The sequence below is a fragment of the Lutra lutra genome, chromosome 1, assembly GCF_902655055.1.
Source record: "Lutra lutra chromosome 1, mLutLut1.2, whole genome shotgun sequence".
NCBI lineage: Eukaryota > Metazoa > Chordata > Mammalia > Carnivora > Mustelidae > Lutra > Lutra lutra.
This window is the reverse complement of record NC_062278.1, coordinates 185505999-185650177: the sequence shown is the minus strand read 5'-3', so window position 1 is coordinate 185650177 and position 144179 is coordinate 185505999. Positions and strand designations below refer to the sequence as shown.

General features: G+C 38.0%; 1 protein-coding gene across 1 annotated transcript; it reads right to left on the bottom strand.

Annotated features, from left to right (window-relative positions):
* Positions 1–28287: 28287 nt before the first annotated feature.
* On the bottom strand, positions 28288–143882 carry MDFIC2 (MyoD family inhibitor domain containing 2). Its single transcript, XM_047738462.1, is given in 8 exon segments — positions 28288–28547; positions 37024–37129; positions 37131–37172; positions 37174–37247; positions 38302–38482; positions 39921–40017; positions 131899–132005; positions 143847–143882. Coding segments are annotated over 8 exon segments (903 nt in total).
* Positions 143883–144179: the final 297 nt, after the last annotated feature.

Sequence of the window (144179 nt, the reverse complement as noted above, 5' to 3'; positions counted from 1 at the left end):
AAAAAATCCCCAGAAAGTAGCAAGACACTGGCTAGTAGTCGAGTCGTAGTTCTTCAAATGGAATGGGCAGCTGTGCCTTATTGCCTCTAGCCCTCTGGAAGCAGTTATGTGTATTAAATACTGGAATAACTTGATATTTTAAAAGCTTATATGCTCATCCAAGTAAAATGGTTTTAGAAGACTACCGGGAGTTTCATGATTTTATAGTTAAATCAATACCCAGATTTATGCCTTTTGGACAGAGAAACTTGAATTTAATTGAGAAAATGGATCTAATGAGGATAGACATATTTTGTGCAGATGTAGGAGAGTTTTTTCCCCCTTATTATCTGAAAAGTGAAACAGGTACTTTTGGTATGAAGATGAATATAGCTTTACAGGAAAAATGACAAATGTTCAGAAACCTTAAAAGAAGATTTGTGATTTTACGTAGAGGTTCCTGAATGTCTGGAATCTGGCGGAATAATTTTTTGTCTCTTTTAAATTCTTCAACTCAAGATTCATTAATTATACAGAAAAGCACATAATATTTTACATTATACTGCACAATTAATGGCCATATGGTATTAAATTGGCAACCAGACTTTAAGAATAACAATTTTAAGCAGAATCACTTGCTGTGTAGATTTTCCTTTTCCTTATTTTACATTTACGGTGCTTTTCATAGACATTTGTATTTTAGTCACCAGCTAAACAGAGACAACATTTTTTTTTAAAGGAAATTGTAAAGGCCATTGTCAATTTTTTTCAGAGATAGCTACACATAATAATTCTCTAAACATTACCTTGTGTTCTCACAAGTCTTCTTGGAGTTTCCTAAGTGGATGGAGAAACCTTGTAGGAAAAATTAGCAATGTAAAGAGACGTTTTGGTGATCTGCAATTTATTTTCCACTAACCCTAATTCTCTACAGTCTTTGACCACATTTCGCTTCGGGAAATATTCAAATCACTGTCCTTACACAAACAAAAATTCAATTATATAGACATTCTGTCTGTGTAATAACAGCAAGATAGACCTTGAAATGCAATGAAAAATATTCAGCTTCTAGAAACATATGGACTCAAGTAACTTTAAGAAAAATCATTGGAGGGCAGAATTTGGCTCTGTGATATTTTAATGCAGTGCAAGAGTTCCAGAAATAACTACCTACTTTCTTGCTGTCCAGAGAATACACATTAAAATTTTTTCCCATATTATTTTTTCTCTATATTCTTTTTCTCACAAATTAAGCAGACTCTTCTTTCAGGAGACTCTCCGAACATCATCATTTTAAAAATGAAATTTGTATATCAAAGTGTCAGAGATAGACAAGTGTGGAGAACGATCACTAGTAAATCTGGGAGCACCTAAGAGTTATGTCTAGGTTAGCTAAAGCTTAACTCCATTGTCATATATTTCTCCTGGAAGATATTGTGAATGTAAGTTTTAAGAAAAGTCTTCAGACATAGCAAACCCATAGTCTTCGAAGCACTTACAGGTTTTATGTAGAATGCTATAAGTAAAAATATATTTTCAAAACGTGTGCTGCAGAAAATGGAAAATCTGAGTGTTAGTTTTGGCTGAAATAATCTTGAAAAGGCACCAAATATCCAGACATTGGTGCAACTTAAAAGGCATAGTCTTTTGTGGGAGTTTTACTCCCAATATTTTTTTTACCCCAATATTAATAATCTTCATTAAAAAAAATTGAAAGTTGTTTATATTCCTCTACTGTAACTTTCATGTGGTGTATTTAGGGATATGTCGATTGTCCTTTAAACCTTCTGTAACTCTTTTTAAGAAACAGAAAATCTGGGGCGCCTGGGTGGCTCAGTGGTTTAAGCCGCTTCCTTCGGCTCAGGTCATGATCTCAGGGTCCTGGGGTCGAGTCCCACATCGGGCTCTCTGCTCGGCGAGAAGCCTGCTTCCCTCTCTCTCTCTCTCTCTCTGACTTCCTCTCCGTCTACTTGTGATCTCTCTCTGTCAAATAAATAAATAAAATCTTTAAAAAAAAAAAAAAGAAACAGAAAATCTAAATAAGAATCACTGGATATTAAAAATGAATGAACTACCCTAAAATCACCCCCCTCCATGAGTTTTAGGAAAACACCTGCTATGTTAGAGAAGGAGAGAGAGCATTAAGTTGAAGAAGCTTCAGGTCGCAAGTTTCCATATTTCAAGGTTAAATTGGAAGTGATTTGGTTTGTGCAGATAAGTGATTTGAAAAGTCAGCAGTGATGTGATCATTTTTCTCTGGAAAGTAAGCTAATAAGGAGATAGTACTGCAACCGTGATGATTTCATCTGGACAGCTGATCTGATCCTTTAGAAATATGCTTCCCTTTACAGAGAACTTTCTATTAAGCTTTGTTCAATTAAGTTTCATATTTTACATCTTGAGCTTTCATTCAATGGGTAACCACAGGCCAGGTACAATATTTTTAAATTCCTTAAAGGCTTGTTAGTTACTGGAACCCAAACAGATTTTCCTCCCCAAGGTGTGACTTTGTTTCACAAGTGGTCTTTTTCTTTTTAGGTGACAGTCTCATGTTAGCCATGGGGAGTTCCCTGGGTCATGCTAGAAAGTTTATGGTCCCACCTGCATCCATGAGAAAGAGAAAACAAAGCTTCATTTTAAGTCTGTGGAAATTCAGTGCCTTTAAGAAACTGTTCCAGCCAGCTTTTGCACATTATTTAAAGGGGTAAAAAGTTCATTACACTAGTTTGCTTAGGCATGCTTGTTTATATTATTTGAGTTGAAGAGATTCTATCTAATAGCAGCAAGTTTCTTGTGAGATGTCAGTCCCATGTTTGGGTTAGGGGTGGCTTTGGCCATTTGGAAGCTCACATAAGGGGGAACTTAAACAACAAGTGGGAGGAGCTCAGGACAGTGGGATGGGCAACACCCTAGGACGAGCCCTTTACAAAGATAATGATATTTTCCCTAAAAGCTAATCCAGCACCACTATTTCTCATAGCTGACCACAACCGAATGAGAACCTGGGAATTTCAGAATTTTCAGCTGGGCTCATTTTCAAGATCTGAGTTCTTTCTTTCTTTCTTTTTTTTTTTTGTTTTGTTTTCTTTCCTTTCCTCTTCTCTTCTCTTTTCCCTTTCCTTTTCTCTTTTCTCTTTTCCCTTCCTTCCTTTCTCTCTCTCTCTCTTTCTTTCATTCTTTGAATATTTAATTTAAGGAAGAAAATGATATCAAGGAGATACATTTTCCGTAAGGGTTATTTATCTGTTTATCTTGAAAAGACATTGGTTTAGGGCAAATATTAGTTTTATACCTCAGTTATTTGCTTCTTTCTTGGAACTTTAGTTTTCCAAGAATTTTCTTCTCTTAGTTAAGTGTGCCTCATTGCATCCTCCAGAACTAATCTCATATTGGTTCTCTCCTACTGAAGACATTGAAGCCATCTACATAAGATGATCCAGCGCCACGCAGGGTTTAGGAGTATATATAAATTATTGCTCGCACACTTAACCACTAACAGCCTATCACATTTTTCTTCTTGGATAAATATAAATGGCCTAAATTTAGACTTATGGAGATATTATTACCCTATTGTATTAATGCTTTGAGAGTTTAATAGGTTGTAATGCAAGCTACTGTTTCCTCAACCATTTATTTTTCAGCATGAATTCCCTTTAAAATAGTCTCTCTTCTCTTTGTCATGTGGCTGATGTGGTGCTATACTGATCAATTCAGATTAATTCTTAAAACAACATATCAAATACCACCTATTTGTCCTGCCTTATCTAAATCCATTTTTAATATTTTGAATATTTCAAGAAATGGGGTAAAACTTGCCCAGGTTTTTTACAGTAGTAAAAAACAAAATCCACTTTCACTAAAAAAGCGAGTCTATATGGTAACTGGTAAGTCACCTTTGCAGGCATCATATTATCCTCGACACCCCTCCCCCCACTACTACTGTTAACACGTGCTTTCAATAAATAATAGAATTCATATACGCTCAAACTGGGTAGTTCTTGCAAAATCTTTTTTAAACACTTTTCTTCGAGTTGTTGATGGATTACAGTGATTGTGTGCCAAAATGACAAAACTTAATACTTCTTGAAATTCTGCCTCATTTGTTTTCCACTGTCTTAATTACATTAGCTAGGTAAAAACCGTGTCCCTATTTGGTTTTGTTCCCTGAAGATAATTAAAAAAAAAAAAAATAGGGTTGCTTTCCCTTAAAGAGTCTTAACGTCTTCTCCTAAAGGTGCTATTTATTAACTTTTCAGCATGAGAAAAAATTTTATGCATTTAAAGTGATGGGGACATGATCTAGCTGTATCCTACCATGTTATCAGTGCCCTATCTGTGCATCTGGGGACTCAGAATGACTGATTTAAAAAAAAAAAAAAGATAAAAGAGACAAAACAAAAATGAGCTCCCCAGGAGAGGTACTCAGAGTGAGAACCTCTGGATAAAATACTCCCTTGGATTAGCTGAACATTCTTTTCATGAAGCATCCCATTCAGTGTAATTTCTCGTATTTTTCCTAAATGATGTGTGAGCTTCCGGTTTTTTGACTGAATGGCGTATCTTTGGATGATTATATGGATTTGTTATTTGTTCTTGGGCTTCAGTGAAGCACTTTTTTTTTTTTTTTTTTTTTGACAGAGAGAAATCACAAGTAGGCAGAGAGGCAAGCAGAGAGAGAGAGAGAGAGAGAGAGAGAGAGAGAGAGAGGAGGAAGCAGGCTCCCTGCCGAGCAGAGAGCCGGATGTGGGACTCGATTCCAGGACCCTGAGATCATAACCTGAGCTGAAGGCAGAGGCTTAACCCACTGAGCCACCCAGGCGCCCCTCAGTGAAGCACTCTTACCCCAGAGTATTTAGTAAGACAGTATGAAGCATGGTGACAAAAGAAACGTTTTACTCCAGGAAACCTTTATTTCACCTTGTCTCAATGGGAAATTGAGTCATTTTTTTGGTATCTTTAAAAGAGCTTAAGTGGCTAAATAGGGAGGGGGATAAAAGAGTGTTCTTAGCCTTCCAAAGCAAATTGAAACTTAAGCTCAAAGTCCAGCCAAAATAGAATGCACATGAAGGCACGGGGAAGAAAGGTACTAAGTGAGATGTGGTGTGGAAATCAAGAATCCTGGAAGTGGGGACAACTGTTTAATTACTCTGGATTTAGGTAAATAGACATCAGTTAAAAAAAAAATTGTATGCGTTAGAGGTACTTCATGATACCTAAAAAGAATTTTTTCCCAAGTCTTCTCAACAGTCTATTTTTCTTAGAGGATCTAGTTTTATTGTATTCATATGCTTACAAATGAAAAATCGAGAAAAGGTTAATCTTCCATCCTTTCAATTATCTACTCAATTAATACCAGCAGGGCCTACGATTTTTTGAGGCGGCCTTCTAAGAAAGAATAACCACTGAACTGGAACCACTTCTAATTATAGATCATAAATCCTAAGTGGACATTCTAATTTCAAAATCATGAACCAAGCCAATTCTAACTTATTTTTGTATTATAGCTTATTTCCCAAATTCTAATAAGTACCACCCCCCACCTTCCCATATACGTTTTAATGTTTTCAAATTGAACTACATCTTAAAATCAATATGGACACTTAATGCAGTAGTTTTTCTTTTATATCACAAAAGCTGGCATTTAATTGACTTGAGTATAAAAATTATTAAAAAAATTATCTCTCACTTAACAGTACATCTAGAGATGAATAGGTTTGCTTTTTAATTGACACAGTAGTTTAACAATATTAGAGATCTTGGTTCTTTTCTCTCTTCTCTGCCAATGATATGAACGTGGGTATGGTACTGATTTAATCATGGACATCAGGTGCTGTCAGTGGCAACCGGGACACCTCACTTCCTTACTCCTGCCACATGAAAGTGAGAACGAAGACCGCTTCCTTCCAGTCTGATTGGCTCAGTTCAGGTCACTTGGCCACCCATGGACCAATCAGAGGTACGAGGGCAATGCCTCACCGTGATTGGTTTATTCTCTTCAGACTCTGGCCCTAAAACTTTGCCTGAGTCCCATGAATCACGTGAGCTGTATGAGAGCATCAGAAGGAATCCTTTCCTTAGGGAAGTGGGTATTTGAAAGCTGACCCAGGTCCACAGATCTGTGTCGCTAAAAAATAATAACGTGGGCTGTGACTTCATAGATCTAATCCAAGGATTTGGACTGATTGATTGTCTTACCTCGCTGTCTCTGAAGTCTCCTCCAGAAATTCTGCCAAATCACTGGGTAATGAATTCCTGATGAGGTGTTAATGGCTTAGAGTGACTTCATATGGTAAGCTTCTCAGGACTATTGCATAACGATATGACAAGGAAATCTTAGCATAAAAATCCCCTTTGATGGTGGTGCTAAGCTGGGACCAGGGTCCTCTTGGGAGAAAGGTAGTTTTTAAAATGGGGTGTCCTGACCTTTCCTAGTTGCTCTTTACATTGGGCCACCAAAACACCTTTGCTCATGCTAATTAGGTTGCATTTTTAGTTTGCCATTCAAGAGCACATTTCATTTAGAGATCTTTCTGTCTCTGTTCCAAGACTCAAATTCAGCATAGCCATAACAGCTCTGTGCATTAAGGATTCACATTTCAGGTAAGAATTTGGATTCACCAAATTCACCACAACACAAAATATAATATCTAGAGGAATTCCTCAGTTGGGTTTTTGTTTTGTTTTGTTTTGTTGTTTTTTTGAAGGGTCTGTACGCTCTTTAAGAGCTAAGGCTGAGGGGCGCCTGGGTGGCTCAGTGGGTTAAGCCGCTGCCTTCGGCTCAGGTCATGATCTCGGAATCCTGGGATCGAGTCCCGCATTGGGCTCTCTGCTCAGCAGGGAGCCTGCTTCCTCCTGTCTCTCTGCCTGCCTCTCTGCCTGCTTGTGATCTCTCTCTGTCAAATAAATAAATAAAATCTTTAAAAAAAAAAAAAAGAGCTAAGGCTGAACATTCCGATTATGTGTTAATGAGGTGGTGTATGCAAGAAAAATGATGCTGGACTTTATCACATATCCTCTTGTCCTTTGGCATTATCCTAAAAGATTAGAAAGAATATGTACATCTATGTAGTCTCAGTGAAAGAAAATGTCTGAAGAAAGTATGTGTCTTCTTTTGTACTCTTTTTTCCTTATGCGGACTTCTTTGTTTAGGAGATCAGCTTTTACTGTTATAATTCACCTTCTTCTGTCTCCTTGAATGACCGCATATGACGCTTCCCATTTACAGATCTGTCTGCCCAGGGGGTGTTATCTGTTAATAATAGTAGTTTGTTCCATTGGTATTTATTGAGTACCTACCATGATCCAATCTCTGACCCTGTAGCTAAAAAACAAAGATGAAAAATACACTGTTAGTTCCTGACTTCAAGAAGGTCATGGACTCATGAAGGGAGAGACTTACAGTAGGGTAAGTAGAATGATAGGGGGGCATCTGGGGTATGGTGATAAGGAGAGGAGAGGCAGTAAGTGGAAGGCTGTCAATGAGCCCTCTATAGTATCTTGCCTTTTTCTTTTCTTTTCTTTTCTTTTTTTTTTTTTTGACTTCTTTTGGTTTGGAAAGATTTTGCTGGTCACAGCCCGCTATGGCATCTGCTATTAATAATGCTAACCTTTGCTGAGAATTTACCTTGCACTAGACAACGTGCTTCATGCTTCATATATATACTTATATATAATCCCACGCAGTCCTCCCAGGTATCCTGTGAGGAGGATCCCAGTATTATTCCCATTTTATAGAAGAGGTCCCATAGCTGGAAGAGGTAAGGCTGGGATTCAAGCCCGCCTCTGTTCATTTTTAAAATACTCACACGAAAGTGCCCACTACAGTACCTTTAGGAACTTTTATTGTAAAAGAGATCCTTATTTGTTCATGATATAGCTTAGAAATTGTCTGAACATATGGACAATATATGTGCGTGTTTGTATGTCTGCAAAATATACAGTTGGATGGTCTCTATATGTACTTGCTGTGAAAAATGTATGGTGTATGTATATATCTATAAACACTCCCTCCCCATATGCTGAGCGTTATAGTTAGCAAGATGAACCAGTTGGCCGTTACACATGCTGGCAGGGCCATCTTAGGAGCAGTTGCTGGGGTTGTATAGCACCCCCATTCTCCAGAAGGGTTGTCCTATTGTCTCATGAGGGCTCTTCGCGACGGTTCCAGGCCCCTCGCCAGTGCCAGCATTTTAGTAGCCAATGGATATTTTCTGCTCTTCTCTTAGGCTGGGGATGTGTGGAGGGAGGAGGGGGCATTAAAATAATTTTCTGCTCTAGGCTCTGATACACTTAAGACAGCCCTCTTCCTGGAATACATAAATGCCAGCAAATCAGCATTTCTTAAGCTACAGCATCCTTCCTGGAAATCCTGTTAAAGGATGTACCCGGGCTACTTGTCTGGGATGGAATGAGAATATAGTGAGCCTCATGATTTCCACTGCTGAGATATTAGCATAAATCTCCCACTAATGCACCTCTGCCTGTTAGTAGAAGAGTCTCTACAACCCAGGAAAATATGTTAAATTGAGAAGGGACTAATGGTTCGCAACTGGGGCATGGCACTGCAAAGGATGTCTTCACTGGGAGTTTCTAGCTCTGCAAATACCGTTGGGTGGGCCTTTAGAATTTTTCCCTCATGGGTCCTGAGGAATGATTAGATGCCTCACTAGGAGAAAGGATTTTTTGGTTGCTCCTGGAGCAACAGTAAGAACTTCACAGCTAATTGAGCAGTTTCCGCTTAAGTTTTTTTCTTCTGGAATCACACATCACCACGATCTCTTGACGACCGCACCCGGGGAGTGATCCCCCTTTTAAAGATGGACAGATCCAGGTGTCCAGGGTTGAACAAGTCCACATTTGAGAACGTCAAAGCTGGAAGGGTTGTCAGAATTCTAGAGCCACGGAGTTCTCTCTCTTCTTTTCCCTCCTTCTCCCTCTGCCTTCCGAAACCTCTGCTCCTCCTCTTTTTAGGAAGTAGAATTTTGAGTCACTTCAACAGCCCCTGGAGCACAGTGCTCAATGAATGGCTTCTGGTGTGTGTTGAGTGAATGTTAGATGTGTGGAAATGGAGACATTTGTGGGATCACGGTGCCTAAGATGGAGGAGCCGTGGAGGCTGCAAGGGAAGAGCAGGCCAGCCTCTTGTCCATTCTGCTGCCCTTGACCGCTATTTGTTTCCACTCGGGCACCACATTAAATACTCCCTGAGCGGAGGAATGTCTGTATGAGGCAACCGGATGCCCACAGACAGCTCTGCCGGTCTTGTGGCCTTCGTTATCCTGCTGCTTTTCTTTTTCTCTCATCAGAGAAAAGATTTCTGCTGTTTTACTTAAGCTTGATGCGTGCGTGTGTGTGTGTGTGTGTGTGTGTGTGTAAGAAGTGGAAAGATGGATAAAGACGAGGATTTTTTGTTGTTTAATTTTGGGTTTTTGTTTTGCTTTGGAATAATGAACTGGAAGTCAGTTGTCCTTGAAGATAAACAACTTGGAATAAATGTAGCTTTTAACCCTGGCTCTACGAGATCTCAGTCAGATATCTTCATCATGCCAAGTCTTAATTCTTCATCTGTAAAATGAAGGTAGTGATAACTTTTTATTTTATTTATTTATTTACTATGAAACTTGAACTGAAAAATACATATAAATTGCCCAAGGCAGTGTCTAGTGTGTAGCAAGTTTTCAGGCCAGTGGGGACCACTCTAATATTAATAAATAATAAGCACTCTAATGATAGTAATAATGAAATAATAATCACATTGTTACCTACATATTATATAATACACGTACTATATATAGGCAGTATATATAACACAAACATAAGTACTAATACATATATATGTAGGTATTATATAGAGGTATAGAACACCTAGGCCTTAGAAATTAGATATCTAAGGGATGCCTGGGTAGTTTCTTCAGTTAAGCATCTGACTCTTGGATTTTGGCTCATGTCATGATCTCAGGGTCTTGGGATTCAGTCCCGAGTCAGGCTCTGCATTTAACATGTAGCCTGTTTGCAATTCTCTCTCCTTCTCCCTTTGTCTCACCCACTCATGCTCTCTTTCTCGCTCTCTAAAATAAATCAATAAATCTTAAAAAAAAATAGAATTGCTATCTAAGACCCTAGACCTTTTTACAAGGCAGAGTCTCTTTTATAAATCCACATAAGCGAGAATCTCCTTTAATTGTATTAGTGCCTAGGGTGTCTGAAGTGGTTCAGTGAGTTAAGCTGCTTCCTTCGGCTTGGGTCATGGTCTCGGGGTGCTGGGATCGAACCCCACATTGGGCTCTCTGCTCAGCAGGGAGCCTGCTTCCTCCTCTATTTCTCCCTACTTGTGATCTCTCTCTGTGTCCAAAAAAAAAAAAAAAAAAAGAAAGAAAAAAAGAAAAAAATTGTATTAGTGCCTAGTCAAGCAAACATTTAAGATCTTAGCTGAACTTCCAAGATGTACTTTTCCTCACTGAACAATCAGGGAATATGAGAGTAGATTGTGCTGCCCTGTATCCATTCATTCTTTCACACAATATGAAATCTATTCTGACTCTGGGCTAAGAACTATTTACCAGAGTCTACATACTAGGGACTATAAGACATATTGTTGCTGCCCCCAATGGAGTTACAAATTGAATTAAGTGGCATGAAGGAAAAGAAAGGTGCTAAGAAACAGAAGGAGAGGCCTCCTAATTTAATTGAGGTTTCAAGGGAAAGAGACCCATAATCGGTGATCTGAAGTGTGAATCAGAGTTAGCTGGTTGAACGAACAGCCAAAGCAAATGGCCTGTGGTAGAAAAGAGCTCCTTGTGTTGGGGGGAAATGGATTGCTAAGGCTAGAAGCTCTGTGCAAGTATCATGTCATGAGTCATGGTGAGGAACTTGGAATTTATCAGGGAACAATGGGTGAACATTGAAGATATTAAGCAAAGACATGACAAGTTTTAGTTTACATTTTTAAGACCCTTCTTTGGCACCATCTTCCCATCTGCAGCTGCCATCTTCTTGCTCTGTTGCCATCTGCAGCAGCCCAGGGATGCATCTGCCCCCTCTATCTGGTGAAACATGCCCAGGGAAAAGGATTTAATTTTCTCATTCCTGGTAAGAAAAGTGGTTTATGAAGCTGTATATTTTGTCTCGAGAGAACATTTATATCTTAACAGAGAGCCAAGTTTAAGCCAAAGGAATGAATCTCTAAGTGTGATTTTTCTTCCATCAACAACTCTAAGAGCCGAAGGGGCTTCTCATGGAGAGGAATATGGCCAGCCTATCAGTGTGTGAGAACTCAGAGACAAGACCTGGGATCGAGTCCAAGCCCTGCTCCCTAGGTGTATGACTTCATACACTTCATCTTCTTAACCCTCAGTTTACTTATCTGTAAATGGGGGAGGGGGGACCTCAGAGTAGCTGAATTCACTGAAACGGTGCATAGGAATAAACACACCATTGTGGAACTCTTTATATTCAATGCTACTGTGCAGGGCCCGGAAAGGACCTCCCTTCCCCTGAATTCTCCTTCTTTTGAAAACATTATCACAAGGTTCCAGGGTAATTTCAAATTGACTTTCTCATGATCTGTATCATGTCATCTATGTTTAGACATTTTCACACTTTCATCCGAAAACATTTTGGGTGTTCTTGCTTTAAGAAACATATACTTTCTTCCACACATATTTTTGCATGTTACAAACTGTCTCAACGTGCAAATTATTTCCTTGAAATAATTGGCAATTTAGTGTCTGTGATGGGCAGGGGTGATTCAACTCCGAGTTCGAGAAAGAGGTTTCAGACAGACTGCAGGGAGGGGGCCGGGGTTGGAGGTGGGGGTGAGGGTGTTCTTCAGAATCCAGGGGGATATAGGATGGGATGAATGAATGTCAAGTAGGCACAAACGCTCAGAATGTCAGTACCAAGATTGGCTGGAAGTCCTCATTTTGCCTTCAGAAAGGGGACCGGGCAGGAAATGAGTGTCTAATGGTGGTAACAAGTTTTTCAATCCCTATGGCATATGCCCTCGGAAAGTTTGCTTATCTCTCCACTCCTTGCTCCCCCCCTCCAAAAGAAAGGGGTAGGGGAACTGAAAAACACTTGGCACAGGTGCAAGAAAACTGAAAACGTCTGGCAGAGCTCACAGGCGTCTTTTTCCACTAGGCACCAAATGTTTTACAGTCTTCGTGAGCCCATATAGATCCTGGCTTCTGCCCAGTCGTTTGTTTGAAACTGTAGGCTCCGAGAAAAGGCTCCACACTGCAGCTGGCCTTTAAACCGTATTTTATGGGGGAGAGTGTTCAGGGTACAATTGGAATGAGGAGAGCTTGCCTTTGACGTTGGACGTAAAAGTAACAGATTGGAGTGGGGTGGAGCTAACACTCAGGAATTGTTGGTCTGTTCATTTTCCCAATGAAGATGAAGCTTTTGGAAATTTCACCTCAATCTCAATGATTTCACAGGCTAATTTATAGTGAGGCCCCCAAATGTGATTTTAGCCCAATTTAGCTCCATTTTACTCAAACATAAATCTAACAGGTTCTGCGTAATGGAAATGGCAGGACTGTTCTTAGTGATGCAAATTTCTTGCTAATTTAGGGCAACTGTGGCTTAGATCCTATCTACATGCAAGTTCATTATGAATGAACATTTAATAGCTAACTATTGGTCTTTCTCCCTCTCTGTAGCCTTCTTTGGTTCCTTATCATGCTATAGCTCATAATTTCAAAGGACTCATGACTAATTAGATTGGGGGGGCAACTATATGTAAATGTTACAAAAGAAAGCCTCCACCAAGTTCATCGAAACTGAAATTTGCACCTACAAAGTCCCTCTTACTCTGACAATGTGGGGAAAAGTAACCACTGGAATCCTCCTCATGCTTTCGGATTGAAATTATTATTCTTTATTGTATATTTGGCATGTGTCTGCCCCTCTCCTAAGTGATTCCCGTGTACTTTTTCATTTCATCGTTATTATAACTATGAGATCTGAGTGTGATCTGTATGAACCAGGCAAGGGAAGTGAAGGTTGGAGAATTTACATGACTCTTTAAGTGGAAAAGATGATTATGAGTACGCATAATGGAGGGAGTGGTGTGGTCCTTTTTGAAAAGTTTGCAGGAACCACAAAAAGCAAAATATTCCATAATACCCAGAATAAATGTTGCACTCCCTTCTCTATTCTCAGCAGCTCACGTAAAATGAGTTATCGTAGAATGAAGATAATCCTGTTACCCCAGGAGCAGGGGTTTCTGCCTCTCAGAGGTCAAGGCCATTCTTTTATGGAAAAATCCATGAATGTGCAACCGAATGTCAGATATAACTAATTAATATGGAAGTTGCGGTTTCTTTATTTTTTTTTTTAAAGATTTTATTTATTTATTAGACAGAGATCACAAGTAGGCAGAGGCAGGCAGAGAGAAAGGGGGAAGCAGGTTCCCCGCTGAGCGGAGAGCCCTATGCTGGGCTCCATCCCAGGACCCTGAGATCATGACCTGAGCTGAAGGCAGAGGTTTAACCCACTGAGCCATCCAGGTACATCAACAGTTTCTTTATTATTTTGGGAGTAGCTTCCTGCGAAAGCCAGCAGCTATCCCATGTTCCCTGGCTTGCCCGAATTGTGACGAAAAGGTAGAGTCCCTTTGGAAGAAGCAGAAGTGGCATCATGTGAATGAGGCAGCCCCAGATCTGTGCCTCTTAGATTCTTAGCCACATCAATCAATAAATGAGCACTTTTACAGTTCTCAGATTGAGAACAGTTAACAGAAAAAAAAATAATAAGAGCATAGATATATATTTAGAGAGATGGGATACATGGAAGGAAAGAGCAAGTCGCATACCATGAAACAAAGAGAAAAATAAGAAGAGAGGGGGTGTCACTACTTCCCTGTGGCAGAATCAAAATCTTCTGTTGGATGTCATGTTGAAAAGATTTCCAAATCTTAGTTCTGTGAGCTAAAGCAGATGGATGCTCCGTGTTGGTGCAGATTCCTATTTGAAGCAGTGTGGTTGCAAAGATGGGGTGGGTCATTTGATTTTCTCTGAAAAACTGTCTTGTGCAACTATCTAAAAGAATTATATTACCCAAGGAAGTGCATCATCTATGATGCTTTCAAAATGTTAAATAAATGCTTAAATCAGTGTTTCAGATATATTTCCCCTTATTAATAGGTGGATTTCTTTAGTTAATATGTTTGGAAAATGCTGAGCTAAACCTATGTGCAGGATTTTTTTTTACTGCAGGACTTCTCAGAGCCTATAATATGCCCCATGAGTCTCCAAGAAGGAGTAATATTATACCACTGGTTCTTAGAATGCTTTCTCCACGAAATATCTGTGTGAAACTACTATGCTGCCAAACAGCCTTAGGGAAGTGCTGAGACACCATCACTTACATAAAAAAGGGTCTTATTTTTTAAAGATTTTTTTTTTAATTTATTTATTTGACAGACAGAGATCACAAGTAGGCAGAGAGGCAGGCAGAGAGAGAGGAAGGGAAGCAGGCTCCCTGCTGAGCAGAGAGCCCGATGCGGGACTCGATCCCAGGACCCTGAGATCATGACCTGAGCCGAAGGCAGCGGCTTAACCCACTGAGCCACCCAGGCGCCCAGGGTCTTATTTTTTAATTGTAGTTACGGTAATTGTAGCAAAGCCCCCACCTACATAGAAGTTCATTATAAATAAATTTTTCAGTTAAATCTTCTTCTTTCACCTTCCTTTAGTCCTCTTTGGTTTCTTATCATGCTTGTAGCACATAATTCCTAAGGATTAATAACTAATTAGATTTTCAGACAACCATAAATTAAAGATGTTGAAGAAGAAATGAAAACAGTAGGGTAAGTCAAAACTGAAATTTGGAGTCTTAGCTCCCACTGAATAATTTAGCTGTAAGCACTTGCTGGAATAACTATGTGCAATTATGTCACCTTTATGGGGAATCCTTGGGAAGAATCCTGCAGTGAAGTCTGAGATACCTCTTGGCATAGCATATTTTACTTCTTAATATGTCAGATGAGACTATGTGCTGTGTACTGTTAGAAAGCTTGGCCGCCAAGTTTGCTGTGCCCTTTTCCTGTAAGACAGGACTGTTTAGACCAAAGGAGAATGCTAGCATGTGCAAATGCCCTGCCGAGACCCCTCTGATTAGCTGTAAAGTTCGTTGTCTCTTTGATGTCTAGATCTCTACCAACAGAGTGCAGGAAAAATTTGTTCTATTGTATCCCAAACAGATATGATTTACTTTGAAGCTGATGAAACTTGGGCTTCTGGGGCTTCTCTCTTGTTCTGAGCCCCTTTCAACCTGTTAAAATGTTTTTTGTTTTTGTTTTTGTTTTTTTTACCAAATTGCAAAATTAAGATGTTTTTGCATTTTTCATTCTTAAAAAGATTCTCCCAAGTTTTAAGCATGAAGCCTCACAAAACGTGGCTCTACCCCCATTCCAAAGAAAGCCTTAATTGGATTTTGCCACGAAAAGAGGGACATACTAAAATTTCATCCACAGTATGTGTCTAACCAACAGCAGGCGATAATAAAAATGTTCGAAATACCCCTTTCCTGTGCTGGGGTAGTCACCTGAAGCTTTCATGTAGGTGCTAAGCTATAGCCATGAGTGTGTGGTCTATCTTTTCTCCCTTATAATTAAGAGGCCTAGAAATTTCCAATGATTGAAGTTTCCCTCTAAAGCATATGTAGATATTATATAAGCTTCTGTCAGGGGAGGTCATCAAGAGACTGCCTGTCTATGTGTCAGCTGGACCCTGGGCAATCAGGTGCTTCTCACTCTGTCCCGTGTCCTTGGACTGTGCATTCATTCCACTCGCCTTCCCTGCTCTCAGAAGCTGCCCCAAAATACAGCCTGGAGATAGTAGTGTGATGTTGAGATATCTGGATGTAATATGTGACTGAACCCAGTTAACTTCTATAGAAACTTTTCAGATTTGCTGGCTGGGTGAGGGAACCTGCTGGTCTGTGGTGGTCCAAGACAAGGGAAACATGGCTGTCACGTCACAGCGGGCTGACTGCTGATGCCCGAGAAGAGGCTCTAGGAAGAAGGCTGGAAGTAGAGCCAAGGTTAGAGAAGGACGGGTGAGTGTTCCCTACTCTGCTGGCTTCTGGGGCAGCAGATGGCATGGGGGAGTAGGATGAGGATTTGGAGACCTTAGTGTGTGGTTCTGCAAAGCTAAGAGGGTTCGAGCCGCCTAGGATAAAGGTCTGAGCGATTATGACAAAGCCTGATTAAGATGCTAAGAAGTAAAAAAAGAGAAAAAAAGACCTAAGGGGTAGAATCCATGGGAAAGTGATGAAAACAAACAGGAGGATATTGTGGTGATCCAGGAGGAAACAGATGGAATGTCCCATGCCTTCTGACCCCTGATACAAAGGACAATTTTAAATAGCAATTACCCTAGACTTCTAGGAATAGGAGACTCTACCCCCCCAAAACTCCTAGGAGAAACCTTTCATTCTTTCTCTCTCTCTTGATGTTGTAAATCTTATCATGTCTTTGAAATGTAAACACCTCTGGAGATATCCAAAAGACTGCCAACAAAGACTGGGGGGGAAAGGGAGGAGGAGAAGGGCAAAGAGGCTTTTCTTTTCTTTCCTTTTCTTTTTTTCCTGAAAAGAGGCTTTTTAGCCCTAGATTGCTAAGGAAGATCTCTTGCCCAAAGACTCCTTACAGCCTATGTATGATTCCTCAAGGACTGACATTTGGAATGAAAGTTGCAGGGTCTCTGTGTCTGTCTATGGTGATGTGCTACGTGGATTTGGTTTTTCTACCTCCAGAGGAGACTGCCAAAATAAATTCGTAAAATAGCTCTATTTAACTGACTTAAAGAAAAAAATTAGTTTTAAACATCAATAGTATACTCATGTAAAAGTAAAACAATTTTCTTTCATCTGCTCGGAGTACAAAGTTTTCTTGGACTACTGGTCTGTTCTTAATGGGATAGTAGCAGGCTTTTCTTTACCTTTTAAGTTGTCTGGCAAACATTCTGTGTTTCATCAAAATAACTTCCTACGCTTCATGTTGTCTTGATCATGCCTTTGATTACGAAAGAAAACAGAGCCTTCTGTATTAAAAGAGCTAAGTTATTTTTTGCAACCATGTGACTTTCTGTATTTGCCTTTGAAATCTTTGTCATTTTGGTTAGACGGATAGCTAAACAGTGTTTCACAGTGACCTATAACCTATAATCCTATTTAATCAAATATTTTAAAAACCTTTTAATATATGTTTTAAGGATTTACTTATTTTTGCAAGAGAGAGCGCAAGAAAGTACACGTGAGTGGGGGTGGGGGTAAGGGGTGGGGGGTGGTGGGAGGGAGCAGAGGGAGAAGCCCCCTCCCCGCTGAGCAGGGGTTGGTCTGGGACTCCATTCTAGGCCCCTGGAGGACACTGGGATCATGACCTGAGCCAAGCGCAGACACTTAACTGGCTGAACCACCCAGGTGCCCAAACCTTTTGATATTTTTGACAAACTTCCCCCAAATCAAATTCTAAAGGAAGTCTTGTTGACTTTGAACTAACACTGTGATTTTCAGGGGTCTCCCTCCAGGAGCATCTGAAAAGATTTATTTTTTTCCCTTGTAAAACAGAGATATTAAACTCATCAGGACTTAATTGATATGTTACATTAAATGGGAACCATTGTCAAGTAAGCGATGCTAAGCTTTCCTTAGGAAATATTTATACGGAAATAGTTAATATGTGTTCTAGAAGTTATGTGAAATTCCTAAAATGTCTGACCTGTTCTGGTATGTTATCAGCCATAATGAATGTATTGATTTTTTTTTTAAATGTATGTCCCAGAAATAACCGAATTCCTTTATCAATTACATTATGAGAAACTCTCCCCAGACAGCTCTTGTCTCATTCTGATGCTTTCACCAAAGTGCTCCCGTGGACGTGTTTCTTCTTCAAGGAGGTTCATGGAGAAAACTCTGAGGAGCAGAATTTTCTGCTAACTCCGATCCTACCACTGCCCTGAAGAGGAATGGATTACATGGGATGGTAGCCCCCAGGCCTGGTGCCCATTCTCTTTGGTCACATCAGTGAAATGAGCCCATGACATGGGTGATGTACTGTCCACATGGCAAGATTTACTTCTGTTGCAGGATGTGCTGTAGTTTTGGCTAGAATGTCTTTGAAGGAGAGGATAAGCAGGAAACCCACAGAAAATTCCAGGCCCAGGAAGCCTCATAAAGTTTTTGGGAGTCTTTGGTCAGGGAAGACACGTGTTGTCTCAGAAGCCATGGTTGATGCAGTCCAAGCCCATCTAACCCTTAAGGATGTGAAAGAAATCCAAGTCTCTGTGGGGATTTTAGAGTTGTAGAGTATTTAATCCCCATTTGGCACAGTGCCTCCATCCCTTATACCACCCCCCCCACCGCTACCCCCAGTAAAGAAGGAGCAAGTGCGGGACTGGGGGTCAGATCAGCGTACTACTTTTGAGAAGGCTGAAATACTAATGAACCAGATGAAAGCTCTGGGCCTCCCCCAAACAGGGCTACTCTTTGAGTTAGATACACCTGTCTGTGACTCTGAGAAACACATGTCAAGGCACTGTGGCAGAGACAACTGAAAAAAAAAAAAAAAAAAAAAAAAGAAGGATCCCTAGGATTTTTGGTCCCAGCACTGGAAGAGCCCTGGTTCCTAGGAGTATGCGAGGTGCTCCTCCAGGGAGAGTCTCTTGGGAAGGAATAAACCATAGCAGCCAGTGGGCTACCCTCACAGCGGTTTGACTGGTGGTCACTCATTAGCCCTGGCCAGTCCCCCTTGGCACAGCTGGCCTGTTCTAGAAGGGTTGACCCTCTGGCTTAGACAGTGGTAAGCTGAGGGTTGGATGGTCATGGGTAGCCCTTGTGGGTGTCAGGATGTCTGTCAGGACATTTGGGTTCGCCTGTAAGACCTTGAGGTCATCCTCATAGCTTTCCACATCCTGGCTTATGTGGTATCTGTGTAGCCTAAGCAGTGCCCAAGGCAACTGCCACAGGAGTCTGGGGCCATTTACCGGTAAATTGCCCAGCTGGTAAGGGATTGGCAAATTGATCACATTCGTTGGCTCCCTCTGGCTGAGGTAGTGTTCCAAATATGCTCTGGTTTTTGTGGACCCTGCGTCTGGCCTAACCTGTACCACTCCTTGCCCGGGCACCCTCTGGAAAGCAGGGCTTTCTCTGGCTGAGGCCACTCAGCTGCAAAGCTGCTCACCCCTTTGATTTCCTGGGTGGGAAACAACGCAGTCCACCTCTTCTCCATAAAACAAGGGCATGTGTCCAGTTCTCTGTGTGGTCACATTGAAGTCCCTCTCACCAGAATAGGGAGGAGGGCTGGCCACTCCCACCGCCCTACCATTTTAAATCTTCAAAGTGTCAAATTGGCCAGCCTGGCCTTCAGCCACGGTTGCCGCACAGCTGAAGTGGTTAGGAACGTGGGTCTTGGAATCAGATAAACTCCTACGTTCAAATCTCTCCTCTACCGTCATGTTTCCTTGGCATTTGCAAAGTATTTAAATGCTGCAAGTCTGATTTTCCTCATCAGTACTCTGGGGATCATACCACCTTTCTTGGGGGGCTGAGAAAGATATAGTGATAGAATGCCTGAGAGGTCATTCCTACAGTGAGTGGCACATGTAAAGAATTATTAAGATTGCCTGCTGTAATAAGTATTATCCTAATTTTGGAGACTAAGATATGGTACCACAAGAGAAAAGCAAAATAAAGAGATACGGGTAGTAGAGGTGCTCATTTCCTGGGAGAGGAATCAGTGAATAATGAAAAGTTTGCCCTAAAAGGGGGTAAGTCTCAAAATCTTGGTATGATATGGGGTAGGGCAGAAATAAAGATGTAGACATCTCCCCCGTGTGAGGAAAACAAATGAACTGGGTAGTGAAGTTAACAATAATTGTAGCTGAAATTCAGTAAGTGTACTTGATGTACTAAACCAGGACTAAAAGCTCTGTTGAATTATCTCTTTGATTCCTCACCATGGGATGGGTGTTATTAACCACAATCTATTGACAAGGAACCTGGGGCTCAAAGATGTTTAGTTACCAATTCAATGTATTTGGCTCATAAATGGGGGAGGCAGGATTCAACTTCAAGTCTGTTGGTAGACCTCAACCTCCTTCCCTGTCATTACAGGCTAACATGAAGTATTTTTGTAGAACACCCTTGCATTCTAATGGCGTGTTCTGGAAGAGGAGCCTCCTAATAGCCCCAAATCCTCAAAGACCAGAAGGGAGGGCGCTTGAAACTGTGTACCCTAGGATGCTCTTCTGACTTGGCCTGCTAAGGTGATACTGTCACAGGGAAGGGAAGTCTGACCCTTCTGAGATAGCTTTAAACCAAAGGATGTCCTCTGTTCTCGCACTTCTCCCAACCCCTAGGAGTAATCTTGAGTTCTGGACAGTCGCTATATATACAACAGATAAGATCAGAAAAATTGACGGGGAATTTTTCTGCTATAAATGGCATTAGTAATAAAATTTCTGCTCAATCTAGGGTTTCACTGGGCATCGTGCTCATGGCCCAGCTACTTCCGTCATATGCAGAAAGCCCCAGCAAGGGCAGAGACAGGTACATTTCAGGCACCACCAATAATATATACACCAGGTTCTAAGCCAATGCAAATGTGCTGAAAGTTCATCAGATGACTTTTCACTGATTATTCCTCCAGGACCAACCCCGCTATTGAGAAGTTAGTTTCCATAATTCTTCCCCTTGCAGTAGAACTTTGCCAAGGGCCTGGAATACAAGTTAGGCCCGAGTCAGATGGGATTTGCACTTCGTCCAACCCTGCAAAGTCACTCCTTGGCTATTATTTTTCACTCTATTGTAAATAGCAAGAGGCAGATGAAAAGGTAAAAAATATGTTGGTTGGAAGATACTTATTCTCGCCTACCTAGGGTAATCAAGAGGAGACATCAGCTCCAGATTTGGTAAGCAATAACTCACATTTGACTTTAATACACTGTGATAAACTTTGAGGAATATATCTTTTAAAACATAAAATGCTTTACCTCTGATTTAAAGTTTGGGGGATTGGTCCTGTACCGTGGGCAGGTTAGATTTAGCATCTCTGGAAATTCCAGAGCAATTTTAAACTACTCATTTTGATCACTCGCTGCAGTTCCAGCTTTCAAAGAGAATGAGATGTTTTGGGAATGAATTGTGATGGACTTATATGAAAATTTATATGACCCAGAATTGGATTTGTTCCCTGGGAATATTATAGATTATGTTTTATGTTGGAATTACATCAGTGTGCAGAGCAGCAGAAGGCTGGCTTAATGTAGCTAAAAATATACCTTGACTTTCCACTTGGAATAGATCTTCCCCCTTCCCCAACCCGTTTCTTTCCTAATGAAAATAATGGCTTCATGAGTCATATATGTGATAGACAGTAGGGAATATTCGAGTCTTAAAATAAGAAGAGTTTGAGAAAGGACTAATGGTCCTTTTCTAATTTCTTCCCCATCCATCTCTTCCCGCCTGTTTTCCCTGTCACCATCCTATTTCGGGCCTTCATCACCCTGTGCCTTCCTGTAAGTGCTCTCCTTTGGAAGTCTCCAGTCTCTCCCTGCTGTAATCTGTCTTGCACGCTGCTCCATGGCTGGGCTTCCTCACACACCACTTTAGTCATGCGATACCCTGCCATTCGTCTGTGGTTCTCCATGTGCTCCTAAGGAAAAACAAACTAGCCTTTGAGGCCCCTTCTAGACATGGCTCTTGCTTTTTCCTTTTCTCCCCAACAGTTGAGTTCATACCCACCTCCTTAGACCAGGCATGCAGACTAGGTCTTAACTGAAGTTGGGCGGTCACTGAATGGGTCTCACTCCTGGCTTTCATTGAACCTCGTGTTCCAGCATATTCTACAAGTACCGTGGGTAGCATGTAGGATGATTTGGGTGCTACACAGATACTTCTGTTCTTAAAATTATTTCTAACACATTGTTAATACATTATTGTAAAAATGTCACTTCTAGATCAAAACTATGCATTTATGCATATTTTTGCTCAGAGTGAGAGTCATCAAAAAAGCAAGTGAACTACATGCAATCTATGGATCTGTTGAGGCTCTTCTACAACACTTAGAATCCCCTTCCCACCTCACCTCGCAGGGCTAGTTCCACAAACTCACCTCCTGACCAAGGTGGTTTCCTGCTGTGCCTGCCTTGGCAGTGACCCAACTCTCACAATGGCAGAGTTACCACACTGGCACCATCCCACCTTCTTGTCTTCCTCCTCCCTTGGGGGGACCTGCCCTGGTATTGCAAAGCTATTCAGCAGTGAGTTGAGATGTTAATGCAGCTTTCTGAAGAGCCTCAATTACAAATGATGAGTAGCTTAGCTACTGGGAAAATCTTGTTCAATATTCTTGTTTTATTTTTTTAAAAAATTTACGGGAACTTGATATTAAATAAGGATCCAGAGGCAGAAAGTGCTGAAAGGGGACACAAAGTGAATGCTGGAGAGGGCTGAACCTAGTGAAAGCTCTGTATCCACACAATAAGTTGTGGCTTCGTAAATCCACTCTAAGTACATTTGAGGAACAATAAACCATAAAAGAGGTTACCGTGACCTTGGTTTCCGCATAGCTTTTGAGATAAAAGGTCTAAGTATCAGAGTGCATTTGGTTGACCGTAGTGTTGTTGACTGATTAAAAACCTTCATGCTCCTGGCATCCCTTGTGGAATGCTGATGAGGGCTGCACTGGGTTCTCTGTGCAGGGTGGATTTTTGAGGCCGAGATCAAAGTTGCTTGGCTAAAATGGAACATTAAAAGATAAGCCTTCATAACTGTAGATGAATGGGGCAAAGCTACTGACGTAAAGATTAAATTGTAATACATTGACTTTGCATTTATTACATATTGGGGACATATCTTAAAAGCATTTTGAAGATGTTCCAAATTCTAATCACTGCACAGGATAACAACTTTTAAAACATTTACATCAGCAAATGGTTTTTTTTTTAATCTAGTCATTATATTTTTCTGATTGATTTTGCTTTAGAAGTGAATACTTGGACTCTATCTTGGTTTGATCATTCTTCATATGTACAACTTTTAGGCAGTGTGATTGAAAACAGGGCTTTGGAATGAAGAGACCTGAGTTCAAACCTCACGACTATTGCTTATTTGGTGTGTGACCTCAGACACGTTATTTAATTTCCTTAAGTCTCTATTTCCCCTAGGAAAATGGGATTAATAATAGAATTTATTTTAAGAGCTGTTTGGAGAACTGTGTAATGTATATAAAGCACTTAATCAAATATTTTCTATTGAATGTTTTTCTCATCTGTAAAATAAATAAGAATAATGTAGTAAAGGGAAAATGTTCAGGTCCTCTGGTCAACCCTGAAATATACACTAAGAGTGCATGGTGAAATTAATGTGTTAATGGATGGTATTGCAATCCAGACCCAAGAAATTCTCACTCACCCCTTTCCCTCTCAGAGTTCTGACAGAGCAAGCAATACAGAAAGGAAAATAACTAGATAGGGAAAAAATATCCCCTTACAGGTGTGCGGACACCAGACAAGAAGGGTCTTTCTGGCCAAGACTGAACCAAAAAATGTGGGTTTAGTTTTCAAGGTGTAAATAAAGACTACTGCTTTCTACCCCTTGAATCCAGAGAGCCCTTGGCTGAGGTCCCTTCTCAGAAATGTGAAGCAGAGAGAGTAAGATGAGGTCAGCTTAGCCGAAGATCATTGAGTAAGCCTGGGACAGAAGGGTAAATGAGTGTTTTTCTTTGGAGCTGATTTTTAAGCCAAGCTCTCTGACCTAAATTATACCACATTATAAAATGGGGTCCAATGAATGTCCTGGCCTCTGACCGAAGAAATAAACAAGTCTTCTCTCTCGGAGACAGGGAGCGAGCTGGAAGATCATCCCTTCTAGAGAGCCCTCTCAAATGTGGGCTCTTTTGAACTAGGGCTGCTAGACTTAGCAAACTGAAATATAGGACAACCAGCTAAATTTGAATTTCAGATAAGCGAGGAGTTGTTTCTGTAGTATAAGTGTGTCACATGCCATATTTGGGACATGCTTGTACTAAAGCATTATTTGTTGTTTATCTGAAATTTGAAGGGAAGTGGGCATCCTCCAGGTTAGCTGGCAATTCTATTTTCCGGCATGTTTTACAGTCAGTTTGGTGATAGTTCACTGAGACGGATAGGAAGGCTCTCAGAGCTCTTTCTTTGTTGCAGGAGGTATCCTGTGTGTTGTGGAATGTTTACTAGCATTTCTAGCTTCTACTCACGAGATGCTAGTAGAATTGCCCCCGCTTCCATTGTGACAACTGAATATGTCTCCAGATATTGCCAAATGTCTCGGGGGAGGGGGCAAAACCACCCCTAATGGAGAACCACTGCTTTAGAGATAGTGGGCGCAAGCAGGTCTGTGAAGCATGTCAAGATGCCATCAGAACGTGGCACTTAACACAGGTTTGAACTGTGTGGGTCCACTCCTATGTGGATTTTTTTTTCCCCAACAAATACAGTGCCGTACTGTAAAAATGCAGCTCTGTACTGTAAATGTATTTTTTTTCTTATGATTATCTTAGTAACATTTTCTGTTCTCTAGCTTACTTTAAGAATACAGCATGTCATCCATATACAAAATACGTATTAATCAACTGTTGATATTATTGGTAAGGCTTCTTGTAAGCTATTAGTAATTAAGATTTGGGGGAAATCAAAAGTTATATGAGGATTTTTGACTGGGCAGGGGCTCAGGGCCCCTAACCCTTACATCGTTCAAGAGTCAACTGTAGATCCAAAAAATGATGCAGGCCCTTCCTCAGTCTTCATTCCTCCGCCCCTCCCCCTACCCCACAGTTTGGGCTCCTTCCCAGTAAGGTTAGGGTCTATGTAGACCTAGACAGAGGATCCCAAGGATCCCAACAACACAATTTTAGTCCCATGTTGATTATAAACACTAGATCCTCATGCTGTATTGACTTTGCCTGTCTACACAGATCACATGAGGCTACATATGGCAAATCTCGAGGTTTGGGCTTAGATCTCTTCTTTAGAAAACACCTAGCAAACTATTAAACCAAGTACTTAAATTTTGTCTCAGGTCATCAGTTTGTGTGGCTGGGTGAACTTGCCATGTCATGGGCAAAACTCTTAGTCAAACTACCTTACTTTTAAGTGTACATATTCTCTCTTAGTTTCATTTTGTAGAGGGAGGGAGGATTTGGAGGCATTGGATAATGAATTCTGTCCTTCAGACATTTCCACCTACGCATTTATTTTTGAAAAACTTGCTGCTATGCCTTCATGTGATGTTTCCTGTTTGTAACTTTCCCCTGCCCTTTCTTACTTCCTTGGAAAAAAAAATGAAGTGACTTTTGCTTTATTAATTTTGTCCAGCATCGATAATTAATTTTGTAGGCCTATCAGTTTAGCTAATGAGAAGATTTCATTAGCAAGTTAAATGTAACTTTGTTTCTTCCTTGCTTCCCATATTTTATTGGCTTTTAGAGAAGCAATGGTTTTATAAAAATCCACTGAGCAAAGCAAAGACAATGTAACTATGTTGTTATAGTGCTGTGGGAAGAGAAATCTCTGTTCTCCATTCCCTATACATGTGGTATGTTTTCAATTTTTTTTTTTATCTAATGTGCTTCCTTAAATAGGAATACTCTGTTCCCAAAAAAGCCCATCCTAAAGAATAATATTGTCTTTACTTGTAATCACAGGCCTTCATCATTACAGAAAAAAAATCCTAGCCTTTTCAGATTCTGATACTTGTATTTAATCAATAACCACATTCCTTTTTCATCTGTCTTACCTCTGCAAGTGCATTTTCCCAGCTGTGTATGTTTTATTGTAAGAATTCAATTGAAGGAGCCATTCATGTTTGCAAAAAGGATGATGTTTTATTATTGGTTTAAAGAAAAGAAATTTCATACTTTGAATAACCGACCTTTTCTGTTATAGCACGGTGAATTCTGAAAGTGAGGAACAAGTTAACTAACCGTGGAGAGACCACAGAAAAATCTTGTAGTACTCTGACCACATTATAAAATCAGACCTGGCAATTTTTAGGTCTCTAATTGACAAGCATTTGATTCACATTTGAAATGCATCCTCTTTGCACCATTTAAAGGCTCATAGACTGAAAGGAATAAGTGATGATGGTCAAAATATTTTACATGAATATGACATGGCCTAATCAGTGACACCAGGTACCATCGTACTGGGACAGGAGCCCAGAGACCCTGGTGCTACACATGTTGTTTTAGGGGCTGGACCATGGTACGGTAGGATGGGTGCTTGGAGTGGGGCCAAGATGCCTGGGGGCTTAGAGGAAACACTAAGGAGGTACAAGGTAACAACTGTTTATGAGCCAGTCTGGTAGTATTTTAATATTTGAGCCATTGGAGCAGCTGTACCACTGTGTACCAGCTGGACTCAGAAGTACAGAACTAAGCGGTGAAGTGCAGTTAGAAAATCAGACCACCAGCTAGAATTCTTAACAGTTCCATTAACTCACTGTGTGGTCTTGGATAAGTTGGTTCTTGGGGCCTCCATTTTCTCTTATGGAGAATGAGACTATTGGATCGGAACTGTCCTAGGTTCCCTTCCTGTTCTAAGAATCAATTTCTACACCCCCCCCACCCCCTCCACAAATGAGCTGCAAGTTCTATGCATAGAGTGTAGAGTTGTCCTTGAACTTCTGGAAAGCAGAGAGACCGAAGGGGTTCCTAGGCAGTGTAGGGCACTGTCATGCTCTGTGGTTTGTGGATAAGGCGATAGTTCAAGAGAAACGCAGCCGCATTAACCACACATGCGCTGTGTTGTCAGGACAAGACGGGAACAGTTAAATACCTTTCTACAGGCAGCTTAAAAACATTTTTTAAAGATTAATAGTTTTCAGTGTTTGGAGGAATTTTTTTGGAGAATAGAAAAATGTGCTAGTTTACTATAGAAACTAAACAAATGTTGCTTTTGCCTGAAATTACCTAAGTCGGGTAAAAACAGTTATTTTGGAATTTTTTTTTTTTTTTACTAGATTGCAGAAAGTTCCCTCTACTCTTTACTTCACTTTTGTTTTCTTTGTTTGAATATATATAAGTATATACATATATATGTACATTCAGTGAATATATTGAGACATCTCCATGGGAATATATAAGCACAGATTAATGAGCAATGCCATGCCTACTGAAAGAAAAGAAGATGCTAAAATAACTCCAACCTAGATGTGTTTCCCCCAAAATGGTTTGTTTTAATTTGTTTGAGTTGAAAATCACTTTCCAAGTTGATACCACATCTTAAAATTTTTTTTTGTAAGTATGAGGAGGTGCTCAGCATAATTATGAATTACTGTAATTATCAGAAAAGAAAAAATATGATTTCTGAAGCACATGCTTTATTAGGAAACTAGATGCTGAGTAAGTAGCTAAACATGTATTTCTTTCAGGTTCCTATATAAGTGACAGTTTAGTGAAATGACATGATTCTGTTTTAATATCCTGTTGCTTATTGTACCTGACAAACAGAAATGAGGAAAATGAAGAATTGACTATCTGGGGTCATTTTCTTGAAACTTGCATATAATTCCCATTTATGCTCATTGGAATAAAGAAGAGCATTTCTGTAACAAATTAAGAACATGCATAACCTGTTATGACATAGTCATAGACGTATAATAATGTGGTCTAGAATTACAGTACTCTCTTGAAGTACATCATATTCAAAATTCACTGGAGATGTCTTAGAGACATCTGTTGCAATTACAGGAACATGGTTTCTAATTCATTTAATTCCCTTTCCTACCTAAACTGTACATATAAGTGAATTTTAAGAGACCGTATAAATAAATTTTTAATTACGAAATCATGTTATACAATACATTATTAATAATAACCAACAATGCATAATGTTTATGCATGAGTCCATTACAAAGACAAGCTAATGTATGTCAATTCGAAAAGAATGCACTAATTTGTCCTGAATTTGTGAATGAAGTTGAATCCATGACGTAAGCCAATGAATGCAGTAACCCAGAGTGGGTTAGCATGCTCTTTTACAGTCAAGAAATACCTTGTACCTACGGCAGTTAAGAGGTATTTAGGATTTGTTCATCACATGTGATCAAGATCTTATTTTTCAGCGAGCCATGCGGTTATGAAATTTGGAATGAGACCATAGAGTTGACAGTATTAGATTTGTCAGGCAGTTGCAGAAGAAAATGGTCTATAGCATCCAAGAAATGTGTACAGTTCTTACATTTCGGCACATAGAAATCACAGCCTTGTTGTCATGGAATTTCCCCTTGGGGCCAGAGGGTCTGGAGGAATGTGGTTAATTGCATTGGGCTAGCGGTAACAGATTTCTGAAATCTCCATGGCTAGCTCCAGACACTCGCTGGTCTCGTGGCAAGGCTCAAACAGGCTGCAGTCCATGTCACAGTTGCAACTGCAATCGTTCCGAGAGTGGCTTTCATCCGAGGTGTGGTGATACCTGTGAGAGGGGCAGCACAGGTTGGTACACACCGTTTCACACGTATCCGGGAGCATCAGGAGACAGTCCCAAAACTGGCAAAACAGACAAGTGAGGATAAGGGAGGCACACTCCTCTGTTTAAAGAAGAAGAAGAAGAAAATGAATAGTGGCCCATACGGGGGCATCTCTGAAGGACAGGCATGTGCAGTGGTGTGCTTGATGACTTTATAGCCAACTCTTAATTGTCCATATTAGAGGTAATGTACATCATTATTCTCTCAAGCCTCCCCACCCCCCATGCAGGACTCCCTCTGCTTAAGTAATTGCTTTATTAACTTCCTGAGCATTTCTATTGATTCCACATAATCTGGTTGTTTAAAACGCTGTCACTCTTCTGAACTCCTTTATTTACTTTGCCTGCAGAGGTGCTGGGAAACCACACAATTCACTGCCTATCTGGAAACCTTGCAACTGTCTGAAAACTAACAGGTCCTCCCCAAGTGCAGAGAGCTTTGGGGAGCAATTAGGATTGGGGACAAGGAGACAGACCATACAAACTTTGGCTTCTTGTCTCAAGGATTGGTCATTTGTATGGTGTGGTTTCCCAGGAATCCGCCACATCCATATTTCACATGCAAGCAAAAAGCACATTTCAAAACCCAATACAAATGATTTTTAAATAGTTACAGTTTTGATGTTAGTTGTATTTTATTTTTAATCCCTGCGTCCTTTGTGCTCCAGTTAATGTGAGGCCTTGATTTTATGTTCATGTTAAATGAAATGTGTCATCATATGCCTAAAACAGTAGAAATCTTCTCAATGCTCTTTAAGAAAATTGGTTTAAAAATTTACCATGCAGACTCATGAAAATCTGAAAAGTATCTCCAAGGTATTGAAGGTAATTGGTAATTCTAGCCAAACAGCTGTGATGGGTTATAGATTATATAGTTTTTGTTTCCATAAAGGGAATTAGTTAGAAGATGTAGCAGTTCTCTGTTAAAATTATAACTTTTTTTTTTTTTTAGTCACAAAGGTCTCAAAAACGTGAGCATTTTATAAATGGGTAGGTAAGCGTTTACATGAGACATCATGTAATTAATTGAAGTCAGTATCCTGAAGATTATTGATGGTTGAAAATAACAATCTGGCATGAATTGGAGAAAAATTCCTCCTCCTGATGGGTTTATCAATCAATTAAAGTTAGATTTCATCAGGATTTATAATTCCCTTATACCAAGAATGTTAAGTTAATAACTTTTGGTTTTCAGACTTCAGTTGGCTGAGAGTACACAAGCCTACAGGAGTGATTTTGCTCCTGGAGTCCTCCGCTAAAGGGTTTTGAGTATTCTTAGAGCCCTGTTCATTACTTCCAACAGTGTTTTCCAGAAAACCTTTTTACTTTCATTATTCAGCTATTGTTAATCTGTAGAGGGAAGGAGAACATGGAAACTTGCTCTAAAAGGGAAAAAAATATTTTGAAGATTTCTTTAAAATACTTATATAAAGGTCTAAAGTGACCTTGCTTATAGGTAAACAAAAATCTTCCTGCCTCCATCCCGCCCTGCACCCCACCCTCCATCCCTGCCTCACAGCCTCCTTTTTTTTCTTCCCATAAGACGGTGGTAAGAAACTCACTGTGACTTTTATGATGACTTTAATTGCCATATATTGTTGCAGGTGCTGTGGCCATTACTAAGTATTTCTGGGTAGGCAGCATACCCATAATACCCCTAGGGCTAAGTACTCATCTCTTTGCCAGACGGGGTACCTTTTTTATTCACTTAGAGCCAGTTTCTAGCATGTGGCTAACTCACCCATATAAGTCAGTGCAAACCACCCACAAAAATTCAGGAGTTACTTAGCACAGTACCTAGACTCCGTTTCATGTATGCGTTTCTGAAGAGGGCGTGTTTGTCGTCAAAGCTATGGAGCAGAAAACCTCATCAAATTTTACTAATGCCAAGAAGGCTATGCTCGCAGCCCCTGGCAAAGAAGTTCTCAGTAGAAAATATTCTCCATATCCTTCAGGCTGGAGACTCAAGAGACTGACTCAGGCTATGATCGTATAAAAATGATCCAGTGGGATCACATCCTTTGTAGATGGAGATGTGAGGCTGAAAATTTGGTTTGCAGGCAAGTTAGGGTGGGAGCTGGTGTTTCCTATCAAAGTACAAATACCTATTTGGTATTGGACTTATACTTTCCTGAGAGCATATAATCTTTTGGTTTAATTCCTCTTCCCAGTGGTTTTCTCAAGCTGGCAGATTCTGGAGGTCTCCACTTCTGATGTACCCTCTAGATTTTATTTACACACACACACACACACACACACAAACACACACACATGTGTTGGCCTATAGATTTGGCCAAACTGGCATTTGTTTTCTTTTACCTCTCTACTTTGCATTGAGAATAGAAGAGCTCATTTTTTTTTTTTTCTTTTCTGTGTGTAAGTCAGTCCTTTTTATTTGGTTATAAAAGGCAGAACCTCTTGCCCAAAAAAACAAGGCAACATTGGTGAATTGAAAACAGATTTTTCCAAACTTTCAAGAGCATTGAAAACTTTTCCTAAAAGGCATATTACATAGTTCTACATGGCCAGGCAAAGCTATTTTGCATATGGACAATTTTTGTTTGCACAAAAGTAGCCTAAGAAGTGGGGGGGAATTTGCAGCTGTTTGAAAAGAGAGTTGGGCTTCCCCTATTCCGGAACGGGTGTGTTTTCCTTTGCACTATTTCTTGGGGCTTTCATGTTTAATAAACATGATACCCAAAACCATAGCCCATGATTAGCACCCCTGCTCTCAGCCCATCCAAAAGAGTACATTATGCTTCCTCTGCCTACTTTGTGTCTTTTTGGCAAGGTCTTCCTTCAATCATCTCCCATTTACCAAGGCCAAATTGCATCTAGATCTCCGCTCTTGCCCCATTCCACACACCTGTCCTTCTTCTGACCTCCTCCTGTGAATGACTCCTGCACACTCAGATGAAATCAGCAGAAAGTTGGGACTCATTCTTGTCATTTCCCTTTTCTCCATCATACCACCATCCTCCCTCCGGCTCCTTGCTGAGTTCTGCTCGTCCTGTCTCAAGTTGGTATGTCAAAATCAGAAAGACTCTACCCACCTCTAGGGGCCACCCCCTTAGTTCTGGCCACTCTCCGCCATTGTCCAGGTCAACATCACTAGGCTCCTATCTAACACATAGCTTTTACAGGAGCCCAGTTCAAATTCATCAGCTCCTATGATGTTTTTCACTGTAGGTGGGAAGAACTCACTCTCCCCTTAAAGTCCCACATCTTTGCCATAGCCATGCGAGTCTCGTTATAGATTCCTGACTATTTGTTCTGGCTTTCATCTTCTGTCCTCCTTGCTCACTGAACTGTAGTCACACTGATTCAGCATCAGACCCTGACATGCCCCATCTGAGAGACTTTGGACCATGCTCTCTCTTTGGCCCCGTGTTATATACTTCCCCCCTCACAGCTTGACCTATTCTTACTCAGCCTCTGAGTCTTTATCTTGAAACATCTTCCTTCTGAAACTCTCAGAGCATTCTGTTTTTTCTTCATGGTATAGGACCATTGGAATGATATGAAACTAATTAGTTTATTAATACAAAGATTCTCCCCTGCTAGAACCTGAGTTACAAGAAAGCTATGTCTATTGTTGAGGGATGAATGAATAAATGAATGATGGGAGATAAGTAAAGTCATCCTCGTTTTGTGGGTGAAAGGACTAACACTTAGGAATTGTCCCCTGACTGTCCTGAATCTTTCAACTGGTAGGGTGGTTGGGGGTGGGGGCAGAGAGGTTCGATCTCAGTCCTTCCGGATCCAAAGTCTGTGCTCTCTTAGCCGGTGCTACACTGGAAGCAAATGCCACAGTCCTGGCACCTTGTAGGTACCTCACATAGGTCCTGAAATAAACCTGAGTTGAGTACTATCATGTTCTTTTACAGACCAGGAAACTGTGGCTCAGGGAATTTAAGAAACACAGAAATAGAGGAGCCATGATTTGAGTCAACTGTCCCCTTCAGAGCTCTGAACCCTGCAGCTGGCCTGCCCTTCAGAAGGCTCCCACTTCTCTGTCACAATCCACATGGCATAGGATATGGCTGGCTCATGAAGGCCTGCTACCCTTTCTCTCCCTGCTCTGCTCTGTATTCCGAGAAGGCTAACATCTGTTCTCCAAGTTCTGTCAAGTGGCCTGCTGCCTGTTTCAGCCAGTGGAAGCAGTGGCAGGAAAGGCGAAGGTGGGAAGAAGGGAATCCCAGTGGGTGTTTCTCCTCCTCGCTCTCTGCTTGAATGTGTCTCAGTCAGTACCTATGTCTTCCCTTTGATTTTACCTCTTTCTGGACATCCTTCTTTCTGCAGCTCTTGTTAATGCCACTTGCTAGTGGTCTGCCTATTAATGGTTAGTTCCTCGTGGCCCACGAGTGAAGTCCAGGACTAGTCCTCTACTAGTGGCCTGGAGGGGACAAGGGGAAGAGGTGGCAGAGCCTTGTTGCTAATGTCTAGGTGCCTCGACTGTTCCCTTACTTGGCTTTTTTACCTCTCCTAATATCTTTGTTAGGAGGTCTCTGCATGTTGAAGCCCCTTTAATGATGCCCCTGGCATCCTGGCCTGCTCTCAGAGTGGTGCCCATCCCTCTTTTCCCTCCTCTTGCCTTGTTAAACCTGGATCAGAGAAGGTTCCAGGACGAGCCAAGACCTGCAGGGCCAAGCAGCCAAAAGTGGTACTTGACTGTGACAAGAAGCCATGACAACCCCCCCCCCCACCGCCTTAGGTTTTTCATTTCCTTTGTACACCCTAGGGTACATTTAGGACATGAGGCTGTAATGTGCTAAGTGATACTCGAATGATACTGAGGATGAATGCAGCCTCCAGCCGTGCTAAATGTGCAGCTGGGGATTGGCTAATTAAGAGGGAGAAGCTGTCTCATTAGAAAGGATCATGTTTAATTATAGTGGAAAAGGTAGTGATGCAAAGACCTTCCAACCAGGATGCCTGAGTCAGCCTCACGGTCACGATCCTGACTCTCTGGGCTTGCCGTCCAGGCTTTGATCCTGTCACTGTGATGCCTGGGATTAAGAGGAGAGAGGGACAGAGGCAGATCTAGCTGTCCACTGGAGTTCTCATAGCTTTCCTCAGTTCCAGAAACCTACACCTGCTCATTGGGGAATCACTCCCAAAATAGCAAGAATAGGTTCCTCCAGAAGTGGCTCCAGAGAAACAAGAATCTCCCCAACCCTCCAGACAAAAACCCAACAAACAAAAAGGGCAATAAACGTGGGCCCAACCCAGTATCCTCATATGTTCATGGTTAACGTGTGTCTGTCCCAGCAGATTCAACAGAAGCATGAGATTCGTGACACAGTGACTCCAACGACTACTACTCCAAGTTTTTTGGTCACAAAGTATAAAAATTGGTTCCCGCACTTCTTCACACTTACTGAGGTTTTTTTTTTTTTTTTTTTTTTTTAAGTCTGTATGTAGAATAGGAATAAATAAAGTGTACTGAATGCCTTTCTCTAGCTGGGGTATCATCCCTGATGTATCAATTTTAATAGCTACTTAAATATGTCCAATATCTATTTAAGTTCAGACAAGCCAACTAACGTTCAAGTCAGTTCTTTAGAACAAGCTGACTAGATTTGGGTGATACTTAGTAAATTTGTGCTTATGTTTTTTTTCTGAGCAAATGAACTGAAATATTATAAAATTGAACTTTTATAAGGTGACACCTAATGCATTTAATTGTAATGAAATTTACAGGTGTAGAAAATGTAATCATTTATTCAGTAGTCCATGGTGTAATTAAGACTATTCTTTTGAGGTATCTTGTAGTTATGATTTTCCTCTTCCACCTGGATGAGATTCTCAAATTCAAATTATACATCAATTAGGTATATTCTCAGGCTTCTTTTAAGGCTCCTGTTTTCGAGCGTTGTGTGTATTCCTGCTTTTATTACCTGGAGGGTTGCCTGTGCAATCAGAACGGAGCAATAGAACAGAGACACAGAGAGTGCTCTGGACCTTTTCCATCTTATTCGGGAAAGGGCCACACAGGATGAGCCACAATTTACTAATAAGTAATGTTCAGCACATAGTGTGTGATATGCAGTAAAGATCCTTTAAATTCCCATCAGAGCCCACACCATGAACTGTGCTAATGGATGTTAACACATTTTACAAATCTGCATGTGTGAGGCTTTTCCATTCTGTTTTAAGTGGGGCAATGTATATAATAATAGATAGTAGCAATTAGCATCCTTCCTACGCACTCATTTATACATTTGAAAATAAATTAACCAACAACTACACGAAAGTGGATGCAATCTTCTCTTTCCCTTCTGTTTCCCCTGCTGTTCCGGAAAAGATATTTCTGTATTTATCTCAGTACGAACATGACCCCAGCTCTCAATTTCTGCATCCTTAAATTAATTACTACAAAAATTCTCTGACTTAACGCTTGAGATCCTTGATGTTTGCTGTTTAGATAATGAGACTTCTTAGACACCTTCGTGGGCCTTCGTTTGGATGTTTTGTTCTCTTTTTGATCCAGGTATCCCAAACTCTTAACTCAATGGGGGGATTTTTTTCACCATGTGGAAAGGGGATGGTGGGTTTTTACCTGTGTTGTCAGCCTAAAATCATGATTTCCTGGGTTGTAACAGCCTCTCAGGCAGGCTTAAGAAAAACAGACTATCAGTTGTCCTTGTGAATCTCCTTTGATCTTTTGAAAACAAAAAAACCAAATCACCAAAAAACCGCCCCCAAAAACCAGTAAGTCATGAATTTTCCTGCATGAGACCCCTGAGTATCAGTTGCCATCTTAATGGAGCGGTCCTTTGGGCCTTCCCTGAGAATACAGGGGGTCAGGTGTTATGTTAGCTGCACCAGCCCTTCTCCTTCTCCCAGAATCCCTGCTAGGACAATCAGAGTGGTTCTGGAGGACACTGTGTTGTACTGTGTGGATGTGTGTACCATGACAATTCCTAATTCAGGGGTCCTGACAACCAAGATCCGTTACTTGCCATCCCTGAGACAATCTGACGAATGCTCTAGGGTCACAGTGCTTTCATGGTGTCTCAGAGAGCTCTCCTGTAGCGCCCGTTTTCTTGATTGGCTCAAAACTCCAGCAAGCCATAAACGTGGCATCATCTTGAATTTGAGGTTGTAACCTGACAGTCCCCGGCCAAAGTTATCCCCAAGCTGTGTGTTATTGGGAGTGTCTGGGGCTTCATAAAAGAAATCAAAGTATTGCCAACACTCAAAAAATTTGGCGATTTCACATGACACTCTGTAGCTGGCAACTCTGAACCTCTGTTTCCTTCTGGCAACAATTAGCTGGAGCTGAGTAGCTGCAGTGCGCTTCACTTTGCCCCAGTCCTCACCAATCCCTGTTGCTCACTGCCAGTCTAACTCATTATTCATATCATCTCCTGGCACCTGCAAGCAATTGTTTCTGTAGCCTCTGGTCTAAAGCAGCCATGACAGTGTTTGTTACAAGACCATAAGGAACACATGTTAGGAATTTCTCCCCTTGCTTTTTGAAACCATAACCATAACAAAAGCAAAAATCTAATATCTATTATGTGCCAGGTCCATTATTGGATCCTTTATACACGTTATTTCATTTGGTCTTCAAACCACCCTCGCTCTATCATATAGCTGAAAGACTGAGATTCAGAGATGGTAAAAAACGTATCCAGGTTTATATGGTTAATAAATTTCAGAGCCAGGAATTAAACTGATGTGATTCCACAGCTCCTGTTACACAAAGCCCATTTATTTATTTTTCCTTATTTTCAAAAGTAAATATTAATTTAAATATAGACTAGAAACTATACCCTCTTATATTTTCCTTCGAGAAACTGCAAGCTTTCTTTAAGTGCAAATGAGGATATGGAACGCTACAAAATTCTTGAATGGCTTGTGTCTCCTGTAAAGGGCATTATAAAGTCAACATGATTTAAATTACATATATCTTGGTGTGGTGTGCATGACTTTGAACTTGACTGCGATGACCATTTAGGACCATATCAATTTGAAACTGGATTTGCAAAAGGAATGTGCCTTTTATAGTCATATGCATGGATAGTTGGATGTAAGTTGGCACTGACCAGAATGCCCAGGAAGTGATATCACCTAGAGGAATGAACACTGGTTGCTGATGTAAGCATCGTGATATCTTTTATAGTCCACATCTATACATTTCCAGCATTTTAATACCATTCTACTCTGCCTTCTACTCCTTTCAGCCCAGCATCATGGGCTGAAATGGTCTCAGATTTGAGAAAACTTTACCATTCTTCTTTATCCCCTTCCCAGCTCCATAGCAAGCATGATTATACCTCACTGCAGCTATTTAAAACACTTTGCCTCTGATTTCCAGCTTTGAGAGCAAACAATCTGCCAAGCACCTCATAATTGCAGAGTGACCTTGACATGTGTCATTCACCAGAGTTTTCAAATCGAAGTCTTCCTGTTTAATATTCATAAAGGCTCTTTTTTTTTTTTTTTTTCTAACAGCATATGTGATGATTTTACAGGGGCTGGGGGTTGGGGAGCTTTATTTAGAGATGGGTTGATTCGGAGAAACATACCACCAGTGTCTCTCTGATGAACTGAAGTATCAGTTTGGAGGTAGGAAAATTTCGTTTGGCATTCTTCAAGGGAGGACAGTGATGTGCTGGATTCTGACAGTTTTTTTCTCACTGGGGGTTTCCTTGGCTGGTCCATCTGTGATATTGAAATTCAGATACTGAATTTATAATGATAGCATTAATGGGTTTCTCATCTGCATGCTTTTCATTTGTGAGTTGCATATCTAGATGAAAAAAGAAAACACACATACACAAACCCACTATAGTTGACATAACCTAGTGATCTCAGAACGGACATTTGTAGAAAGTTTCACACTCAAGACTTTTGTGAGAATAAGGTCTTAAGAGATTAAAGCATCATTGAATGGAACCATTTTGAATAAATATTTAAGTTAAGAATAGAAAAGGGCAAGAATCATAAAATTTTACACACAGTACAAGTTTCCCTATCACAGACATTTGTAACACTTATTTCTACTGTTTTTTGTTTTTTGTTTGTTTGTTTTTTTAGTGATGGGTGGAGAGAATCAAAGAATTCATTCACTTGGATCAACAAAAGTTCATAGTTTGTTGTCAGCTTTTGGTCCAAGTGTTTTCTGGATCCCAGAAGCAGTAAAAGGGTTTTAAATGCTGGATGGACAGTGCTGCTCAATAATGTGTGTGATCGCAATCATGTGGTTTTTATTTCTTTGGTTCTACAAACCTCGGTTTCCTCCTCTGTATAAGACAAGTGGTTATAAATGAACCATCTATCAGCTCATACCTGTTTCTACCCTCCGAGACTCTCAGTTGCCATCCCTTCCCCTGCCTTAGCATTTGTTAGGTTCCTATTCAGGTGACTGTTCATATGGCTTTGAGGGTGTGCTTTTTGGAGTATATTTTATTTCCATATAACCACCTGGAAGGGAACCTTTGGCAAAATCCTTGACCCTTGAGATTCTGGTTGGGAGAGGCATAGAAAAGACCAAGAAGGCCTAGGTGCTTCATGTATTTTAGAGCTCCCATATTCATTCATTTATTCATCCATCCATTCATTCATTCATTCTTTCATTCATTCATTCTTCCATAATCATATATGAGTCTGTTATATAAGAAACACTGGGCTGGGCATGGGGGATATAGTGGCACCTAGGACCAGCATGGTCCCCAACTTCCACAAGCATCAAAGGAGTTAGCAAAGAAATAGCTAAATCACAATATTGAAGAGTGTATGACAGAGCAATGTAAGATGAAATCATGTTAGAGTCTGGGTCATAACCAGTCTGGGTTGTAACTTACCTATATACCCATTGCCCAGAATCCTAAGATCAAGAGAAGAGGTAATAGAAGATACTCTCAAACATGCAGACCAGCTGGTTCCTGGGGACACATTAAGCCCTAAACCAACAGCAGTCCGGGTTATTTGGTGACCCTCCTGGGAGATGGTGAAGATGCATTCCGGAGCCTTGCATTCTTGTGGCTAGTGCAATGCGTGTTTGATCCAATAATGCTCATGGAGTGACCGGAGTAAATAATACAACTCCCCAACCTGGCTTTTACCATGCTTACAATCTCTCAGTGCAAGGATACATTCTCCCAGCATCCATCCACCTTTTCCAAAGTTGCTTTGTCTCAGGCAGATGGAAATCTCTACTGGGTCCTGCCTCCTCAGTCAGTGGTTCCAGAGACTTGGTCTAAAGAGTAAAATAACCTGGGAAATCTTTTAAAACTTAAGAACTTTTTCAAGCTCAGGCAAGCCCTCCCACCCCTTGGCAGATTAGCTCACAGCCCCTGAGGGATTTCTGAAGCTCCCTACATGAACCTTCAAAGGCTCCTGCATGGCATGGGAGTTGTCTGTTCGTTCAGCCCATGCCATTGTCTTGTTTCTCTCTCAGCCTCCAAACAGCCTTGGCTTTCAACCAGGTTTGCTTTTTATTCCCTAGCCCTTATGTTGCTGGCTTTAAATCTCTTGGTTGTGGTTTGATTCATTTTAAACTGGACTGGTAGAAGTTACGGATCATGAAAACATTGATCATTTATTAATAGCAATTAACGTAATCATGAATAGATGGAATTAGCTCAACCGATTGGGAAACTCTAGACTTCCTCTAACCCCCAGAGAGAGTCAGCAAATTAATGTTGTAATGATGATATCAAAATAATAGTTTATTTTGGGGGGGATATCAAAGTGCTGGGCAATCAGCTAATATTACAGATAGCTGTTCATTATGCTGTATTGATGTTTGGAGATAGATCATTCTTTGCCATGGGGAGATCGTAGGATGTCTAACAGCGTCTCGTGTTCTATACCTATGAGATGCCAGTAGTACCCATTATCCTAGGCTGTGGCAAACAAAACTGTGCGCAGATATTGCCAAATTTCCCCTCCGGGGCAAAGTCACCTAGGTGGAAATCCAAACCACTGCTTTATACACACACCCACATACTCCATGGCCTGCCTTTCCTATCAGCTCCAGAGATGGCTAGCGCTTACAAATCTTATTTACCGGAAGCATCACAAACACTCCGGGAGGCTGATATTGTCAATGTCCCTGAACAGAGGGGAGTGGCTGGTGTCCCCTGTTCACAGAATGAGGAGTGTAACTAAAGCTTTAGATAGTTTATTGAGATAAGTGTCCAGTAGTCCTCATTAGCAAATGACCAGGACTAAGATTTGCATCCAGGCCCCATTGTATTCCCAAAGCCTCAGCTCTCATCCTTGTCTGTGTGGCATGCAGCACTCATCTCTGATTGTTCTTAGCTTTTATCTCTGCTTCCTAGCTGCAGAGACCGCCCATCCACCAAACCCCTCTGAGCCGAAATCCCGTACACCATGCGTCACCCACCCAAAATCTAGCCTCGCAGGTTACTTAGCGTTCCCGTTGCCTCTCTCCCTGAGCTCTGCAAAGCAAGACTACCTTCTTTCCGCGCTCAGGGAATTCTGCATCTTTGGTTACAGCTGCTGTACGCTGTACATTAAAGAGCATCTCGGAAAGAGCTGGTAGATAACGAAACCTTGATGAGTATAGAGATTGCGGCAGCTGTTTGCTTATGGAATTAATTAACAATCAGTTCAAATTATCACACGTAGTCAGGCTGCATGTAATTTAAATTGCTTTTGCACAAAGTAATTCAGGAACAAAAAAATGTTGGATAGAGGTTACTGGAATGTAAGAAACATGCGGAGAATACTGTATACAGCCAAGTGGTATATGATTCTCTTTTTAATTTTTGCGACAATTTTTAAGTATAGCATTTTGAATCTAAGTGGTGTGCTACATTAAGCAACCATTTGGAGCCACTGGGTTTGTACTGAGAGAATTTTGTGGCAAAGTTAAACTGCCATTCATAAAGTTATTTTAATTCTCTATCTCTGTTTATATTTTTATTTTTTTTTTTCATCCCCAGCAGGAACTATCTGTTGCTCATTAGAAAATCATCTGACATATACACACATTTCAGACCCCAGTCTGTCAACCCAGAATTCTGACATCTGAAGTGAGGTCACAATTTTTGGGTGAATGTTACTGACATCTTCCATCTTTTATAGATGGAAAGCTAACAATAAATTTCCCCGGATTCCTCTCTTGCCGTGTTATTTGACATTGTATCCCAAGTATTATAAAGTAGCATAGGCTAAAAGGAGAAACATATAAAAAGTGGTATCACATCTCCTGCAGAAAAAAAAAAACGATTTTGGAATTAAATAAGGAACTCGTGAAACTATATTTGGGATGTTATACATAGTTCTTGACATTAACTTAGAGAAAATAATTTTTTAACAGAAAAAAAAAACACCCAAATTAGGACAAAAATTAGAAGCTCAACTCTATTTCTAAGGGAAAAAAATTTAAGTGTATCTTAAGTCAGTGAAATAGAAAATTCATGTTTGGGCTAGAAGTAATTGCAGAACCAATGGGCATAAACTTAAGTAACAGAAAAGACAGGCAGTTAATTAATTTTTTATTGCCATTGAGCAAATGTTATTAATTTAATTCAATTAACATTTATTGAGTGCCCACATGCAATGGATGAATCAATATGACAGGAGCTATTAATTTATTTACTTTATGTTATTAAGGAAACATTTTAACGATTTTCATTTTTGCTCACTAAATGTGACTTTATAATTTTTGCATCCATGCATTCTCTATTTGAGTGCATATATAAATATATATATTTATACATATGCATTCTAATTGTGAATAAGTAGCGTCTCTTCTTCCCAGGCTCCTCTCCTCCCATGCTATTCTTGCTTTTCTCTCCCCTCCCCCTTACCTCTCCCTCCCTTCACTTCCCTCCCCCTTCCCTCCCCTCCCCTCTCCTCCCCTTCCCTTCCGTTCCCTTCCTTCCCTTTCCTTCCCTTCCTTTCCTCTCTCTCTCAGTTTAATTCCCCCACCCGCACTGTCTCTGTTTTTGGTTTCTTTTTTTCCTTCCAGTTCCTTCAACATGTTTATTCCTTTATTCCTCTCTCTGTCCTCTTAGTTCCTCTCTTTGTGCCCTACCCTCCAAGGTCATATTTGTCCACACTCCCAATTTAATTATTTTTCTTTGTGAAGCTGGTTCCCAAAACTGTGCAGTTCATCAGCCAGCTGGGCCACGTTTACTGAGGGTTAGACTATGTGTCTGGCCCCGTACTGGGTTCTGGGAGATTCAGAGAAGAAGAGCAGAGAGTCTCGGTCTTCAAGAGGCCCATAGTCAGCACAAACTATAGTCACACCCTTGTAACTGACTATTGGACATTTTACTGGCATTATCAGCTAATCTTTACAATTAGTATATCTCTTTCTACTAAGGCCTTATTCTTCTCCCCAAACTGGGTGAGTCTGGATATCCCTGGAGAACCGACAATTCAATTTCTTTTCACTGTATTGTCATTTTTAACAAATTCCCAGTGCTTCAAAATATTCTTTGAATGGCCTCATCTTCATCCCATATTTACCAGTTCTTTTTTCATTTTTTCTCTTAAATATCCTACAAATGTATCTTAGATTCTCATTCCCATCACTACCACTCAAGATGAATCCTCTTGGTTCTTCAATCTGTATTATTTCTGTCACCATTGGTCTCAGCTATGGTGACAACCCTCCCCAAGACATCGTGTACCCTATATTGAAACGATGTTTTCAGTAATATTCTTCTATCATATACTCATTAAAAATCAAAACAAAACACACACACACATATGCACACACCAAATGTTAATAGCTCATTATTACCAGACTATTTTCCCATTCTCTTGTTCTGAATTAATCTATGTATTCTATTGAATCATGGATTCAATAGAAATAGAAAAATAGAAAAAAAGAAATAAAGAAATAAGAAAATAGAAAATAGAAAATAGAAAAAAGAATAGAAATAGAAAAAAGTGTTAAGTTTTTCTTTTAAGTAGTAAACTCCAGAAGCCTACACAAACATTGTCAGATAAGTCTCTAAAACAGGGTTATATGGGGGTACCTGGGTGGCTCAGTTGGTTAAGCATCTACCTTTGGCTCAGATTATGATCTCAGGGTCCTGGGTTTGAGACCCATATTGGGCTCTCTGCTCAGCGGGGAGTCTGCTTCTCCCACTCCCTCTCTCTCTGTGCTCTCTCCCTTTCTCAAATAAATGAAAATCTTAAAAAAAAAAAAAAAAAGCAAAAAACAGGGTGATTTAAATTCTGGACCAAAATGTTTAAAGTCAATGTGTATTTCAAAAGTATGGGCATTTCTAAAGCTATCATGATAAATTATATTTTCCCCTGGATTTAAACTATCCTCTTAGCTTAGAATTTTGTATTGTAATTACCTGGGGTTGAAATCAGATTGAAGCAGACAGATGACATTTCAAGGTATAAGCTACCAAACCATCAACAAATAATTATGGTTAGTAAATGTAGTTAATTGAAGTAACACTGAAGAAGAAAAAAAGATGTTTTTTTTTCCTTTATATGTAGAGTTTATAAAGTTCATACAAATGTTGAGTAATTTTTGTTGTTAATACTAGAAGATATGGGCTGTATTCTCCATAGCTTGGTAGATAAGAACACAAAATTGAAGAGCATTCGACATGACAGAACTTGCTGGAAATTATGAGAAAGAGCTAGAATCACAGTTTCTAGAGGTGTAGAGAAGTATTATGTTTATATTGAGGACAATTGTGGGAGCTGATACTTATGGCTAGAGACAGAACAAAATTAGGAAGATGAGGATTTCTCAGTACTGACAGATGCGTATTGAAAGGTGACAGGTACTTCAAGAAGCTGCATTTAAAACAAAACAAAACAAAACAAAACAATAGCCAAAACCACAAAACACATCTTCTTTTTTGGAAACCAGGTGGGGGATAATTTGTTCAAACTAAGGGATGAAACTCTTCTCACCTTTTCAAAGGAATGGAAATAAGTTATCCATGGCATGTTTCATTGCTATATTCTATGAGATGGGACAAAATAAAATCTTGGGTTTATTAAACCTCTTTTTTGGAGGGGAGTGGAATCAATGAGGTAGAGATATTAGACACTTTTTTCCTGTAATTTTCAAATGGCAGCCCTGGTGAGAAGATGTCCTTTAAAGACTTTCAAGTTAAAGCAGTGGTTTTATACATCATTGTTTTGTCTTCTGTGGGGCTTTAACTAAAACCCTGCCTCAGAAAGCATTAGATGAAATGTTTATCAAGGGCCATGACAAGGGGACATTAAGCCTTTTCAATCAGCGTTAGTAAATCTTTTTTTTTTTTTTTTTAAAGAGAGAAAAAGCTAAAGAATACTTTTTGTCCCGATGCAATAGCAGTGAGCGTTCAAGGTGAAAAGGATTAAAGACAGGGAAAGAACTGAGAGAGTAAGGTTGAGAGTAAGGTTGAGCCCTTGCCAAGCTTCCTCTACACCCTGCAAAGCATTTTCAACCTTCTGGGACCGAAGTGGGGTTTTTGGCCTAATGCTTCTAGATCATTATCTGTTTTCTATTCCCCTGTGGTACGCTTGGCACCGGTAGACAGACGCAGGCTAAGTGATATACTTTTATAGCTAGATCCTAAGCTTGTAACAAGGAGAAATTCTGTCCTAGGAGGTGGCTGGATCTTCAGACATGGGAACGGTTTGCAATTATGGGTCTCCCATTCATTTGTATGCAGTTACCTTCAGTTTAATGTTTATATAAAGTGTCTCAAGAAATAAAGATGATGTTATCTCAGGAAAAAACAAATTGGTTAGCAGTTTTTATAGCTTGATGCACTTGGGTTAGTAATATGTTTAGGGCTTTAAAAAATTCAGCGGAGCCAATCAGGCTATAAACTCATGCCTAATTGGTATTACATATACGGTTGCTTTTTTATTGTCAGTATTTAAATATAAATGTTAAAAATTAAGCTATAATTATTCAAAATAGTCTCTGTTATGTTAAAACCACCACAATTTATTCATCTCAACGAAGCGAATGCCACTTAAAGTCTCTTTCTTACATTATCTCATTTGAGGCTCACAACAGTTTTGCAAAGTATTATTATCACTATTATATGAATGAGGAAATGGATGGAAGGTCAGAGATTTTAGTGGTTTGCCCAAGATTACCCTGCTGGTAAGGGGCAAAGCTGGTACTTGCACTTAGGTCTTCTAATTCCTGTGACTGTCAAACTTCACGTCTGCAAATCGCTTTCTGACACCAGGCACTCTGATAGGAGATCAAAATACTTTTCTGAAGTACAACTCCTGTATCCCTTCTGATGTTTCTCTCTCCAAGGGTGATCGACCTCACTAGTCATTGATTAAGGGAGGCACTGGGCATGTGTGCTCGAAACCAGAACTCCAGCAAATGACTGCATTTTCCATACCCCTCAGAGTCCAAAGCAAGTGTCATCCTCTATGTGAAGCTTTCTGCAATGACCCTGACTCCAACTGAAATTAATTGTTCACCTTGGGAGTCCCCAGAGGTCTGGGTTGAGATCCATTTTTTTTTTTTTTTTTTTTTTTTTTTTTTTGGTACTGTGGTTAATTGCGGATGTATTTCTCTTCTCCTTCTTGTTGTGAGCTCCTAGAGGAAATGCATGCTCCATTCATCTTTGATTTCCCGGCACCTAGCACAGTGTCTGGCCTAAAGCAAGTGTTAAATAAATTTCAGATGACTGATGAACTGACTGACAGATTGAATGTGGGGTGTCTCAGCTTTCAGTTGACAATTGACTCATTTTCCCTGGGACAGGTTTTCTGAGCACATCTACCATTGGTCTTCCTCCCCCATTCTCGATATGCCAGTTAATCCTGATGAAAGTCTAAAAATTCTCTTTTGTGCTAAAATACATATTAATTTTTATTTTGATTTGAAGGCAACATTTGCATTTATATCTGTAAGACTGTGAAGAATGTAAAAAGGCACAAAGAAAATAAAATCCCCTATAATTCTACCATTATTAACACATTATTATATTTGTTTCACAAAAAGACAATGGAAATATTTGGTGTATATATATCTCTTTATATATGTCAGAGCTGGAATATGTCTATATTACAGATATTAAAATTAGAATAGAATATATATGTTCTAATTTTAATAAATTATATATATCACATGTCTACTACTTGCAAGATGTGTCACTCAATTCAGTATATTATATATATTATATACAGTGCTTCCAAGATGTGTCACTCACTCTTTTAGGACTTTTGCATAAATGAGCTCATTTAATACTCCCAGCAGCTCTGTGGTAGTTACTACTGATGCCATGCCCATTTTTTGGATGGGGACACCTAAGCACAGTGATGTGAAGTAACTTACTCAAGGTCACACAACTACTAAGGGATGAAACTGTGATTTTTAACTTAGCCATCTGGCTCCAAGTCCATGCTTCTAGCCATGATGCTATATTGTCTTCTAGAGATTTAACAAGAAAAACAGTATCAGGATTTTACCGAATATATTATATATGCTACCATTATATCAGGAGCATTTCTCTCTATCCTAAAGATTATTTAAAAACATCCTCAGGTCTCAATTCATGTGTCACTTCTTGGGTGAGGTCTTCTCTTACACTAAATCTAAAGCAATATTTCTCAATGGGGGCAGATTTTGGCAATGGCTGGAGACATGTTTTATCGTCCTGACAGGGGTGAGTGCATTTAGTAGGGTGAGTAGCCCAGGCGATGCTGCTAACCATCCTTCAAGGCACAAGAACTCCTTCTCCCTGCCCCTGCCCGAATAAAATGTAAAGACTATGGTTTCAAATGTCAGTAGTGCTGAAGCTGAGAAATCCATATAGAAAGTAGTCCTGGGCTCTCACCACCAGCCAATTCCATGTCTCATTGTCCTCATAGTGCTTTCCAGTATTCTGAAAATGTTTTGTTTATGTGTTTGTTGGTTCACTTGTGGAGTTCAAGTATCTTCTATCCTTGACTGAAATATGAGAGTTTTGTCTGTATTAATTAATTGCTATATCCTAGAAGACGACGTGGGACATAGTTGGTACTTAATGAATAAGGGGTCAAAAAATGCATAACATTTCTTGCATGGTGTATCATAAAGTACTTAACAATTTCCCCATTCAATTAAAAAAATAGATTGTTTCCTATTTTTGCTACTTGAATACCCTTAAGCATTACCTTCATGAATCTTTTTGTATATCTATTTGTTTATATCGGTTGAATTAATGCAGAACGACTTATTGCATAAATGGCCAGATTTCTAAAGGTCTGAATAGATTGTACTAATTATTGCCTTCCAGAAAGATCATGTCAATTTATACTTACACCAATAGTAATTGGAAGATGTTTGCTGTTCTCAGGCCAATTCTAGATTTTACTAATAAATAATTTATTTTTATCAGTTCGAAAAGAACATTGAGTCAAGTTTCCAAATTTTCTAAATCCAAAAAGAGTCTTTCACTATCATGAGAGGTAGAAGATTGGTTTTGTTTTGTTTTGTTTCCATATGCACTGCCTTTCTGAGGAAACTTCTTTCCACAACTAAATTCATGGGTAATGTTGAGATCTCCTGCATTATTCAGAGTAGGTAGTAGATCAAGAACTGTTATTGAACAAAGTGTATTGGATGATTGACAATTGAATTTGGATCATTTAGCTCGTTCTTGCCTTTGTGTCACAAGGTCTCTGAGGTGACATATAGGTGACAGACTTTGGAGGCTCCCTGTTTACTTCGAGACCTTGAGCAGTTAGTATCCATCAATGATACACCTGGATAAATGGAGAATAGAGACGTGTTCTACACAGGGACCCTGGGGAGGCCAGAAATCAAGCCCCACTGGAAGGAAGGCCAAGAAGTAACCAGGAGAAACAAATGACCTGTTTATTCACAACCCCTTTTTGCCCACAGTGTTTGCCCAATGTATTATGGAATCTATGAATCTAATTGAGGGGTTAAGATTTATTTTTCTGGTGGAACCACATGGTAGAAGTTGACCCTGTGGTCTCCAAAGTGGCATATATAGACCTAGCAGATTTACAAAACTATCCAATGGGGCTAGAACATCTATTTACATTAATTTTTTAAGAATCCCAGTATAGTAGCTATTTTTGCATATTTTATAATGTATATAGCAGTTAATATGGCAGCATATGTGTCCATTGTGTGTGCATCTACATGCGTGTATGTGTATGTGTACGTGCGCGCGCGCGCGTGTGTGTGTGTAATGGGCTTGCTATCCCCCCCTTTTCTTTTACTAATAAAAGTTTACAATAAAAACTTTGGAGGTCACTGGTCTAAGTAATAGACTAAGGTCAGATCTCTCTCTTTCCCCCTCCACCTGAAGGAAAATCAATTTTCTTATTCTTCCTTTTGGTACCCAGGGTGTGGTTGCTGGAACATTTACAGCCACAGCAGCTGCAGTAGTGGCCTGAGTAGACTTTTCCTCTGAGTTTCTATAGTGGTAACAGGATTAACAGACTCTATTCTGGAAGTACTTGGGTGGCATAACACCTCCCAGCAGAACTATTCCTGACAAGGATGTGCAGATGGAAATGCATATTTATGTCACTTAAAGCCTACCAGAGACACAAGGATTTGAGCTATAACAATAAATAGAAAAAAAAAAAATCTCCAGCGTTTTTGGTAACCCATACTCAAGTGCATTGACTGTGCTTGGCGAAAGACCTACAGTTTGCTCTTTGTCCAAGCATAAAATATTCAACATTCACGCATGTTAAGGTAGACTATTCTGAATATATTTGAGAGTGTTAAAACAAGCTAGCACAAAGTTAGGTTAAAATTTCAGGTCTTAAAAATAACAGGACAATTCTATGAAGTGTTTGGGCCATTTGAAGGGGAAAAAGGTCTCCTTTAGAAAAAGTGTCCAATTATTCCATTTACTAATAATGATAGGTTTGAAAATCATTTCCAGAGGCCAAATAGTCATTGTAATCAAAGCTTACAGTTTAAGATATCTTTTTAGCAAGTCTTGATATACCTTCTGTTAGCTTCCTTCTAAAATACTTAACGACAATAGAGAAAAAGAAAAATGCTCCCATCCACAGAATATGTATTATATTGACCTGGAGATATTTATTCTACATATCAACCCATTAGAATTAAACAGAAGAATTCAATCAGTCTGGCACTTATGCTGAGAAGGAAATGAGCAGCCTTTATTTCCCTGTTCCTGGCTCAGGAACCCAAAAACTGGGTTGCCATGACTTTTGATGAGGTGTGCTTTGTGACCTGACCAGAGAGCTCTAACTCTTCATCACTCTAACCAATCCAAGTAGGGTTTGTGACAAGAAACAGAAGAACACTTTCAAAAACTGTTCAGGGTTCTCATTAGGTTACACGAAGAGCTCTATGAAGAAAGGAGAAGATAATCTCAAGAAGCAAATTGAGATGAAAAGCCTACAGGACGGATCCAAAGGGACATGGCAAAATTAAAGAGTCTGAAAAAGTCAAAATTGTACTTAGAGAATTAAAATCTGCCTTAGGAGCAGCAAAACACAGAATTGACACGGCAGAAAATAGCAGTAGTAATGTGGAGCACAAATATGAACAACTTCCCCATGGTACAAAGGTAAAAAAGACAGGATTCAAGCTATGATAGCAAAAATGGCACTAGGTACATGGATCAAAGCATGCAGCTGTCACCTAATAAGTAAGTTTTCCAAAGAAGAAACCAAAGCAATTTAAACGTAAGCTTTGTTCAAAAGATAATCCTGAAGTATATGCTCTAAGTAGAGACAATTTTTGAATGTGTACCTCACTGCTTAAAATTTAGGAAAAAGAGACTCACAATCCTAGAAAATATTTTGAATTACAAAAATAAAGATCTTTTTTCAAACATGCAGACAAGCAAAACTGTAGGAAAAAACTGTCCTGAGTTTGTCCCCTAATTCTTCTTGCACAAAACTAAGTGCCAGAAAACAGCCACACAACATTTTCTCAATTTTGAGAGAATAAAATTATGCCTTGATAATTTTATCCTCAATCCACTCGACTTTTCTGTGCAGAAGTCCAATAAGTCATTCTCATCATGCACTCTCAGAAGAAAAATGTCCTACCCCAGATAAAAGCAATGAAAACTTTCTTGAAAAAACTATTTAGAATCCTATTTTCACTTTGTGAGACAGCAAAAACAAAATCAGGAACTGAAGTTTTGAGAAGCTGAGGTGAGGAAAGGTGACAGATCTTCCCTAGGAATTACAATGATACCGTTGGGGTGAGCTTCAGCATTCAAAACCAACTTTCATTGGAGGATACAAAGCCAGAAACCAGGAAGTGTGTGGAAGTCTTTGGTCTCTTTTTTAGGATGGTATCTGGGTGTAAAGTAAGGAAACCTTTGCATGATTAATTTTTATTCTTGATTGTGGGAGTAACCTCGAAACTACATGTAAGAAAGATGCTCCAGTAAAAAACCTCCACTCACAGAAGAGTTTTCTGAATTTTCCAACTGAGCATGAATTTTCCAATTTTCTCAATCTCAGGTTTTCTTAAATGAGCATTTCCGTGCAAAGGGCTGTCCTGGAGCTTAGAAGGATATATTGCTTCATTGAAGAGATAGTCCCTTTACAAATGACAAATTAAAAATGAGGATCTTTAAAATGAGTGCCAAAACGTGCTAACATCATGATGTGGATTAGAAACAAAGATAGTTGAAGGGAAGCATTAGTGGCTACACTGGTCAGTGTGGTAGTCACTGGTAATTTTCTTTTTTGGAAAGTGCTAGAGGTACTTCCTTTTTTAACAAAAAGAATGATGAAGGCAAGTATTGTGTATTTTTATTCTTAAGTGAATTTCTAAAATATTTTCACAAAGAAAGGAGGAAGAGAGAATGAAGGGATGAACTCCAGATCATCACTCAAGACTCAGAGGAAACGATGCTTTATTTAACAACTGTTAAATAAAAAAAAGTCTGTTGCTACTGTACCTGGAAATCCTTCCAGGTCCTGGGAATACAAGGTTGAATGAAACCCACTTCTGCCCTTGCAGACATCTCAGCCTTCCCTAACCTGTGAAGAAGAAGGTCATTTCTGTGCTTCCTTAACATTCTGTGTTAAGTGCATCTTTCCCACCTTGGTGTCCCTGAGCCTAGCCCAGTGCTTGGCATAGAAGTCAAATGAATGTAGGTGTGTGTCAGCTTATAAAAATGGCAGGTGACTGAATGCTTTAATATGGTTCTCTGGCTTCTTCTAGTCCTGTGCACTTCCGTATATTACATTGCATCCGAATCAGGCACGATAATAACCAACGCGGGTGCAATATTTTCAGATAAAAAGTTTTCAGAGATGGAGCTCTCTGGAAACTAAATAGAATTATAGAATTTTAGATGTGGAATTAACTGTAGATGTCAGTCAGTTTCATTTCCCGCACGCCAATTCATCCCTTCATTCATTCACTTAGCACCTGCTATAATAATAAAAGTAATGATAGTTAACATTTGCTTCACACTATGAGAAGCTTTGAATGGATTCTCATTTAATCCTCACAATAACCCAATGAAGAAGTTATTACAAGTTCAGCTTTCCTAGTGAGGAAGGGGGTTGTGCTTTATTCACTGTTGCATTCCTAAGCTAGCAAAGATCAGAGTAAGAATTTGAATTTAGGTTTTCGGCAACTACAGTTTTTCCTCTTAACCACTGTGGTGTATGCAGGGGATGCAAAAGTGAGTGAGACCTAACTGTGCCTTTGGGGACTATGGTGTCTTTGAAGGAGACTGCCCACAAGCAACCCTTGTCAACAGGTAGATTGCCCACAGGCAAAACTTCTATGCCATCTGTAACCTGATTTTTGTGTCAATGTAATTCTGCTTAATAGCTAATGGCTGGTCAGAATTCCCCAGTGAGGCCAAGGTTCAAATGAAGGCGGGGAAAGGAGATTGTGCATTATGGGAAATAAGACAGTTTGGCTGTTGTCCTACTTTCTGGGACTCTGATGCATATGATTATGTCAAGCTATCATTGTTAAGGCCATCTTCCATGTTTACAGGTCATGGCTCAATTCGAAGATGAAGGTTGGTCCTCATCCCTTCAGTTGGGTGGATTAATCACCTGACTGCCCCTTTAAGAGGCTCCAGCAATTAGGTTGTCATAGAAACAACAGCAACCACAACAACACTCTTGCGCTTGGCTGACATCCTGTAGACCTAGTAGGTGAGTGCTCTGGCTCTACCCAGTTTAGGAAAAACAATATTAACCACGCCCACCCTTTATGCTTTAGGTTTCTCAAGGTGCTTTTATGTTCCACATGCTCCCCTTCAAGCTGACAGGACAAAGACATTCTGCTGGTTCTTTTTCTCTCTGGAAATTTAAGATCTAAGGTAGGAGAACAGTCATAGCAATAGAGTCTCAGAGGCTGGGTAAAATTGGAATTCTTGGCAACCGGAGTTGGGGACTCTGAAATTCCCAGGTCTTCAGTTTCTGAAATACTTTTATGTTGCCATAAAGGTAAAACTAGTCAATTGTAGTTCATTGTTAAGAGCTCATTGGCATTTGTACTTTTGTCAAATGAGTTATATAAAACTGCATTTTAAATAATTTTAAATAATTGATATTTATGGATTTGTTTGTATCTGTGTGCTTGTAATTTAGTACTTCGGATGGCCAGGCTTTCAACAAAGCAGCTCCCTACTACTGCTACATCTGCTTCGGATTAATCTCACTTTAATTGAATGCCAAATACATTTGCAGAAGCTCAAGAAGTTGAAAACAGTAACAGAAATTCTAAAGGAATAATACTTAAAATGGAACCATAGGGCCTCCTGGGCTACATGAACTTACTTACTACTTAGCTAATGGAATATTTAAACCTGAAATGAGAGAGCCATACTTTGTTTGAAGTTGTCCCTTGGTGATACAAACAAGTATAAATATACCAGGTGAGTCCAATTCAGTAATTGTGCCAGACTGAAAGAGTGTGTTTTTTTTTTTTTTCCTCTAAGAGAGCTCCATAAGACAGAAGATACTGCTGATGCTTTAAAGAAAATACATATGCTATTGTCAAGGTTGCTTTGAGACGAACATCTTTACAGGTGATAAGCTTATTGGGTCCAACTAGAATATGTAAACAGGTTATACAGTGTGTTGGCATGAGCCCACTGACACCTTGTTTTAGAATACCGGGACAGTGATTCTTAAACTTTAGCATTCATTGGAATCACCTGGAGTGCGTGTTAAAACACTGATGGCTGTTATACTCTCAGGATTTCTGATTCGTAAGTCTGTGTTAGGGGCGGACTTTAATTTCAAGTAAATTCCCATCACAGAGAATGATGGGAAACTTGGAGTGTCTTATGGTCATGTCTGCCACCTGCTGTGATCACCACCTAGTGATTCTCCTGAGTCTCTATTAGTCTATTTGCAGCAGGACATTAATATATGAAAGCAAGACTTTGGGCTCAGTTTTCATTTATTGTACACCTATTGGAGTCATGAAGCAACTGAAACTGACTTTGTGCCCAAGGTCACACAGCCAGGCCTCAAACCCAGTCCACTCAAGCTCTTGCTTTCATCTATTTCTGCACAGATTCCTTAAAATCCACTGAGATAAGTCCAAACTGTGGATATAAACACTTGAGTCCAATAATTTGGCCCCACATATGATTAAAGAGTTTTAGTTAGAATCGAAATGAGTCCCTTTCCCTTTCTAAGCAAATATTTTTTGTTGAGATTTCAAGGAAACTAAGTGTAGCACCTTGATTCAGAAGGATTGAAGTTCTCTTTCCCTAGAAACATGAGGGCTCTGTCGACAAGTTCTTGTACTCCAGACTTGTCATAATGAGTTGTAAAGGCTGCTGGTATCCTGCCCCAGGTTCATCTCCAAAACTTAATTCTAAGAAATTTCTTTTTCTAGTGTGTCCTAGCCAAGTTTAAGAGCACCACAGAACAGAACCATGTCAACCACAAGCTTCCACGCATTCAGCTTAATTCACATACAAACCAATGCTGGGCTGCTTTGGGGCTCTTTTGGCATTTTTTTCTCCCTCATGGGTGAATTTGTTTTTATGATCACTCTTTAAGACCTAATCTTTGTTCCTCTTTTATTGTTCTCTTTCTCTGATGCTCTTAGTCAGTCTGACTTTTGTGCCCTCCTTTTCTCCACCAACTCTTGTGGTTTTCTTTCTTTCTTGAGTCTAAACTGATGTGCTTTCTGCAGTGGGTATATACAAGAAGGTCACGTCTATGGTCTATATATTTCCTGTGTCTCTTAATCTTCATTATTGATCACAGCAGACATTGTTAAAAACACCAGGTTAATATAGAAATCAAATCCCTGGGTCTATCTTTATCACTAATAGGCAGAGGAGAAATAATGGGGTGTGGATAAAATTGGCTTAGTAAACTATAAACATATTTTCCTCTAAGTGTGTAAGCAGGCCTTTTTGCAGATTGACTCCAAGTGCCAGCAAAGGACATTACCTGGACTGGACATACTGCATTCTTCCTGGGTCTTCCATGCACATTATAATGACAGGTGAATAACCCCAGTTCCCGTGTAGCCATGACTCCATGGTGCAACTGATGTGAAAACCTCAGTGGCTGAGACATTTTGCTTCATTACATTCTTCCACCCATTCTGGAAGCCCTTTGGATGAGCTCCAGGTGTCCCATAAAAGATGGCACTTCTTTATAAAGAAAAACGCTTCGTTTTCTTGTTGGCAGCCCTTAACGAGTATGTTCCCTGAAGATAGGAAAGCACCCTGCAGAGGACACATTTAATGCCCCACTATAATTTCCACAATGATCACTCTGTGTCTGACTTTACAACTGCCCCTGCGCCTTCCCGAGTGCCAGAGACAGTAATGGGGTCAGTTAGAGAGTTTCCTTCAACATTTGGGAGTCTACCCTCTGAGACTTCAGCGGAGTTAAACGTCAGGAGAAAATTCACCCTTCTTTTTTTTTTTCTTTTTCTTTTTCTATTTTTTTTTTTAAATTCATTTGGAAGTTCACTCAGCAAAATGCCATTTTCCATTCGGTTCTCTATTAACGGTTGATAACGTCCCTGTAATTTTTGCAGTTTTTTTTTTCCCCCGTGAACCATCCAACAAAGAAAGGAGATGGATGAAAATGTATGTTAAGTGAAAACATAATATTATATCTTCTTTTACGTTCGCAAAGGGTGTTAAAACAGATTCATTAGTTTTGACTAAATACAAGGTTTCCGTGAGGATTTTCGGTAAGTGACATGACAATGTTGATATGTAAGCTCAAGACAATGGAGGTTAAAACTGTTTGAAAATATGTTTCTCTGATATAGCTTGCATGTTGAGAAAGTTACAGAATAAATATACGGTAGATATTTTCCAATGTAAGAAAAGGATTTTTAAGACGGGGATGTCTTTTCATGAAACACCTTTTGTGCCATGATGAGCTAGCCAACAAAAGAATTTTTTGGGGGGGGGGGTTCAATAAGAGAAAGTAATTTATAATACTGATATGTCAATATGTTTTTCAATAAACTTTTCCCCAGATTTTCTCAAATTTTCATCAGTGTAAGAATTATAATTATATGTCTTCTTCCCACTTTGAAAGTGGCACAAGGTGCTCATTTGCAGTTCTGCTGTTCAATTGTCACTAGAATAGAAATGTCATGACTCAGTTAACAATGCTTTATTATTCACATTGATCTTTTTTTATAGTGTTCTTTATCTCAAAAACATTGTAAATCAGATATCTACCTCCCACTCTTTTGTTCATTTGCAAATTTTTATTATTCTAGTTTAAGAAAGCAATGGTGTGTCAAGAGTTAGTGTATACTGTTTATGTTCTCCCTGCTTCAGAATCTTTTCCTCTGTACAAAGGATGTCAGAAGCATCCCTAAATCTAACTTTATACACCCTCATAAGAAAATTTTGTATCTCGTCTGGATCCAAAGAGGTTTGATGTTTTTTTTTTTTTTTTAAATCCACAAGGATGAAACAATGGAGGGAAACTATACTTTAGTGTTAGAACAAAAGTTCCTTAGAGTTATGTCTTTTAAAATATTATTGCTTGCTTCTGACTCAGTTTCTCCCTCTCTAGTCATGCATGTGCCTTGTACTACACTATTTCTTTCTAACAATTCAGGATCTATGGCAGGGCTGTTGTGAGATAACATCACCATGGGCCCTGTTGTGACAGATGATGCCACTGGAGAGAGTAGTGGCCTTCATGGACTTAAAAGTAATGGCATCAAATCATTGTTCCTTCACCAACTACCAAGTTGGTTATTGATGGATATTGTCAGGACCTAAAACAATGTTGAAGTGGTGTGAAGCATAGCACTCCATTCCTGAATCCATCTCTAAGTGGAAGGGTATGGTAACCATGTGAGTTAATCAACATTTATTTAAGTAAAGACTATACAGTACCTCACCCAACAGAAGATTTGGAAATAAGGCAGCAACTAGGAATTCACTCACTCATTTAGAAAACATACATAGACTCTTTATAAAGTACTTGGCAATAGGCTAAGTGTTGGTAGATAGACACAGATAAATAAGACCTGGGCCTGCCTTCAGAGTTCACTATTCTGTGGGGCGATGGGCATTCAGGCAATTTCCAGAGCATACGATAAGCGGATAATTGAGATATGTACACAGTTCTGTGGGTGCAGAATTCAGGAATTTGCAGTCATGCTGGATGCCATGCAGGAATATATCTAAGAGGAGATGAAATTTCCATTGAGTCTTAAAAATTAGTATTCAATTACCAGTTGGTAATTAAAAGCAGGGACATTCCATGAAGTAGAAAAAGTTTGTAAAACTTCGAATTGTGGAAACCAGTGTTAAGCAGAGCATGGTAAGATCGTGATGGAGACGGGGGGAGGAGAGAGCGACTGGTCAGCATTAAGGTGGGGATTTTTATCTTTTCTTATGGATTTTAGACTTTAGCCTCTGGAATAGTGGTTCTTGATCTGGGAGGGATGGACCCCAAGGGAATATGTTGGTCGTCTCTTGGAAAAATGCACTATATTCAGACATACAATACAGGTGATCCACCCCTACCCCCACAAACATACAAACTGAGTCTGAAATAAAGGTTTTAAGGAGGAATAAAACAAGATCTTATCTTTGTCTCAGAAAGGCCAATATGAAGGATGGATTTTAGGGAAAGTAGACTGGAGTCCAGGATTCTAGTTATTGTTATTCGACTGCTGTATTTCAAATTAACACGTAAACCAGTTTCTGCCTTCTCCTTACACTGTTTTTCTCTGAGCCACTGTGATATTAGTCTCTCTGAGTCTTTCCACACTTCTTCTCTTAGCCCAAGAGATGAGAACATTTTAAGAAAAAGAGTCTGGTTGGAAGGACCACATGTTACAAAGAAGGCAATAATATTTCCAGATGAAAAACAAACCACTGAATTTGGCAATTTGATCATGTTTGTTAAAACAATTCAATAGATGAGTAAGAATAGAAGACAGATTAACAGGATGAGGGGAACAGAAATAAGAACATAGAAAAGCTGAACATGTATTACTCTCTCAATAGGTACTAATAGCTTAATATTTCTAGAGTATTTTGATGAGCCGATATTCGATAAGGCTTTTGATGTATAAGCTGATCTAAATCTTTACCTTAACTCTATTTACTAAACATTGTTACTTTCCAAATTTACATATGAGGAGGCTGGGGCACAGAAGGATAATATAAGTTGTGAATTAAAATGACAGATAGTGGGGCGCCTGGGTGGCTCAGAGGGTTAAAGCCTCTGCCTTCGGCTCAGGTCATGATCCCAGGGTCCTGGGATCGAGCCCCACATCGGGCTCTTTCCTTGGTGGGGAGCCTGCTTCCTCCTCTCTCTCTCTGCCTGCCTCTCTGCCTACTTGTGATCTCTCTCTGTCCAATAAACAAATAAAAAAAAAATAAAATGACAGTAAGAGGCACGGCTGGGATTTAAACAAGGAAGTCTGGTTTCAGAAAAGAAGGTGAGTTTAACTATTACAGTGTACTTCCTCTGATAAAGTAGATGTCGTAGGTAAATAGTAACACTCATAATACATGTATTGTAATGGGTAATATTGATAATATAGTAGTATTATAGTAATTGGTAAGCAATATAAATTATATGCAAAAGAGAAACTTTAATCTCAATTTGAATAGGTTGCCACTATTAGAATAAAGTTTGCTAAATATTTCACTATTTGAGACTGGATAAGGTGCTAGCCATAGTCTTCAGTTCCCTTAAGTTTTAGAAGTTTTGATGTGAAGAAAGACATTTTTCAAAGATGACTATCTATAACGAGATCTAAAATATTACAATAATGTAAAAATACTGAAGAAACCTAATGTTGTATCATGTTGTGTTTCACTGTAAATGGAAAAAAACCTTGACAAAATCCCTTGTTTCTGATGAAAGTTTAATTTGAAAACTAAACTATCTCCAGCTTAAGCATTCATTCCTATCCCTCAAAAGGAGCCGTTTGTCTTATGACTAATGTTAGGTTGCCAAAAAAATAATGTTTCACTAATAGAGATTCAGAGATAGTCTCGGTTTTTGAACGATAGCACAAAAGTTCTGGGAAAGGATCCCTGGGACCCTTGCTCCCCGTCATTTGTCCTTGTCTTCTAGCTAAAATATGTGAATACACGTAGGAAAGGAAAATAGTTCCCAAGTCAGCATACTGGATCCTGATGAAATAGTCAAGATTTTTTACTTTTTATTTATTTTTTTTAAAGATTTTATTTATTTATTTGACAGAGAGAAATCACAAGTAAGCAGAGAGGCAGGCAGAGAGAGAGGAGGAAGCAGGCTCCCTGCTGAGCAGAAAGCCCGATGCGGGGCTCGAACCCAGGACCTGGGATCATGACCTGAGCCGAAGGCAGCGGCTTAACCCACTGAGCCACTCAGGCGCCCCAAGATTTTTTACTTTTTAAAAGAATGATGCTAAATGTTAAAAATTGAAAACAGAAAAACGAAGAGTTTCATAGTTTAATAAAAAAAAGTATCTTCCTCACACTGATTTTTTTTTCATGAATCATTTCTTTTTTGATAGACAGTATTCAGCTTTTATTTGTATTATGATTTTCCTTACTGACGAAAATGTACAACTGGGTTATTTCCTCAAATGCATCCATTCATTTGGTTAATGGTCTTGTAGCAGGTGAGGATAAACTCAGATAAAAATCCAAGTCAGGGGCGCCTGGGTGGCTCAGTGGTTAAGCGTCTGCCTTTAGCTCAGGTCATGATCCCAGGATCCTGGGTTTGAGTCCCACATCAGGCTCCCTGCTGGGTGGGAAGCCTGCTTCTCCCTCTCCCACTCCCCCCTGCTTGTGTTCTCTCTCTTGCTGTGTCTCTCTCTGTCAAATAATAAATAAAATCTTTAAAGAAAATCAAAGACAAAAAACCCAAGTCAGTCTTCACTTATCTTCCAACAGCCAAGTTCAGTTAAGTGACATTGAGAAACCCATGTACCAAATGCTACAACAGGGGTTATGGGGATACCAGTGAGGGATGTTCACAGCCTCCATGGTAAAAGGTCTTTCCAGAGAAGATAAGTCAAGAGATGACTCTAGAGGAAGGACAGGAAGAATGCACATTTTCTTTTGCAAAAAGCATAAAACTTTTGGTAAAAAAATTTTTTTTTCTGTTCCCAGCATCCTGACACATATTGTAGAACAGGGAGCAGCAAAGGAAAAGAAAAAACCAGAGACCTTTAAGTAAGTTGAGTGTGTAAGAGTATTTACTGGTCAACGGGGCTGGTATATATATATATATCAATGGGGCTGATTTTATATATATATATACACATATATATATAAACATTGCATATTCAGAGAATTCCTTCTTTACATATATTGGTATATCCTCTGCTTCAAGTGGCTAAGGAAAATACTCTCAAATATACCATCTTTAGGTCATAAAGATTTATGTCGGTGACACATCCTGATTTGGTTGCCTACTGAGTTGAATGTACTTCTTCTTTCTGGACACACAGTTACACAACATTTTCCAGTGACCTTTTTGCATCTGGATGGTGTCATGCAAATGGTTCTGGCAGAAGGGATGTGGGGAAAAAAGGATGTGTCACACTTACAAGTTTGTCTTCTAAACTATGTCACATGATTCTCCACGTTTTATTCTTTATTTAATGGCCGGCTTAAAGCAAAGGATGCAGTAGTGGGTGGGGGGTGGGGTAATTTGGTGATGGGCTTTAAGGAGCACATGACGTGATGTTATAAGCAACTGATAAATTATTGAACACTACATCTTAAACTAATGATGTGCTGTATGTTGGCTAATTGAATTTAAAGGGAAAAAAAAAAGGAATGCAGTAGAAAACTGGGGAGCCCCTGGTGATAGTAGAGCAAAAAGATAAAAAAACAACCTGGATCCCTGAGTCACCAGATGGGGGACAGCAACTTGAAATATCTACCTTTGTTGAGCTCTGAGTGGCTTGGGATGAATTTTATTTTATTTTATTTATTTTATTTTATTTTATTTTTTTAAAAGATTTTATTTATTTATTTGACAGAGATCACAAGTAGGCAGAGAGGCAGGCAGAGAGAGAGGTGGAGGCAGGCTCCCTGCTGAGCAGAGAGCCTGATGCGGGGCTCAATCCCAGGCCCCTGGGATTATGACCTGAGCTGAAGGCAGAGGCTTAACCCACTGAGCCACCCAGGCGCCCCGGGATGAATTTTTATTAAGTTAGGCCACTGAAATATGGGTTTTTTTTTGTTTTTTGATTTTTTTTAATAGCCACTACTCTTAATGAATCTGGCTAATAATATGCAATACAACTCATATGTGAATTCATTAATGAATGTTTTCAGTATTTATTATAGAATAATAATTTTAAAAGTATTTAATATATATTGAATTCCAGGATTTGAACAGAATATATTTATTATATAATCTTATCCTATAGGAAATGCTGTGAGGTAGGTAATATTACTACCATCCCCACTATAATGAATGAGAAATTGGGGCCCAAGAGTTAGAGACGTTTACTTAAGATCATAGAATTAACAAGAGTGTGGCCAAGATCTGAATCCATGCAACTGCCCACTTGACAGTATAGTGTGTCCCACTGGCAGATATGATAATATGTGTTGAATAACTAATGTCACATATTACTTCTTAAAAGAAAGAAAACACAGTTGAATAACAAGCAGCATAGTTCCCTTTATTCAATAAAATAATGTAGAAGATCCATTTCACCCCAAGTATAACAGAAACTCTTTTCACCAGTATGTCCTTTCATAAAAATATGTATTTGGATATAGATTGGTGTCAAACTCTTATTTTTGACCACTAGAACCTCATTTGGTTCTCAAAACCTCTACCAACTCATTTTAATTAGGCAAATAATAGGTGAATATACACACTTTTAAGTCTAGCCAAATGGATGTTTGAATAACAGAAATCTCTCTTGGAATGGGCTGATAGAAGTCATTTATTTACTATTTACTGGTAAATACAGGATTTCATTTAACAAAAACAAAACTAAGCTGTGATCATAGCAATCTGTAAATTATTAGTCAAGGAGTCTCATTTTTCGATGGCTACCTCCTCTCTGGTTTACTCTATGGAACAATTTATCCCATCCCTTCATTCTCTTTGAGTTTTGAAGACAAGGTTCCATGACCAGATTCCATGATGAATGCAAGAGCCAAGTATGCATTCAAATCCGAGGATTCTGCATGCCTGCCACACCAGGCCAGCATTATCATCTTCCTCCCAGGTGGGAAAAGAGGGTCTCAACCAACAAAGCTCTTTATTAAAATGGTGAACTTGCGTTTGAATAAAGAGACCTGCAACTTGATTATTCGTGCTACCTTTCCCAGCTCACAAGAGCTGGATTGACCCTTATGAGGGACTAGCAGCTGTGAGGCACATCAACACTGGCCATGGTTCTGCATTTGTAACAAATACATTTTTACCTTTCGTGACAAAACAGCCCTATTGTTATCAGCCGTAAATCTATTAAAAACACACAAGGGCGTTTTAGTATGTGTACCGTGCATGAAAAATATGAGTGCCTGACAGGCTCTGTGTGGCAATGGAAAAGAGGTTTTATTGAAGGAAACAGCGGTAGCAAACAGTGAGCAGTGCACAGGAAGGTAATTGTGCCTTTAACATTGGCGGCACATGTTCGCTTAAGACTAAGACTCCTGCCCCTGCCTCATCCACACCCAAAGGACCTGCTAGACAAGCAGCCAGTCATCTCTCTCTGGGATCAAGCTGTCAACGCAAACTTGAATTCTTTCCCTTTTTCTGAGCTAAGCTCTACCCCCAGAGCTCCCGACGCCTTCCTGAGTGAAGGCTCTGAAAGAGCTCCCTTCTAAATTGCATCACATGCGTAGCGCTCTTCAAACTGACAGAACAAAAGAGCCAAATTACAAAAGTATGGTCTGAGTGACTTGTTAGTTGCGCTGGATGATTACTTCTTAATGGGCTCTGAGAACAGGCTGTGGGTTTTGCTGCTGCTTAACTAAACCTTGCAGAGTTCTTTCCTAGTTAGTTACTAATTAAGGTTGATTTGCTTAATCAGCTAAACACACACTAATGAGAGAGAGAGGCAGAGGGAAAGGAGATGGGGCAAAAGGTAGTCCAATCTACTCTCTCTTACCCTTCCCAATTAGTGGCAGTGAAATTACGTGGTCCACGAGTCACAAAGATAAATTCTCATCTGGAAGAACTAAACAGGCCTGCTGTGATTGTGTGTGTGTGTGTGTGTGTGTGTGTGTGTGTGTGTGTGTGTGTGTGTGTTTTCATGGCTTTTTCTCTTCCCAAATTGCTGCTTTGGCAAATAACAGTCCTGTTTTCTTGAAGGCTAGTTAGTGCTGGATGCCTCCGAAGCCTATTGTCTGCTTCTTCCGCCCTGCTTCCCCCTAACCGTTAATGAGTATGTTCAACTGGCCAGGGTCACTTTATTATTCTGACATAATGAACTGGGGGATGTGATTTCCAAGTTCTGCGGCTGACACTGGCAGGGTGACGATTTCACCTCGAGGTGCCCCAACTGTATACTCGACACACTTGGAAGAATAAATATTGATCTGCTTTCTGAGGATGTGCGCCATGTGAAATGTTAATGCTTTTAAACGACTTTGGACATACAAAGTAGCTATTATTACCACTATTATTATAAGGTATAAAATCTCAGAGAGTATCTCATCTTTACCCTTTATCCTCATGATTAGTGCACATGTGTTGAGTGCCCACTGTATTCATACCACCATTCAAGTGACTGGATATAGTGATGACATTTTAAGACAAAGACATTCATTTTGTGACTCCTTAGCAAGGAAGGGAAGGGTTACTCTCCACAGTCATTGAATACATATTGTTTTGTGAACTACTGATAATGAATATTTATTCCCTCATGGGTCCTCATTTGTTAATGGGTTGGAGATTTTCTACTTGTCTTTCCTAGGTGATTCATTCTTTTGTATAAAGAGAAGGAAAAAAATTCCATTTAAAATCATAGTTGGGGGACGCCTGGGTGGCTCAGTTGGTTAAGCAGCTGCCTTCGGCTCAGGTCATGATCCCAGCGTCCTGGGATCGAGTCCCACATCGGGCTCCTTGCTTGGCAGCGAGCCTGCTTCTCCCTCTTTCTCTGCCTGCCACTCTGTCTGCCTGTGCTCACTCTCGCTTCTCTCTCTATGACAAATAAATAAATAAAATCTTTAAAAAAAAAAAAAATAAAGTCATAGTTGGCTAAAAAATTTGAGGCCCTAAGAGAGATGGGGCTAATAGCTGAGGTTTGGTTTGGCAGAATAATTTCTGAGAAAGTTGGATACTAAAGTGAGTTTCCCCCAAGCCATGGTATAGGAGGTGGTCCTAGTTAAATTGCCCTGTGTAAGAAGAAGCTGAAATGTGTGGTTTGGTTGGTACTGGTGAAGTTTGAGAGAAATAGGAGTGTAGTAATATGGCAAGAGGCAAGATTTCAGAATGGCATAATGGCTAATGAGAATGGTCAAGTGACACAGTTAACAACATGGCTATCTAAGATCATTTTAAAATTGCTTGCTAGCTAGTACTTTGATCACAAAGCCCTTGTCCCTACGAATTTTTTACTTTTCTCCAACTGTTGTACAAATCTATTAGATATAATCTATTGTTGATGACATTAAGAACAAAGAGATTGAAATCATATCCAGTGAAGCTACCTGAGGACCCAGATAGGTGAGTGAGGTGTGGAAAAGTTTTGCAATGAGCAATTTGGGGTTGGGTAGGAGGCAATTCTCCTTTTCTCAAGGATTCTAGACTCTGAAGAGATTCCTGGGATGACATCTGAGTTATATATTTGTTTACTTATTAAATGTATTTATTCAAGTAATGGTTATTGAACAACTTTTATATGCCAGGGATTTTGAGAGTGGTTTGGGAATACAAGAGTGACTAGTACTGAAAAGATCTCTGTTCTTAATATAGCTTATCATCGTAAGTAATGGGATGCACCTATATCTACCTTGTAGCAATTTAGAAATTTATAGTGATTTTATGTGAACTGCCCACATACTACCATTTCTTCCATATGTCTTCCTTGCTTTCTTTGTTTTAAGTGAATTAATTTCTTCACTGGCTCCTGTGAAAATTTTCCTCAAGTCACTGTCATATGTAATGCTTGCCTTCTTCTCACCTAGTTAAATCCTGCCAGCTTCTCTTTAAAACCTGCCTTGGACATCCTCAGCCCAAAGAATCCTCAAGACTTTTCTGATTTAATTGGTCTGGAGGGCACTGTGGAGATTAAAATTTGTGACAGCTGCCAAGATGATTCTAATGTAGAGTCAGGGTTGAGAACCACAATCCAAAAGTGGACATATAGAGAGAATTTAAGATGGCAGTGCAGGGAGATTTTGAACTCAGCTCTTCCTGTGGACACAGCAAATCTATAGCCTCTCATGCAATAATTCCCTCTGAAGAGGATGTAGGAGCTGGACAAACACAGCCTGCACAATAAGGGACAGCACTGAGAAGGGTAGAAGAGGCAGAGACACCCAAGAAGAGATTTCTGTGGGTGGGAGGGGTCTCAAAGATTTTCAGAGGAGCAAGAGATTTGAGCTCCACATCAGGCACTCTGTTAGATCCTACACAAGAGAGATGAATCCCAAAACATCTGGCTTTGAAAACCAACAGGAAATACATCCAGAAAAACACAGAATATAGGGAAAGGAAAACAACTTTCAAAGCATCTGTGAAGACTCACTCACCCTGGAAACCAGTACAACGCACCAGATTGAAAAGCGCATAGACGGGGTGCCTGGGTGGCTTAGTGGGTTAAAGCCTCTGCCTTCAGCTCAGGTCATGGTCCCAGGGTCCTGGGATCGAGCCCCCCATCAGGCTCTCTGCTCAGCAGGGAGCCTGCTTCCTCCAATCTCTCTGTCTCCCTCTCTGCCTACTTGTGATCTCTCCCTGTCAAATAAATAAATAAAATCTTTAATTAAAAAAAAAAAGAAAAAGAAAAGTGCATAGACCATAGATGAAGGAGAACCACTGGCTAATCTTGGAGCACATACTGAAGAGGCAGGCGGTACCTGGGCCTCTCCTCAGGGACTGAGATGTTGGAGGGAGCCATTTTTGCTATCTTGTTCTGCTGTGCTAATCATGGCAGTAATGGGTGCCATTTTGGAATCCTCTTTTTAAACTGTGAATGCCAGGGGCCATGCCCCTCTGAGAGCCCTGTACAAATTACACTTTAACTGGCCTCATAGCTAATAGAATGATAATGTTGCCCACCACTGTGCCCCTAGCAGTTGTGGCCAGGCCTTGCAGATAGCCAAGCCAGGGGCCAACACTGTCCACCAATGTCCCTGCAATAGTCATAGACTTGCCACAACAGAAGGGCACATGCCACACCTGGCTCTAATGACACAGGGATGGTGCTTCTGGGCTCCACAGGACATCTCCTCTATAAGATCACTCCTTTAAGACTAGGAGAGCTAGCTAAACTACCTAATACACAGAAACAAACACAGAGTTAGGCAAAATGAGAGAATAGAGGAATATGTCCTAGATGGAAAAACAAGACAAAACCTCAGAAAAAGAGCTAAACAAAAAGAAGATAAAGAATCTACCCAGTGAAGAGTTCAAAATATTGGTCCTAAAAATGCTTCCTGAACTCTGGAGAAGGATAGATAAACACAGTGAGGCCTTCAACAACAACAACAACAACAACAACAACAACAAAATAGAAAAGACTTCCAACAGGAAATGCTTCCAAGCAGAGCTGTGAAATATAATAACAAAGAAATGAAAAAAATACACTAGAGGTAATAAACACCAAACTAGAAAATTCAGAAGAATGGATCAATGACCTGGGAGGAACTGTAGTGGAAATCATCTAAACTGAACAGAAAATAGGAAAAAAGAATTTTTATAAATATGAGAATGGTTTAAGGGACTTGTGGGACAACATTAAGCATACTAATGTTTGCATTATAATGGTTCCAGAAAGAGAAGAGAAAGATATAGGGGTAGAACAATTATTTGAAGAAATAACACCTGAAATTTTCTCTAACTCGAGGAAGGAAATAGACATCCAGGTCCAGAAAGAACAGAAAGTCCCAAGTAAGATGAACCCAAAGAGTTCCATAAAAAGATATGTCATAATTAAAATGTCAAAAATTAAAGAGAGAATCTTAAAAGTGGCAAGAGAAAAGCAATTAGTTACATTTAAGGGAACCCCCATAAGACTTCCAGCTGATTCTGCAGTGGAACTTTGCAGACCATGAGGGAGTGGCATATATATTCAAAGTGCTGATAGGAAAAAATTTCCAACCAAGAATACCATATCTGGTAAATTTGAAATTTAGGGTAGGTCAGGAGTTTCGCAGACAAGCAAGAACTAAAGGTGTTCTTCACCACTAAACTAGCTCTCTAAGAAATATTAAAGGCACTTCTTTAAGTGAAAAGAAAGAGCACTGATTATTATCAAGAATAGTCATGAAGGAAAAAAAAATCACACTGGTAAAGACAACAGAGTAAACATGATGGATCAACCATGGTACAGCTAGTATAGCAGTTAAAAGACAAAAATGGTCTAAATCAATTATATCTAAAGTAATTAGTTAAGAGATACACAAAATAAAAAGTTTTAACATATAACATCAAAAACATAAAATGTGGGAGGAGGCAGTAAAAATGTAGTGCTTTTAGAATGCATTCAAACTTAAGTGAACACTAAGTTAAAATAGACTGTTATATACATAGGTTGTTATATATAAATCTCATGGTAACCACACACACCAAAACCCACCTATAATAGATACATAAAAAATAAAGAGAAAGGAATCCAAACATAACACTAAAGAAAGTTATCAAATTGCAAGGAGAAAGAATAAGAGAAGAGCAAAGAAACAGAAATGAACTAGACAGACAACCAGAAAACAATTGAGAAAAATGGCAATAAATACATATCTATCAGTACTTACTTTAAATGTAAGTAGACTAAATGCTCTAGTCAAAGACCTAGAGTGACTGAATTGATAAAAAAACAAAAAACAAGACCCATCTGTATGCAGCCTACTAGAAACTCACTTCAGATTGAAAGACACACACAGACTGAAAGTGAAGGATGAGAAAATATTCCATGCAAATGGAAATGAAAAGAAAGCTGGGTAACAATACTTCTATCAGATAAAATAGACTTTAAAATAAAGACTGTAATGAAAGACAAAAAAGAGGTCATCACATAATGAATACCCTTAAAGGGATCAATCCAACAAGAGGATATAACATTAATAAATACTTATGCACCCAACATAGGAGCACTCAAATATATAAAGCAAATATCAACAGACACAAATAAAAGTTGCAAATAACAAAATATTAGTAAGGGACTTTAATACCCCACTTACATGAATGGGTGGGTGAGACAGAAAAGTAATAAGGAATATTGGCCTTAAGTGATGTATTAGATCAGATGGACTTAATAGATATAAAATTTTTGTTTCATCTGAAATCATTGAAATGCACATTTTTTTAAGTGTATATGAAACATTCTCCAGGATAGATCATATGTAAGACCAAACAGTCAGTGGATCAACAAAGAAGTCAAAGAGGAAATTAAAAAAAAAATACCTTGAGACAAATGAAAGTGACAACACAATATTCCAAAATCCATGGGATGTAGCAAAAGCAGTTCTTAGAAGGAAATTTCTAGCAATAAAAGCCCACCTCAAGAAACAAGAAAAATCTCAATCTCAGCTTATACCTAAAGGAACTAGAGAAGGAAGAAATACCAAAGTTAGTAGAAGGAGGAAAATAATAAATATCAGAGCAAAAATAAATGAAATAGAAACTAAAAAAAAAAGAAAATATCAAAGAAACTATGTCTGATTCTTTGAAAAGATAAAAAAAAATGATAAACCTTTAGCCATACTCATGGAGAAATAAAGAGGACTCAAGTAAATAAAATTGGAAATGAAAAAGAAGTTACAACTGAACAGATTCCCGATACAACAGAAATACAAAGACTGTGATAAGAGACTACTACAATCATATGGCCACTGGACAACTCCAAATTGCATCAGTAATAATAACAATAAAAAAACCTCCCGACAAACAAAAATTCAGAACCAGAAGTTTTCACAGGTGAATTCGACCAAATATTTCAAGAGGGGGAGTTAATACCTATTTTCCTCAAACTATTCCAAAAAATTGAAGTGGAAAGAACACTTTCCAAACTCATTCTACAAGGTCAAAATTACCCTGGTACCAAAATCAGACAAGCTACTATAAAAAAAGAAAACTATAGATCTATATTCCTGGTGAGCATAGGTGCAAAAATCTTCAATGAAATATTAGCATACCACATTGAACAATTTATTAAAAAGATTATACACCATGATCAGGTGGCATTACACATACTGGTGAAAAGCTGAAAGGTTTTTCTAAGTTTAGGAACAGGACAAAGAGACTCACTCTCACCACTTCTATTCAGCATAGTATTGGAAGTCCTAACCATAGCAACTAGGCAAGAAAAACAAATGAAAGGTGTCCAAATTGGAAAAGAATAAGTAAAGCTGTCATAATCTGTAAGTCATCAAAACCTGAAAGACTCCACAAAAGATTATTAGAACTAATAAATTCAGTAATGTTACAGAATATAAAATCATTATACAGAAATCTATTGTGTTACTATCACTAATAACGAACTATCAGAAATTAAAACACTCCCATTTATAATTGCATCAGAAAGAATTAAATACCTAGGAATAAATTTAAATGAGGAGGTAAAAGAACTATACTATGAAAATTATAAGACATTGATGAAAGAAATTAAGGATGACACAAATAAATGGAAAGATATTTCATGTTCATGGATTGGAAGAATTAATATTGTAAAATGTCCATACTATCCAAAGTGGTCTACACATTCAGTGCAGTCCTTGTCAAGATATCAATCTCTGCTTCACAGAACTAGAACCAGTAATCCTAAACTTCGTATGGAGTCACAGGAGACCCCCAAATGGCCAGAGTAATCTTGAGAAACAGCAAAGCTGGAGGTATTCTCTTTCATTTCACGCTATACTACAAAGCAATTATAATCAGAACAGTATGGTATGGGCATGAAAATGGACACTTCGATCAATGAAGCAGAAGAGAGCCCAGAAATAAACCCACATTTATCTAATCAATTAATTTACAACAAAGGAGACAAAGATACACAATAGGGAAATAATTTCCTCAGTACATGGTACTGGGAAAACTGGACAGCTACATACAAACAAAGGAAACTGAACCACTTTTTTACTGTATGTAAAAAATGCACTAAAAATTGATTAAATAGTCAAATGTAAGTCCTGAAGCCTGGAAGTTTTCTAGAAGAAAATAGGCAGTAAACTCTTTGACATCAATCTGGAGTGACATTTTTTGGATCTGTCTCCCAATGCAAGGGCAAGAAAAGCAAAAGTAAAGCAGTGGGTCTATGTCAGCTAAAAAGCTTTTGCACAGTAAAGAAAGCCATTAACTAAATGAAAAGTGACTTACTGAATGGAAGAGGACATTTGCAAATGATATATCCAATGAAGGGTTAACATCCAAAATATATAAAGAACTCCTGTAACTCAATATTGAAAGAACAAACAATCCAATTAAAAATGGACAGAGGACCTGAATAGACTGTTTTTCCAAAGAAGATTTACAGATGGCCAACAGGTCCATGAAAAGATGCTCAACATCACTAACCATCAGGGAAATGCAAATCAAAACTGCAACGAGATACCACTTCATATCTCTCAGAATGGCAATTATCAAAAAGACACAAAAGAACAAATGTTGGCAAGGATGTGGAGGAAAGGGAACCCTCATGCACTGCTATTAAGAATATAAATTGGGGGGTACCTGGGGGGCTCAGTGGGTTAAGCCTCTGCCTTGCTCAGGTTGTGATCTCGGGGTCCTGGGATTGAGCCCTGTATCAGGCTCTCTGCTTACTGGGGAGCCTGTTTCCCCCGCTCTCTCTGACTGCCTCTCTGCCTCTCTGTCAAATAAATAATAAAATCTTAAAGAAAAAAAAATATATAAATTGGTACAGTCACAAAGGAAAGCAGTATGGAAGTTCCTCAAAAAATTAAAAGTAGAACTACTATACAATCTAGAATTCTTTTGTATGTATTTATCCAAAGAAAATGAGAACACTAATTTGAAAAGATATATGCACCCCTATGTTCATCACAGCATATTGACAATAGCTGAGATGTGGAGGCAACCTAAATATCCATGAGTAGATGAATGGATAAATAAGATGTCTTGTGTATACCCGTGTGCAGACATGCATACACACTGGAACATTACTTGGTCATAAAAAGATGAAATCTTGCCCTTGGAGACAACATGGATGGACCCAGCGGACATTATGCTATATGAAATAAGTCAGGCAGAGAAAGACAAGTGCCATATGATTTTACTTAAATGAGGAATTTACAAAACAGGAACAGTGTTTGGATGTCCAGAGAGCAAACTGATGCAAGAGAGGAGGGGGGATCAGGATGGACAAAATAGGTGAAAGGGGTTAAGAAGTAAGATCTTCCAGTGATAAAACAAGTAAGATGTGGAAATGAGATGTATAGCATAGGGAATATAGTAAAAAAAATATTGTGGGGCGCCTGGGTGGCTCAGTGGGTTAAAGCCTCTGCTTTCGGCTCAGGTCATGATCTCAGGGTCCTGGGATCAAGCCCCGCATGGGGCTCTCTGCTCAGCGGGGAGCCTGCTTCCTCCTCTCTCTCTCTCTCTGCCTGCCTCTCTGCCTACTTGTGATCTCTGTCTGTCAAATAAATAAATAAAATCTTAAAAAAAATATTGTAACAGTTTTGTATGCTGGCAGATGGTAACTAGACTTACTTGGTGACCCTTTTGTAATATGTATAAGCATAGAATCACTGTGTTGTGTACCTAAAACTGATACAGTGTTGTATGTCAATTATCCTTAAATAAAAAATAAAAATTAAAACCAACCACCACCACAAAAGTATACATATAAAATCTTACTGGTACAGTTTGTTATGATTGTATATAATTGTAGTATTTGTCTCTTCCTTTACATTTTCTACATCCTATCAGAAGAGAAGAGGCCCTCTTCCTTTGAATGGTGAACGCATGTACCAGGGAATTGCATCCCTATGTCTTCACCATACACAAGACCTATCTTTGTCTACCATTGTTGCCTTCCCCTATATTTCGAGTATCACTCTACTGCTTCCTTCCTCCCTTGCATGTATGCTTACATGTAACAAAACCCCAAATCCTTCTTGCCCTAATTTTTCCATCCATTTCCTCGAAGAACTCCTTAACACCTAATGTAAGGGCCGATTTATCCAGAGTGATTCCATCCGGTTAAACAGTGATTTTGTTGTTTATGCAGTAAAACTTAAACTGTCCCTGTGCCCCCTCCCCCCCCACCAAGGGACTTACTTAAAAATAAATCCCGGAAACCAGTCCCAGGTAACAAAACCCAAATACAAGGGTGGGTCAGGCCAGGTGGAGGTATCCAATCAGTGGGGGCACATACTGTCTCCCTAGCTACCAAGGAGTATGGGCCCTGCCCTTTGGGCGCCTTTGGGCGCCAATTCTGACCAAGGTGATAGGCTGGTTCAAATGTCTACTAGGGTAAATTATAATTCAATTAGTCACTTATGTGTGACCTAACATGACTGTGCAGCTTTCTCTGTGTTACAATCTCATTGGCCACCTGTGCATGGCCAGGCCCAACCACATGGCCTTTGCCCTTAAAAGCTAGTCTGTAAGGCAGAGAGAGGTCACCTCTTTATAAGGGGCGGCCCTGGGCCGTCGGTTTGATTCTCCATGCTTGGCACGAAATAAAGCTTTGCTTGACCTTCGCTTTGTATCAGTCTTGCTCCTTTGACTACGGACCCAACACTATCACTTCATTATTCACTCATTCCTTAATCCCTCACAATTGACTTCCATCCCCATTTAGATGAAACTCATCTTTCAAAGCTCATGTGATATGGGATACTATGTGCTTTATAAATATTTGTTGAATTAATAAAGTGAATACGAGACTTTCTCATCACCAAATCAGTGATCTTTAATCAGTTTTTCTCTTCCTCAATACATGGTTAGTCAGGCCCATGACTCTGTCCCTGTTGTCTTTAACAGAATTCTGGTTCTTCTCTTGTTCTGATATTTCTCGTATGATGCTTGACTGGCCACTTTTTTGGAAGCAGTGTTCTACTTGTTTATGGGTTGTGGTGCAGGACAAACTTAGGGTTCGAATCAGGTCCTTGATATTTCAGAGCTGTTAAAACTTAAGACAAAGTGCCCTTTCTTCATCCATAGAAAGGAGGTGATAATAGTGTTGTTCTAAAGGTTGATGTGACATTAAGCCCTTGCAAAGACCTTTAATGTTAGTATTTGCATTCCAGTAGCTGTAAGGTCTTTAAGGGCAGTCTCCATGCCATTTTCCCCCTTCCTATTCTTTCTGTCCTCAAAACCAGCAGTGCTGAGCTTGGGGTCCTTGAAAACTATTAGTTGTGAATGAGTGAGCAAATGCATTGTTTCCCTTCTCTTAATGGGTGATCCTTCCTAAAGGTGAGGCTTTAGTTTCCCTCACCCTTTCCCTTCCTGACCTCATTTAATCCCTGAGGACCTTTGGACCTCATTCATATTTTCCATCCATCTTCATGTAGATCACTACCAAGTCTAAACTGAAATCAGATTCAGCTCATTGTGACCTCAGATCCAGATTTCCTATCTTTAAGATAACTCCCAAAATAACATCCTCAAGACATCTCTTTGAAACCTTAAATACCTATGTTTTAAAAAGAACAAGTCTTCTTTCCTTCTCTTATTTTTCACTCATATATATTCATTATATATTTACATTTATATATATTTGTTTATTATACATGTGCATACAATGGCCTCCTATATGAAAATATAGACCTAACCTATATATTTAATTTATATATACACATATAAAATATATGTATTATATATTTGTAATAACCTCCAAAGAATTCTACTTGCTTATTTGTTTATAGGCTCTAAGATAATGCCCTCTGCAAAATACTGTTCATCCTAGTTTGTACCTTTAGTTATTAGCTACCTGTTCCATTGAAACCAAAAGCAATAATATTGTTAATTTTTAAAAGACCAGATTCTTTAGCCTGCTAGTGATTTGACCCTTATTTTAACAGAAGACTTTATTTTTTGTAAACAATTATCTATTTATTATGCAAGCAACATGTAGATACATTTTTATTGCAAGAGAAAAAAAAAAAAGTAACACGGAAGTGTAAAATTAAAAGCAAAATCCCCACTCCACCACTGACGTCTGCTTCATTCTTACTATTCTTTACAGAGATGATTTCTATTATAAGTTAAGGATAACTCTTTTATAGACATTTTACCTACATTAATGAACACATGCATGTTTGATTTTTACATTATGTGAGTGCACATTACTGTATTTATTAATGTGAAGCTGGAGTTTTCCCCTTATTAATATGTCTTGGAGGAATGTCCATTTAGATCTGCCTCTTCCTTGAGATCTACTGCATAGTGTTGCCTTCTCCAGAAGCACCATAACATATTTATTCAGATTTTATTGATGAATCCTTAAAAGCTATCTTGCTATTTATTTCCCATCCCTCTCGTATGCATAATCTTTTAACTGAATGAGAAAACACATTTCACACTTTTCTCTGTTGGTCTCTTTGTGCATGCCATTTTTTTGCTCTTCCTTCCAGTGAAACTTCTACTTGGGCTGCAAAACCCAGTTCACATGTGAACTTACACTTGGAGTCCTCTTTGCTAACTCAGTCTTAAAATGATATCTTTAAGAGATTCCCCAATTTTGAGGACAGACACTGAGATTGTTATGTTCCCACAAGACTAAACACAGCATCCTATGTGTGGTAGATTCTGAATGCTTGTATTGCATAAACAAATACAGGATTTTTAACTTTTCTGATCTGACATGTATGCATAGATAGGCTATAAGCACCTTTAAGGTAAAAGCATATCTCAGTGTGCCTTGACTAAGCAGATATTTGATGATTTGCATGTCAGGGCTATATCAGCTATATTGTGGACGTGGGCAAAGATGGGGTTCTTCCCGTATCATGTATCAACAGTACCCACCAGTCAGTATAGGAAGTTATTATAAGAAATAGGGATGAACCTACCAGGATCTCCAAGAGGATTTTGAATTGAGCTGGATAAACCTAAGGGAAAAGAAATTAAAAAGGATTACTCACATGGATATCTATTATTTTTGTTGTTGTTGTTGTTTTGCTTTGTTTTTGCATTTCCAAAAATCCCTTCCCCCTTTTTTTCAGCAAAGAGAACCCCGCTTTTGGTGGAGGACCTACAGCCTGTAGCTTGAGTGGGATGGCCTTGTCCACCCCTGCTCTTGCACAGTGACATGGGAACCCACGTTCTCTGTTGGCTAGCCACCACGCAGTTTGTTGTGGGATGGTTACGAGTGTCAGGTTGTACCAATGAGGATGTCCCCTGTGACTTGAGATGAGCATGCTGGGAGTAGAGGGTTCTCTCCACTTTTATGAGGTGGAAAGATAATGTAGGCTTCCAACTGACAGAAGCCCGCTTTCCCGCCATGGATAAGTCAGAGTAAAGCTTAAATCAGGGCCAAACAGCTGAGAAAAGAAGGTATAGGCAGGACACTTAATTCATCATTTGGATCTCTTGATTTACTTACTCCTGCAGCTGGTCTACTCCTGGACATCCTAGATAAGTGAGTCTCCAAATTCCCTTTACCTAAGCTAGAGGAATTTTATATCTATAATGGAGAAAGACTCAGAAAATGACATAGAAGGTTTAATTAATTTTAAATATTTCTTCTGACTCTATTTTCTTCCCATCTCTTTTTAGAGGATGTATGGTGATGAAATTCTCTAAATTTAATTGTTTAGTCTCTGCTTTCTAACTCCCAAAATGTTCACAGAATGGAAATGTTTAATTTTGTGAAGGTATGCCAAAAATGATCTACAAAAATGGCTTAAAATTGGAGGCTGGATCTTATGCTAAAATGACTGGTTAGAAATCAAGAAACTGAAATGTGGTTTCTGCTGACCTGGTCTTTTATCCGTTTTATTCAATTTTCAACAGTGAGAAGAGTAGACAGGAACTTATATATATTGACTACCTACTCAATTCCACTATTTGATGCAATTTACCCCTTTCCTGTAAACATTGTTATCCTGACTTAAAAAATTGTTTAAAAATTGCTTAAAAAAATCCAAATGATTTTCAGAGTTCTAGTCTTGCCTGATGTTCCCTAGCTGGTTAAGTTTAATAGATTTTAAGATGAGAATCCAGTTGGGTCTGACTTCTAAACTGTCTTCTCTACCATCCGGAATGCCATGAAATTAGGGTGGATATTGACTCTGTTCTCTGTTCTTAAAGCACATTTCCAACTTTTAGTCAACTGTCTTGACATTCATGGCTTGGTATTATTGTTTTGGGGAAATAGCAGTCATTTTGGGGGGTGAAGTATATTGCTATAGGGAGAGTACAAAATTTGAATTTGGAGAAGTGAATTCAAGTCCTGTGATTTTTCCCACTACAGAGCACTGTGATTATGTGGCTCAAGCTTTCCAAATCTTAGTTTCCTCTTCCATCAAGGAAAGGATAATGGCCAATCATCTTTCAGTTCTGTCGGGACCTTTCTACTGGCAAATGCTTCCCTAGAATGCTGTACTTCTCCTATTAGAGATTGGATCAGCCAATGATTTGCTAGATGCAGTAATGTCTTGTTCAATTCAATATTTCCCAACAGTAAGCCCATGGTATGGCAAGTAGTAGGTGACCAATAAATATTTGTTGAATAAATAGATTAGGAAATGAAGTCTACTCACTTTTGTGTACAGAATATTAATTTTTATTTTGATCCCCCCCCACAGTTGACCAAAAGAGTGATATTTGAAGTGCTTCCAATTTTGCAGGTGAGAGGTAAAAATAGGTTAAGGATAGGTTTGAGTACTACAGTGTGCTATACATCAGCATAGATTTTAAAGAGGACTTTCTTTTAATTGAAAGCTCAGTATAAGCCAAGAGCTAACTCAAATTTTTAAAATAAAAGGTGCATTTTAAAGTGTAAAATGGTCATTTTAGGTGGCCATTGTAATTCAGCTCTTAAGGCTTGGTAACTTAGCCATCCTGGTGAACCTTCTGTGTGAATGAAGCCTTCCTTAATCGGCTTTTCCTATATTATTTCATCCTGGGAAAGAAAAGCAGTAGCTAAGCCAGAAGCAAGCAGGATAACAGAAAAAGGAGTCTGTGGCCAAAGCAACAGAATTCCTTTTTTTTTTTTTTTTTTAATTCTTTCACTTGTGTTTGTGAAGGAGAAGGAAGAAACATAATTTTTTTTTGTCTTTGTTTAGACATTGAACAATACAAATCACAAGAACATATATTTTTGACATACTATTTTTTTTTGGTGTTCTTTGGAATTTGGACCCTAATTAAAAAATATGTGTTTCCTAGCCCTTCTTACTGTGAAAATTCTTGGCAATATAAACAGATGCACTGGTTGGCTTTTAATTCTGACACCAGACTGTCTGAAATAATAGCTCTAAGAAAGTGTGAATTCTTTCATTCCTCAAGCTTTAATTATAAGTACTTAATTTGTTTGTCTTTCTATTGCTGACTGTCATACCAATCTGGTTTATCTTTCATCTGGCTAAACATGGTACACCTCAGAAGCCCCTCACTTTGTAAAGTTTATTGTGCATGGGAAGATGGAAACAAGCTAAGAATTTTAGCTATTTTCATCCTCCAGGGCAATTTAACAATTAGGATATTAAGTGGTGTTCTGAATTGTCAGTCATAGAGGCCTGGAAGATGACCAAATTAGGATCTTGGTAAGCAGTTTGGAAACACTAAATATTTCTCATGGAAGTTTGAAAAATGAGCCAAGTTAATAGCTTACTAACTCATCTTGACCCTTCACAGCCAAAGACGTTCTTCATTTTTTCTGTGTCCACCATTTTTTATACTTCGAAACCAATTCACTGTCAACGGTTGTAGCCACGGGACTGTCCTGGTATTGACTGCTGTAATTGGATGATGTACAACAACATGGCGCGTTAGAGGAAAAAGTCAGTAGTTGCTGGGAGTGGGGATATTTTGGAAATACTGCTTGGTCTGTTCTTCCTGAGTACTGTCACATTCCACTTTTAAAACTTGACTGCGGGGAGAGGTGTTTTTTTTTTCTAAGGGCAAAAATAAAATCCAAGAAAGGTAAATCACTGCTGGAACTCATGATGAACAAAAGGAATAAAGGCTCATGCTCTTCATCCGATCGGTGTCTTTCCAAGTCTTTCTCTGTATATTCATTTACATTTTGAGATGCTTTCCACCACTATTGCAGAGCCCAATATGAAAGTTGTTTATATCCCCTTTGTAAATATGACTAAAATGTATTAGAGATCACAAAGCCCTTTATGTTTTTTGTTTCGGTCCCCATAACAGTCCCCTAAGTAGTTATTATTATTACCATCCTCATTTCAGAGATGAAGCATTTGAGATTCAGTGTGGCTAACTAACATACCAAAGTTCCCAGAAGCTGTGGGGGCTGGGATTTGAACCTGGAAGGGCCAGAATATTTAATCATGTCCCTGCTGCTGCTGGACATTAAGATACGAAATGCTTTACACACATGATCTCATTTAATCCTTCCTAAAAACTATCAACATGGGGAACACGTACCCATTTTACAGATGGAGAAACTGAAATTTTGCCTAAGTCATTTGCCCCAGCTCACTCGGTTTGTAAGCAGCGGCGATGGGTTTAGAGCTGAGGTTTTTCCGATTCCAGTAACCCGGTGCTCAAAACCTTCATTCTAAACTGCATGATAACTTTTGTTTAGGCCTTTAGAGTTTTCTTACCTAAATCTAGTAGATAGAAAAAAAAAAATGCCTTCAGTGTGCAATGACTGAATAAATTAAGATTCCAGTAAGACTTGAAATAAGAGTAAGAGTCAATGATGCATGTTCCTGTTTCTGCCATTTTTCTAACAGTGATGAAAAAGGGTGTTGGGGGATATGTTTCTCCTTTATACTCTTGAAGAGAGAGTAACATCTCTTCAGGAACCATAGGAAAAATACCTGGGGACACTCTCTTGCTCTTTTTGCAGAAATGTCCACATTTTACTTTTTTCCCCATAAACAGAAAATTTGTTTATGTGGAATTCGATTTTTTTTTTAAAGATTTTATTTATTTATTTGACAGAGAGAGATCACAAGCAGGAGAGAGGAGGCAGAGAAGGAGGAGGAAGCAGGCTCCCTGCTGAACAGAGAGCCCGATGCGGGGCTCGATCCCAGGACCCTGAGATCATGACCTGAGCTGAAGGCAGCGGCTTAACCCACTGAGCCACCCAGGCGCCCCGTGGAATTCGATTTTTGAGGATGTGAAATTTCAGTATCCCTTGGGTTCCATGACCATGCTTTGGGGCAATAACTTGGACAGCAATGACAGCTTCGAAGTTGTTTCCTGTTTTTCTTGGTCTCATTGCAGTCCTTGCCAGACCTTCCCTCCTTCACTGCTGCTGCATTAGTAATGCAAAATGAAATTCATTGTGCCCATTATATCTGTTAAATGGTTTCCATTTTAACTTGAGAAAAATGTATTGACGTTCATGTGTTTGGCATGGAAAATGTGTATATCTATCGAAGATAGCAACTTGTCTGTTGGAATTACAGTGCATTATGTATAATGCTGCTTTTAGCTGTGCATGTACATTTCCTGGAATCTTATTGTGTCAGAGCTTGGAAAGTTTACACAAGCATTGGTAATCTAATTTTTGTCTGGTGGGTGGCTGTGGAAATATGGAGTATTTGAAAAAGCAAATGTCTTGGCCATCTGTGCCAGGGAGTGGATTGGTGGCAGGGGTGTCTGGTCAGGTGGGGTAAAAAAACATCCATCAAAAATAAATGTTTTAAAAATATTGCCCCAGGCCTAACCTAAATATTAATTTGCCCAGGAGCTGAAGGATAGAACAGTTATTGTGACACGGTTTTTAGCACATGTGTGGTTATTATTTTTAGGAGTTCTCATTGTAAGGTTGAAGAATCTGTTTTATCTTTCTCCTGCGTCTTAATGATAATCCTTCTCTAGACGACATTGCTTCTGATGTCTTTTGTCTTCTGCAGACATGAGTCTTTGGCTCATGAGCATCTTGTTAAGGTCTGTTGAGGATTAGGGTCTGTGACACAATTTTCTTGCTGAGTCTTTTTATTGGGGATTTTTCAGTTGGTTTGTCTTGGAGGTCTTTGAAATGTCTCCTATCAAGCAATGATTTTCATTTCTCTTTGTTCTCCTCAAAATTGGGGTTGTATTCTGCTCAACTGTTCCTGGGGTCTAGGTAATGAATTGTATTATTTAATAGGCAAGTGTGAAATTCTTTTGTGTGGTGGCTGTACTGAGCTCTGCCTCTCAGAGTTGCTAAATCCTACTCACTGCACTACTGCTGAACTGTGATGTAGTTTTGTTTTTTCACTTTAAGTGCATTTCAGTCATCCATCTAAAGCAGGCTTTCTTAATTTCAGCGCTATTGTGACTTGACGCTGGATAATTCTTTGTTGTGGGGGGCTGCTCTGAGCGCTGCGGGCTGTGTAGCAAGCAGCATCCCTGGTCTACCTACCAGAGGCCAGGAGCACCTTTCCCCAGTGTCTTCAGGTATTTCTAATGTCCCCTGGGTGGGGGAGGTGTGAATCACCCCGTTTGAGGATCACTGATCTAAAGCAAGGTTGAAAGACAAGGCTGGCATGATGTAAAGGAATTTCCATAAAAAGCACTGAATTCAAGCAATGCAATGACAATGCTGTGAGAGCTTTGTATCTTGGAGGATATGTGGAGGAACTGTATCACACATCCCTGGAGAAAATACTGTAATAATTGTCTATAGTTTCTTAGACTGAGTAACAGAGGAGGTAAGGGTCACCTTTTAACTGCTTTGCTTCTGATCTGCTAATTATCTCCTCACCCTGTGATGCCTTTTATCTCTCCTCTGTGCAACTTGACTCACATAAGGAAGATTCTAATTCTTCTCAGATTTTCCACCTTAGCTACTTTTCTACCCTAACCTCCCTGCTCTTCCGTTTCCCCCCCTGGTTTTCTTTGGCTCAAATGGGAACATGGTACCCATTTATTTCTTTAATCCACTTCACCACCTAATAATACACCTCTTTGGAGGACGAATTTTAACAAGATGCTTTCTACTCTGTGATGCACTCCGGTAGAGAATTAACGTTTACCGTGATGAGTACCCTCTCTTCCTCCTGAAAAGGAGGGATGCCACTGACCACTGCAGTGTAGACTTAAACATTTAACTTTCGTTTAACTTTTTCTCAGTACCTCCTTGAGCATTACATCTGTTAAATTTAAGGGCAATCTTATGGGCCTGTCAAAAGGGCATCTGTGTGCTACTCAAATAGCAATTAAGATAACATGCAAATGAATGAAGTGATCAGACTCATCTGATAATAATATTGAGATAATTCTCTATTTTTTTAAATGCTGAGAAAGCTGGGGAGGTATGCTAAAAAATCTATTTGATCAATATATGGGATATAAAAAGACAGGATTGACTGATGAATAAAATGAAACTGACACAAACAGGCTGGCAGCCAGCTGTAAGTCTCTTCAGGGCAAATGCAATTAACTTAGAATAATAGACTCAAAGTTGATGGTTAGAAATGCATTTTTATTAACAATCACAGCCTGAATCATTATGCTCTTATGAATAAGATGCTACTTATATTTTGTGCATGTGTGTGCATGCATATATAAATACATATACATATGTCTCTGTACGTATATATCCATGCCGCTCACATTCCTATGTGCTCTGCTTACCATTTGGGTGGAAAAGTTGATTTTTAGAATAATGTACTTTAAAAAAGAAATTCATTCATAAATTGTCTCCAGGTCTATAAATTCCGAATATTCTCCCAAATTACATATATAAAAATCATGCTACTTATCTGGTGCTATTAGACATAAAGCCAGTGAGCCCTGGTCCCAGAACTGCTGGTCCTTTGGGGATTTGGAATTGCAATCAGGGATTTACAGATTTCATTTTGAAGAGGAGAAGTCATTACTAGAAACCTAAGCTCATTTCCTCTCCTTTAATAGCTATTTTAAATCATTCATTTAGAAAATACATTAACTATTTAGGGTACTTGCAATGCATTTCTTTTGGCATTAGGTCTGTATTTTTATAAGAATTTTTTTCCTAAAATTATTTCGAAAGAAGAAGAGAATTAGAAAAAAAAAAAGACCAAATGACATTTTGGTGATATAAAATTACTTTTGCATAATATTTTCCTCTCACTGCTTAAGAGGAAGCAACTTAAAACTTTAGCAAAATATCACAATATTATTATCAAACTCTTTTAATGCCATCGAGAAGAAGAAAAGTGAGTGACCCTTAGGAAATTACAAACTGGACCTCGACTATGATTAAGAAATACCATACGGTTGACAGCCTCTTTAAGTGGATTTGTTAATAACTGAAATAGAAGACAATTTTCATTCTGTACTAATACTCAGTATTGATTTCAACCTTAACTAACAATTGGGTAATGAAAGGACAAATGATTACAGTAAAGAGTAAGTAACTTTGATTTCTACAAAGAATTCTGAATATGGAGTCTTGCATAACCCTGCAAACTGCTTTATATATATATATATTTTTCAAATGCAAAATAAAGCTCCCTGTGTTATGTAATTGCTATTCTTCAAAAGGACATCATGAAGGTTGACAATTTAAAATGTACTCTTCCTGTCACCATCCAATTTTTTTAAATGTCTACTGCTGGTGTTAAAAACAATCTCCGCAGAAGAGGGCTGCCATTGCCAATTTAGGACACTGGCTTTGTTATTAGCGTAGGCATATTAGATCATCCTTTTGCTCTTCCTGCCTGCTTTGTTCTTTTGATATGGCAGGGAACTGAAATTGACAACAGCCTACATTTATATAACAATAACTTGCATTGTTAAATATATATGTGTAGATAGACAGAGAGTTCTTTTATTCCCCAAAGATATCAAAGTTCACTACACACCATGAAAAAACCCACAGAAATATGCAGATGCTTCTGGGGTGAACCATGGCAACTATTTAAAAGCATAAAGTATTGACAGCCTTAGGATTCTAGAATAGTTCATAGTCATTTTTAATTTTTGAAATTTTTCCCCCTTTAGAAAATTTCTGTTTTCTTCTGGAGGAAGAAAAGGATAAAGGTCACACTTTGTTACCTGTGTGATAAACCAGAAGCAGTTTAGGAAAGTAAGCTGGGAACACAGTTGTTTGAGTCTGCATACTTGAACAACGGCGCTGTTGTAAACACAAGGTTGAGTGGCCTGCTTTGTATCTCAGCCACTGTGGGATCCATTGTATTCATTAAAACCACACACAGTAAACTTAGAGTGAAGAGTCTGAAGATTGGACAGGCACCCCCAAAAATAGGGTTGCCAATTTAGCAAATAAAAATACAGGATGTTCATTTAAATTTGAATTTCAGATAAACAATGCATAAGTTTTAGGAGAAGTATGTCCCATGCAGTATATAGAACATACTTAATATTAAAAAATTATGCATTATTTATCTGAAATTTAAATTCAATGAGGCATTCTCTATTTAATCTGGCAATCCTAACTATAAAAGCAAGGCTTTGTGTACTGTTTAGAAAATAGTTTATAATTGGGGAAAGAAAGTTTTTAGAGAAAAATAAAAAGTAGCTTATCTTTTCATTATTCTGAAAATAAACTTACCGACTTAAAATTTTATAAAACTCTTTTCCTCCTTACAGAATAGTAATTCATATTAGACTCAGCATGACTCTGCTAAAAAATTTGTAAGTATAGGTCCTGGGCAGAATATTCTTGAACAACATAAGGCTCAAGTTATATCATAACAATTGGTGAATACCTGTCTCCCTGACTGCCCATGAAAGATAAAGAATTTTTTAAAATTCATTTTCCTGAGAACCAGGAAATGGTGCCAGGCAGATGGTAGGAGCTCTATCTGTATTGCTTCAGTGCATTTATTCTCTGACCATTGAATTTATTTTCTCTCCTTTCTTCCAACCTTTTCAAGTAGAAAAGACAATAAAAAAAAAAGTATTCCTCCTTTTCCACACAGAATGATAATCTTCTCTTTACATTATAATTTCTACTTTGAGATATTCTTCAGCATACACAGGGTGAAATGTCATACGATTTTAGTGGTAAGGTATAGGCAGTATTTCTCTGGCAGTATTTCTTACAACTGTTTCTTAGGTTAAGTCTGAATGGTTAAGGGTCATTCTCCTGGAGATGGAGAGAATTAGTTAAGTATTTTTATAACCGCACAAGGAAAGGTATATTATAGAAACATGAAACTTGAGAAATTGATCTATACTCTTGAGCACTTCATATATATTCTTTATTATGTGATGTATATTATCTACAATATAAAGGAGCTAAGAATTTTCTTAAAGGACTCTAAATATATGGAATTTTGATCTTAGGTACTGTGCTAATGTTTGAAGCACAGACCCAAGTTGTAGCTCCATTGTATGAAAGTTGTGATATATAAAATTACATCTCTTCTGAAACTTGGAATTTTATGATGCTTTAATAACAAACAGTAAGTCTTTTCATCCTCCTCCTCATTATTATTGATTTTGTTTTTATTGCATAATGCTATGGACATTTCCCAAGGAAATATAAAGTGAGAGAGGTGTGGAATGAGTGTAACAAGAAGCAGAGTGAGATAGAGCCTTAAAGAAGACTCAAAGTTACAAACACATAGGATTTTGGTTGTTAAGAAGGCAGAAACCAAGAGTATTCATCAAGCATAAAAATAACATCAAACTTGTGTTTTTTTTTTTTTAAACTTGTGTTTTTTTAAGTGTAACTATCTATTTATGTGTGTGTGTGTGTGTGTGTGTGTTGAAAGGAAGCTCCTTTTTTTTTAGACTAGACATTATATTAATAAAGTAGAGTTTTCTGTAAAGATGATCAAAATAAAAATCCAAACAAGCTAATTTAATCTATCTTTTTATTACTTAAAAAGTAGGGAGGAGGCTGATAGAAGAGAGAGACTAACAGTTATCAAGTATCTCCTAATTTAGGAGACAATGGAAGTACTAAGCCATATCTCTGACTTCAGAACCCTTTGTTGTTTTTTGTTTGTTTTCTCAATTTTAATTTCTATTTTTTTTTAAAGTAATCTCTACACCCAATGTGAGGCTCAAACTCACAACTCCAAGATCAAGAGTCACATGCTCTACCAACTGAGCCAGCCAAGTGCCTGATGACCTCAGGACTTTTTGACTCATAGTCTAGTGGGAGAGACACACAAGGAAGTAAATGATTGCAATGCATTGTAAGAAAGTGCTATAAAGACATAGGATATTGTGAAGACATAGTCTCAAGTAGAATGTTACCAACCTTATAATGCAATTGCAGGAGTGTCTTCAATGGGGAGGTAATGTTGAATTTGGTTCAGAAAGAATTTATCAACTGGCCAAACAAAGTAAAAAAGAAAGATCACACACACACACACACACACAAAACAAAAAATAAAAAACAAAAAACAAATCACATTTTATGTAGAGGGCACAACAGTTACCAGAGTGTTGACTCATGAAGCTGCATCAGAAGCAAAGTCACTTGACTAGAGGGTAAGGTTCAGGGTAGAAAGAGTTCCAGGAAACAGGACTTGAGAAATATGGATAACTCAGAACTTGGGAGACCTTAAACATCATAAAAAGGAGAATTTAAAGTAGGAAAATACGGGGTCAAATTTAAAAGGAGAATGCTGGCAGCAGATTGGAAGGGACAAGATTAGGATAGAAGAGCAATGTTTGGACTCTTATAATCAATAATCCAGGCAAGAGGTAATGACAGCTTAAACAAAGTGTCAATTTGTAATTAGAGATGGACAGGATATAACAAATTCAAAAGTTAATGAACCAAAGAATTCAACAGCTGAACATTCTGGAGAGTGGTGATAAACATGGTTAACATAAAACAGGATTGTATTGAGTGGCTGCCATATGTGATTTGTTTGTTGATGGTGGCCTGTATGACTTGGATGAAAGGAAATCAAGAGAAGGAAAGTGAATTAGCTTTTTTGATGATAAACCAACTTATAAAGGAAATGGACTGTGTAACTTTACATATATTGTTGCAGTGGACAACTTTATAGCCATCTTTTTTCCCTATGGAGTTTTATCCCATTTGGCTGAAAAAGAAATTGGATCTCTGAAATATTAAATGTATTGTTGTAAGGTCACAAAGCTGGGAAATCATAGTGTGGAGTTCTCTCTTCAAGCCCATCAAAGCACAGAGTTCCCATTCTTCCCTTTAAAAAGCATAGCATCAGGTTGACTTCAGACTCATGTGTGTGTTTGGACCAAGTTAACAAGGATTTAATTTTATACCAGGCACACTTTGAGGGATCTATCCAGGAGTAGGAAATGGTTTCAAGAGCTTCGTGTCTTTGATATTTCCTAACCAGCTTGGAAGGACAGAACTGGATTCATTCATTCATTCATTCATTCATCCGCTCAAGACTTCTTGAATGCCTTCCTTTTTAATTTCATCATAATTTGTTGCTACCTCAGGCTTTAGTGTCTCAGGGAAGGAACTTATCATGCTGTCCAAGTATGAGCACTGTTTTAGATGTGTTGTAGGAGACAACCACCAGATACTATCATTGTGGTGACAGCCATGTCCCAGAAGAAAAGGGAGAAGAAATGAAATTTCAATTTCAATTTTTTCCCTCTCATCTTTCTTTTTTGATAAACCGTCCTTTTCTCTACCTCTTTCATGCTTGCCCCTGTAAGTCTAAGTAAATTTTTTCCTAAAATATATCATTGCAGGTGCCCCTGCTGTGAAAATGGAAAGAAATGTAATGTTTTTGGCCATAGGGAAAGCTGCCAAGCCTAGAGTACCAGCACGATGAGAGTCAACCTCCATTTATTTCCCCCTTTCCCTTATTTGGATGTTGATGAGACACTAGTGTGGCATGGAGCCTGTTTGCTCCTTGCTGTATTTATTTTGTTAAGATTAGAGTTGCTAAGATACAGTAGTTATTTAAATTGTAACCACTGATGCCAGTGGTCATAAAATAAAGAACTAAAATTTCTCTATTTGCTAACTCTAATGAAAAACATTCTTGAGGGGACTGGGGAGTTTTTGGCCAACAACAAAGAAAAAAGAAAAAAAAAAGAGGAACTGTACACCAAGTAGCCTATGTTGTAGCACGTAATTAGATTTACTAGTCCAGGTGATGTTGAGCTATTTCAGTTGAAAATCAAGAAAGAACTGGCTTCAAGTTTTTTTTTTTTTAATTTTTTTGAATTACTGTTTTTAAATGAAGAGGATGGTAAGATTCTGTAAATTTTATGTCCCCTCTTCTATTTAGTGGTTTAAGCCAAGGGATTTTTTTTTTTTTCAATTTGTTGCTAGTTAATCTCTTCTGTTCAAAACATATTTTGAGGGATTTGAAGTTTTAGGACATTTTTGCAACTTCTTGAATTGTGTCTCTTAATTTTCCCATCTCCTTCATCTTTTTCTTCTTCTTCTTTTTTTCTGTTTAAAGCTTTTTTTTTTTTAAGATTTTATTTATTTATTTGAAGAGAAAGAGAGCGAGCAAGGGAGGGAGTACACTTAAGGGGAGTGAGAAAGGGAGAAGCAGACTTTCCACTGATGCAGGGAGCACCAACGCGGGGCCCAATCCCAGGACCCTGGGATCATGACCTGAGCCAAAGGCAGACGCTTACTGATTGAGCCACCCAGGCACCCCAGTTCTTCTCATCCTCTATAGTTACAGCCTTAAATCTCTCTGATTTATAATTCTTCTTAGTCCATAATTTCTAAATTATTTATAATTTTATTGAGGTCAATGACATTTTTTTTAGGTAATTGTAACGAAGCCACAGCCTATTTCAGATTTTGTTATTGACAAGAAAACATTGTTTTTTCTTTAATGAATCATCTTTAAAAAAAAAAAAAACTCAGAATGTTTTCCAGCCAAATTTAATCAATTCTGGGACATTTCTTGAACTTGGTGGTAAATATTTTCAACCAATACTTAAAAGCTATTAAACTATTTGGGTGGAAAAAATAGTCTCTGAGCAGCCAGTTTGGCAAAGGTTTGTTCTGTGAATGTGTGTAATTTTAAATTACTGTATGTTTTTATTTCACAAAAATTTCCAGCTTCCTCACAACACTTCAATTACCAATATCCAGAGTTTCCACTGGCAATTCTTTGTTTGTCCTGGAAACATCATGCAATTTGGGACCAAGAAAATAGTATGTTCCCTTTGGATTTATCGACATAAACATATGCATTTCTTCTTCAGCACACAGCATTTTGCAGAGGAAGCTGGGTTTAATGGGCAGATTGTCAAATAATAAGGCAGCTTTATCAAAACTATATAGTACATTTGGCTGAAAAAGTGATCTTCAATGAATTTAAATCTATTTAGAGAAAGCTAAACTATAAAATAATGACATGTCCCAATGTGATTTGATCAAAAGTAATATTTTGTGAAATCACCGTTTAAATGCCTTGCCAGAGAGATGTAGAGAATATGCTGTATGCTCTTGAACTGTTTTCATTAAGCCAACTTGTAATACCCAGTGGAGCCTTAGTCCACAACAAGTTTGTGGTTAATTGTAATTCCATTAGAGAATTGCAAAAAGGTGGTTTCTGCCCACATCTTTGGAGACAAAGTGGCTCCTCAGGTTCTGTGGTTATTGCTGTCTCAGGATTTTGAGATGCCTGTGTTTTGTAGAGTTTCAGTTCTACCATCTGAGTTCTTAGAACTTAATATCCAGAAGGTAAAGTGATTTGCCACTGTCTTCTGTCTTTGTATCCAATATTGATAGCTCATATTTGCCATGTTAAGGGCACCACCAAAATTTTATTTTCTCGGATTAAGCATACTGAGGTCTAAGAATATAGATATATCAGGTCTTGGTCTACTTTTGTATAATAGTTGGTATATTACATTGATTTATTGGTCTAAAGTTTTCAGTCCCTCAAACACCATTTTATCTGCAAGCCCTTGCTCTGGCTCATGTTAGGTGGAATATACATCCCTGCTTCTTTTTGGAGAATTTAGAGTTGTCTAATGACTTGGCCAAGATAAAGACTATACTAAGAGCAGTATACTTGCAAATAGGAACGCCTAACTTTTCTGAGAATATCATGCCCAAATAGTTGTGGTCCAAGAAAGATGAGAGACATGTGGGGCAGACCTGGACCCATTCTATAGCTTTGACTTGAGCGCCATCTGCCCCTAGCCTAGATTAGCCAAACTGCAGGTGACTCAATGGTATGCAAGAAAGAAATAAATGGGGGCACCCAGGTGACTCAGTGGTTTAAAGCCCCTGCTTTCAGCTCAGGTCATGATCCCAGGGTCCTGGGATTGAGCCCCACATGGGGCTCTCTGCTCCGTGGAGAGCCTGCTTCCTCCTCTCTCTCCCTGCCTGTCTCTCTGCCTACTTGTGATCTCTGTCTGTCTGTCTGTCAAATAAATAAATAAAATCTTAAAAAAAAAAAAAAAGAAAGAAATGCTCTTTGTTATTTGCCATTGAAATTTGGGGTGATTTGTAATGCAATATTATATGGTATCTACCCAAATGATACAGTGTGCCCGATTCTGGTTCCTCATCCAGTGCCTTCAAAACAAGAACATTCTGCATAGGTGAGAAGGTGCTGATCGAAAGGAAGACATCTCCACTGTTCTTAATGAAGTCTTTTGGCTCTATGCTAGCTTTGAAGATACAGTTGACTTCAGCTCATACAGATTTGAAAAGCTTAAATAAAGTTATGAGTCATGTGCAATTGATCAATGCCCAGAACTGTTTGGTGAAATAGAACAAAATAGAAGACTTTTGCAAACTTGAAATAATTTATGAAGTAGAGATACACACAGTCTGGGTGTAACTCTTACCCAATATATCACTTAGGTTTAACATATGTGTATCACACAGCGTGGTTTACCACTGGGGTATGTGGGACGTACCAGTGTTCCATAAACCTTCCATGGATCGATACATGACATTTTTTTTTAATGGATGATAGAGGGGGAGGTGAGTCTTGACTGATAATATAAGCTATTATAATAATACCTTTCAAATGGATTATTAAGCTAAGGAGCTCACTTACGATAGGTTGGAGAGTAGTAAGTTTCAAGAATGGTTCAAAATTTACACTCTCAAAAGTTAAGCAAATCCAAGCGAAGAACATAAATCAATAAAGTGGGCCAGGCAATAAGAATGTGACATCCATGATAAACTGAAGAACATATACCCCACTTATAAGAGGTAGCTATTTGGCTTTGACTGGTTTTGTCATACAGGTCCTGTATAGCTTTTTGTTTATTCAAAAACAAAACAAAAACAAAAACCCTTTTTTGGAACACCTGCTATCTGCCAGGAATTGTTACAGATTCTGTGGATACAATAATAAACAAACAGAAATCTTCATGGAATTAACATTCTAGTTCATGAAATAGACCATTAGAAAAAAAAACAACTAAGTAAGTAAAATGAAGAGTATTTCAGATTGTTGTAAGTGCTAAGGAGAAAAAAAAAAACACAAAAGAAGAGAAAAATAACAAACCATCCGACAAGACTATGCCATAACCCACTTAGAGAAGTCTGAAACTCTTGCAAAAAATAAACCTAAAGGAAAAAATTCTGCTCCAGGATGTAACAGTATTTAAATATATTAAAAATGCACAATCATGTCCAAAAAGAAAACAAAACAAAATCCAGAAGAATTTCTATTCTGGTCGTTGGTAAAATAGAACTATTTCATCAAAATAAAATAAGAGTTTAGCAAATGCAGAGATAAGACTGATCTGTATAGTCTGATTCAAATAATAGGTATTTAGTAGGCATATTTATATTTTTTAATAATCTTTTCAGAATATTTAACTTTTTGGGCAAAGTTACAAACAAAACCTAGTTTTGGTTACAAAAAGTGTATGCTAAATAATAATGATAAAACATTAGTGTCAAAAGGATGATTTTAACAGTTATAAATTCTTTATTTGAATTCTGTTGAATTTAGTGGATATATTAAAGTCATATTTTAAGACTACTTAAAAGAATCTTAAAAAAAGGTCAATCCCAAATGTTCAAAAATTGCTTATTTTTATGCAATCTATGCAGCTATTCTAAATTATTATGTTTTATACAAGTTTTACATTATTATAAACAGATGTGAGTATGAACAGAAATAACATAACCCATCTTATACACAAAAGATGTAAAAGTACAAAGAGACATTCTTAGACTTCCCTTCCACCAAACATTGGGGAAAATTTATTTCCACTTAAAAGTCTTTGGAATAGTAAATACAACTGTATTTTCCCTAATGGTGAGGTGACAGAGGTAGTGCAATGAAAAACCAAAAAGTGAAAAGCAATTTTCTTCTGTGAAATCAGGCATCAAGAATCTTGAGATTCTAAAATGAAATTAAAAGTCCTGTCATCACTCAACTACTCCACCTCAATGGAGATGTCCAATCACCTCCCCATAGTAGTTAAATTATGCAGAGTTTCTTATGCTTTCTTCTATACATGATTTATGCATATATAACATCCTCCATTTTTATTTAAAACATGAGAGGTTATTATATGCAATGGTTTCTTTTTTGTTGTTAAGTGGTATTTAAAGGATTAGGTTTAGGACTGCTAGTGGTCATTATTTCCTTTGGAGACAACCTGTTTGTGGCAGAAGTCAAAGTCAATATGGCCAAGAAGGAAAAAAAAAAAAAAGAATCATAGACAGGCAGAGATGAAAGATGGAAGGAAGAAGGAGACTGAGAGAGGAGAGGGAAGGAGGGGAATTAGAAAATAAATTTGAAGAAAATACCACTTAATAGCAGCATCAAAAACCATGAAGTAGTGAGAAATAAATTTAAGGATGTATGTGTAAGGCCTTTACACTAAAGCCTAGGCAATGACTGATTTTTGACAAAGATACCAGGGTAATTCAGTGAAGGAGATGGTTAGTCTTTTCAACAATTGGTACTAAAATATCTGGATATTCATATGGATAGATGAAATAAATCCCAACTTTCACCTCACATTATACACAAAAAATTAACCTTAAATCTGTCATAGGTGTAAGTGTAAAAACTATCATTTTCTAGAATAAATCATAGGTAAAAGGCTTTGCAACTTGAATATTAGAGTAGGCAAAGGACTACCAAAATCATGAACTATAAAAAAATGAATAAACTGGGCGTATCAAATTTAAAACTCTGCTCTTTGAATCTTTAAAAATCTGCTCTTTGAAAGACCATTAAGAAAATAAAAAAGAAAGTCATATAAAAATATTTTAAGAAAAGAAAAAACTATTTATGGTATATTCACTTGACAGAGAACTTTCTTTGAGGAAAGGAGCACAAACACATATATAGAAACATAGACAAACGGGTACATATTCTCATAAACTCTAGATGCATCCATAACTGTAGACCAATCCCTAGACTGTCCAGTCATAGGAGCCAGTAGAGTCTCATTTAAAATTTAGTAATTCTGAATTTCTGTCATTTGCTGATGGAGATTACTGATTAGGACAATCTTTTAAAATATTCATATGCTCCAACCCAACTCAACTACTGGAAATTTATAGAAAGTAAAAAAGAAACTTGTATGAATGTGCATTGAAGCACAGTTTAAATAATGAAAACTTAAATTATATAAATAGCCATTAATAGGAAAAGAGAACCTTACAATACAGTGTTGTTTATCTAATAAAATATAAAATTAGAAGAAATCACACAGAAATGCTGGTAGTGGCTAGCTGTAGTTGATATTTTTCTTTTCTTAAAAAAGTTTTAGACATAGCCTTATAGTGAACTTGTTATTTTTATAATTAAAATTTAAATGTAAAATTGAGAAACAAAACATAAAAAAAAAGTGAAGAGATAAAAGAGAAAGTCCTGAAGTTAGTGCTAACAAACTAGATCATGATCATGTAGGTATCAGGTCAACCCATACTTAAAATTATCTAGTGGCTCCCAGTAGCTCTCAGTTTATATGCCAACTTCCTCATGGCAGACAGGGCCTTTTATCAAGTGGCTCTTTGATCTACAGCCCCAACTTTAGCCATTTGCCAGGATGCACTCTATTCATAGTCCAGATTAGAAACCTTAAAGAGTAAGGGCTAGAATTTTGCGTTAGCTTTCAAGAAAACTGAACTTTATCAGTTGAAAGTAATGAGTCAAGTCTTGTACTCAGGTCCAGGTTATGTTAGAAGTAGTACAGAAGCTCTTGAATGGCAAGGACTTGTCTGCTTTATTCATCTCTGTCTCAGAAGTTAGAGCTGAGTAGGGCTTTCTAGATGATCCCTCTGCTGAATAATTTTTATTTTTTCCTCCAGATTTACTTTTTTACTCTTTTATAACCATCCTGAACCCTGAAAGTACCATGTGTATGGGCTGTATTGTGAGCTTCCATATCAGTTTCCTGTGGCTGCCTTAAAAAAATACCACAAACTAGGTAATTGATTATCTCACAGTTCTGGCAGCTGGAAGTCCAAAATAATGGTGCTGGTAGAGCACCGCTTCCTCTGAAACTTGTCAGGGAATCCTTGCTCTTTCTACCTTGTAGTATTTTGCAGTTTTCCATATTCCTTGGATTACAGCTCCATAGTTCCAATCTCTGTCTTTGTCATCACATGGCATTCTCCTTGTGTGTCTCTGCATCTTCACATGGCAGTCTTCTTACAAAGACACTACTCCTATTGGAACTAGGGACCCATGTTACTCTAGCATTACTTTTTCTTAACTAATCACACCTGCCTGTTTGTAGTCCAAATAGCATCACATTTGGAAGTACTGGGGGCTAACACCTCAACATCTTTTTAGGTGGGGACAAGATTCTCAAGGGCATAAAATGTACAGAACTTGTAGACTCCAGATCTCTTGAGAAATTGCCTTCAGCACCAAACAAAACCTGCAGAAGGATCTTAATCAAAAAGTAAGAATATAAGCACTTGAGTTGTATTTAATGTTCAATTCAATTAATTTTGGATAAAAGCATGAATTCAAATGTCCATGAGTAGAAAATATTATATTTCAGTTTAGTCTTCTTTTCCATTGTTTGAAACTTACCCAAAGACTTTGGTTGGTCAAAGCTTTAAATAATTTACTTGAGTCAATCCCAGATTCTTTAAAATCAAAAGCATGACTCTTGCTTTTAAATGAAGGGAGTCAGTACAGTGTAGCTTTTTCCTGACCACTCTGCTGGCTTCTCCCTTCTTCATCATATTCTCACATCTCTCTTCAAAAAAGTGCATGTGAATATATATATGCTAAATCTAGAACCTCAGCCATTTCACTTGCTCTATTATCTGTGGCCTTTTAGTATCTCAGATGCAACTTCCCTTGACGATCTCTGCCTCCTGCCCAATAATGTAATTTGAATTTTCTTCTCTTGGTAGTGATGATACTATTGTCCCTAATGTTTTGTGATTATTACACTCAAGCAACCAGCATGTACAGAGACTGGATAAGATAGTGGTTAAAAACATGACTACTGGAGTCAGACAAAATAAGTTTGAGCCCTGTGACCTTGAAAAGTTCCTAATCTCTCAAAGCCCTGTTTTTCTTTATCTGGATGACAGAGAATAATACCACTGACACTGTTGCTATGAGGATTAATGAGAGATTGCATGTAAATAAAGTCCTCATTACAGTCTTTAGGGTGTAGAGGAGTTCAGTGAATGAAAGCTGTTTACATAAGATCATACTGAATGAGGTTTCTTCACCACTTTTAACAATTTCTACTTTCAACAGAACCATCAAATAAAGATGAAAAGACCATATAAAGAAAGAGTGGGAATGGATAAATAGTTGTACCAGGAACTTTAGAGTCAAAATAGGTACTAGGACTTAGAATAAAATGTAACACTGAGATTCCTGGGGGCCAAAGCAAAATGGAAAATGATGCATTGTTAAGATTCATCGTCTTATAAAATAATCTGTGATGAGGAAAAAAATCTAAGTGGAATCTAAGTAGCTACTTATGTTTAGGTTGTTGAAAAGCATAATAGACAGTGACTTCAATAAAAGCTTTTTAAGAGATGTAGAAACATTCTTAGGTAGTCTCTCTGTAAAATGAAATAAGAGCATTTTTAGGAAATGCAGAGGAGTTTATCATGATGGCTTAGGGGAATTGGAAGGTCATTTCATGTACACCTTATTTACTGTTAAATAGAATAGTTTAAAAGTTTCTTCTACCTAAGATTATATGTGACACATATATAGAAAATGTACCACTACGTTCAAAACAAGTAGTCATTGACTCCGTAGTTTATGCTGTGTCACATAACTGGACTTTATTTATTTATTTTTATTTTATTTATTTATTTGTCAGAGAGAGGAAGAGAGAGCACAAGCAGGGAGAACAGCAGGCAGAGGGAGAAGCAGGCTCCCTGCTGAGCAAGGAGCCCATTGCGGGGCTCAGTCCCAGGTCCCTGAGATCATGACCTGAGCTGAAGGCAGATGCTTAACCAACTGCGCCACCCAGGTATCCTGCATAATGGACTTTAGATTAGTACATGCATTATATCTATCCTGCTTGGGGTTATTTGAGATTCTTAGATTTGTAGCTTTATATACATATTTTTAAATCAAATTGGAAGATCTTTAGTTATTATTTTTCAAGTATTTTCTTCTTTCATCTCTCTCCTCTCCTTTGTAACTCCAGTTGCACTTATGTTAGACTGCTTGATATTGTCCTATTGGTCAATAAGCCAATTTTTATTGGTCATAAAAATAAGTTTTTATGTCATTTTACTTATTTATTTTATTTTATTTATATTATATATAAAAATAAGTTTTTATGTAAATTTTATGTCATCAAGGGTTGGATATTTTTATATTCCTCTAAGTGTGTTAAACTTATTCTAGTGACAACTAAATTAATTATGATCAGCATAATTCTTCTAAGTTTTTTTTTAGGTTATTTTAGGATGGGCCTATAGTAATATTTACTCTTAAGTTTATTTTAGCCCTTTTTCTGAAATGTGACTCTCGTGGAGTCTCTCCTGATTGTTCATGTGTTCATGAGGTTTTTCTACTTTGGCTGGTGGAAATTCAAATAATTCTCATCCTGGAAGTAATTTCTGGAAAATGTTTGGCTTTCATATCTCTAGTAATTATTGTCTTTCAGAAAATTTGTCATGCCTAGCTTCATGGGGTTTTCATCCTAACACATATAGATGGTATGTCTCCAGGGACTCCTGTGTAAATTTCTCAAATATGTCTCTGCATATGTCCTGTCTTTTGGGCTCTCTGACCTACAAATTCTATCCTTTTAGGCCTCGCCAGTCTTCAGTCTCTAGTTCCTCAACTCACTGACATTACCTGGCTCCCTTTGGGTTCCTCTTTCTATAGCTGCAGAAATTACCCCCAAGCAGAAGGTCTGCATAATGGGTGGATGTACTTTGTTTCTTTTCTCCCAGGGATCAAAATCATGAAATTCCTGCTATTCAATATCTAAAATAGTTACTGCCTATATTTTTTCCAGTTTTCTAGTTGTTAGTATTAGGAGGAAGGATGATTCAGATCCTCTTATTTCCTCAAGTCTTGAAGCAACGAGTTCACTATGAATTATTGTTACTTTTAAAATTCTGTAATTATCTTGTAGCTAGCACCATCATTTTGCATTTTATCTCTTTACATAAAGCATTACTTTGAAAGTGATTAAAAATATAAATATTTAATACATAGCATAGATTTTTTCCAAAAGGTCTTGGTATTTCTTCATAGTTTAGAAAAATATAGATTGCCTTAGGGGGAAAAATGGCAATGACTTAAGGCACTCCTGAATCCCCCTTAACCTCTAAAAGGCCTTGGTTTTGTCAGAGGGATACTAGTTGTCTCCTTAGTTGAGTTTATTTTGTAATTTTTCATACTGCAGTATTTTATCATCATTACGTTCTTAGAAATGTGATTTTGTTTAATGTTCTAAGAGTGGATTTATTTTTCAGGGACCTACTCACAGCAATAGGCTCGTCAGGTGAATGTCTAAGAATTGAAGTTCAGTTTGTTAATTTACAGACCAACCATGAGCATCGAAGTGCCTTAGTCTACATGAGCAGCGCATTCTCTCCCTGTAAGAAACACAACCTAAAGACTCATTTATGAGCATGGAATTTGAGCGAAGTGAATTAGGTCAATAAAAGAGTTGCTGACATCAGGTCATACATTGTGTCACTCATCTGTACGACAAATATTTACTCAGTGCCTACAATATGCCATTACTTTGCTAAGTGCAGTAAACAGGTCAAATGCAGTATCATGCTGTCAGAATTCTTGGGCAAACATTAGAGAAGGGGTAAAAGCAGTGTATAAATCTTATAATAGGCAATGTATAAGGATCTATGGGCATCCTTGGGGGCTGTTTATCAAGGAAGAAACTAAAGTAAGCTAGAATAGGTAAAGCTCTCTGGGAATGTCATATTTAAGTTGAGATCTAAAAGTTTAACTAGAATTATGTGGATAAAGAAAGCAGAAAAACTGACCTAATTAAGTATTCTTAATACTTAATTAATTAATACTTAATACTTAATGTGATATTTTTCTCACTGACAGTCGGCAAGACCAGAGTAGGGTATAGGTTTTAGAGTAGACGTGAAGGAAGAAAGAGCTAACAGAGAAATCAGTCATCTCTTTTGACTGTGGAACTTTGATGAACACCACTCCACCTTTCCTCAGCCCCACTTCATGCCATCTCACCTCAACATCCTCCATGTACCCACTAACACTTAGTTCATAAATGAAACTTCCCATCCATCTGTGACTTTTGGGGTGAGGTTGAACCATCAAGAGTAGGGATGGTTAGAAACAGTAGTTCTGGTATCCCTCTATGTTAAAGGGCCCCAAACATATCCATTTGTTTAGAGGGCTTGGGAAGAATCAGGACGAATCAGGACGAATTGTAGCCCTGAAGTGTGATTCAGCAGAAGGCAATAGTTAAGAGCATAACTCTGGAGTTGAAATAATCATTATGTGTTGTATGGCCTTAGGTGAATCTTGGGCCCAGCATATTTGGGTATATATGGGGATAATAATAGTACCTATCTCTTGTAATTATTGTAATATTTAGATTAGCTGATTAAATGAGATTGAAATGAGGTATGTTTAAACACAGTGCCTTATTTCTTATTTCTTTTTAAAAAATATTTATTTATTTATTTAAGAAAGAGAGAGAGAGCATGAACAGGGGGAGGGGCAAAGGGAGAAGGGGGGAGAGAGAGAGAATGTCAGGCTGACTCCCCACTGAGCAGGGAGCTGGGTGTAGATTCGGGGCTTGATCCCATGACTCTAAGATCATGACCTGAGCTGGAATCAAGAGTCAGTTGCTTAATCTACTGAGCCACCCAGTTGCCCCCATAGTGCTTTATTTCTAATGAGTAGCTAATAAATGATAGCATTATTATTTTATGCTGCATCAGAGACAATACCCCAAGAGACTTGATAGAAAATACTTCAAACTTACTCATTTGTTAAGCAGTACACAAATAAGAAAAGCTTTTCCCCTCCTCTGAACTACTTTACCATAAACATATCTAGAGAGCTATGTAAAGATACCTGGCACCTTAAGTGGAGACACTGGAAAAACACGATCAAGGTGCTTCACTGATATGGAAAAAAACCAACATTAAGTGATAAGGGACATTTCCATAGTGTCCTTTGGACCTTTCAAGATGAGTAGGCATTTTTAAAAGAAAAAGAGAATGTGAGATCTGTTTGCCTTTTGACCCAAAATTTATTGAACAGAAAAGGCTCTTATATCTATTTGGTTTTTATATCTTTGATTTCAATTAAGTAGCCTTAAACAGAATGTCCCTTTATTACAAAGTATTTATAAATACTTCTGTTCTTTTCACTGAAGAACTTATTTTTAGTTATGCATTTTTATAAGTTGATTACATCCTTTATTATATTTAATTATTTATACATGTCAAATTTTTCATTTATAAAGCTGAATGACATTTTGTTTCAACTGTAGTTGCTTTTTATGTAAACATTTTACAGCAATTGTAACTGCTTTGCTGTTTTGTTTATCACAGAGATATATAGTTTCTTTAAAATACATTCCTTTAATTTTGAAACAGGAATCAGTTTTAAAGCAAATTAGTAAATATCGGTCCAGATGTTACATGAATATGTCAAAAAAAAAGCAAGTAGAAGTTTGGGAACATTGATCTTACACATCTATCCCCATAAAAGCCATGGTCTGGCAGTGGGATAAGATATTGGAGTCTTGTTGGCTGAGAAGCCTTCACATATGGACATGCTTGGACGAACACTGCCAGCGTTTGCCTCTCATAGTTTTTCTTATTCAAGCTTTCATGAATGACCGAGTCTATCCTTCTGAGTGATGTGTCAGTTCATTTGGGTCACTCCCCCAAATTTCTGGCTTGAGGTGGGGCAGTGGGTAAAGAAGGGAGTGTCAGTTATAAACCAGTTTATACATTTTCTCCGATCAATTATACAATGATTTCATTCTTTATTACCCTCGTATTTCTCATATAGTGAGGAAAGTTTCACTTTTTATCAAGGGCAAAATGTTGGATATACTTAGTATTGTGGACGTATTTCTATTCTATCACATTCTAAAATAATATAGTCTAACTCTGTAGGATCATGGACTCTGATCTCTAATATAGATTTTTTTTTTTTTAAATAGCATTTTCATGGAAGCTTCTTGGCACACAATTTAAGATAAAGACCCTCACCAGGTGAGAACTAAGTTGTTTTTTAGGAAACAAATTCTGGTAAGTAAAAATAGGAATCTGATGTACTAATCCATTCAAGGGATTAGTTCACCTTCTGAAAAGTGGACTTGGAAATTTGAGCATTGGTTCTAATTTCTGAGCGTTCTCTTTCAAACCATTAAATTCTTAGTATTTCTACTTCCCCCACTCCACTTTTTTTTAGGCTGGTTAGAAAAAGAGCTGTTGATTCTGACAACTCCTTTAGAGAACTACCTCAGAAATACCTACTTTATCTGCAATTATTTGCTTCAGAAATATTTTCCTTTCATTTATTTAAAAAGCCCTTAAATTATTATTATAAAATATTTAGTATCAATAGATTTATAAACTCTCAATTTATGAGAATTATTTTTACAGAAGCACACACAGAAAATGCCTGCTATTACTAATTAACAATGGAAGCAATTAGAATATAGTGCTCTCCATTGAACCAGAAAAAAGTATAGGCTTCAGTTTCAGGTCAAATATAAAGAGAAATTAGAAAAATACTGTTGTCATACGAAATCTTAACATCCCTTATTGATCTGTCAAAAGTTAAAATATACAAATATTTATACATAAATAAAATAAGGATTGGGAGAATAAAACTTACAGGATGGAATTATGTCAGAAAATACATATTCTTTTAAAATATCTGTGAAATATTTATTTGGAATATCCATGTTCACTATTTACAAAAATTAAAAGTTAATTATGTATCACATACTACATTATAAGAAAATATCGATAAATCTCCCAAAGCAGAAAACATACAGGCTTTATTTTACTACAGAGACATAAAATTATAAATTAATGGCAACAGTTTAAAAAAGAAATGTCCATCCAATTGAAAGTTTAGATACTGTTCTCCAAGTTGTTGTTAGGACAAAGAAAAAATCAAAACAAAATTACACTGTTTTTAGGGAGGAAAAAGCAGTGATACTAAATATCCAACCTTAAGACATGCGTTAAACATTAATTTAGGAAAATTACTATTCTCAAGTGATAACGACTCCCTTCAAGGAAATTGAAAAAGAAAATGATCCTAAGGAAAAGAGAAGGGAGGAAGACAGATAGATAAAAGCAAAAACTTGAATTGAGTAAGAATACAAAGAAAAGTGAATTCAAGAGGAAAGGGAAGGAAAGATACTGAGAATACAAAATTCTGAGAAATATAATAATATAAGCCACAGAGTTATGTAAATAAATTAGAAATTCCAGATTATTTTAAAATTTGGAATATGTGGACAAGCAGGATAGATGAGAGAAAACAGTTGAGGTCTCAGTTCCCAGCTGATTTCACAGATGAGTCCTTTCAAATGTCCAAGGTACAGCTAATGCCAGCACTTTATAAAGTATTTCAAAGTAGAGAAAATGAGAAGGAACAGTTTCCAAAATTATTTTATAAAGAATATTAAATCCTGAAACCCAAGTGATGAGCTAAACAAAACAAGAAAAACAGCCATCACATAAAAAACAGGATCTGCCGGCCTGAATTTTGTGTTTCATTTACTTTTTGATCAGTGGCTGATGATCATAGTGTAATTCCTGGGCTATTTTAATTACTGGAACTTTCTCTAGTACACATGTGGCTGTGCGTCGTCCTTTTCCAGGGTTTGCTAAAGGTTGGCTGGAACTTCATAGCTTGGAGTGCTTTCTCTGTGTATACACAGGAGTGAGTGACTTTGCAGGACTGATGTTTAATACATTAAAATTTCATCCTTAAAATTGGATCCTAGGTCATTTATCAAATCTTGGAAGTTGTATTTATACCTTAAGGAACTGCTTATTTATCATTGTTCTGATTTAGGGTTTCCAAATGACCAGGGACTAGGCAGGTATGTAGATAATGATAAGGGCCATGTAGGAACAGGCAAACTGGAGAATATTACACATGGGTAAACAGACTTGTGGTTAATCAGTTCTAGCTAGCTGGTGCCATTTGGGATGCAGATTAAGTCACATCAGAGATTTGCTTTTCAACAGAAGCCAGAAGTCTGGAATTTTATGAAATTTTTCTGATTTTTAAGAATTCATAATTAATTCAAATATTTAAAAATTACACTGTAAGAATCACACTGTGCCAGACTGGCAAATGTTAACCCAATGTGTGAACCACAAGGTCACCAGTTTGTAAATTTGGCCGGGTCCATTACCTTCATCTTACATCTGAGAAAACTGAGACCCTGGTATGTTAACTGAACCATTGAAGGAGGTCCCACAGACAGCTAGGGGCAGGGATAAGCCTTGACTCACAGTCGCCAAGACTGTTTACACTAAAAACCTATGAGAACACACAGCCAAGTGACCTGCCAGCCCTCATTCATAAGGGTTAAAACTGTGATGAGTCAAATATTTTTTTTTAAAGCCATAATGATAATCCCCATCACAAGCCAAGAGTTGTGATTTATTTTTGTCAAGTTTATTGAAGTGTAATTTATATACAATACAGTGTACCTATTCTAAATGTATGGTGGAGTTTTGGCAAACGAAACCACCACCATTATCAAGGTGCAGGCCATTTCCATCTCCCCAAAAAGGGAGGCATCTTCCTCCTGCCCCATTGAGGTCACCATGCCTCCCACCAGGGAGCCCCAGGGAACCAGCAATCTGTTTTCTGTCACTATAGATTAAATTTGCCTTTCTTCGATTTCATGTAAGTAGAGCCATTTCGTGTGTATCCTTTCATGTCTGTTTTATTTCACTTGACATAACATTTCTGAGATTCATCCATGTTACTGAGTTCATTCCTTTGTAATGCTGAGGCATAGTCCATTATACGAATAAACCACAATTTGTTTATCTGATCTCCTGTGATGAAAATTTGGTTGTTCCCTGTTTTGGGTTCATATGAAGAAAGCTACTATGAACATTCTTGTGCAGGTCTTTCTGTGGACATATGTCTTCATTCCTCTTGGGTAGATAACCTAAGGGTGAAATTGCTGGGTTGTATGGTAAGAGCATGTTTAACATTATAAAAATATTTTTAGTATATTTTATGAAATATAAATATGTATCATATATTATTTCTATGTATTTTTATATATATCACATTCGAATTGTGAGTTTAGATAGAATCTGTGGCATGGCTGGAATGCAGAAACCTTCTTATCCTTTCTCTGAATTCTCCCATGCTTTCCTCTAAGTTCTCATTGACAAGTATAAATGAATATTTACTCTGCCACTGAGTTAGAATTTTCTTTCAGCAAGGTTTCAGGGAGGAGCAGAAATGGCAAAGAGATCTGAGATCACTCCAATAAAGAGATAGTTAGCAAGGGCCATGGCACAGCCTGTCAGAAAAGGCTTTCCTAGGCTTGTGCCTTCTGACTGGGGCCATTAAGGTCCGTGTCAAATAGTGTCCTCCGTCCTCGTTTTACCTCCAAATAATCTTCTCCACAGTCCTGCCTACCTGTTGCCAAAGCAAGTCCAGCCAGATGCCCGAATTTTGTCTGAGAAAGGCTGTCTTAAAATGGATAAGATCCTGAGGACTGCCAAAGCTGAGATTTACCCCAGTGATCAGTGAGACATGAAAGGTATGCATGAGTTTTCATGCAGACGTGAATGCTGGTCCCAGAGGTGGAATAACAAGTGTGCTAAGCCCAGCTAGTTCATTAAAACTTTCTTGATTCAACAATTTCTCTGAAGATTACTCTAAAGAAAATATGTGTTTATATAGTACTTATCACCTTTTTTTTTTTTTCTTCTTAAAAATGAGATGCTAAAACCTTTAATCCAAAGGGAAGTCTTAAAAGCTTCAGGATGAGATCACAGAATTGTTTCTCTCCAGGAGTATTTTAGGATGATTGCCATCACCTGGGAGATGCTCCAGAAAAATCCTCCCTAAAACAGTAAACTCCAGATAATACAATAATGTCATCTAATTGGGAAAAAATCAATACTTGAGTAAAGTTGGAGTTATAAAGATACTTTTTAAAAAAGAAGTGCAGGGTCTTGTTTTTGGTTTATAAAAGCATTTTGATCCTGTCTGGGTGGGGAGAAAGGCAAAACATAGGTCTTTGCAGCACGGAGACGTTGCCATTCTCAATGTATGGTGCCAATGGCAGGCATTACTAATTGATCACAGTTTCTAAAGGACGGTCTTTTTTTTTTTTTTTTCTAGAGTTGTTTAGTAGTGAAATGTATAATGTGGTTCAGAATTTGCTTTTGATACCAAAATTCACTGGTCTTTCAGAAACAAGAGATTGCTATAAATATTATAAATACAATGAATAGCGGCCTCTATGTGTGTGTGCACGCAGCACATACATGTCTTGGAAAGACAGTAGAGTTCTTTTGAATCTCACAGAATTTGATGAGGCAATTCAGATTATAACATGGTGCTTTTGATTGCAAATAAATTATGACTGTTAAAAATAAAACAAGGTTCAGAGTCCTCATAAAATATAGAATAAATATCTGACAGAAACGAGCCCTGATATATAATTTTTAGTACAGAAACGAGGCCTGATATATAATTTTTAGTAACATTGTTCATAGTTGATGAACAGTTGGTGAACAACATAGTTGATGAATAGTTAACACCAGTTGGATGTTACGGATATGTTTGGGGAATATTTTCTGCAGATAATTACTGTTAAAGTGACTAACTTAGAAGCACTAAGGAATGTTGTAAAACATATTAGATACTGCTAATGATTTAATTTTTAAATATAAAACTCTTACTACTCCTTCTCTGAACTCTGGGTTAGTTCCATTAGAGATTTTTACCGGTTTTGCAAAATGAGTTATATAAAAAGGGAAAAGAAAATCTATTACCATGTGGAACTACTTTTCTGTGATAACAATGATTTTTGTCTTCCAAAGGTCACTGCAGAAATAAGCTGCCCTTTCTGGGTGATTTAAGTCTGTAGCTGTCATTGATCACTTCCCAACCAAATTCCTGTAACTCTCAGAAGTATTACCTCATTATTCTCACGGATCTTATAATTTTAAAATGTTAGAATTTTAACTTACAAAAAAGTTGAATTAACAAGTTATTATCTGCTTTGTATTTTGTGTTTCCAAATAGGATTCATGATGATTGCCCTAGAACCGTTTAGCTTCGGTCTAAATTCTAGCCTTGCTATTGGTTAGTTTTGTGACTTTAGGAAAGTTACTTACCCAGGCCCTCATGCCTGAGTCTCCTCCTCTGTAAATTAGGGGTAATAATAATACTTACCTCGTAGGGTTGGTGCAAGGATTAGGGAAGTTTCTATTTGTGAAGTACTTAGAGCAGTGTGTGTGTGTGTGTGTGTGTGTGTGTGTGTGTGTGTGTGTGTAAGTGCTATATGAATACCTGGTAAATAAAATAAATTACATTTGAAATAAGGACTGTTTTGCAAAAAAAAATCCAAAATTTGTGTCTTATCCTATGAGTGTTTAATTAGATAATAATTACTTAATATCAGATTATTTATTTATTTATAAAGATTATATTTATTTATTTGACAGAGAGAGATCACCAGTAGGCAGAGAGGCAGGCAGAGAGAGAGGGGAAAGCAGGTTCCCTACTGAGCAGAGAGCCCGATGTGGGGCTCGATCCCAGGACCTGGGATCATGACCTGAGCGGAAGGCAGGGGCTTAACCCACTGAGCCACACAGGCGCCCTCAGATTATTTATTACTGGTGCAATATGTATTACCTAATCAGTTTTTATTAATATTTTTAGTCAAAATGTATAGATAAAATTACCCATGATCTCATTTACCCACAATTAATTTTAAAAAATATTCTGATGAAGAACATTTCCAACTTTACAAAAACATTTATACGTATATGCTCTTTTTAACAAAAACACGATCATACTTATTTACGATAGTATGACATAGGCTGTATGTGGGCAGGATTTTTGCCAGTTTAATTACTGTTGTATTTCAATGTGTAGAATAGTACTTGGTATAGAATAAATGTTCACTAAATATTTGTTTAATGGAAAAAAGTTTTTAAATTGTAATTATAATTGTACTTCATGTATTTGAAGATATTTTAATGGTGCTAAATATTATTCTTCCAATATTCCATATCATTTTTAATGATTGATTAACATCCCATCTGATTAATATAAATATTTCTTCATCTACTTTCACAATGTTGGACATTATCACTACTTCTTCTGTCTTGCTATTATAAACAAGTAATGTGACGAAAACTCATAGCAAAATTTGTCTTCACTTATGATTATTTTCTTAGAATAACACCTAGAGGTGGTTGACCAATGAATTAGATGAAATTTTAAGGCTTATGACTTATTCAGCATTTATTTAGTAAATATTTACCAAATATCTAAGTTGTGCCCTCTACTAGACACCAATTTGGGAATACCATGGTGAATTAAGTAGGTGTAGTCCCGTTGCGTCGTATAGTCTAGTGCAGAGTTTGGTCAACTATCATCTGCGAGCCGAACACACCTATTGCCTTCCCTCCCTCAATTCACGAAGTTATATTGGAACACAGTCACATTTACAAGTTTATGTACTGTCTGTGCCCTCACATTGCAATGGTGGAGTTGAATAGCTGGGACAGAGACTGTAGGGCCTACAAAGCTGAAATATCTGGCCAGTTACAGAAAAAGTTGGCCAACCACTGATCCAGTCAATTTTAATGTTGGCATATTACCCTCCAGAAAGTTTATGTTCTCAACTATAATCCAAGAAAAGTCCTCACATTAACAAGGCAAACATGTCTTCATTTTTGCTGGATTTATTTATTTTTTCTCAAGGAACTCCTTACAGCACAAGTCATCTTCAGTATTTGACATGCCTGAGTCATTACCAAATCTGAAATTAGTCTGATCAGAATTATTGAGATTTACTTTAAATGAGAAATATTGGCTGAGCCAGTGTGATTGACTGAGCCCTCAGAAGTTTTACTGGACTTTCCTTATATGCTCATAGAGACCAAGAAGACTTGAATAACTAAAGCCATCCATATCTCACTGCCTAGAAATAAGAATTTAAAAAATGCTGGGATTGTTGAAAGCGATAGTATGTCATTTTACATGTGAAATCCATTTTGTTTATTCTGAAACTAACCTACATTACCTTAATGACTTATGTAAACGGAAATATCAGTTATTTGATTTTTTTTTCCCCCTGCACTGGCCTCACACAGGCACGCTAATGATTATTTGTCAAAGTCACACTGTTTGCTTACAAGGTATGAAGGCTTTTTAGACACTATAATGACGGCTCTTGATTCACTTGATAATATTTAGAATAAGCCATAAAAGCCGATCTCTGAACGAACAGACCGCTTTTATTGGCTTTTAGTGCTATTACTGCTGTCATAAGTGGAAAATTGGCCTAATGCAAGCAATGCTGCTGTGTCATACTGCAAAACTGCTGCTTGGTTTTATAGTTTATTTCTTCTAACGAAAGTATGGCCAGGTAGAGGGATGGTTCTATCACCTCCTGGGCTGCAGGGCCTGTTCCCACCATGGTCTATGATTCATATGAGGAACAAGGATGGGTGCACTTGAAGATGGGTGGGAACTTGGGTAATGTCACAGGCCTGTGCTCATTTGTTATGTAAATTCTTGCTGAGTCCCAGTATGTGCCAGTTACAAGGGATGAAAGGATGAGATAGATCAGACTAAGATGGAACTCCGTTTTAGTAAGAAGATGACTGTTGATAGCCGGCTGGCCAGATTTTATTGGCTCCTCAAGGTTATAAAATAAAATTTTATTGAGATATTACTTATGTATAATAGAGTTCACAAATCTTGAGCATACAGATTGATTTAATTTTTTGTGTAGGCCCAGGTAACCACTACCCTTCAAAATGTAGAACACCTTCAGCACCTTAGACAGCTCCCGTCACACTCACAGCCCCCCATTCCCAGTCAGCGCCTTTGCCCCAAGAGTAACTACAGTACTGTTCTGACTTCTATCACTCTAGATGACTTTTGCCTCTTCTTCATATGAATGGGACCATGTAATGTGTATTCTTTTATCTTTCACTTCATTTGCTGAGTATTATATCAGTAAGATTCATCCATGTTTTTACAGGTACTAGTAGTTCGCTCTTTTCATTGCTGTGTAGTATTTTCATTGCAGGACTATCCCACAATTTATTTATGTCCTTTATTGTTAGGAGACATTGAGGCTGTTCCCAGTGAGTGGCCATTCTGAATAAAGCTTCTTTGAACGTTCTTGCACATGTTTTTGTGCAAGGGGCGTAACATTCATTTCTGTTGGGTATAAACTTGGGAATTAGAATTGCTGGTTGTACAATGGGATTTTGTTTTTTTTAAGACTTGGGTGGATACTGTTAAGTAGTTTTCCAAAAGGTACACTCATCAATAACATATGAGAATTCTAGTTGCTTTGTGCTGTTGCCAGTGTCTGGTGTTGTCAGCACTATTGTTTTAATAGATTTAAATGCTTTTATATGTTGCATGTATGGAAAATGAAGAAAAATACACTTGGTTTTGGCATATGTTTTCCATGTACTCTTGAGCATGTGTAGATAATATAATATGAGGAATGTAATGAGAACACAAATTTTGGAATCACAGGGATTTAGGTTGACATCTCTATCTCTACCAATTGATAAATGTGGGCCTTGGCAAAGTAACTTATGTTACCTTATGCCTCAGATCCCTCTTTCATAAAGCACAGCAAAACACCCCAAGTCAAAGGGCTGTCATGAAGACAAATGAAATGACACAAGTAGCAAATTAGTGTCTTGGCTTATAGGTAGCCACTTGGGACCTCCTGATCTGTTCTCTTACCTCTCAGATTTCATTATTTGACTCTTCTCAATCTAATAATTAAGATCCCATGCTTCAGAGTTAAACCATATTTAGTTCAATTCTGCCTTTATCACTTAGTAGCTAAGTAGTCTCAGATAGTGCACTTAGTTTCACTAAACCTCACTTGCCTTAAAGCCCCTTTTGTGCTGATTGGGGTGATAAAATGAGATAACATATCTGTCTGGCACAGGGTAAAAGTTAAAAAAAAAAAAGGGTCACAACAGTGGTGTCGAATCAAATGCAGGAATCTAACTATCAGATGTCTCGATGTCTCGAAGTGTTTATCCATGATGGTTCCTCCCCTTGAGGGATCCTCCTCATCATTACTTCCTGCTCCCCCGCCCCCACAGCTGGGCTCTTTCTTGTATTTGAAACTCAGCTCAATAATTCTCTTCTCTGCTAAGCTTTCCTTGACTTCGCAGTTGTCCAAAATTTTTACACTCGTAAGTCACCAGGGCACCTTGTTTGAAATGCAGATTCTTTAGCTCCAGCTATAGAAATTCTGGTTCATCCAGAATTGGGCGGGTCTCGTGAAATCTTCAGGCCTAAAAAACTCTTTGAGTGATTGCAGAGTAGGAGGCTCCTTGACCGGCTTGAATACCCTGTGCCCCCTACATGGCAAGTCCTGGCTTGAAATTGAAGCCCTTCTGGCCAGACACATGACTCAGGAAGATACGTCTATCCACTTAGAATCTGGTGTGTTCTCCTACCAAATTCCCAAATGACCACCTGTATCATTCCTATCACCTAAATTTTATGAATCAGATTATGTTACTTACACGTGCTAATGATTTCTCATTCCTCCTTGACTAAAATCATCTCTCACACAGCCTCTGAGTCTCTCTGGTCTTCCCTCTTACCGTTCAATCTGGCTCCTCCTTCATCTTTGGCTTTGAACATGGCAAGCAGTCTCCTGACTCAGGGACATTGCACTTGGCTATTCCTCATGCTAGAAATTCTCTCCCTGTGGGTGTAAACTTGACTCTTGCCTCATTTCATTCTGGTCTCTGCTAAGGTGTGAGCTAATCAGAAAAGCCTTCCTTGACTACCCAATTTATAACCTACTTGTTTCTACTCCTTAACACTTCTCAGCACCAGACTTTCTGTATACTTGTTTGTTGATTGCCTACTATTCTCTAAACATACGACTGTTTTTTATTCCTTCCACGGAACCTAGAACCGTGGTTGGAAAAATGAGGTGTTAAGTAAGTATTTGTAGAATGAACAAATCTGCCAAAATTTTCTCACCAGTACAAGAAAGGAAATGGGGAAATAAAAGAGAAGTCTTATAACCTTTTGGCATCCAAGATATGCCTGTCACCAAGACTAACTCTGTTAACGAGACAAATGGAGCAGGAGACTAAAGAAGCAGTTGAATATCCCAATCATCAAGGATTTGGGAGCTAGTGCTTAGAAACCTCAGTAGGATTCTCTCCAGCAATGGCTTTGGGGTGATGAATAATCAAATAATTGGTTCTACTTATCTTGGCACTGATACCAGCACTAGGTGGTCAGGAACACAAGCAGTCCTGTGGCAGGAGATGCCTGTGAATCCCAGCTTTATTAGAAGGGAAGACACTGTACCAGATTTGTAGAAACCTTGCAAAATGATGCAGTACTCTGAGTGATTGCTTTTTGGTTGGTCTGTGTTTTTAATGCATTGTGCCTGGCAGATAGTAAATGCTCGATAATGGTGGAATGGGACCTGGATTTGGCAGTAGCTGAGTCTGAATAGTTACTATTGAGACTGATGGATATCATTATTCTTCCTGGGTACTATAGACATATGCAAAGAACAAGGACTTTGAGGACTAGTCTCAGCCTCTCTTTGTTCCTGTTACCTAATCTGTATAAGGGACGTAATTGGGTCACCCCCTTCTCTCTGTGGGCCTTGCACAAATTAAAGGGATTGATGTTTGGGTCAGGTACTTTGTAGCTATTATCATGATAAGGGTCAGGGTTTGGATGTCTGAATTTTAAGGGGTTGTTGTTTAGAGTCCTGATTTCATACAGAGTAAGACAGAGTAAAGAGTATGAGATACTTATTTCTTAAAAAGAAAGAGAAAAGAAGAAGAAGAAAAAAAAGAAGGATCTGAGGAAAATATGGCCAAATGTTAACATCTGTTAAATCTGGGTGGTGAATAAATAATGTATTTTTAAAAGAATGTGTAAAATGTCAAAAATCAAGTAGTTAATATATGTGCTGTTAATAATCTTACAAGATTATTAATCTTAGCTCTGTTTCTGATCCTTGAATATTAGTAAGCCCCCCCTTAAACAGATGGCCTTTACATAGTCTTTGGGTGGCAGAAATACTGGCTAATGGCTTTTTAACGTCCTGAATAGAACTTGATTTTAAAGCCCAATTAGACTGGTTTTCATGAGTACAACTCTTAAAACTGTCACCTTGTTCTAGTTAAAGTTCCATGAAAGCAAGGGTCATGTTGTGTTTCATTTATAGTTTTTATCTCATTAGACAGACATAATGAACATTAATGAGCAGGAAAAGTGACAAGGCCAAGATATTTGTACTTGTTCATTCCTATGATTTTTTTTCTCTGTAATTTTGCCCTAAATTTTCTAGGGAGGTTAATTCAATTCTAAATTGTAAACTATCAAAATTTGTATTTGACTCTTTATTTATGTTAACCTTTTTGGAAATGAAAACAAAAGCAAAAAAAGCAGTCTTTGAAGAATGACAAACAACAAGAGCAAATGGAATTGGTATAGCTGATCCACATTTTTGAAGTTTTACTGACAGTGTTACATGGGTGAAACTTTAGTCACTATAGTTCTAAACTACTTGTTTCTTACCAAGGAAAATAATATTCTTGAAGTAGTCTTACCTTCCTCTGTAGGAAACATACCCTGTGTAAAAAAAAAAAAAAAAAAAAAAAAAAAAAAAAAAGGAAGGAAAAAAAAGTATTTTTCACCTATTTTAATGATTAGCAACTAGGGTTCTGGACCATAAGGGGTCGGCACCTGACTTTCCCACTTACCACATATTGATCTTGGGCAAATTACTTCTATTTTTCTAGAGCTCAATTGCCTCATTTGTAAAATGGGGGAAATTCTAATAGCCATATCATGTGGTTTTTGAGAGAATTCAATGAATTCAAACCTGTATGTGCTTAGGACAATGGCAGACAAATTGTAAGCATATGATATGTGTGCACTATTATTTTTGTTAGGACTGATAAATCAAGTTACTAATTTTTCCATGCAGAACTCTTATCTCCCTTCCCTGGACTGGCCCACAATCTTGAACTGGCTGTGTTCTGGTACATGTCACAGAAAAAATGCTTTTTCTGTTTCTTTGCCCTTATCTGTCAGTGTACGTGGAGATTCTCCTGAAAAGGGACACTATTCTTAGCACAGGGCCAGGGACATCAGTGGACCAAAAGGGCAATTCTTTGGCAAATGTGCTGACATTCTTCCCTCTGGTGCTCAATCAGTGTTGCTCCCCTTGTCCGACTCAGAAGCCTCTTCAACACAGCATTCTAGGACTCACTGACAGTAGATTAGGACCAAAGAGTTCAAGATGCAAAAGTATTTTTTACCCATAGAATACTTGCTCATCTAATGAGCAACATAAATTTCCTTTGTCTGTTTCTTTATTATTTTTTAAATTTAAAAGCAATTTTGAGAGTAGTTTTAGGCTTATAAAACAATTGAGAGGGAGGTTCAGAGATTTCCTAAACCCCCAGCCTCCACGCATGTATGGCCTCTTCCGTTATAAACATCACTTCCATTATAAACCAGATGGTGCCTTTTTTTTTTTTTTAAACTAAAGATGAACCTAACTTCGTTCCAAGATGTGTAGTTTACATCTGCAGATCTTGTTGTTGGCTTCCTGGCAAAATGTAGGGATATAATACTTTCTGTTTTCCCATTCTCCATCTCTTACTTAAATTTGTCCCATGGTTTATTTTTAATTATGTGTCATTCCTTTGTTGAGCTCTATCTATTAAATATGAGACATGATAGTTTCAAGATGAATGAATGATCTCTTTCCTCAAGAAGGTAAACATTAATATTATTAATTATAAATGTAATTATAATTAATATTATTAAGTAGTAAGCTATAACTGTATGACTAATTTTGTGTGTATTAATCTCCCTGTTATATTGGCAGCTCTGTGGCCCCCTTAGGACATGGGACAAATTACCCCATCTCTCTAAATCCAAGCTTCTTTTTACAAAATGAAGATAGTACTACCTTTCTCATAGGTACCTATTTCATAGAGTTGTTGTAAGAATTAAGTGAGAATATACACCCAGTGATTTTCTCTTATAATATCGATATCAATTGTATTTAATCAATTATTTGTAATATGTAATATCTGCTTAACTCAACTGGGGCCTCTGAGTGTTGTTATTATGCGTCCCTTGTTCCCCTTGATAGCTGTTGTCAGCCACTATGTCTGATACATTGTGAACTCAATTACTGTTAATCACTATTAAGTGAATCTGGAAGTAATTGCAAAGATGGGATTCAAGCTATGTGTATGTCTGTCTCCTTTAGTTTGAGAGACACTGTGAGAAGAAAGTTTATAAACTTGTTTTGTAAATTTTATGTAGGAGTACTTTGTATCTGTTATACATTTTAATGTATTTTTTATGTAGGAGTATCTTGTATTTGGATCAATTTTTCTTTTTTTGAGCAATAGCCCTTATATGCCACCTAATAACTTGACAAAAAATAAAATTCATTTCTGATATGACATCTATGAAATATTATCTTTAAGGATACACAGATGTTTAAAACTATATATTTGATGATATATATTCATATAGATATAGGTCTTACCTGGCTATCTATTATCTATCTATCTACCATTTGTTGATAAAAGGAAGGATTCCCTTCCTTTTCATGATTACACAATGGAATTGTACAAAAATTATTAAAAAAAAATAACAGTTTTGTTCAGATTTATTTTAGGGGGAGGATGGCAGAGGGAGAGAGAGAATCTTAAGTAGGCTCCACAGAGCCTGGTCTTACAACCCTGAGATGATGACCTGAGCCAAAGTCAAGAGTCCATGATGCTTAACCTACTGAGCCACCCAGGTGCCTCTCAGATTTTTCCTTAAATGGCTGAATAATCCTCATGGTTATATTTCCTTCATAAGCAACTTTTTCAAAATGAGCTTGGTATACTTATGACTTAAAAGTTTTTAATAAGAGAAACCTATGTATCATTGATTACTAAAAATTGAAGTGATTTTCTCGGAAGATGGAAGACTGTGTTGTTCATGTAATCTCGGGCCTCTGATTTGTGTTGTTTGACAGGAAATCAGTAGCATATTATATAATGGAAGGGCAATAGTTTAGGGTTACCCAACCCAGCTTTTCAGATTCCGAGAAGAGTTCCGCTTGTTTGCTCTCCTTTAGTGCAGGTGTCCTTAACAAATTTTTTGCACCATGGAAGCCTGATGAAGCCTATGGACCCCTTCTTAGAATAATGTTTTAAATGCATGAAATAAAATACATAGGAAACCAATTACATACAGTTAGCAAAATATTTGAAATTTTTTGATAGAGCAACCCATGTGCATATTTATCAATAAGTTAAATAAGACCTAGAAATTGAATATGAATAATAGGTAAGAGTAAACAGTATTGATACTAGTACAACATTGTATGTTAATTCCAGTAAAAAGAAGAAATAATATTTTGAGACATCAGTGACAATTATAGTGTGATATGAAAACACCCGTGATGTCTGGTCTTCACAAAATCATGTGTTGTTGCCAATACCAGTACTGTGATATTGCCTATATTTATGATTGAAGGGAATTCTAAATTTTAGTTAGAGATCAGTGAAATCAAAATAATTCTGCTTTAGTTAGGTGCTAGAGGGAGATAAGATGGTGTTAGCTTGGTTTTTGTCCCTACATAAGACTTTTGAATAGGTCTGTTCCTTTCCTTCCCATGTGCCCATTCGGCAGAACACTTCACTTGAAGTAACAGGTTTTTTTTAATGACATTAATATTCACCCAGGTAGTGTTAAGGAAAAAAAAAAAGATGAATGAGTATCTGAACCTTACTAAAAAGAAAGAAAAAAGACTTTCTTATGAGCCTGGTTATGTTTACTAATTGTAAATGAACTGTACCAAGTTCTAGTTCATTACTGCATTTATTTTTGTGTTATTCAGTGAGACCTAAAGAAGCTTTTGAAGCCAGAGAAAGAGCAAAGTTATCTGATGAAGGAGGAAGCATACACACAGCCCAAGCTATCACTCAGCAATATGAATGTAAGATCAAAAATGGTACTTTGGGCAAGAGTTGAATGAATTTTTAATATTTATCAATTTTTATTAAGGATGCAGCTTGGTTTTGCAAAGACAATGTCATGTTTCAAGTATTTTCATCTCTGTTTCTTTTTCTCAGGGCTCTAGAAATGTCAGTTGTTCAAAAATAATACTGCCCCACCATTTACAACTCAGTTCATGGGAATTTATATTTTACTTTAAAATGAAAAGTATATAATTCTTAAGAATGAAAAATACATTGATTAATCTCATACTATTCTTTAAAAGACATGTTCTCCTTTTGCTAGTGAAATCTTATCATACAACATGAGGATGCTTAGATTCCATTTCATTTCAATTTGACAATATTTATGACCACTTACTATTGCCAGACACTGTGTAGATAAGTAGGGAAACAGAGAAAAGAACAAGAAACCACACATTCCCTGGTGGTTTCAAAAGGGTCAGGTAAAAGGAGGAAGAGACCTAAAAAGTAAGCCATAAGAAAAAAAAAATAAATTAGTAATAATAATAGTGGTTATTATCGGGTGCTTGGTACTTTTCATTCATTTTTGCCCATTCAGGAAAGTAGCCTTCATCTGGAAATAACAGAAAATTCCAACTCAAGCTGGCTTTAAAAATAAGGTAATGTATTTCTCGTGTGCCAGTTCATAAGTAGGGAGGTTCAATGATGATCAAATCCATGTCCCAACATCTCTTATAACAGATTTTTTCTCCATTTTTTTGGAGAGCTAGGTGTATAGCTCTGTTATCTGTCTGGTAACAAACTTTATGGTGACAAGATGGCTTCCGCACTTTCAGGCATCACATGAAACTTGACAGCATCTGGAGAAGTTAGTGGCCAAAGAACAAAACCAAAATAAAACAAAACAAAATAAATCAACTAGCCATCTACCTTCTCCCAAGTGAAATGAAACAAAATAAAGATCTTTACCGGAATGATGCAGATGACACCCACCCTGAGTCTTATTGTCCTCACAGCCTCTTTGTACACCATTTAAGTGCGTGTCTAAGCTGGGGGGCAGCTTGTTGAAGACACCAGCAGAATTCTAAAACTGTTTTACATCTGACAGTTCATCCAGAGCAGAAGCATTTTTACTGATGGGGAAAGGGAGAAAGCCACGTTTGTCAAAATATTTTCCTCACTTTTAATAAGGCAAAGATAAAATGAAGGAGTTGTTTGCATCTCTTACAAACCTTAGATTTCCTTTTCCCATAAGCCCCTAAATAAGTTGTAGTTTAACACATGAGATGCAGAGAGATTTAATTTAAGCCCTAGGCTGCTTTTCCTTTTCTAAATGGTCAGCTGATTGTCTCCCTAAGAGATGGAAACAAACTATACACGACAATTTCTCCCTAGCAACTACTGCTTCCAGAACCTACTAGAGAATACGATAGACCTCGTTTTAGTTCATCAAAGTCCGAAAAATACTCAGCCCCAATTCCTCGACCTATCACTTCTCATACTTTGATGTTAGTTAACATACTTCCCCAGATAAAGTCATTTAGATTTTTTCTAAAGGTAAATTAAAAAAATTAAAATAAGTTATTTAATTCATGCCAGTGGCGTGTACACGGTTCCCGTGTTTCCAGCTGAGCAAAGAGCTTGATCGTTGCCGCAGCAACCTGGGTGCTATCCTTGAGGTCTCTGTCTCCCTCGTCCCCAGCACCAATTTATCAGGAAGTCCTGACAGTTTTAATACTCATTGTATTCTCCAATTTCTCTTCCCATTTACATTGTCATTCTTTTAATTCTTACTTTGGCTGCCATAAGCCCTTCTCCTACCTGCTGTCCACCTTTACCTCCTTTCCAATCCACATTGCTCCCAGGATGGTCTTCTTATTTATTTATTTATTTATTTATTTAAATATTTTATTTATTTATTTGACAGAGAAAGATCACAAGTAGGCAGAGAGGCAGAGAGAGAAAAGGAAGCAGGCTCCTTGCTGAGCAGAGAGCCGAATGCGGGCCTGGATCCAGGACCCTGAGATCACGACCTGAGCTGAAGGCAGAAGCTCAACCCACTGAGCCACTCAGGCACCCCAGGATGGTCTTTTTCAAAGGAAATCCAATCATGACCCCTCTGTGGTTATTACCATTTAGCATTTTCTTATCACCTGTAGCATAGCTACTTTCACATGCTGTTTAGTACCGTGTTCTGCCACTCTGGTTTAGTGTGTTACCAGGCTCTGGTCAATGTCCCCCAGTGTATCTTTGCTTTACCAATGTTTGTTGATCACGTCTTATCAGACATTTCTTCAGAAATGATGTAAACCTATTTTTCTCTGAGCCCTGCTTACTTTAAAAAAGAGAAGAAGGGTTGCCTGGGTGGCTTAGTTGGTTGAGGTTGAACGTCTGACTCTTGATTTTGGCTCAGGTCATGATCTCAGGGTGGTGAGATTGAGCCCCACATCAGGCTCTATGCTCAGTGCAGAGTCTACTTGAAGAATCTCTCCCTCCACTCCTCCCCCTACTGGGGCTCACTCTCTTCTCTCTGTGTCTCTCTAAAATAAATACATCTTTTAAAAAAAAGAACAAACCAAACTTATATTGAAGCACATTTCTCTTATTGAATTTAACATTGGACAATTTTAATAACTGTACAAATTCTTTTGCCTGGCTCTGGATCATTAGTTACTGTAAAATAAGTCCTTATGAAAACAAAATGAAAGAACCAGAGAGCCTACCTGTTTACTTAAATCTGCTAGGGAAAGTTGAGATAGAGGTTATAAGGTAAATGCTACAAACCACAAAAAGACTGAATGTCTTGCCGGAAATTAACAGTTCAGATATTTGAGCCACTAAAGGGCTGTCATTAGACAGTACCTTTGTTTAACCCCCCAAGTTATTCATTTAGTTTCTCTGCTTGGTCATGCCAAATTCATGTAATGTCTATAGTTTCATTGGACAGAAATACAGATGCTTATTATTACATATGTCTGAGTACCTTGAGGAACAATAAGCGTATTTGGGTAATCACAATTCCTTGAGCTTCATTACATTTCTTCTTGGATACTGGAAAAGTATTTGACTTTGTTTTCTCCTTATGTAACGCGAGGACTTAAAATCCTTCCTTACGCACTTTGTTACTGCTGTTTTCCTTCTGTGAGGTAGATGTTAAACATTCAGGTAATTTGTAAAGTATCATTTGACTACCTAGCTTTTCTGAACTCCAAGCTTTGTAATTTTAGCTAAAACATTTTATTATTGTACACTAACAGGCTTCTGATCACTGATGTATAACTGAGATTAATTCATAATTGAAAAATACAATGGATGCAGTACCCGGAATGGCTATCTGAAGTATATTTGTTTCTGGCTTAAAGCTTTTACAGAGTGGTGTCTTTTAGTCTTTGTTAAATCCTACTATTTAAAGATTTAAGGGGACAAATTTTTTAACATTTTAAATATAACAAGGAAAATCAAGGTCATGTCTAGGGTTGACGGTGGGGATCTACTTGCTGAATATGAGAAACAGGGCTGTATATAATGTAATTTTCTTGCTGAAGAGATGGTATGACCAGATAGGGATATTTGAAAATGAAAGTTAAATTTGACATCTAAATACCCTTTAGTTTGCAGATTTTTGATCTGTTTATTGGCCATGCAAAAATATGTTGCTATTTCATAATCTGGTCATAGCTGATTCTGCCATTAGAGTTATCCCTCACCCCATGCTTTGGCATGATATGTTTTATTTTCAAGTTCTCGTTTCACAAAGATCAACAACAAAAAAAATAAGATATCTACTTCCTCCCTCCATGGTCCATGTTTTTTGTTAGCCAACTTTAACAGGACGATATTAAAATGATTAATCCTTATAACTCGCTTGTGTCTTAAGTGACTGGAAATTATAGGAGCTGGACTCCAACTGCTATCTCTTAAATACGAATGCAGTATATTACAGACTTATAATTCATCCTGAACTATTTAATCACTACAATCTGTAGATGAGTTGGCTTCTGAATTTTTGCCTGATGTCATAATTAAGTCCTCCTTCCTATTCGAGCCACCATGACCAGCTGAAGATAGGTGTTGAGAGAAACTAGGTAAATGAATAATAGTTTTAAATATGCATCATCTACATGACTTCTCTAAACTTTCCCCAGCTCCTTCAATTTCAGTTGTCAAAATGAGTGCCAGTGAGGGGTTATTGGTTATCTACCTTCAAGTGTATTTCAGAGCAGAGACCCTAATGGGAAAGCACTGGATTTGGAATCAGAACACCTGGAATGAGACCTAGTCCTGGTATTCATTATCCATAAGACTTAAGACCGATTATCTAGACATCTCTGACTTAATGTTCTTCATCTATAGAAAAAAAGCATACTAAGGCCTTCTGCACATGGCTGTCATGTAAGCAAATTGATGTACAAAACTTTGGAAAAACTGTCACCTGTAAGCCAGAGGTAAGGTGTGAGGACTCTAAGATGCTTGTCCTTGGTTCACTCATAAGGAACTTCTAGTAGATGTTGTAGTGTGAAATTTAAAAGCACAAAATTGGAAAAAATCTGAATATCCAAAAGTGGAAATTGGTTGTATATATCTTATTACTTTGCTAGTGGAATACTATGTGTAGCATCATCAAAGTGATGCTATACATCCATATTCATCTGGAAAGGAATGCATATTCATTTACAAGTAAGAAAAACACAGTATTAAATATAATGCATAATCAGATTTTATTAAAATTACTAATTTATTACTAATTGCTAATTTTATATGTGTCCATACAAACACACATACAAACATTGACTCATGAATATAGAAGAAAGATGGAAAGTGGCTATCTCTTGATGTTGGGATTTGGAATGATTTTGGCTATTCACATCTTCTGAGTTTTCTGAAATAAACAGAATATTTACATAAAGACACATGCACACACACACACACACGCACAATTCCAGTTTCAATCCAGAGGCTTTCTGTAATATCTGATAACTCCTTCTTTCTCCTACCCCTTAATCTCCAGTTTATGGTCAAGGCATGGGGGCCAGCCAGCCCTTTCTTGGATGCTAGGACCTTTGTTTCCATTGCCCTGGCAACCAGTGTCCCAATTCAGAAGTCATTCTTCCTCATCTGTGGACACAACAAGCTTCTAACTAGTCCCTCTGTTTCCACCCTTCCCCTCAATTTGTTCCAATCTGTCTTCATAAAGATCCTCAAATCACAAATGTTTCTAGAGCAGAGAGTTGCTTCTGTTACCTTTAGGTCCTGCCTGCTCTCCCGACATCAGCCTCCGATATATCTGATCATTTCTCTCTGTCTTAGGATATTTGGTTTATGCTCTTCAGCCTGGGATTCACAGCCTTTTTAAATACAGCCAAGGTTTATTTCCTGCTCTCCCATACATACCCTTCACCCAGCCCAACATAACTACTGTTCTCTGAGTTCCCTGGACTTTTCTGTCTCCACTTTAGATCATCGTATTCATCAAGCCTGTAATGTTAATGCCTATTAAAACCCTACAAGTGATTTATATAGCTCGGCTCAACTCCCACTTTTTCAGAATTCTAGGTGTACTTTTTCCTACCCCTTAATCTCTTAGGATTTTGAAATGTATTCATATATTCATTCATTTATACATATCATTTTTTTTTTAGCAGCTGCTGTGTTTTAGGGGCTATCCAGATGCTCAAATACAGGGGTAAACAAGCCAGATATACTCTTGCCCTTGAGCAATTAACAATCTAATACTTAAACATTTCTGCTTTATTTAAATCTTTTGACTTATAGTGAACTTGCCTTAACTACCACCTTCCCCTGTAATCACACTTACACTGATTGTAGGCACCTTGAGGGTTATATATGTTTGCTTCTCCTAGAAACACTGTGTTGTCTGACAAATAGAAGACAGTCAACAGGGGCGTCTGGGTGGCTCAGTGGGTTAAGCCGCTGCCTTCGGCTCAGGTCATGATCCCAGGGTCCTGGGATGGAGCCCCGCATCGGGCTCTCTGCTCAGCAGGGAGCCTGCTTCCTCCTCTCTCTCTGCCTGCCTCTCTGCCTACTTGTGATTTCTCTCTGTCAAATAAATAAATAAAAAATCTTTAAAAAAAAAAAAAGAAGACAGTCAACAAATGTATTGTTGAACGGGCAGAGAAGAGAACGGAATAAAGTATTTTATTCAAGGAACATTGTTTTGTATATATATATAATGTATAGTTATGTATATCATATATAGTTATATATTATACATAATTTTATATAGTACACATGTAATTTTTAAAATATGTAGCTTTCTTTCTGTTCAGTGTTTTTAAATTTAAGTTTAGAAAAAAATTAAAATTAAAAAATAAGTAAGTAAACAAAATGTAAATTTGGTTCCTATGGAATGTTATTGACCTCTCAATGATGAGAACAGGTTCTTTCTGCTGGTTGGTTCCAGGGGAATCCAAGATGAGACTAATTTCCTTAAGTTAAAACTGAGGCAGAGCACATTCTTCTGTTAGCAAGTTATGTTACAGTTCTCACACTTGATCATTTAGCCTGAAAGACCAAGACTAGAGAGTGCCTGTCTTTTAATAAATAGATGTTCACCTACAAGAATTTAGAGGCTTAACAGAATACTGAATTTGGACACTCAATATATTTATGACCTATAAATAAATACACTAAGCCTCTCGGTTGTGTTGTTACTTTAATTTTTAAAAAAGTCCTTAGCGTAATTTTCCTTCTTCACGGAATAAGTTACTCCCTTAAAAACTTCCCTTGGAAACATGAACTCCCTTACTATCTCTTTAATATGTCTATCTCTTTATGTTACAGTTTTTCCTCATTTTAAAATGAGACCATCAGTTGTTCTCTCTCTTTGAAAAGAAAAGGGCTGGTAATACATTAGAGGATATTTACACAAAAGGTCTGTTCTTTAATAGACTATGTAAGGAATCTAAGTTAATATTTTTAGATAAATTTGACTGTTTTCAAGTGACTCCTTAGTATAATTGTTTTAATTCAAATCTGCTAAATCCATTAAAGACGAGACAAACCAAAAAGCACTGTTAAAATCCTAAGAGAAATCTGTATCTACCTAAGGAATTGGGTAGACCCATATGGTTTGGTATGTGAGAAACTTGGTACTGAAAGATTCCATCCAAATGGTTTGCGTACATTCCACTATGATTCAAATACAGCTTACTTACAAGCTCGCTCCTGTCTGAATCATATGGCAAACAGGATGTACTGTTGATGCTTTGTTTTCCGCAACTGAATTATAAGGTCCTTGGGCATGGGAGGCATAGTATATTATTTGTTTAACTCTGTGCCTTGCAGGAAATCAAAACATTTGTTGTTTTTGGTTTACTTAATTTCATATTATATTGTACTAGTTTTATGGTATGAATGGCTTATCTTCTCAATCTGATTTCTCATGTATTATAAGAAATTAGTTTTAAGACACATGCATAGAGTGGCGTTTTTTTTCCTTTTATTAACTGTGGCCAGAATATAACTTTTGATATATTTTTTTTCCTCCAGAAGAGGTTATTTATATGTACTTTGTATGTGTTTTGCAATTTATATTCAAGATGTTTAGTATTAGCACCTATCTTTTGGTAACTCCCAAAGAAATTTATTTTCCTATCTGTCATGTTGACTATTCTAAATATTAAAAAGAAAATAAAGTTAGTAAGTGAAGAGAGCTAAAATGCAGACTTTTCCTTTCCTATTGTCTGTTACTTGAGATTGGACAACACAAAGCACCTTTCTTACCTTCTCCAATGTAATTATTTCTTTCCAAATCCCTATTGGTGGGGAAATTCAGCTCAAGAGAAGAATTTCCTGATGTCTTATTTAATACTACGCCTCTATGAGTTGTCCTCTCTATTTTTTCTTGAAGTTAGACACTGGCAAAACTACTGTCATTGCCCTTGCTTTTCGACTTTGCTGCACATTTACTTTTAGACAGGCTTAAATAATGGCTAAATGGTTGAAGTGATTTATGTCTGTAGAGTGATGTCTTCATTTGCTGTATCACATTTCTTTTTTTACTAATGGTCTGGTGAACACCTAGTGTAGGTGCGTTTATTAGAGAGTATATTCCCCCTAAATGCTGTTCCTAAGCTGAAAGAAATGGGCCATAATCATATAAAAATAAAGTATCTCTTTGTAGAATTTACAAGAAATGGAATGTCCTTATTCCTGAGGCATAGAACATAAGGGACTTTTTTCTCTCACTCGAAGATTGCTCTTTCTGCTAATGTTGATAAGTGGACACGTTCAACGCTGTTGTGACGTATAGAAAACGAATGTGTCTATGAACATCTCAACTGAAAAGAGTAAATCTCTTGAAGTTTGAGTTATCTACAATTTTCTTCTTCCTGCTAAGACAGGGGAGATGGCTTCCAGTCTGTACAGATTGCTTCACTCCTAGTTCATAAAATTGCAATTAATAATGGTGAGCTAAGATCATTCTGGACTTGATGTACTGCCCTATCATGGTTGAAAGAGAGTCCTTAAATCTGCTGTTTAACAACTTATAGGGACTTTGCTCTGATTAATTCATCTGGTCATAGTCTCAAGGCTGACACGGCATCTTATAGGCCTTCCATTCCATTGGGATCAACATCATCATTTTATAAGAAATGAGCTTACTGCTTTATAGGCTTAGTTGGAGAGAAATTTCAAACGTCAGCTGTAGGACGTGCCACTGGAATTTAATTTGTTGACCTATGAGAACACAGAATATCTCATCTTTTACTGAACTTTCTAAACATAAAATAAGGTTATCAGATAATCAAAATGATTCTGACCCTTGAACTTCAGTAGAAGGCCAATACATTTAAAGTAAGTACTCTCCTTCCTGAAATGTTCAGCGCTCCATCAATAGTACACGTCAGGTTCTTAAGAAAATACGCTCTCTTATGGAGAAGAGCACTGGAAGTCAGATCATGCGTACTGGCTCATGGAGTAAGCATCATTTGGGGGCCACACAGCATCTGTTCTCCCTCTATTCTGGTGCTGGATTACCCAGAATTCCCTTTGAAGAAGCAACTCCTCCTTTAGGTGTAGTCTTGTGGAATTGGCAGTTAGGGTTCCCTGCCTTGCCTAACCACAAGGGGGACTCGTAGCCAAAGCTAATGAGCTTTCTTCCTTGGGATTTGGAGTCTTGAGTGTAAGAGGACAGAAGAGTATGTAGAGCCAATTTGTTCTAGGAGTGGAGACCCAAGTATGTTGTTCAGTCTTGCTATCTGGATCACGAGAGCTAGATTGGTTTCTACCCATTCTGGACCTGGATTTTCCCTCTAGACTATAAACTACCTCCAAGCCTAAATTCCTCATTTTATTAGTTTAGCTAGAATCACTGTCTGTTACTTTTTTCTCAAGAACTATGTGATGGAATAATTTTATGTGTCAGTTGGCTAGGCTAAGGGATACCCGGTTAGCTGGTAAAATATTATTTTGGGAGTGCCCATGAGGGTGTTTCAGGAATAGATTAACATTTGAATTTGTAGTCTGATTTTTTTTTTTTAATAAACTTTCACCAGGGTGGGTAGGCATCATCCAACCTATTAGATGAAACACCAGAAGAAAGGCAAATTTGCTCTCTTCATTTGAACTAGAATATCCGTCTCTTGTGCCCTTGGACCCTTGTACTCCTCTTTCTTGGAACTTGTTACTTGGACCAGGATTTGCATCATTGGCTTGCAGAAATTGGGACTTGGTTGAGCACTATACTCAGGAAAGGTTGGCTATATACAGAAATCGGGACTTGGTTGAGCACTAAAGTCAGGAAAGGTTGGCTGTATACAGAAACTGGGACTTGGTTGAGCACTATATACAGGAAAGGTCGGCTTTCCTGAGCCTCCAGTTTATAGACAATTGAACATAAGACTTCTCAGCCTCCATAATTGTGTGAGCCAGTCTCTCATCATAATAAATCTATCTATCTATCTATCTATCTATCATCTATCCATCCATCCATCCATCCATTCTATTTGCTTTATTTCCCTGGAGAACCCTGACTAATAAAAACTATTAAAGCTTTTTTATAATTATTTGAAATTATTATATTTGGAAGTAATTGTGTTGTCCTTTGTTAGTCTCTTACCTTACATTCTTTTAAGAATAAAATGTAGTGGGATATTTTTACTACTATAAAATATATCTTTTGCAGGCATTTCCAGGGTAATTATTGCATTGGAATCCAAAATGCTGACCAAGGTCTATGAAAGGTTTGAAGCTCTGTTCCTGAACAAGCTCTCCAGACTCATTTAATGCCAACCTTCCTTTGGGTCAAGATGTTCCAGACACTTTTGTTTTCATTCACTTAATTCACCAAGAACATGACATGTTCTTTCCTGCCTTAGTCCTTTACCTGCAATTTTATCTCATTTCTTTCACTCTCCCCATCCACAAATGCCTTTTCATTCTTAGGTCTAAGCAAAATCTCTAGCAGACTTCCCCCATCAGCCTTAGTCAGAGTGAACAACTGATCTCATATGTCCTCTTGCTCAATTGATAGTCTGCATGGGGTTGCCTCATAGACATTTCACACTTAATTTGACCCACTCAGATCTTCTGATTCTTTCGCTTTCATCAAGTTTTTCCTCTCATTCTTCTCCATTCAGCATTATTGTCATGCAGTGTCTCAAACCAGAAGTCAGCCTTGACTCCTCTCTTTGTATTGCCCCACACGAACGCACCACTGAATTCTGTTGGCCCTGTCTCCCAAATAGATCCCCATCCCTATTCTCCCACTTTCACCTTCGAAGTTTTATCCTATCCCAGTTATTATCTTGTGCTTGGTCAACTGCAATGTCTTCTAATTTATTTCTGCCTGCACTCTTGGCTTCATACAATAAGAGTGACTATATGTTCCCCTGCTTGGAATCAACATGGCTTCTAATTCCAATTAGGAAAAAAATATCCAAATTCCTGACTGTGGCCAACAAGGTCCTACATTATTTCCAACTGAAGTACCTTCCTTTGCCTCCTTCCCTCCCTCTGTCCTTTCCTTCCCTCCAGCCATGCTGAGCCATACTATTTAGACAGACTCTTATCCCTACTGGAATGCTTTTTCCAGATTCGGCGCCACTGGCTCCCTCTGGTCTTTTAGGTCTTGACTGAAATATTTCTCCCTCAAAACTTCTTCTGATTATAAAGAATAATTCCCATGCCAATCTCTATCACATCATCTTTCTTCAAAACTTCCAAATAGTTACCCTTGTTAAATTAATCACGTTCTTGTACTTAGTGTTTTCTTATTTATACGACTTGCGAGGATATAATTTCACATCTGATTTTCCCTTTCAACTGTGTTTAAAAACAAAACAACATTCTAGTTGGCTGTTACTTTTTACTCACCTGTGTTTTGGTTATTAGGGAACACATTTTTACAAGCTAATGAAGAGTACAGGAATAAGAGCTAATGATTCAATTTTGTGGGTATACATAGTACAAGGCCTTTCAAGATATGTTATTTGTGGTGGTTAATAATTGAAAAGATATTAGCATGTCTTAATTTTTAAGGTAGATGCAAGCCCCTTTAGAAATGAGAATTATTGGGGCACCTGGGTGGCTCAGTGGTTAAAGCCTCTGCCTTCGGCTCAGGTCATGATCTCAGGGTCCTGGGATCGGGCCCCGCATCGGGTTCTCTGCTCAGTGGAGAGCCTGCTTCCTCCTCTCTCTCTCTCTCTCTGCCTGCCTCTCTGCCTACATGTGATCTCTGTCTGTCAAATAAATAAAGAAAATGTTTAAAAAAAAAAAGAAATGAGAATTATTCAAGAGAAAGAATTAACGTCAATTAACATTAGTCATTATAGTAAAGCACCTAAATACATGAGCTCCCGGGGGGCAGAGACTGTGGCTTCTTCTGTCTTTGGCATCTTTATTTCCTTGCCTCACATACTGTCTGTGAGTTCAAGAAGAGCTTCATCAAATGGGTTACTGAATTGAATAAAATATGCATTTTGGAACTGTTTTAATGCCCATGATCTGAAATTATTTTTTGAGCAAAAGAAGTAAACTGTCTTCACTTAGAATCAAGGGAAGGGCAGTGAATGTGTGAATGTCAATAAACATAAGAGTCTCACTTGTTTGCTGTCTCATTTGCAAACAAACATTGATCAGGAGTGAGATGGGATTCTTGGATTATGGATTTGAGGTTTAGCATTTTATTGAAAAGGGAATTTGGGGAACATGGCTTTGGGGACCTCTAGGCTGTTTTCAGTATCTTGGATTACTAACCTCTAATATTCATGAATTCTGATTAAATGATAACCAGTGCTATCAAGTTGCCAAGTCATTGGTGACCTAACCCCTCCATTTCAATGCTAAATAAGTTTAGGGAAGCTTACTTTAAAATGTATTTAGTAATGATTTTGAAATCACCAAAGAGTATAGTCACCGTGTAACTATCTCTAGGAAAGGAGTGATACTTAATTCAAAATAACTACAGAATTCTTATTTTTCACGCTCTTTTCTTCCTGGCATTTATGGAAGACGAGAGCAAAGCTTGTACGTTGCCTTCCTCTCTCCTTTTATATGACCACACCTGATTTTGAAGTATGTAATTTCTCATTGGAGCTTCTCCCAATTTAACAACTGTTGGAGGAAGTGAACACCCAGTTAGATTAGGAAACTGTGCCTTGTTATGCTGAGAGCACACTTAACAACTTGGGTTGATTCTGTTCTTCCCTCTTCTTACTACAGCCGTAAAAAGAATGTTTCACTAAAACAATTACAGACAGCTATTCCTTCGAAGGACAAAGTTTTATTTCAAGGTTCTTAATTTTACCTTTTTTAGGTCACACACTTGTCTTTGTTCATACCTATAAATCTGTGTGTTTATTTATATAGATCTGTGCCAATGCAGCAATTTTTACGGGAATGTGCCTTTTAGGAAATTGTAATAGATTTTGTTTAGAGATACAAGCTCTTGGGACAGAAGTTCCAAACTGGTAGCCTCTGGACTACAACAGACTCACAGAACCTGCCTTCACTCGTCCTGCCCGGTGCTTTATTATGGTTGTTGTTGTTATTTTTACTGCATCTTGGGAAATCTGGAGATTCCACATAGAAATCCGGATTTCTATCTTCTCCTGAAAAATCCGGAGACGCTGTAAAAAATTGTATGCCATTCAAACACTGGTGATGCTATGATTTTAAACTGCAAATGGCAACAATTTAAAGGCTTCCATCCCTTCATTTTGATGTTTCTCTTCCGTATCAAATGGTGTAAGGCACAAGCACTAAAATGCTTACCCAGAATGCTCCCTGGCCTAATGGGGTATTACATGCCATCTTATTCCACCTGTAATTTTCCCCCCAATTTCTATGTTCTATCAATTTTTCCTTCATAAAGTTTTTCACATCTGGGCCTATTTTCTTCCTCTCCTTGTTATGACTTTTATCCAGGTTGTTTTTCTCACTTCCCGGCTACTGAATGAATACCTTGCTGTCTTGGCCATTACCATCTCTCCTGCTTTAACCTTGCCTCTGCCTGGGCCTTCCTGCTCTGCACAGCAGTGACAGATTATATCCCCAAATCCCCCTTCAGTATATTTGTCCCTGCCCTGAGGCCTGTCGTGACAACCTAGAACTGGCGTCCAGCGACTTATCCTGTATTGGGAACTCAGTCTGTCCATTCCCCACAGTTTGTGTTAATCCATACACAGATAACTAACCAACAGGACCATTTCCCTTGCACCAAAGCACACGTCTTCCAGCCCTGAAGCCCCTGCTCCCATGTGTCTGTCTCCTCCCCACCTGTGCAAATAGGCCCTGAGCTCCTTTAAGACCTCCTTTCTCACCTATTTTGGTCCACACTTGTGTATCATGGTTCATCATGCCTTGTACATATTTCAAAATTATATTGTGCTTCTCTGATGGTCTTAAAACTGAGTGTTTCCACGCAAGTTCTGTGCACACCTTCCTTCAGAATCACCCGTCTTGCTCTTCAGCATTTTTTCCTGGGCTTCCCATATTTCCCAGATTCTTTAAGTGGGGGCCCGGGAATCCGATAAATCTCAGATTTGGAAAGTGGCATTTAAAGGCAAGATGACAAATAGTGGTACCCAAGACTGCCTGATGGTTTGATAAGAAATCAAATAAGATTCAGTTCATTTTACAGTGAGTGCATTTTCAGGCCTGTCAGCCTGTTTCTCAAAACTATTTTACTCTAATTGTTGATAGCAGCTCTGGGTGTGGCTTTCACCAGCTCTTTGACCCCATGGCTGAGGCCTTCAGGCACATGAGATCCATCCCCAACCGAAAGCAAGTGGAAGGTAAATAAGAGCCTCTTTGCCTTTCAGGCAAAAGCAAGACAATAAGACAAGTAGATAACCTTCACTTTTTTTTTTTTTTTAAATGGTTCTCTACCATGCTTATGCCTTGTCTCCAGTAATGCCATGAATACGAAATATGAATCACGGGGCATCTGGGTGGCTCAGTGGGTTAAAGCCTCTGCCTTCCGCTCAGGTCATGGTCCCAGGGTCGTGGGATGGAGCCCCACATTGGGCTCTCTGCTCAGCAGGGAGCCTGCTTCCCTCTCTCTCTCTCTGCCTGCCTCTCTGCCTACTTGTGATCTCTGTCTGTCAAATAAATAAATAAAATCTTAAAAAAAAGAAAAAGAAATGTGAATCATATAGGATGAACTAAATTAATGTTTGAAGTTGAGAAGTTAGAAGGACTCTCAGTTCTCAGGTTGGCAATGACTGTGGTAACTCCTGTGGGTTACATGCTCACTCTTGAGGCCAGACACTGAGATCATTGTTTTCTGCAGGTGACCCCAGGGCAGGCTTGCCCCAACCCAAATTACGCATTGCTAGGATTCCCTACATTGTAACAACAGGGAGCGGTCAGCAGGAGTTGCAGGGGAAGGCAAGAGACACACTGATGTGAGAAGCAAGTACTTTTATCATTTGTGAAAAAAAATTTTTTTGAACAACCTTAAAGCATCAGATTTCATTTCTTTGAAAGTGAGGGGTTGATAAATTTAAAATATGGATTGATAACCACTGGAGGAATCACTGTGACCAAGTGCATGAAGGCCAAGGACGGAGTTTAGAATGGGTTTCAAGATTCAAGTTGCCATGGGCACCTGGGTGGCTCGGTAGGTTAAGCATCTGCCTTCAACTTGATCCTGGGATGGAGTCCTGCATCTGGCTTCCTACTCTGCAGGGAGTCTGCTTCTCCCTCTTTCTCTGCTCCTCCTCCCTGCTCTGCACTCTCTCACTCTCTCTCAAATAAATAAATCTTTAGGAAAAAAAGAAAGAAAGAAAGAAAGATTCAGGCTGCCACATATCTATTCTGAAAGTTTGAACAGATCCAACGTCTCTCTGAACTTCAGTCTTTTAATCTGTAAAATGGGGACAACGCTGCAGCACCACCAATTATTATAGGGACTAAATGAAGGAATTTATATGTAATACTATGAAAACATAGAGTGCTGGTACTCTTGCAGATTGTTCAAAGTGTGAATCAAGATCTCAAAAAACATAGTTACATTATTTTGAATCATACTTTAAAAAGGGAAAGAAACCCCACAGTAGTAATGAACTCTTATGCCCATCATCTCACCAAGTAGGTATCATGGTCCCTGGCTAAGTAAGGAGTCTGAGGCTCGGGAGGTTAGATAAACTGCCACAATCACACAAGCTAATAAATAGCTGAGCTGAGATTTAAAAACCACTCCTGCCTGCTTCAAATGCTCTGTTCTTCCTACTGCACCAGTTTGCCTTAAAAAAAAAAAAAAAAAAAAAAAGCCAGCACATATACTTTTTCTTAACATTAAAAAAAAAAAGACATTTATGTTTGAAAACTAACTCATCCTGATAATTCCCAATTAAGATGTTGTCATCTGGCATCTGGCTCAATTTCCTTTTATGAAATATAGTAAACATAATTTGAGTATAGCTTAAATGAAGTGTCCAAATGGGATAAAACAGGTCACCTGGGAAATTAGATTTTATAGATTACAAGAATTCAATGCCTAAATCTCACTTAATGGATGCAATTTAAAAAAAAAAATTCTTCAGGACACAATTGACTGTTCTATCAATTTTACCGTTACTTCTATATGAGACAGGTATAGCCTGGGGCAACGAAAGCAAAAATAAATAATATAAACTTCACTCTAAGTAGTAGCGAAGAACACCCGTGTCTTCCTGGGTGTGGGGTTCCCAAGAAAAACCAAGGGGGATCTCGGACTCAAGTTTAATTTTTTAAATTTCCCCATCGTATTTTAAAACATCCTATTTAAAAATATTTAATAGAAAGAAGTTAGATAATTTTCTTGCCCCGTGGCTTTTTGGAATAGTTCTGAGTCTGTACTAGTCCTTATTCAGAGACAGAGTCTGCAGGAAAGATGAGCTCCAGCCATTAATTTCCATCACTGGGTCATCCAACGGGGGGGGGGGGGTGGGTGGGAAGGAAGGGGGTGGAAGGGATCTTTTTTTTACCAAGTCAACACTTTCTGAATGGGAGTGGGATAAAGAATAAGAGCAGATGTGAAGGTGTGAAGGTGAAGGTGTTGATTTAAACACAGTAGGAAAAAAAACGTCTGAGCTCTTCTACACCCTGATGAGTAACTTAAGTGTCTTTCCTTTGAAACGCTGCGCAAGGCGGTGGTAAAATTCATATACTATGGAGTCCCCACATTCTGGGATCAAATCCCAGCTCTGTTGCTTGCTGATTGTGTGATCTGAGGCAACTGTTCTTGAACTCTCTGAAATTCTCTTCCCTCATCTGAAAATTAGGAACAGCTACTGCTTCCTCAGGTTGATATGATGACTCAGCATAATCCTGGATACGCATCGTCAGTGTGGTTGATGTCAGTATTATTGTTTGGGTATCCTAGAACTTCCTCGACATAAACATTCAAGTCCCCCATGATCTTATACAACACTCTTGAGGAATGGCAGCTACTTAAAAGTCTCTTTACAGTTAGGTAGATTCATGCAATAGTCTACAAGGCCCACATCTATAGAGATAAAATGTTAATTCAGTTTCTTTAAAAAGGCATTAAAGATAGTCATAAATGGAAAAGATTATAAAACCATACCTTCTAGTAAACAATCACGAGTTTCTTCATATTTTCAAAAGTGGACAAATTTGTACTCATTTTAGGAGAACATATCGATTTGTGTATTTCAAGCAACCATCCTACCCATGCAAGGCCCGTGGCGGACAGCATTCTCCCCTGGGAAGGTGGCTTCTCTAATTGCATTGAATGGTGATTCTATTTGTAGACATTACTTCCTACAGCATGCATTTTTTTTCTGTGATTATTATTTAAAAAATACTTCTCCTGAAATTATTTAGTCTTCTTGGCTGTAAAGGAGAGCATTCTCCAGCATAAGAAACTCACAGATTATACGAATCTAGCTTGAAAATGTATATTCTCTCATCAACAAAATAATCAGTGTTTACTGCAGCATAGGGAATATAGGAAGCATTTCAATACTAAAGACACTCAAACTACCACTTAGGCCAAAAAAAAAAAAAAAAAAAAAAAAAAAAGGAAGAAACAAAGAAAACCCAAAGTACTAACATTATTTGAACTTCTGGGACATTTTCCTCCTTCTGTCCCACACTACCTCTCACTAATAAACAAAAGCACAATTTTTTCACATTGATAGAAAATCAACATCAAGAGGACTTACCTTCTTTTAACCAAGAAATGTTATTTTTATCATTTTCGAAATGCTCAGCTGTTCTTACTTTTATCTTTTCCAGCTCAGTTTCTGACATCTAAGTGGAAACAGAATTTGTGATATAAAAAATTCATTAAGAACCCGAATTTATAACATTGAGCTTTATATTTAGAGACTACTGCAATATTATAGGAAAATTTTATCTCTATAATTCTTTCAGCTCGCTGTCTAATGTTAAGTCTTACATTTTATCCATTTGTAGTATTTTAAAACATTGACAGTGAGAACTAAACTTTATATGATGGTTCATTTTCCAGCAGTAAAGATGGCTATAAGATCTAATAATTTCCACATTCAAAAGAATAACAGATTAACAACTGTCACAGATTTGTTAAAAAAAAATCAGTTGCTGTTTTAATGTCTTTTTTATAGTCTATAAAAAAGCTCACTGCAAAGTGATATACAAAGATGCAACCAATAATAAAACTCAAAAGGACCTTTTCAGCAATTTACTGGATCCAGTGAGAACTTTACGACCTAAGTCAGGCCAAGTGGAGCTCCCGGAAGGTGCTAAGACCAGTCATGCCCTTTCAGTGCATTTGCGCTTGACTTGAGTGGCTTGCTTGCGGTGAGCTAGGACGCTCCACTTAAATTAGCACCTCAGTATAACTTACCTGCCTGTTCCCAAAGGAGGAGGCCCAAGGCGCAGGACGGGGGAGCAGCCGGGAGATGCTCTGGGCAGCCTTCCTTGTTGTTTCTGGATGTCCAGCATTCCTCCACCCTGCCAGAAGTGAGCGAAGAAGCAAATATGCTCCCTCCCTGGGTGGTGCTAGATTTGTCTTGCTGCCAGAAGCATCTAACTTGCGGCTGAGAGGTTTTTTTTTTTTTTTTTTTAGAGGTAATAGAAAGCCTGTGGTTCAAAACAATAAAAACCTTTTCCAGGCTAGCACTTATTTAAAATGACACTTTGCAAGATAGGGTACAATAATGAACTCTTTTCAAATTGACTGTTTCTCTAGTCCCTGTCCTTCCATACCCACCATTCATCACTTAGGGGGTTAATTGTAAAGGATGTGTGGAAAAAACATACTGAAAAATAGACATGGACTATGTGGGTTAAAAGAAAAGGAAGGGAAATCTCTACAAAGTTTTATTCTCTAGAAGTCCATCCTGCAGCTGACATTTTGAAAGGCAAGTTTTTCTAACATTTTTTAGGCAACAAGAAACATTTCAATTTTTTTTTCTTCTGAGAGTCTCCACATAATCCAAAAAAGATTTGGAGAAACATTCTAAAAGAGGATTTGTCATTAAATTCTTAGTCAAAGATCATACAGTTTTTAACCACAAGTTAACAACACAATGTATAATCCTTAGTTACTCATGATGGTAAATGGTCCATCATTCCTAAATGTTGTCTTTTTTTTTTTTTAAGATTTTATTTATTTATTTGACACAGAGAGAGAGAGATCACAAGTAGGCAGAGAGGAAGGCAGAGAGAGAAGGGAAAGCAGGCTCCCCGCTGAGCAGAGAGCCTTCTGGGATCATGACCTGAGCCGAAGGCAGAGGCTTAACCCACTAAGCCACCCGGGCGCCCCCTAAATGTTGTCTTTTTTTTTTTTTCTTTTCCATCATGGAAAATAATCTTTATTTTTTGGCCCAAAGTGGTGTTCCTCCTCCAGTGTCCCCGGACAACTGTCTGCTTTCTGATCACCTTGTACCCATTTCATCACCTTCACCAACTACATTTCTTGTACTTTGCTTCCTGTTTCATCATCTTTAAAAACTCCCTTGATGATCCAATTTTCATACTGGGACAACTTTCACTTCCTCCCATTAGCAATGAGATAAAGTTCTTCAGGCAGCTAAGGAATACCTCGAATGGTCAGATTCTATACAGCATCGTGTTTAAACTGTGGCTTCGAGTTTTTTTTTTTTTTAAGATTTTATATTTATTTGTCAGAGAGAGAGAGAGAGAGAGCACAGGCAGAGTGGCAGAGGGAGAAGCAGGCTCCCTGCGGAGCAAGGAGCCTGTTGCGGGACTCGATCCCAGGACGCTGGGATCATGACCTGAGCCGAAGGCAGCCGCTTAACCAACTGAGCCACCCAGGCGTCCCCTGTGGCTTTGAGTTTTAATAGTTCTCCAGGTGCCTAACCTTTTACTCCAAACTAATTGCAATGCTCTTATTCCTTAAACTTGCCCATTTCTGTTATTAACATTCCAGAAATATATCCTCAAAATTCCATTTCCTCTCCCACCTTGAAGCCTTCTTGATGCCTCTCCCCTGGAAATGACTGCTCCCTGTTCTGATTCCACTTGGGGCTCCTGGTATAATCATCTCCACTTTGGTCTCACGTAAACCCGTCTTATCTTCCTCCCAAGACTGTAAACCCCATGAGGACTCAGCCTAGATCTCAGCATTTTCTGTATCTTGTTCAGCGTGTGGCTTCTCTAATTGCAGTGAATGGTGATTCTATTTGTAGACATTACTTCCTACAGCATGCATTTCTTTTTATGATTATTATTTAAAAAGTACCTCTCCTCAAATTATGTAGTCTTCTTGCCTATAAAGTAGAGCATTCTATAGCATAAGAGCCTCACAGATAATATGTATCTGGATTGAAAATGTATATTCTACAGTAATAATGAAATAAAACCAGCACATACAATTGATGGTGTTTTCCTTTGTCCCAAATTCTTAGGATACACCTATTACAAAATGCCTTTAGGTTGTCTCTTTCCTATAGTTAGGGCACTTTTTTTTTTTTTTTTCCAACGAAGTTGGATTTATTGGCCTGTGACCATGAAGAAGAGGGCCCATCATTGGAAAAGTGGGCTTCTCAGTAAAAGAAAATTAAAATGGACAATGGACTCATTAAATTGTTCAGGAAAGTGTTAGGTTAGGGGAGGGATGAAGAAAGAAGATTTTCACTGTTAAATGGGTATGTTCTGTTGTAGCATTTTATGTCCCTTACTGATTCACTGATGACCTCGTCTAATTTCCTTAATATTTTAGGCATTGTCCTTTGGAAAAGGACAATTGCTTCTTGAGATAGGCCCGTACGGTAATATATCTAAATTTATCTAAAAGCTTATATATTAGTGGGTCTGGAAGAAATTTGGTAGATAATAGTTATGGTGCTCTTTAAACAGTGAACAGAGACAACGTGGAAGGTAAGAAAAAGTAAGGTACAAACAGCTAGTGGAGAAGAGAGAGTCAAGCAACCAGAAGAGAATAAAAGAGCAGGAACACTGTTTGAATGTATTATTCCTCCCTGCTTATTTTCAGTTATATTTTTGTATCAGACTATATGGTTAATAAAACTTTTTTTTTCTTAAGATTCAAAATGAAGCTTGGATCTTTCTAGGGTTATAAGTCATCTAACCTCTTTTTCCGTGTAGTTCTAAGGCAGGGAACCCATTTTAACCTGTGCGCCTGTGATGCTGTGATGCTTCCAGGGTCAGATTCTGCGGTCATCTTTATGTATTTTATTTAATTCATCTAAACTGCTTTCTAGTTATCTCTCCCAAGGGCAGTCTATAACCCAAACTCCTGTCTATGTTTCTTACTTTGGAGATTACAGATTACTCTTACTTCTGGTTTATTCTCTGATTATCCTTGCTATCTACATCCTTTCTACTCATTTCATTTTCGTAGTTACTGTGATACAATTATTTGAGAGCCAGTGTTACGTAAATTGCAAACTTTAAAATCCCTTTGCAAGAGTTGTCCTGAGGAGGGAATTTTTATGAAGATAAAATCCATTTCTAATTTGGAATTACTTAATTTTAGCCAATATTATTTTCAACATGTCCTAATGCTTGGAATATGTACTATTTTGTTTTTTTCCATTTTCTTTGCTGAGCCTCTCACTGCCCTCTGATTTTGCCTTTGCCTTTTCAGTTGGCTTTGATCTTTAGGAGTGTTTGACATTACTTGTATTTTCTGTGTGGAATTTTGTTTTATTTGGAGGAGCACCATTTTTTTTGAAATCAGACAGCTCATTTTAAATTCTATTCTTGTCTTTGTTATAGCCATCATGTTAATAAGTATCATATTCAATTTCCTCCATCTACTTTATCAGTAAAGATGGTAAGAATAAGCAGTTCTTTTTCCTGTGTCAAATTCTGTATCCCTAGTGTCCTTGAGAGCAAGACGTTGCATTAGGGGTCGTGTATACCCATGCCAACCTTCAAACCATTTATTCATTCATTCACCTAGAGATGTCCTTGGGCCACAAAACAGTCTCTTGAGCTGGACTGAGCCTTGGGATGAATGGAATAAATCATAATTGATGGTAGGAAATGAAGAGAGACCAAGTCTAATGAATCTCAGTCCTAGCATGGAAACAACAGGTGGTCCAAAATGAAGGTAGAAGTGACAAACCAGCCTCAGAAGATGGGCTGGTTTGACTAGAATTCAAAGAGAACGTATTTGAAAAAGAACGCCCCCCCCCCCCAGATTGTGTTCATTGTGTCCACTTAAAATAACGAGCAAAACAATTCAAACCCAAGGATGTGATTTTGAGGCTCAAGTTGTCTTGTTAAATTCTGTTTGGGTTTTCTTTTCTAAATAAGGATAGTGTGAATGTGCTCTTCTTCTAATTCCATTCCTTTTATTTTGATCGTACATCAGTATTTCTGGTTCCTGGTCAAAATCTGATTAAAGGTAGAAACTTAAAAGACAAACTATCCAGCAGAAGGCAATCTTTGCCAAGAGAAAAACCTGTAATCATTGTAAGTTTCATGTTCTTGTTTCTGTAAAAATAAAACAGTAATATTGAATGCATGAAGCTAGAGACTTCCTTAACAGATGAATAATTATGTGCTATCAGCAGCAAAGGCAGTCCTAAGAGGGAAATATATTACCACACAGGCCTATCTCAAGAAGCAAGAAAAGTCTCAAATACACAACCTAACTTTACACCTTAAGAACAACAAATAAAGCCTAAAGCCAGCAGAAATAAATAATATAAAAACAAACAAGCAAACAAAAACCAGTAGAATGGATTAACAAAACTAGGAGTTGGTTCTCCAAAAGAATTAATAAAATTGATAACGCCCTAGCCAGGCTTACCAAAAAAAAAAAAAAAAAGAGAGAGAGAAAGGACCCTAACTGATGAAATCATGAATGAAGGAAGAGAGATTACAATCAACACCACAGAAATACAAATAATTATAAGAGAATACTATGAAAAATTATATGCCAACAAACTGCCCAACCTGGAAAAAATGGACAGATTCCTAGAAACTTACAAACTACCAAATAATTATGTGCTGTCGTTAGTCTTTTTTGTTGTCTCTAAGATCACTATATTGTTACTTGCTGTTTTTTCTAAAACAATGAAATTGTATGTGTAATGGGTCACTATGATATTAATCAATGTGGAGAGAAGTCACCAATGCAGATTTTTGGATTTAAGGTATATAATTTGTAGAGCAGAGTTTTACTGAAGGATTAGTGGATTGGATCCAAATAGAAAAGTGATAGGAAGTTGTGCTATTCTTTGGCAGTATGTTTTCTGCTATAGAATGGAATCTCTATATTATTTAGAGAATCTAAATACTCTAATTTATAATTAATAATCTAATTTAGAATCTCTATATTATTTATACAGTTACTTAAAATGTTTTCAATAACTATTCTAATGATCAATATATGTCATCAAATATTTTGTGTTTTTAACATTCTCTTTGGGATTTGTTGGCCTCAGTACAAAAATGCACATGGAGTAAATAAACATTGGTTCAAAACATCAGAGGCAAAGGTAAATAAAACAAGAAGAAAGTTCCATATTTGAAACACAGGCTTTCCCAGGGAAAGGTTACAGCTAACACCACAGGCATACCAATTCATGGATTTATTAGATGTTACATCTCATCAAAAGTTAAGGTTTAAGAAATAACACTCAGGGATATAAAATACATTAAGTTTTATCCTCGTTTCATGCCAGATCATTAAAAAGAGCTGTTTACCTTTACCAAATTATTTTTATACCTTATAGAGTTCTTTTTACTGACTTAGATGTTGTCTGGCACTGAGAAAAGATTCAAACATGTCAACGACACTCACTAGTGGGTTTATTACGAAGATTTTTGGTTCCTCAGAATTATGATATGCATCCTTAACTTAATGCAGCCCACTTAGTGTAAATATTGTTCCACTTCATGTTAAATGTAATAAATTTATAACCGCATAATTCTGCTTACACACTTCTTTAAACTATTATTTTCATATATTGTACTCTACAAATGTCATGAACTGACAGGCAGTGTGTGTGTGTGTGTGTGTGTGTGTGTGTTTAAATGGTCAGTTGTCTTTTGAAGAAATTAGGAAAAGAAAAAAAAAAGATGATTCTTTTAATGTTAACCCACGCAGTTGCCATTTCTGTCTTTCAGTAGACCTTAGTTTTCATTTGATTTCATTCTTCTCCAGCCTAAAGAGCTATTTTGTTGTTGTTTTGGTTTTGGTTTGCCTTTTTTTTTTTTTTTTTTTTTGGTTTCAGTTTGTTTTTGTCATTATTGTTGTTTTTTAACCATTCCTTGAAGTTCAGCTCAACTGGTGACAGACTCAACTTTATATAGAAACCTTTTAGTTTACTCCCATTTGTGAAGGATATTTATCCTAGATATAGAATTCTTGACTACCAGTTTTTTCCTCCCCAACTTCCTCCCTCCGTTCCTTCTTCCTTCCTTCCCTCCTTCCTACATCTAACATGCCTCTTCCCCTCTCTGATCACATTAATTTTCTTTTCTTTTTCTTTGGTTTTCAGCAGACTAACTATGATGGATATTTGGGGCCATTATTTCTTCAGATATTTTCTGCCCTCTTCCCTCTTTTCTTTCCTCTAACATTCCCATAAGTCTAACTTATGTTAGACTTCTTAATATTTTTCACCAGGTCACAGAGGCTCTGCTCATGTTTTCCCAGTTTTTGCTCCCTATTCTTCCGATTGAATAATTTCTGTAGATTTGCCTTCAAGGTCAGTAACACTTTCTTCTATAGTCCTTAATCTACTCTTAAGGCAATTGATATATTTTTAATTATAGGTATATCTTCATTTAGGTATACTAGAATTTACATTCTATTTGGTCATTTCTAACAGCTTCCTTCAATTTCTCAATTGTATCTGTTATAGCTAGTTTAAAGTCGTTATCTGGTAACTCCAACATCTGTAACTTCTAATGACTGTTTTCTTGGTTATAGGTTACATTTTCTTGATTCTTCAAGTGTGCAATCATTTTTTATTATACCCTTGACATTTTAGATGATATGAGAGAGTCTTACACTATGCCATATTCTTTGAGAGAATGTTGAATTTTATTCTAACAAACAGTTAAATTCCTGACACATATTTTGTATCCTACAGGCTTGGTTTTATGTTTTGTTAGGGTGGGTCAATTTCAGTTCTCTTCTTAGTTTTATGATGTAGCTCATGTTAAAAGATCTTGTTGTGATGGCCAAGTTATGTGCTTTCCTAGGTCTTAACTAAATGTCCAAAGTGGTCAGTGAGATATGTCCACTCTAGTTGGGCCAGAGGCCTTCTAATGCTATATTAACCATGGTAGCCACATTAATTGCTCAGCCCCACAAAAGTTACTTTTTGCAAGATATTCAGTGTCTTATCCTGTGCATGCTTAGCCAGGACCTTAGCCAAGAGTACTAGTGTTGAACTCTTACCCTTCCCTACTTCATGCTGTTCTCTCATCTCCAGAATCCTGCCCTGAAAATTCTAGGCACTTCAACAGTCCAAACTTCAGTCTCTGCCTCTTCAGTTGAGCACATCTGCTACTCTATGTGCATTCCACCTACTTGCACTATGGTAGGGAAAGGGCTGCCAAGACAAGAGATAGAGCAAATGTATAGTTTATTTTTTGTGTTTTCCTACTCTCAAGAATTACAGTATAGTTCTGCCTATTGTCCAATGTTGAAAAATAGCTTCCCCATTTATTTTGTCTGGTTTTATAACTATATATGAAGTAATGCAAGTACAGTACCATTTATTCCATTGTGACCAAAAGTAGAAAGAATTTTAAAATTCCTTTACCGCTGTCCTTCTAATCAAGAAGACATCAGAGATAACTTTCTTCTCTCATCCCTGGTATGGGGCAGATGAACCTAGAACAAAGGGTGACTTATCTTTGTGATTCAAATTTCACTTTATTTTAAGTTCATAGAAGAATCAGTAGTTTTGAAAGCAAGTCCTTTTTATGATAAGTACCAAAGAATTAAGATCACATTTAAGCCATAAATCACATATTAGGTAAAAATACAAAATTGCTTAAAAGTAGTGCTTGAGCTAATCACCCCACCAAATTAAATTTTGACAGTGAGTAGGAGGAAGTTTGAAGGGGATGTCTGACTATGGTTTAGATGCTGAAAGTTCATTAAAAAGGAATTTGGAGCATTATTGTCTTAGATAGTCTAGAAAGATAGGGATGGTAGGATCTCCAGGTGATTTGGAGAATAGTAGCGGAATAGATTTTGCCCACTCTCCTAGAGCACTCTAGTGGTCTTCAAGACTTAGGAAAAAATCTCTGCATCCAACGTGCCATCTAAGTATCAATAGCAGATGGAGAACTAGGTGGAAAGACTCGAGTATTTTCATCCTATGATGTATTTGGAGGACAACCTGGGGAGAATCCCTAACTTCCTCCAAATCTGAGAGAAGTGCCAAGGGCCAGCAAATAGGAGCAAAGCCCTTAGTCACAGCAAGTGGTGCCATTAGTGGATGCTGCGTGGACAATACAAGCTAGTGGCAATGGAGGGGTTACTAACTTTGAGAGAAGAAATAGTGAAAAATGAGATGATCCCCAAAGGCAATCAGGAAGTGCTAGCTAAGTGAAGAGCAGCAATGACAGAGGACTATCATGTACTGTATTTGCTCGCAGAGGGAAAGCCAAAGGGAATTGTATATAGCCTGAAAGCCTCTCTTTGAAGCTGGAAGAGACTGAGCTAACTTGAATTTGTAAGTTTGTTTTTCATTGTCATCAGAAACATGGGCTCAAAGGCCTAGTTAATATCAGTGATGGAAAAATAGGAACATTATGTGTTTTGTTGTTCTGAACACATAGCCTTGCTCTATACCTCCATTCCCTCTACTCTCCTGAGAGCTGTAAGATGAGTTAGTTTACCAATGTAGTCTGTACTTTGGGAGCTCTGTTTAGAATGGCTTTCTTCCTAGATAATGACCTCCATCACTCGCAGGGGTGGGTCTAGCAGCACTCGGTGACCTTGTTCCTTGGCCATAATGGATTATGTCAGAAATAGGTGATTCAATCTGGTCAATCCAATATCCTCACTCCCAAAGTTTGAATTAGGATCCAGTCATTAGGATTTCGCAGTTTAAGTCAGTGAGGGTTGTCTAAATCCTCTAGGGAGGCCTGTTTGGCTTGTGGGAAAGTGGAGAAATTGGGCAGCTGAGGGAGAGCAAAGCGGGCAACTTCTCCATCCCATTTTCCTCCTCTCTATTATAGATATAATAATAATGTTATCTACCTCAGAGTTGTTTGGGGGTGGGTCAATATTAATGAATATAAAGAACTTGGAAAGGAGCCTGGGCTATAGTAAATGCTGAATGAAGACTTAGCAAGTATGTTTATTCTGAGTGATTTGTTCTTCAACTTTCTTGAGATATAGCTGAAGTATAAAACACATGGCACATATTTAAAACATGTGGTAGTCAGCTTTGACTACATATTTACCCATAAAACTATCACTGGAATCAAAATAACCAACATCTGCATCAACCCGGAAGTTTACTCTTTCCTTTGTAATCCAACCCTCCCTTCACCACTATCGCCACACAAACACTGATCTTCTTTTTTTCATTCCCTGCAGAGGAGTTTGCATTTTCTAGAACTTGATCTAAATAGAAGCCTACAGAGTGTATTCTATTTTGCTAACTCCTTTTTGTTCAGTTCGATGATCTTGAGATTTATTCCTATTGTTGTATCAATAGTGCATTAATTTTTATTGCTTTCCATTGTCTGGCATAACATAGTGTGTTGATCTGTTCACCTGTTGATGGGTATTGGAGTGGTTTTCCATTATGGATAGCACAGATAAAGCTGTTAGGAACAGTTGTAGGCAAGTTTGTGATTTCACCATTTGTGGGTTTAGCCTTATCAAATTTAAACATTTAAGGGAAAAATGAGAAATATCTTAAATAAAACTGTGATTAGAATATATATGGGGTGCCTGGGTGACTCAGTTGGTTAAGCATCTTCCTTCTGCTTGGATCATGATCTTGGGGTCCTGGGATTGAGCCCTGCATCTGGCTCCCTGCTTAGTGAGGAGCCTGCTTCTCCCATTCCCTCTTCCACCCTCCCTGATTGTTTCTCTCTCTCTCTCTCTCAGAAAATAAATAAACAAAATCTTAAATAAAAGAACATAAAATTTGGGGGCACTTGGGTGGCTCAGTTGGTTAAGTATCTGACTCTTGGTTTCAGCTCAGGTCATGATCTCAGGGTCCTGGGATTGGCCCCATGTTGGACTCTAAGCTTAGTGCAGAGTCTGCTTGTCTCATTCGCTCTGATACCTCCCTCCCAGCTTGTGAGCTCTCTTTCTCTCAAATAAATAAATAAAATCTTAAAAAAAAAAAAAAAGAAAATACAACTTAAAAAAAATACCACCCATTAGCTTGCAGAGTCAATTTTATCCTATAACATACAAATTTACCTTTAAAGGACCAGTTGGTATCCAGATGGAGTTTACAACTGTCTCATCTTTATATTTGACTACTATGAGGTCTTTGATCAACTAAAATCTGCTGGAAAACCCTCTAAAGGAGAAAAAGACAGTAAGACAAGACACTACCCCCTTAACCTCTCAAAATTATATTGTAGAGATGAAGAGGCATACTGCCTTCCTGTAAATGTAGACTATTGTTTTTTTTAAAGATACTGAACTTTTAGTACATTTGCAAACTCAGTTTATTTTATTTAAAAAATCAATTACAGGAATGGCAGCGTTGCTCTCTCACTCAAAACCTAGATATTTTGAGATACTTGGATGACAGTGATTGCAGTAATATAGAATGTTGTTTACTGAGTTTGTATTAGAAATTACTTTAAAATTATTTATTAATAAGAAGATATTGATTTATTGATTCTTACAGTACAGTAGCTTTTGCTAAATTCTTAATAATTATTTAAAATGATTATGCAAACTAATAGATATTATTGATGGAGGTATGACGATGCTTAAAACGAAGTCCTCTGTAATCAATATATTATGTCAGTAAAATTTACCCTAAATGTTAACATCTGGAAATGTTTCTCTTTTTTTTTTTTGCATGCAGTTCTTTTCCTCCTGTTTTGTCCCATTCTTTGTCATCTTTTGGCTATGTCTCTGCTTTTGTAGTTCCAAGATGTTCTCTGCCAAGTAGGGCAGACAACTATAATTTCTTTCATACCGTACTTGGTCTTCTACCTACATCAGTGAGGGACACTTTTTTTTTTAAACCCAAGAGAGAGAAAGAAAGAAAAAATCTTATCTTGATCATTCTTTTCTCTAGACCACCTCTCATGGGTCAGTCTTAAAGCAGGACATTTAAATAAACTGAACTTCAAATACAATTTCAGTTTAACAGGACTTTTGGATCCAAAGAGAAATTCTAACATTTGATCAGCTATTCACAAATGATGTCTTTGTATCCTTTAAAGAACTATAAAGCAAATAAAAAATTGTAAGCTGTTTTATTTGATGTTATCTCAGATAAAATAATTCTTTGAAGAGCCATAGAGACTAATTGGAAAAGAATATCAGTATATCCATGAATTAGGAAATTAATAAAGTTAAAACCGCACAGGACCTACATAGGTAATGCCACAGTGATCTAAGAATACATAATTGTTAATGTATAAATTCCAAGGGGGGAAATGGGTTTTCCAGACAAGAGATAAGAAAATTTTAGTGGGCAGAGACTTAGAAAAACAATGGTTGCATATGGGAAGGAATAAGTGAAGGTGACAAAGGGGGAGATTTCTCCTTTCATCGAGTAGATTGAAAATGTCATCTTCTTTGCTTTTTGGGGAAATAAAAAGTACCAGGTTCTTCTTCTTGAATTATAAGTCACATAGTTAAGAAAAAACCCCGAGATTTTTTGTTATTGTGGAAGGTGGAAGGAAACAAAATCATCATGAATTTGTTCATTTCATACTAATAAGCGACAGCGTTGGGATTTACATTCCGGCCTCATGGATCTTTAAGTAGGATCACTGAAAGGAAAACTTTCATCATTGCCAGCTCATTTCTCCCAGTTGCCAATTGGCCCACTATGAGTGCATGGTGTCATTAGGATGGTCTGTTCCATCCCAGTGTACTTCGTCTTTGCAGCTCTTATCACGGTAGGAATGGAACCATCGTGTGGTTAATGGCCTCAGGCCGGTTCATGCAGTTCTGCAGGCTGGGCACTTTAGAACTTCTGGGTGCCTGAGGTGACTGTGTAAATATGTCAGCTTAGCTGTGCTGAACTCTGTGTCCTAGAATTCCTTTCCTTGTGTATTTCCAGTTAGAATGGGCCACAGAAGATATTTTTGTGGGAGATTTGAAAGACCACCTTTCACTGGGAAGGTTAGAGTAGCCACTGGTATATTTTCTGCCTATTTGTTGCTCCGTACCTGCTGGCTCACTTCCTTGGTGTGGACAGCCGCCATTCTGCAACCTTCCATTTTCCCCTACATCTTCCTGTGGCTCCATCATCTCCTGGGTGGTTGTGTGTTTATCAGTGACCACCTGATGGTCAGGGGCACTAACTTTTCCTGTAGGACAGCCCCTTCATCAGGAGGGAGTGAGAACAGACACAGGTACTCCAGCTTATCCTGTCCTCCTCTACTTCACATGGACCCTTCTCTTCCCGACTACTCTCTCTTCCAACTTCAAGCTACATGAGAAGCAAAACCAGTAGCTTTCTAGAGTTTAACCAGCTCACCAGATTGTGTAAGGTCAAATCC